General features: G+C 43.0%; 6 protein-coding genes and 4 pseudogenes across 10 annotated transcripts; 4 read left to right on the plus strand and 6 right to left on the minus strand.

Annotated features, from left to right (window-relative positions):
* Positions 1-5,137: 5,137 nt before the first annotated feature.
* LOC147963406 (uncharacterized) lies at positions 5,138-6,190 on the minus strand (annotated as a pseudogene).
* On the minus strand, positions 6,078-9,026 carry LOC147963407 (uncharacterized). The gene is made up of 2 exons (XM_087528292.1): positions 6,382-9,026; positions 6,078-6,196 (listed from the first exon to the last, which is right to left on the minus strand). The coding sequence occupies exon 1, from the start codon at positions 7,599-7,601 to the stop codon at positions 7,086-7,088; it is 516 nt and encodes a 171-aa protein (XP_087384418.1). The 5' UTR covers positions 7,602-9,026; the 3' UTR covers positions 6,078-6,196; positions 6,382-7,085.
* Positions 9,027-9,229: 203 nt separating this feature from the next.
* PRP40A (pre-mRNA-processing protein 40A) lies at positions 9,230-24,984 on the minus strand. Of its 5 annotated transcripts, none has more exons than XM_087528290.1 (29): positions 24,578-24,983; positions 23,382-23,458; positions 23,191-23,256; positions 22,783-23,088; positions 22,543-22,665; positions 22,340-22,401; positions 22,148-22,217; positions 21,435-21,487; positions 21,278-21,335; positions 20,872-21,194; positions 20,709-20,781; positions 19,716-19,814; positions 19,569-19,637; positions 19,420-19,497; positions 19,224-19,310; positions 19,116-19,150; positions 18,864-18,969; positions 17,995-18,075; positions 17,693-17,911; positions 17,496-17,612; positions 16,529-16,627; positions 15,070-15,117; positions 14,888-14,980; positions 14,642-14,749; positions 13,383-13,447; positions 12,543-12,645; positions 11,661-11,981; positions 10,654-10,812; positions 9,230-9,666 (listed from the first exon to the last, which is right to left on the minus strand). In XM_087528290.1, exons 2-28 carry the CDS (start codon positions 23,415-23,417, stop codon positions 10,678-10,680), a joined length of 3,033 nt encoding a protein of 1,010 aa, XP_087384416.1. In that variant the 5' UTR covers positions 23,418-23,458; positions 24,578-24,983; the 3' UTR covers positions 9,230-9,666; positions 10,654-10,677. The 5 variants fall into 5 exon arrangements, with proteins under 5 accessions (XP_087384416.1, XP_087384417.1, XP_048534646.2 ...); XM_087528291.1 differs by lacking the exon at positions 9,230-9,666 and adding an exon at positions 9,802-10,037; XM_048678689.2 differs by lacking the exon at positions 9,230-9,666 and having other exon boundaries at positions 10,539-10,812; positions 11,627-11,981; positions 17,693-17,746; positions 17,819-17,911; positions 24,578-24,984.
* Positions 24,985-32,136: 7,152 nt separating this feature from the next.
* LOC125515947 (Alg9-like mannosyltransferase family) lies at positions 32,137-36,238 on the plus strand. The gene is made up of 9 exons (XM_048681426.2): positions 32,137-32,451; positions 32,654-32,771; positions 33,221-33,325; positions 33,421-33,743; positions 34,052-34,333; positions 34,424-34,604; positions 34,797-34,948; positions 35,058-35,220; positions 35,880-36,238. The coding sequence occupies exons 1-9, from the start codon at positions 32,216-32,218 to the stop codon at positions 35,964-35,966; spliced, it is 1,647 nt and encodes a 548-aa protein (XP_048537383.1). The 5' UTR covers positions 32,137-32,215; the 3' UTR covers positions 35,967-36,238.
* Positions 36,239-36,720: 482 nt separating this feature from the next.
* LOC125515945 (wall-associated receptor kinase 5) lies at positions 36,721-40,738 on the minus strand. Its single transcript, XM_048681425.2, has 3 exons — positions 39,877-40,738; positions 39,612-39,785; positions 36,721-38,359 (listed from the first exon to the last, which is right to left on the minus strand). Exons 1-3 carry the CDS (start codon positions 40,736-40,738, stop codon positions 37,200-37,202), a joined length of 2,196 nt encoding a protein of 731 aa, XP_048537382.2. The 3' UTR covers positions 36,721-37,199.
* A 2,606-nt stretch (positions 40,739-43,344) lies between these two features.
* On the minus strand, positions 43,345-46,391 carry LOC125515944 (wall-associated receptor kinase 5). The gene is made up of 3 exons (XM_048681424.2): positions 45,418-46,391; positions 45,156-45,329; positions 43,345-44,504 (listed from the first exon to the last, which is right to left on the minus strand). Exons 1-3 carry the CDS (start codon positions 46,295-46,297, stop codon positions 43,345-43,347), a joined length of 2,214 nt encoding a protein of 737 aa, XP_048537381.1. The 5' UTR covers positions 46,298-46,391.
* Positions 46,143-50,831, plus strand: LOC125515948 (uncharacterized). The gene is made up of 5 exons (XM_087528296.1): positions 46,143-46,281; positions 46,436-46,661; positions 47,376-47,552; positions 47,655-49,844; positions 50,443-50,831. Exons 4-5 carry the CDS (start codon positions 48,584-48,586, stop codon positions 50,559-50,561), a joined length of 1,380 nt encoding a protein of 459 aa, XP_087384422.1. The 5' UTR covers positions 46,143-46,281; positions 46,436-46,661; positions 47,376-47,552; positions 47,655-48,583; the 3' UTR covers positions 50,562-50,831.
* Positions 50,832-74,975: 24,144 nt separating this feature from the next.
* Positions 74,976-76,142, minus strand: LOC147963408 (uncharacterized; annotated as a pseudogene).
* A 772-nt stretch (positions 76,143-76,914) lies between these two features.
* LOC125516270 (subtilisin-like protease pseudogene) lies at positions 76,915-79,248 on the plus strand (annotated as a pseudogene).
* LOC147963409 (subtilisin-like protease 1 pseudogene) lies at positions 78,463-79,248 on the plus strand (annotated as a pseudogene).
* Positions 79,249-144,179: the final 64,931 nt, after the last annotated feature.

Consider the following 144,179-nt stretch of genomic DNA (forward strand, 5'->3'; position numbering starts at 1 on the left):
TCTTCTTTTTTTTCTTTGGGCCTTTTCTCTTCTTTTTTATGGCCTCTTTTCTTTCTCTTTTTTTATTTTTCATCTGGAGTCTCATCCCGACTTGTGGGGGAATCATAGTCTCCATCATCCTTTCCTCACTGGGACAATGCTCTAATAATGATGATCATCACACTTTTATTTTTCTTACAACTCAACAATTACAACTCGATACTTAGAACAAAATATGACTCTATATGAATGCCTCCGGCGGTGTACCGGGATATGCGATGATTCATGAGTGACAAGTATGAAAGAATTATGAACGGTGGCTTTGCCACAAATACTATGTCAACTACATGATCATGCTAAGCAATATGACAATGATGAAGTGTGTCATGAACGGAACGGTGGAAAGTTGCATGGCAATATATCTCGGAATGGCTATGGAAATGCCATAATAGGTAGGTATGGTGGCTGTTTTGAGGAAGGTATATGGTGGGTGTATGATACCGGCGAAAGGTGCGCGGTACTAGAGAGGCTAGCAAAGGTGGAAGGGTGAGAGTGCGTATAATCCAGGGACTCAACATTAGTCATAAAGAACTCATATACTTATTGCAAAAATCTACAAGTTATCAAAGCAAAGTATTACGCACATGCTCCTAGGGGGGTAGATTGCTAGGAAAAGACCATCGCTCGTCCCCGACCGCCACTCATAAGGAAGACAATCAATAAATAAATCATGCTCCGACTTCATCACATAACGGTTCACCATACGTGCATGCTACGGGAATCACAAGCTTCAACACAAGTATTTCTCAAATTCACAACTACTCAACTAGCATGACTTTAATATCACCATCTCCATATCTCAAAACAATTATCAAGTATCAAACTTATCATAGTATTCAACACACTCATAAGAAAGTTTTATTATTAATCTTGCATACCAAGCATATTAGGATTTTAAGCAAATTACCATGCTATTAAGACTCTCAAAATAATATAAGTGAAGCATGAGAGATCAATAGTTTCTATAAAACAAATCCACCACCGTGCTCTAAAAGATATAAGTGAAGCACTAGAACAAAATTATATAACTCAAAAGATATAAGAGAAGCACATAGAGTATTCTAACAAGTTCCAAATCATGTATGGCTCTCTCAAAAGGTGCGTACAGCAAGGATGATTGTGGTAAACTAACAAGCAAAGACTCAAATAATGAAAGACGCTCCAAGCAAAACACATATCATGTGGTAAATAAAAATATAGCTCCAAGTAAAGTTACCGATAGAAGTAGACAAAAGAGGGGATGCCTTCCGGGGCATCCCCAAGCTTTGGCTTTTAGGTGTCCTTAGATTATCTTGGGGTTCCATGGGCATCCCCAAGCTTAGGCTCTTGCCACTCCTTGTTCCATAATCCATCAAATCTTTACCCAAAACTTGAAAACTTCACAACACAAAACTTAAAGTAGAAAATCTCGTGAGCTCCGTTAGCGAAAGAGAATAAAAGATCACTTCAAGGTACTGTAATGAACTCATTATTTATTTATATGGGTGTTATACCTACTGTATTCCAACTTCTCTATGGTTTATAAACTAATTTACTAGCCATAGATTCATCAAAATAAGCAAACAACACACGCAAAACAGAATCTGTCAAAAACAGAACAGTCTGTAGTAATCTGTAGCTAGCGCAAGACCTGGAACCCCAAAAATTCTAAAATAAATTTCTGGACGTGAGGAATTTATCTATTAATCATCTTCAAAAATAATTAACTAAATATAACTTTCCAAATAAAAATGGCAGCAGTTCCCGTGAGCGCTAAAGTTTCTGTTTTTTACAGCAAGTTCAACAAGACTTTCCCCAAGTCGTCCCAACGGTTCTACTTGGCACAAACACTAATTAAACACAAAAAAACACAACCAAAATAGAGGCTAAATAATTTATTTATTACTAAGCAGGAGCAAAAAGCAAGGAATAAAAATAAAATTGGGTTGCCTCCCAACAAGCGCTATCGTTTAACGCCCCTAGCTAGGCAAAACAAGCAAGACTAGATTTAGGTATTGCCATCTTTGGTAGGCAATCCATAAGTGGCTCTCATAATAGATTCATAAGGTAATTTAATTTTCTTTCTAGGAAAGTGTTCCATGCCTTTCCTTAATGTAAATTGGAATCTCATATTTCCTTCCTTCATATCAATAATTGCACCAATCGTTCTAAGGAAAGGTCTACCAAGAATAATAGGACATGAAGGATTGCAATCTATGTCAAGAACAATAAAATCTACGGGCACATAATTCCTATTTGCAACAATAAGAACATCATTAATTCTTCCCATAGGTTTCTTAATAGTGGAATATGCAAGGTGCAAGTTTAGAGAGCAATCATCAAAATCACGGAAACCTAACAAATCACAGAAAGTCTTTGGAGTCGTGGAAACACTAGCACCCAAATCACATAAAGCATAGCATTCATGATCTTTAATTTTAATTTTAATAGTTGGTTCCCACTCATCATAAAGTTTTCTAGGGATAGAAACTTCCAATTCAAGTTTTTCTTCATAAGATTGCATCAAGGCATCAACGATATGTTTAGTAAACGCTTTATTTTGACTATAAGCGTGAGGAGAATTTAGCACGGATTGCAACAAGGAAATACAATCAATCAAAGAGCAATTTTCATAGTTAAATTCCTTGAAATCCATAATAGTGGGTTTAGCAACATCTAGGGTTTTAATTTCTTCAATCCCACTTTTATCAAATTTAGAATCAAGATCAAAAGATTCAGAATTCTTGGAACGCCTTCTAGGTAAAGGTGGATCATACTCAGTCCCATCATTATCAAGATTCATATTGCAAAACAAAGATTTAATAGGGGACACATCAATAACTTTTAGATCTTCATCATTATTTTCATAGCAACTCGGTTTAGCGGCCATCTTATTAACTAAGGTAGCCTACTTATCCGAAATTTCAGTAGTTAATTTCTCAAGATGAGCAAGTAGGGATCTTAAACCATCGAATTCTTTAGACATATCATCAAGCTCTTTATTCATAAAACTCATAAAAAATTTCTGTTCTTTAAGCTCGTTTCTGAAGAAACTATTATGTTCAAATTGCAAAACCATGAAACTCCTAACATTCCTTTCGATCTCTTCTAATCTTTTAAGGTGAAGGTCACCAAATTTAGTATTATCTTGAGCCATAGCGACAAACAAGCAAACTAACACACAAGCAAACAAAAAGCAAGCGAACAAAAAGAGGCAAATAGAGGGAGGATAGAGAGAGAGGGCGAATAAAACGGCAAGGGTGAATTGGGGGGGAGAGGAAAACGAGAGGCAAATGGCAAATAAGGTAATGCGGGAGATAAGGGTATGTGATGGGTACTTGGTATGTTGACTTTTGCGTAGACCTCCCCGGCAACGGTGCCAAAAATCCTTCTTGCTACCTCTTTTAGCACTGCGTTGGTTTTCCCCGAAGAGGAAGGGATGATGCAGCAAAGTAGCGTAAGTATTTCCCTCAGTTTTTGAGAACCAAGGTATCAATCCAGTAGGAGGCTACGCGTGAGTCCCTCGTACCTGCACAAAACAAATAAATCCTCGCAACCAACGCAAATAGGGGTTGTCAATCCCTATAGGGCCACTTACGAGAGTGAGATCTGATAGATATGATAAGATAATATTTTTGGTATTTTTATGATAAAGATGCAAAGTAAAATAAAGGCAAAGTAAATAGCAAAGTAAATAACTAAGTAATAGGAGATTGATATGATAAAGATAGACCCGGGGGCCATAGGTTTCACTAGTGGCTTCTCTCGAGAGCATAAGTATTCTACGGTGGGTGAACAAATTACTGTTGAGCAATTGACAGAATTGAGCATAGTTATGAGAATATCTAGGTATGATCATGTATATAGGCATCACGTCCGAGACAAGTAGACCGACTCCTGCCTGCATCTACTACTATTACTCCACTCATCGACCACTATCCAGCATGCATCTAGAGTATTAAGTTAAAAACAGAGTAACGCCTTAAGCAAGATGACATGATGTAGAGGGATAGACTCATGCAATATGAAGAAAACCCCATCTTGTTATCCTCGATGGCAACAATACAATATGTGCCTTGCTGCCCTTACTGTCACCGGGAAAGGACACCAGAAGATTGAACCCAAAGCTAAGCACTTCTCCCATTGCAAGAAAGATCAATCTAGTAGGCCAAACCAAACTGATATTCAAAGAGACTTGCAAAGATAACCAATCATACATAAAAGAATTTAGAGAAGATTCAAATATTATTCATAGATAGACTTGATCATAAACCCACAATTCATCGGTCTCAACAAACACACCGCAAAAAGAAGATTACATCGAATAGATCTTCACAAGAGAGGGGGAGAACATTGTATTGAGATCCAAAAAGAGAGAATAAGCCATCTAGCTACTAACTATGGACCCGTAGGTCTGAAGTAAACTACTCACACTTCATCGGAGAGGCTATGGTGTTGATGTAGAAGCCCTCCGTGATCGATGCCCCCTCCGGCGGAGCTCCGGAACAGGCCCCAAGATGGGATCTCATGGATACAGAAAGTTACGGCGGTGGAATTAGGGTTTTGGCTCCGTATCTGATCGTTTGGGGGTACGTGTGTATATATATAGGAGGAAGAAGTACGTCGGTAGAGCAACAGGGGGCCCACGAGGGTGGAGGGCGCGCCTAGGGGGGGGGCAGGCGCGCCCCCCTACCTCGTGGCCTCTTGTTAGTTGGCTTGATGTAGGGTCCAAGTCTCCTGAGTTGTATTCGGTGAGAAAATCACGTTCCCGAAGGTTTCATTCCGTTTGGACTCCGTTTGATATTCCTTTTCTTCGAAACCCTAAAACAGGCAAAAAAAACAGCAATTCTAGGCTGGGCCTCTGGTTAATAGGTTAGTCCCAAAAATAATATAAAAGTGGATAATAAAGCCCAATAATGTCCAAAACAGTAGATAATATAGCATGGAGCAATCAAAAATTATAGATACGTTGGAGACGTATCAGTAATATATAGAATACAATCTTTATTATATCAAATGTGCTGATACAATACAATATAAAGACAACAATAAACTTATGTTCTTATTACAATCACCACAAATGGACATAATTAAGTAGATCACTAAGGAGATTGAGGGACTAGTCGAAGTCGCCAAACACGTTGTTTGCGGTGTACTCAATCAACGTGTTCTCCATTTCAGCAGTATCCTCAGGCAGATAAGGAACCATGGCATTGCTCGGTCCAGGAGGGACATCGTGTAAATCACAAGCTCCTTTTGCGCTATCCGGATGAAGGTTGAAGTTGGCTTCAAACCTTTTTCCTTGAGGTGCTTTGCGTCCCTGAGATTGCTGGTACAGCATAACCAGATGCTTGGGCACTGTGCACTTTTCAGTAGAATGTGTGTAGCATCCACACTTGCTGCAAAGCTTAGATTTATCAAACCTGGGCTTTGAAGTGCCTTTTCCCTTGCCTGGGTGTCTAGATCTCATGTTTCCATTGTGCTTTTGCTTATGCTCGGAATTGGATTGTTTACCTCAAGAGGTACCATTAAACTTTTGTTTATTTGCAACATTCAGATGAACTTCAGGTAAAGGTTGTGCCCCAACTGGGCGTTGAGAGCCATTCTTAGCGAGTAGCTCATCATGCTTTTCAGCCTGAAGTAACATGTGAATAAGCTCGGAATAGACACTGTAGTTACGAGCACGGTATTGCTGTTGGAGGATCCTATCTGAAGGGAGCATAGTAGAAAAAGTTTTCTCTATCTTCTCCCCCTCAGTAGGTTCCTTCTCACAAAAGCGCAGCTTGGAACATATCTTATGAACAACATGATTGTACTCACCAATAGACTTGTAATCCTGAAGACGGAGATGAGTCCAATCATGGAGTGCTTCGGGCAGGACTACTGCCTTCTGCTGTTCATACCTTGTTTTGAGTGCCAGGAACAGAGTACTAGGAGATTCCTCCTGTAAATACTCAGACTTGAGATCTGGATGAATATGGTGCCTTATGATGAATAAGGCAGCATAGTTCTGCTGTTCTGTCAGCGGCGTGGCCCCAGCCGGGAGAGGAGTCTCCGGGGGTTGTATTGCACGTGCTATCCCACGGGATGCAAGACTGATCTTGATGTACATAGCCCATGTAGGGTAATTGTGGCCATTGAGGGCAAGCTCCTCAAACTCTTTGGCAGTCATCTTCGCCTACATGGGAAACCAGAGATAATTAATTTACGGGTAGTAAATTAAAAACCATCATGGTTGTGTAATAAGAATGCAAAAATTTGATACTCAAGTGTAAACTTGAAAAATTCTCAACCTCAATTGTGTGAACATAACACTTTGAAGATCACTTTAGATCTCACAGTAATAGGCTACATTGCCATTACCTTGTGTATGCTACAATTCAGATATAAGGAATACACGTTGGAGGTAATTGTTTGTCGAGAATGACAAAGCGTAGACCTCACAGTAAGAGAGGATAGTCTGCAAATGAGAAGTAGATCACAACTCATTACCTTGTGATTCCAAATAAGATGAGGGAGAAATATTCAAAAATTTGCAAGTTTGATATGCGAGAGAAGATCTCAATCGCAAAAACATGTTCAATAAAAATGAGATGTGGTAAACACATGGAACATGTCATTCTTCCCGAATGAAATTCGGTACTTTATTTATATTATCAAGCCTTTGCATAATATAAACACACCAATAATTACACAAATCCTAAACTAGAGTAAATCTAGAACTAGACTAAATGTAAGTAGTAGTCAAACTAAGTACTAAACAATACTAAACATAGTCTAAAACTGCACTAATGCAATAATTAGTACTAGACTAATAAAAAAACAGAGAGAGAAAAAGAAAAAAAATAAACGTAGCCACCACAAGGACCCATATGCGCCTGGGCCTAGGCTTGCACGGCCTTTGGCCGGCCCATCCACCGTCGCACCGCATAAAGTAGAGGGGGGATAGCGGTTACGGATACGGGTCGGATCCTCCGACCCCCCGCACCACTGCTCGATCCCCACCTCTGGTCACAGCGCCGCCGCGGGGAGGAGTGGCCGCCACCACATCCCTTCTTCTCCAATGGTTACCGGCGCAACCCCGCCGAGCTCTCCTCGTCCGAAGAAGAGGCAACGACGACGGGGTCCAGGCGGGCTCCTGGAGGCGCGGCGCTGGCGAGGCCGAGGCTCGCCGGAGCCCACGAACCGGAGCGGCGGTCGATGGCGGCGACGGCGCGCCCAAAGAGACGCCCGAAGCGCCGTGCAGCGCGACTGCTCGAGCCCGCTGCCGTCTCCTGCTGAGGCGTGGCGGTGGCGTCAGCGCCCTCCATGCCGGCTCCAAGGCGGACGACTCCGGAGGCGCCGGTTGGCGCGGAGACGAAGGCGAGCGCCTCCTCCTCATTCACGACGGCGCGCATCGGCACGGGGATGAATCCGGGCGGGCCGGCGGCCTCGGCGGCGGGCGTTGGCGTCGACGGCGCGAGCCACGCGGCCGACGGAGGAGGTGGTGGAGGCGGAGACCCAGGGGGCGTTGCAAGCGCGGTTGCAGCCCTGTGCACCATGGAGGCGCTCGGGCCGGCCACTAGCCAGGGGTCGAACCCCATGGGCGCCTAGCCTCGGGCGTACGGAGCACCATCGTGGGCGTGTCCAGGGGCGAGAGGAGCACCGCGGGGGGCGCGTCCAGCGGCGCGGTGGCGGCCAGGTGCGCCACGTCCACCGGCGCAGTGGCAGCCAGGAGCACCACGTCCAGCAGCGCGGTGGCGGCCAAATCGACGGATGGCTTCCATCCGGCAACGGAAACGCCGGAGTCCACCCACTCCATGGTAGCGACGACGGTATCGACGACCATCCTCGCGGATCAGGCGGAGGAAGAAGGAAACAAGGTTAGGCATCTCACCGGCAGCGAGTGCTCCCTCTCTTCTCCTTTCTCTCTGTTGTTTCTATTTGCTCTCGTTGGCTCTTCTACGTGCGTGATAACGTGTTTTGAATCAGAATGATCGAATCCCTTGACAATGTTTTACAGGACGCTTATATATCTCCTGGAGAGACACGACAATCCAAAGGAGGCGTCGGTTGCCGGGACACAGGCGTCCGCGCGATGCAACCGTTTGGCCGTTTGGGCAAGGGGAGATTTCCCTTTTTACAGAGTTAATCTCAACATGTTTGAGGACGGCAGCCATTTTTTACTTCGGTGCAGATGTGTCAAAGCTATGTGGCGTGATGCGTGACTAGAAGTGGTTAGAGAGCCTGCTGGTGACGTCTTCGCCATCGGAAGTCTTAGGGTCCTTAATGGTGTTAAATATCAGTGGAAAATATCTTTTTGCCTCTTATGTGGCATGTCAATTTAATAGATCCTACTATTAAAAAAAAGCAGTTTTGCTAAGTCTCAGACTTCGTTATGTCTCACTCGATGCTATATCCCCTAGATCTTGCATAGAAATTTGTACAAAATATTTGTTTCAGTTTTTTTTTCTTGTATACTACTCCTTCCGTTCCTAAATAAGTATCTCAACCTTGTACTACCTTTAATATAAAATTGAACTAAATTTAAGACACATATTTTTGGACCGGGGAGTATATCATTAAGACTTGGTTAAGTCTCAGTCAATGCTGTATCCGCTACATCTTGCATGAAGATTCGTACAAAATATTCGTTTCAGTTTTTTTCTTTTCTTTTTTGTATACTACATCACTTGACTCTTGGTTAAGTCTTAATCAACTGAGACCTAGGCAGACCATAAAAAAGAGACACCTCCAGCTCGCCCGACCATGCTCGACACGCCCTACACTTACACGTATATTAAGAGAACACATATTGTAGCTGCAGATGCACGAGCAGCCATCAATCGATCAGGCTAGCTAGTGCAAAACTAGCTTCGCGTGCTAGCTAGTTCGGCTAGAATCGATCAGGCTGCTTGGCAATAGGAATCCAGCTTCCATTTGTACGTCTAGCCCGGCGTACTAATTGAAAATTACCAAGCGAATTTTTGTCTATCTACGAGTGTTACTGTGCCGAATAGCACCGGCCAGGCACCTCGTCGAGAAACTACTTCCACTGGTAGCATCGGCGTACACACCTTAGCCAACATACACGAAGGTAGAAGTGTCTTTTTACATGCAATTTAATAGAGTTAGATGGAAAAATGGACAAAAGTGTCATATAAAGGGCATAAAATCTAGAATCTTTGTTAGTTAGCAAAGAGAATAGTTTTCAGTGTCAAAAACAAAATAATTTAATAGTCTTAAATAAGGAACTCTTTCCTCACATTCACTTTAGCTCACACCATCATAACTGCCATGGCACCGACACAGATCAATCTTGATACAACTATTGCCTAACAAATTGTGGACACCTACAACAGCTATTACTCATGTTCGGCAGTGAATTTTACATAACCCCTTCTAAAGTATAAACATGTGACAACCAGCAAAGTCCAAATCTATGCTAGATGTAACCGCAAGGCAGTCAATAAGCTGTGTTCAGCAGTACAAACTGACAGAAGAATGTATAGCTCAAGCAGTATGTGATTAAAACAATAACACACAACTGAACTTACGCAAAGTTCCATAAACAGATCATATAAACCTTACAGGCCGAAAATAGATATACTGCAGAACATGATTCACCAACAGAGAGCAACAATAACCGGAAACCAAACAGCCGCTTCCCTGCATAAACAGAATGTATAAACCTTACCGTTCAATAATATATAAGCTGCACACCATGGCTAACAGCTAACCCTCTTCGGCTGGGTTACAAGCATTAACACACAACATTCTGAACGGCTGGGTTACAAGGATTAATAACACACAAACAAAACGTGTATATACTTCACTGTAGAAATCAAGTTGATGATAGCTACACTCAAAACTAGGATGCAAGAGGTGCGCCAGCAACAGCTAGTTAAGCAGCTATCACAGTACAAATTATACTAATGACACGAGAAAACTACTACAGCTGAAAGCCGGCGGAACAGGGCAGTTGCTGCGGCGCCGCTTGCATCTCTACTCGGAACATCTTGCCAGTAAAACCAGGCATCCTGTGACAAGATCAGCTGACTATGAGTATGCATTCATGCATACGCATGTACACATCTTACAATCTCATCAAACTTAAATCCCCTCATGACAGAACTGTCAAATTACTCATTGCTGTGAAAGATGATGAACTGCTGCAGCGGCTGCCCCTCTTGCAAACAAGTGTTGTTAGTGCGGCTACAGGCATCCATGTCCATGCTGAATCAATGGTAGCAGGCGCATGGAACTGTCCATCACTGGCTTTGTCAAAAACCATATTGCCTACAATCAGGACACCACTACCCAAACTCTGATGTCTCACCCAAAATTGTCAGTAAGAAACTTGTTTAGTGATATAAGCATAAAACTAGTAACTTGCAAACATACACTAAATCGTCCGAGCTAAATGCACCGCTACACCACAAAAGTTAGACGACAAAGCTCCCCTGAGCAAGGTCAAAAGTATAGGCCAACCAGTTTTATGCTACTGCAGAAAGGCAGAATAATGAGTAGATTCCAGAAGATGACAAAAATGTAGGCATTAATTTTCCGTAATTATAACACTAGTCAGTTATTAAGCAGAATAAGACAAAATAGCAGCAATTGAGAACATGACAAGGGACAGTTGTAAGTACTGACAAATCTTGGAGGTAAAAGCAAAGCCTAATGGATCTCCCCATCTTCTCCAAGTTCACCGTCTTCAAGCTCCTCATGCCCACCATTTTTGCGGGAACTATCTCGATCCTTTTTGTGTCTTCTATGCCGGTTTTCACTATCTGAGTCTGAAGCATGGGTGTGCTGCATAAAATGATAAACAAATCTCAACATCAGCTAGACATTCACCCCTCTCAAGACACACAGTGTACATGCAAATATTTGATAGATCAAAAAATCATCATAAGCATCGGTATGCTGCATGAATGACAAACATTCTCATCGGCTTTAGCCATCACCCCTTCTCAAGACACAAGTGATGCAAATAGTTGATACATCAAAAAATCATCTTGCAATCCTCCCCAGAACTGCCCCCTTATTAAACCCCCCTTTAGAAAGCAAGCAAATTGCATTGGTGAGAATTGCCCCAAGTCCAAAGTTAGAGTTGATCTTAGATGACCCTTGGGCAGGAGGGATGCATGAAGGAGGCAAGTCCTACACTTGCTTGTCCCTGACCAAGAATTAGAATTGGACCCTCCCCTTGGCCCTTGTGACAGATGTCAATTGTCATGTAAGATTACATGCCTTGGTTAAGTAGTTACCAGATAATTATCACCATCACCAATATTCATGTGGTATTGATGCCTGAAGCGCATGAATTACAACCATGCTAATTCTCGATATGATTTATGCAATGGATATTTTAAATAAAACAAACATCATATACTGGCAATATCTCAAGTTCACCATTAATTTGAAACTAATGTATATCAATGTGCAACAATACATACGCACATGCCTCACCAAACCGTCCACATATTTAAACATCACGACACAAAGGCAACAATGTTCTTAGTTCACTAACACATATTGCGAATTTGGGAGCACTAAATTTGGCGCGAAGAAGACTTGAATTGACTAGGTGTTGGAGGCAATCTGCCAACCATATTCTAAGTACCTTGATTTGGACAAAAGGATACCAAATGTTATACCTTCCTAGATTTCTTGCGATCACTGCTATGCCTTCGAGATTTCCTCGAGTCATCCTTCTCATCCCTTTCAGAATCTGTGGTGTCATGGTGGCGCCTTTTATGCTTCTTTTCTTTATCCTTCTCTCGTTTCTTATCTTTCGAGGCATGAATTTCCACATCATCATCAATATCCATTTCATCTCTCCTTGACCGGTCTTTTCCTTTTTCCTTTTCTCTTTCCTTCTCTCGGTCTCTTTCTTTTTCTTTGCGATCTTTCTCCTTCTTTTCCTTTTCCTTCTCTTTCTTCTTGTCTCTCTCTTCACGGTCTTTCTCTTTCTTCGCCTGCATAGAAGAAAACATGCATAAAGCATATGTAGGTAAACAATACATGCAGTTAAGTTGCACTCATGTTTACATTTGGGCAGCTAATAAGTTCATATAGTGGCTATTTGGATGGTCACCAGGACTTGCCCTTCCAATATATTGGCATTGACAGGTACCATAGGCCCATGTTTGGATTGAGATCCAATTTGCAGAACCACACTAATTTTTTGGCTGGAAAAACGAGGGCAGCAGATTTGTTCGCCAAATTGTTGGCGCGCACAGAATTTGTAACGTAGCACAGGCATAGAGCCATACATTCAGGTGCCACTTCTAGTTGGTAGCAAGCATGGCTACGGTACATGTGCACTTCATGCACTTTTTCCACCACCCACAAAACAAGAGGGAGTGAGGAGAGTGCGGAAAAATACAAGAGAAAGTTCAGAAAACATGCAAGTAGTAGATAAATATCATTTCTAATAGATGCCCGCAAAACAAAACAAATAAGCATAATAACATGAACCAAACAGCAAATTATAATAGGACTAAATGGTAAATGATTCTACAAAACAGTAACATTACCTTCTCTTCTTCCCTCATGCGCTCTTTCTCTTTAAGCCTTTCTTTGAGGCGGGCAATATACTCTTCAAAAAGCTCTTTAGCATATGTCTCGCCACCCAGATCCCTATGCGACATATACAACAGACAAAATCAATCCATATCCCAAGGGGCAAAAATAACAAATATAAATACATATTGCCCTCAATTGAATTTCAGAGAGGAGCATTTGTCAAGATCCAATGCCAAAACCAGCATTTTGCTTGTCCTGGTATATGATCCAATTTTGCGTAGGTAATCAGGGCCCAAACAATCCCAAATGGACAGATCTCCAAGCTAATACTAACTCCGTCCGGATTTAAAATGCCCGTTGGCTAGAACCAAGGCAGGTTATTAATGACAATTACGTGAGGCTTTTTAGGATGGCAACTACCAATCAGCTTGCCCTAATCAGCGCCATCTTTCAAGTCGGTTTTGCATGCAGCCAATTGCTGCGCGGGTCAACCTCTGCATGCAGCCTATCAGGCTAACACTTGGTTTGGAAGGTGAACAAAGTGCTATGATTATCTCTCCATTTAAAATTGACTATATCGTAACTTATAATTGTGCAGACTTATTACAAATCAAAATGTCAGTAGCTTCACAAACAATTATTTTCAGATCAACCAACTCAGCTTATTTTTTGCAGACCACACTCTAAAATTTTACGTGCAACCAGAATTAGCCCAGTAACCACTTGCCACAACTACAAAATTATATGTATTGCACCATGACACAGGGAGGACTCATGACAGTGTTTCTGTAACAAGGTGGCATGGCTCAATGTTAGCTACTTCACATAATACTTAAGAGGATAGCCGGTACCTGTATTCCTGGGTATCATCAAATAGTGATTTAGAATCATCCCATGTTGAAGCAGCAGTAATTTCCTACAATTTTTCACAGAAAAAGATAAATTAGACCAAAAGGACAACATTCCTCAACGTATCTCACTGAAAACATGATTTAACCAAGGATACGGTTGCTCTCAGTGAAGCAAGAGCAAAACATAGATTGATGTATATGATCCCAAAAGGTTATGGTTACCTTGAACAATTCTGGACAGTTTTCCCATATATGGCCTAAACAGATAAGGAACTACTATCGATAATGATTTGATATTTGCAGAGAAACTGAAGTGAGGGGAAATTTAAATTATACTAAAAGTTTTTGGAACGACATGGTCTAGCACTAGGACTATAGTAGGATCCTGAGCCGTTATCTAACATTTACAAGTTAGAACCCAAATTCAAGTCCTGGATAACTAGAGTCCAGTCAATTATCAAAACAGCTTACTACAGCTCGTGACTAACTAGGGTGATATAAGGCCCCAAGAAGATGTGTACTGGAACGAGACACTTTGTTATATTTGCATTCTACAGATGTCAATACCAGCATCATTTGTGGCCACAATTCATACACTATTTGTGCATCAAAGGAAGTCTATGTACGACCATATCAAGCAATTCAGAAAGTAGATAACTAACCATAGACGGTTTTCTAACATAAATACCAATAACCAGTGTTAGTAAGTGTTTGCTTAGTTTTTTCCTTTACCGTACCGATAACTAGTGCTTCCAGTACAAAAGCAAAGATGCACTAAAGGTTCTGCTGGTACTAGTGAACAAAAGCTTTATGTCGAACACTACTATGTTACTCACTCCCTTCCGGGTCAAACTTTGACCATGAATTTGACTAGCAAAATATAAGTTATATGCCACAGAAAGTATACTATTGGATTTGCATCGGAAAGAAGTTTCCAATTGTGTTTTTGGCTATGTTTTTAAGGCGTCCGTTTTAGGCCCCCCCCCCCACGCGCGCGCTTTGCAAATATGCCCGCTTTAGGCGCCCCCCAGCGCCTTAAAGCGAAGCGTCGCCTTAAAAACATAGGTTTTTGGTACATGTAACTCATTTTATTAGTTCAATTCATGCTCAAAGTCTGACCAAAGATACTAGGGGGGCTTACAAACCAGAACAGAGGGAGTACAACATTAATGTAATAATCCTGTGCTTTTTGCTACATATAACCGGACTATTTTAATGTGGCCAAACAACTGTGTGGCAAATATTGATGCTATCAATACCTTGATTGAATACAGTAGATCCAGAAAATTATCACCCAGTCGCTGACGCTTCTTGGCCTCCTTTAGATCCTTTTCCTTGAGCCTTTCAATTTGGTCCTCATAAATAAGCTGGATCACATCCACAAAAAAGAAGCAACATTGTCAGTCATAGCTAAAACTCATTGGTACAATCACTTGTATAGCAAAAATACCACTGGGAACATCTCAAGAATATCTTCTAACAATGATAAAAGTGTAAAACCGCACCTTGATATTTATGTTCGACACTCCTTTATATTTTTCGTCCTCGGTAACAGCAGCTTGGAAGTCCTCTAATGTCCATGAGGCCAACATAGGAATCTAGAAATTAGAAGGTTGTCAACCACACATCTGATGTTACATACAAAACTGTACCATATAATGCACCACGCTTTTAAATGAAAAGGTACCTTTCCAGATTTCACTTCATCTTTAATTAAAGCCCTATCATCTTGATACTGAAAAGAAAATATTAGAAACCATCAGTTCGCATGGTCAAAAATGGAACACAGCTATATATGGGATTGTAACATGAATTAAATATAAACGAAACACACACCAGATTTATTCAAAACAAGAACATCAAATAAATCAACAAGTGAAATTTTACAGAATTTTCAACCAAATTTGAATAATATGACCCAACCTAATTGGGCATATTAATGATATAAGCTTGCAGCTGCAGAGCGCGAACGATCATGAAAGAGCAGAATATACAAGAATCCATTATTATTATAATTCAACTGAGATTTAACTATTCAAATTTGAAAAACGAAAAGCGATTATCAGATGGAACAGCAAGTAAAGCTGTACCGTTCCTGATTGAATCATCACCATCAGAAAACAAATAGACACAATTGGCATGATCTGATAGATAATCTCCCACGTTGCCACCATAAAAGAGAAGACTCTGTCCCAAAACCGCCCAACTTAGAGCAAGTTTCCTTTTGAAGAAAACTGACGCCATGAAAAATAAAAACACTGTTCCAAATTATTCCAACTTATTTAAGAGGTAAAAGAGCAAGTTCAATTACCGAAAAGAGGACCGTCAATTTTACTCCCTCTGTCCCATAATGTAGGACGTTTTTTTACAATATAGTGTAGTGTCAAAAAACGTCTTACATTATGAGACGGAGGGAGTACCATTTTTATTGGTATAAGCGTTAGGGCATCCCCAAGATGATGGCAGCAGGGTTATCAAAAAAATTTCATCGGTGTATAGATGATGGCAGCAGGAATATCAATTTCTTGTTCATCAGTGTATCAGTTCCCCAAACAATGATGCAAGCTCCAAGCTATTTTCCAATGATAGGTATTCTTTACTAACATATAAAAGGGTTTCTCTATCCCAGCATGCTAAAAAAGACCTAAAAATAGCAATTTAACTAACAGAAAGACAATAAACTTCACCCATAACTTAACCACAGCCCAAAAAGTCTTTAATAAACATGGAGCATGAATGCAGAATTTTTTATCAGTAAGAAAAACTTGGTTGAGCGTAGCAGCAAGCTAAAGAACAGAGCTGGCTGAGAGGTTAACAGTTGCTTAACATGATTAGGTCTACATGTTTTTTATCAGTGGCAAAGCAAGTGTATTTAGCTAGCTTACTAAGTGATTAACACCGTGCCTTTTAAATGATTGTTTAACATTTCAGTGCTTCCTCAAAACAAACATTTCAGTGCAGCATTTATCAAAGTTTGTCGATCTTCGATACAAAACAGGGATCGGTGCAGCATTTATCAAAGTTTGTCGACCTTTGATACAAAATAGGAACCACCAATCCAAGAACTAAAACAGATAAACTGTAGTAGGACGTTCACAAATTGATAAATTATCACAATAATGTCATCAGAGTTTTGCGAAATTAACCTGCTTATCAAGCTCCTCCATGACATCATCAAAGAGTTCTTTTGGCATCGAGCCAGACAAGTTTGAAGCAACTGCCAGGTAAGCACGTGAATCTTTTATCTGTAAAATGATAAATTTAAGGAATCAGGATAAACCCGTTTAACATTTGATTTAGGAAAAAGTGTACTCTTCATCCCTCGACTATTGGCAACATCCACTACCCTCAACTATAAGACCAGACAAAGTTTGTCTTTCAACTATTTTCATCCCTGGGCCAATGTCACCCTTGTTTTGAACAACACAGCACCTACCTATACAAGGCTTTTCACACGCAAGAAGCGATTCAGCATCCGGTCAGCAAGTCATTAAAAAGCCAAAATTCATCAACATAATCACTGTGTTTTACTTAAGATGCTGTGTCATATACATGGATGTCAGAGCTTCTAATGGATGGCATAGCTGTGACCATCAGGAGCATGAGGGCAGAAGAACACACACAGGTAGACACCATAGCCAGCAACACAGGCAGCAGCTTCTTAAGGAGAAGAGAGTTCAGGGACGAGAGTAATCTAAATTGATAACTTAAGATTCGCATACAGCCAATAGCTGCTTATATGTCAGATATTTCAACTCAACACAAAAGAAGGGAAATCCTAACATGACTCTAATCCTAAGCTGTTACGAACCTATCAACCTGCAGACTTGGTTGAACAGAGCATCTTCTATTGCGATCCCAACTACTGCTACAGTTTAGCCTGTCCTACTGCTTAATGCGCCCTACACCTGCTATAGGGTATTCCCCATATCACAGAGGCAGAGATCTGGAATGTAGGTGGACCAAAGCAACTTTGAAATAGTCAGTGATGAACAGACAGTGTTATGGTATGACAGTTGAGCGACAATTCTATCTGGTTTTAGAGTTGAGAGGCGCCAGTGAAAGAAAAATTATTTCCTTTTAACCCATTACGGAAGTAAATATTTCAATAACCTGTGAACAGTAGTCACGCCAGTAAGTTTTTGCGTTAAGTGTGCCATCAGCAACATGTTCTTCCATCATCTTCCGAAACTCATCGCGGTTTTTCCGTTCTTGTCTCCTTAATTGCTCCTGTATTTGCAGAGTACCGACAATTACGTCCATATCAGTAAAGCATTAGAAATATATTAGTGATGAAGATAACAACAAACCTTCCGAATTCTCTTCTGTTCTTCCTCTTCTTTTTCAAGATGCCTTATATAGTCCTGTAACAAACAGAGATGTTTTGTTAAGCCACAAAATGAGAAAAAATGATATAGAGTGCAGAAGATACAAACTTGAAAAACATCCAAGCGGTCAATCTTCTCAAGTCGAGCATAGCGTTCATCATCCTCTAGCCGATCTTGAACCTTTCGCCACTGGGTGTTTGCCTGAGCATACAATCTCACAATGATGACACTCTGAGCAAGTGAACATATACTAATTCACTAGATGATAAGGTCAAAGAAATAACCTTGATGAAATCACATGACTCAAGAAATTCTCTATATTCTGCTATTCGTCTTTTGTGCTCTTCAGCAGCCTTTGCTTTTTCCTACAATGCAACACAACACATATTAGATAAAGATCACCATGTGATATATTTTAGGCTACAACATATAAAAACCACATAGAATAGTTTTCCATCAAAAAAACTCACAACGTTGTACTTGTTGGAAAAAGTCAGAAATCTGTCATTCTGAGAAAGTGATTTATATTGTTTCAGTACTGATTCATCATAGGATCATTAATCCATTCCTTTGTTTGGTTCAAGGGAATCAGAAAGACAATCACCAAGTGAATCACAATTAGTAGAATAACCCGTGGAAAATTAAACTGAGAAAACAGCAGAAAACCTGCTCGCAAACAAAAAATGAGCATCCCCCACCCTCGAGCTATGTGTATTATTACTAGGCCAAGATTCCAAATATCAATACTTAATATCCCCCACCCTTGAGCTGAAGCCTGGCACATGGGTATGTGAGGGGCAGATGTTTTTTGGCCAAGGCGTCTAATTTCCAGGAAACAGGCCGAACTAACAATGTTTTGCTTTTATTAGGGCCACTTCCAGTTTCCTTGAACCTGGGACGAGGCCATTTCTTCATCATGTTCATATCAAGAATACAAAGCAAATTACCAAAACCACAAACCAATACTCCAGGTTACTTATTTGAAACAAACAAAACATCAAGCTGGTTAAAGATGATAAGTTAAAAACATTGATACTGGATTATCTGTGAGATAAAGCAATTAAAGAAGAATTGAACTACAAAAGCAATCAGTTCTTCAAGTTATATAGTATAACAACCACAACTATAAGTTAGTGTTTTCATATCATATAACCTTCTTTTGTAGCTCCACGAGATAGTTCTCAAATAAATCTTCACGCTCCTTGGGGCGTTCAACAGCATTGAACCTTTCATCATGCCCAAACATAGTAATTGCTTTGCTGCAGTGAAAAACAGCATCGTAAGTGTATGCAACAATAACAGAAAGAACCATATTAACAAACAGAAACTTTAATTATTAGAATTAATGAAAAGCATGGAACTTTCCGTTTGGTTGTCATATACAAAAAAGAGCTTGAGAATATACCTCCATCTCAGTGATGATGTAAGGTCCTTACATTCCTGAAATACGCAACAAAGTGTTTAATATGGTAAAAATAATAAGGAAAGGGAAAGCTTACTAGAGCAATCTTACTTCCAGCATTGTGAGAAAATCATCACGTGCTTTCCTTTGCTTGACACGCCTCTCCTCAACTTCAATCTTTTTCCGCTGGTTTAAGTACTGCAAAAACAGCAGATATAACCATAAGCGGACGGTTTACCACAAATCAGGAAGACAATGTCAAATGATTCCGTAAAGATGTTATCTCTTGTAAGAAAGAAATGATAACCTCATTGAAAGCTTGCTTTCTCTCTCCAAGAGTTTTCAGGGCACCATATCTTTTGTCACTTATAATAACTCTCATAGCCTGGGGCAGATTATATCACTGTCAGGCATTTGATTTATTTAATTAATCATAGTTCAATTCAATTTCTGTACCTGATCCCATGACCAATCTGACTGAACATTTGCCGATTCAAGCAGGGACTTGAATGCATTCTTTGCTTCCTGTGGTTTGAAAAAAAATTAGGGTCACAAAAGTAAATCAATTGCTGATTTTCAATTTACTTCCGTAGTCTTCCTCACCAACTTAGTAGCATAAACAACAGGTTCTTCTTCACTTGTTTTATCCTCCAGCGGAGTAACATTGATCTTCCCTGCAGTTGGCATCGTCTTTTTGGCCTCCTGGTGGCAGTAAGAAAATGTAGCACTCGCATCAATGGACTGAGACAGACAGACGCTCTCACAGTTACTCACTCCGTCCAATAATATAAGAGCATTTTTGACATTATTGTAGTATGAAAAACACTCTTATATCATGGGACGGAGGGACTACATGGCAGCACAAATGTAAAAAGAAAAAAAATGCAGTTACACTCACTACGAAAGTACAGTCCAATTTAAAATATTCAAATTTATTAAAAAAACAGAACATGCAAATATGTCTGAGATGTGTGAAAATAGCAGTAAGGTGACTACTCATGATGTTGCCATACTAGTAATAGGAACCATGGATTATTCAAGGAACTTTTCGTAATGTAAAGTTGAGACTACTAAATGTTGCATTGAGCCCATGGTTTCAACAGACCTAAATAAAAACAAGGAATAAAATAGAACTTCTTAGTCCTATGAACTGAATCACAAAATGAGACTTGGTACAATGGCAGTCCATGTACTATTAGAATGTTCTAAACTAATAAGCATACAAAGCAATACCAGTAACACAAAATATTATTCATGTGTCGCATGTAAACCATCTCTCTGCTATTACAGTAACTTTGCTTTCTCAAACCCTCCAAATCAACTGATCAATAAGGTAAGTACTTTGCAGTAATCATGGTCATGGTTTTTCACAAGGAAAGGAGACTACGTACAGGGATATTAAAATAGCTCGGCAACTCAATAAAATAAGAAGAGGGGGGGGGGGGGGGGGGGGGCAAATCTAATAGTGCAGGCCTTGCATAAAACAGAGGAAAGAAACTATTCTAAGATAATGACGAGTAGATGAACTCTTGCTAACAACCAATGCTATGTTTGATATAAATTACAAAAAAAATACAAAAAGGTGCCATAATATACCTCCAAATCTTCAGCAGATGCTCCAACTTTTGTGTCAGTAGTACTAGGTACAGATGAACTTCCATAAGTGCTTCTGCAAAGTTCGACACATTAACAAAACCTAAGCTGCACTCAAAGGATGTGAGGAAGAATAGAGGGAAATTGAGAAAACATCCGCAAATACCTGTTTGTCCCTGCATCACTTGCAACCGATGGATCTCCAGTGCTCGTTGTAACAGGGACAACCACAGCAGCACTTGTTCCACCGTTTTGCATGGAACTAGAAGAAGATATATCCCCATTGTACGACGGGCCAGCACCAGGAGGAGGCAAGTTTGCTATCGCATCATGGGAGCTTGGAGCAATTGTTCCTACTAAAGATGAAGACTGTTTGGCAGGTAAGGAAGGCTCCACAGAAACAGTGGATCCAACAGGGGCAACAGTAGTGGATTCAGTCTCCCGGGCAGGCTGCTGATTTGATGTCTTTTCTGCTAATTCACGTGCAACCTGAACAGAAAGCCAAAAGTAATTGTAAAAATATTCTATGTCTTATTACAAAATAATTACAGATGTCACGTCAAAAGAAATACCCTTAGCTCGTCAGGAATAGACCATTTGGATTGCTTTGTCACTTTGTTGTAATAGTACCTGGAACAGCAGAATAGTGAGACTACATAATAAAGAAAATCCATTGAGGCTGACTAAATAACAGAACATCTGTGGCAATTAATTTCAATATGAACTTACTTCCGCCCTTCTGCTGTAGTAAATTCTTTCCATTCAGTTGAAGCGTCAGCCCGCTGTAACATTACAAAAATTTAATATTAGTGCAAAGAAGTAGAGGACACCAAAATGTAGTCGTCCTACCAGACACAGCCATGTTTCTTTGGTTACTATATATGCACCTGCCCTTTGCAGGAGTAAGATGAAGAATGCATTTTGGGCTACTTGTAAATGCTACTCGGCAATAATTGCAAGATATATATGATAAGGCAAAAATGGAAGAGAACATGTTGCACTTATCGTACGAAAAAAGTTAGGGTGTACTACTGCCGATGAAAGAAAGGAGGATCATGCAAGTATTGTTCCATTGTATTCATCAATTTTGTAAATTTAGATATCAGTCATGTGAAAACAAAATAATACATAAAATGCAGGCATGCAACACAGAAATTGTGCATGTTACAGACGCAGATAAATTATCAATTTATACAAGCAAAGCCCAAAACTCAACTGTTTAAGCCTAGCATCATTGGAACTGCGATATCAACAGATGAGTTATACCAGCTAAATACCAAATGATGATCATGACAATCAATATGTTGACAAAATGAACAACAATATGTTGAAATAGCACACTGAAATTAAAGTCAAGACTTCATGAGAACGAAGACTATATTAGGAAGCAAGGGAAATATATAAAACGTACATGACGCATAAAACATATAAGCACAACTAACCTCCAAAGGGGTCATCAACTCAGCAGGTTTCTCCCAACTTGATTGCTTTGTCCTCTTATTGTAATAGTACCTAGGTAAAGAACGATACCAAGCAAAGCAAATAAGCAGACAGACCAAAAGGTGCAGCAGAATAAAGAGGAGTACATCACAAAGTCATTATTTAAAACAGAAAGTAATAGAAAGATGACTTACTTCTTTCCATCCCCTGAACTGTGCTCTTGCCAATCCGCAGAGCTAGGTTCAGTTGAGCTCACCTGCACATTTGCTAACTGAGTAGTTGCACAGGCAAGGATATCCAATTTTAAGTAGCATACAAAATGAATGATGCTAGAGTGGTCTTTTAGTAGACAAAAATCAAGTGATGGAAATGTAGCAGAGGCCCTGCAGCAACTTACTGGGGGCACTGAAGCTGAGAGAGACTGATGCCCAGGCTGCACCATTGGCGACACAAGAGGGGCGCCCTGACCCGGGACTGTGCCCCAGGGTTGAGATCCAGGAGGAACCGATGTTGGTTGATACTGAAATGTAGTATTAATAATTAACTTGTATAAGCAAGGAAAATATTCTAATTATTGACATGGAGAAGCATTCCATGTATATTCGTCAATGGGGAACGGTGAGAAACAAAGGCATACGGTATAAGAAGGAGGCGGCATAGGGGTGCCCATGGTGGGCATAAGTCCACCAGGGAATACAGCTTGCTGCTGTGGCTGCATAGGAGCTGATGACATAGGTCTGGCTGCCTGGTACGGCATAGGAACAGCTTGCGATGCAGGCGGAACATGACCAGAGTGAGGCATATGTGGCCCAGGTTGCTGAAAATGTTGCATCTGCCCTGGCATGCCCATGTTAACTCCTGGCATGGCCTGACCAACAGGCCGATACTGTTGTGGCGCTGGTTGCATGAACTGAGGAGGCTGTTGTGGCGGACCAGGTGGCCACTGAAAATGGAGCACATAGTAGCTATTAATAACCTAACATATGATTATTAAGGTGCAGACTGCAGAAGGAAGCAAAAAACAAAATAAGATGTCCTTATTTACCTGCATGGGCATTGGTTGTCCCATATTTTGTGGTGCGGTAGAACCCATCATAGGAGGCCGGGGGGGCTGCTTGGAAGACAATTAATGGGGTTACCAAACTAATGGGGTTACCAAACTTGGAGACCACGCAACAAAGAGAAACATTCATGTGGTGAATAACCACATTACGATCGAGGGGGGTGATAACTTACCTGAGGCGGACCAGGAGTCTGCATATTACTCGCCATTAAACCGCATCAAACGACACGGATAACAGGAGGAATGTTACCTGCCAAGTGACAAATTGAGATGTTAGAATATAACCTGCAGATGACACGACTGACTGTCTGTCAATCTACGATTGTATAGTGGTTGCATAGAGGACGGCAACTCGGGACTTTGGCACCCCTTCCATCTCAGATCTACGGCAGAAATAAAACAGGGCATGCCTTCTTTTCTGGTTAGACAGGCATGTTTCTGGTGAGCAAAACCTGACCGTTGGATCAGGATCGACTCACCCAAACCAGTGATACTAACCGACATAGCTCACACGCCTCCTCACCACACCACCCTAGCTCATAAATGCCTGCCTGCCTGCCTACATCCCGAAGAAAGCATATGGTATTTTAACCATCAAGCTCCTCTCCTGCATATACTGGAATCAAAATATGGCGCGCACAGGACTAGGAGTCGAAATGCACTTGAATCGACACTAGAAGCCTTACCAGCTACCACTATAGATAAGCCATCTAACCTAAAAAGGACTGCTAGGCTAGCACACAAGGCGAAAAAAAATCTAGGGTTCACATAACCTTTGACTATCAAATCTAGGGCAATTCAGGATTTCCGCAGCCCTCCCATCTCAAATCTCCCGCAGAAAAAAGAAATACGGGGCATGCTTTCCTTTCTGGTTATAAACAGATGTGAGTTTGGTGCACAAAACCTGACCGGATCTGGCTCGATTCACCAAAACCAGTGATACCGCTAGCCGACACACCCACGTACCTCCTCGCCACACCGCCTTGCTCATAAATACTACCTGCCAATCTACTGCCCGAACAAACTACACGGTTTTATTAACGATCCCTCCCCTGCGTCTACCAGAATCAAAATATGGCGCGCGCCGGACTAGGGGAGTCGAAATGCACTTGAATCGACACTGGAAGCCTTACCAGCCACCGCTACAGATGAGGCATCTACACTAGAAAGCACTGCTGCACTAACACACAGAAAAATCTAGGGTTTACATATAAACCTCCGACTAGCATGGAAAACAGGCTGTCAGCGTACAGTGGCGGCCCGGATCTAGGCCGTCCTCCGGCGCTCACCGGCGCCCAGCCAAAATTCACGGAGGCTAACCATCGGTACGGTCCTGGATAATCAGCGGAGGGGCGAACAAAGGTCATACCTCGGGGAAACAGCGCCCAGGGACTGCGGGCGGGGTCGAGGCGGGAGGGGCGCGACGCCGGAGTGGGGTGGGACGAGAGCGGGCGACGTGAGGCGGCGGTCGGCGGCGAACCACCGGCCGCAACCGAAGGTCGTGCGTTGGGTCGGATGTATGCGTATGTATGTGTGTAATTATGGGTGGCGTCGGGGTGGGCGGGAGGGGCGACGGGGCTGGGCGGTGGGCGGGGTCGGCGGCGGCGGCGGCGGCGGCGGCGTGAGGAACCCTAGCGGAGCGGCGCGGGCGGGGCGGGGCGGCGGGGCGGGGAACCCTAGCGGAGGGGAGGGGAGTGGGGCGGCGAGAGGAGAGGGACGACTCGCTGGCTGCGGTTGGGAGCCGCGAGTCAGGCGTGAGGGCGTCGGGTCTCGGTCGGTCGGGACTCGGGGCTCTGATGGAACTGGGACTGGCCCCGACCTGGGCCACCTTCCAGCGATTTATAAATACGAAAAGAATACGGCATTTAAAGCGTATACCCTAGTATTAATGTGCTTCCCTGAATACGCGATCTTTTCCTACCTCATCGATCAATATCGCCTACACGATAAGTCCTGGAGTCCACATTACCCTCGCTCGGACTAAAGTTGGGTGTCAAAACCCTTGTTTATGGTTGCGAACCAACCGTTTAGCTGGACAACGGTGTCTCCAGACCATCAGGGTTCAAGTCTTGTGCTCATATTTATTCTGAATTTATTTTAGAATTTCTGGCGATGCACATTCAATGGGAGGAGACGCACCCGTCGAGTACGAGGCGTCTACGGTGACTTTGTAAAATATTAACATAATATGCCGGCTCAGTCTTTTGAAAGTGCTCATGGATGAGTGTATGCTCGTATATATGAGCACTTGCGGCTATACTGTGTTAAGAAAAAACCTTGCTTGCTGTTGGTATTTTCAACTTATATATATAGCCCGAAAAATAGCAACTTTAGCGAGGGAACACGCTCCATGTGTATGGTTTTCCATCGTTGGTATTTCGAATGTGTTGGCTTGTATTTGTGAGCTAAGGTCGGCTTCAATCATTTGTAATGCGACATAAAATAGGCCTCTTTCATAGTGTCGTGTTTCATCGATTTCTCCTTTTCTTTTTTATGTCAACCTCGCATCCAGCTAACTCCTGTTTAAAGCAGTGTCACGGTCCAGCTAACTTCTTTGAGCCTCCGACTGATCCTCCCGTAAGAGGACAATGTTGTCCCAAATACAATCATGGTTTGGAGGGGTGGATCGTATCCAACAGCATAAATAATCCTTTAGAGACACTTTTTCGATGTTTTTGAAGTTGTTAATTTAGTTTGTTTTCCCCTTTGCACTCGCATTGTTGCATATTTGTCCTTTTTGCAAGTGTGCGAGGTGGAAAATGTGTTTTAAACGGGAGGGTGTGTATCTTAACTTTCTTCACCATCAATGGATCGCTTCTTCATCTTCTCCATTCATGTGCAAGTACATAGTTTCAATGAATATCTTGCCCTCCGTAACTACCTGACCCTCCTAATGGTTAATGCATGAGTAAACGAGGAGATGAATCAAACGCTACGACCATGTGCATGTCATGTTTTACCCCATGTTGCCCTAGTATTAGCATATATATCATTAGTCTTTGTACTTTGTTGCCGTACTCATTACGTGGGCCGATAATATGTGTTGCATGCACTCGAGTCAGTGGCTAAACCAGTGAGCAATGCTATGTTTGCTCGAATAGTCCATTTGGTTAACTGGAATGCTTTCATGACTTGGCACGTGTGGGTAGCCATTATTGTTGTCCTTAAGTGCAGGTGGTCGTCGATTCATTGATGTGTTTATAATCAAGACAATGGTACTTTCATTAACCGATAACAAACCTACTTTGATTATGCTAACGAAACTGAGCTTAGCATCATTAATGCTAGTCGCCCATCGATTTGTTTCCCCTTGTTAGTAATGGCAAATGACGTTTGACGAACCAAAGATGAATTAATAGCTAACAGACATGGTTGCTCAGAAAGGCGACAAAACAATTGAGCTCAGTTACTACACCACGTCAATGCTCGTACCTAACGCGTTTTTTATCCTAGCCTACGGTTGCCCGAGGTCGTTCATTATCACCCTCATAATTCATGTCGTACACTTAAGATATATCGGCCAAAATCACTTCCCACGCATCACAAACTTATCCACAAGTGCACAGATGCTCGGAGCACTTATAGCCTAAAGCCAAACTTTGCGTCTCCTCGTCTTCTCTCAAATTTTCTATGTTTGGTTTGAGCCAACCTTACAAACAATTTGGCTAGCCGGTATTTTATCCAAATTTTTGGTTGCGCATTTTTGGTCGATGTTTGTAGGAAAGAAAACAAGGTTGCTAGGGAGCATGGGTAGCCATCCAAGGAGGAGCAATTTATTAATCTTTTATTTTAGTGGACATGAGTATCAGGTTGCAAGATAATGTTGACATGTATACAAAATTAAAAGCTATGTTTAAACTGTACATAAACTAAGCATGCATGCATCCTTCGCCTAGAGTCACGGTTGCTTTTGGTGTGGTCTTGAGCCTCACAAATCATCTCCTCCCTTCATGGATGGTGCAGACAATGTGTTTTGGTTTATGGTAAGGTTTTCCTACCAAAACATTGGCTAGCTGGAATTTCGGCCAGGCGTTTGTTTACCCTAGGTTGACCAACATTGGCATGAAAAAATTAGAAAGGGGGCATTACCATGCCAAAAGGTAGGCAACCATCATCCAACACATGTAAGTATTTCGGCCATGAATAACAACTTGTTAAGGTGCACTTTAAACACAATCCGAACACACCTTAAATTGCGCAGCTACTTCTTCATGTACTAGATGGTCATTGACGGTGTAACATACCAGGGGTGGCTCATCTCCGGGGAGCCCGGTAGTAGGCTTGCCCAAGGGCCCATAAGGCCCACCACGTGACTGGCGACATGAAGGAGCTCGAAGGGGAGGAAAGGCGCATAAGTCGGCGGTGGCCTAGATCGCATCCCCTCTTTGTAAAACCCTAGGCCCTCAACGTGCATGTAAGGTGGAGGCTACGGGGCTCTCATGCCCACCTATTCTCATGGGCTAGACTCTCAATAGCACTTCATACACTCCATCGTAGTCCCTCTCACAAGGTATACCCACCATGAATAACAATAGAAAAGCAGTGGAAGGAATGATATAGTCGATTAGAGGGGGGGGGGGCGAATAGGCGACTAACAATTGTTAGCTTCTTTTAACAAATTAGGCTTAACCGCAAAACAGGTTGTCTAAATACAACTAGGTAGACAACCTATATGACAAGCACAACAAAAACAACAACACAACCAAGCACAAGATAGAACATGATATAAGCTTGCACAGAGTAAAGGTTAGAAGTAACCAAAAGTGGAATCGGTGGAGATAAGGATGTGTTCCCGAAGTTCCTTCTCTTTAAGGGGAGGCACAATGCTCTCCAAGAAGCCACTAGGCTAATGTATTCTCCTCACGCCATCGCACAATAAAAGATGTCGTGATTCCACAAGTGGTGCACTTGAAGATGGCAACAGAACCTTTACAAACAAGGTTGGGACTCTCTCCACAACTTAATTAAAGGCTCCCAACACCACCATACAACTTAATGGCAATAAAACATGGTTCTGAGGTGGCCACTTCTGTCTAGGGTGCCCAAACACCCAAGAGTAACAAGATCCGCAAGAGATTAGCGGGGGAATCAAAATTCTCTTGATGGAAGTGTAGATCGAGGCCTTCTTGTCCAAATCCTAGAGCATCAACAAGTTTTGATGGCTAGGGAGGGAGATCAAGCGAATTTGAACTTTAGGGCAACAGTTGAGCAATGGAGAAGAGGTAGGTCTTCCCAGGGAAGAGGACCCCTTTTATATAGCATGGATCCAAATCAGCCCCTACGGAATAGCACATAAACTAGGTTTTAAGCTTCTATCACTCTCGCAACTCATCATCTACTTATGAAATCCCGCAATGCCTTCCTCTAGGCCCAAGCATGGTAATGTGTCATGTAGTCCACAGCCACACGGCCCCACTAGACGAAGAACAACATAAGACATCATCATAACATTGAGTGAAAACCAACTTCATATGATTACTTATAACAAGACTTCTCCCGTGTCCTCAAGAACAAACGAAACTACTCACAAGTCATATTCATGTTCATGATCATAGGAGATAAATATATCATTAACAATCTGAACATATGATCTTCCATCAAATAAACCAACTAGCATCAACTACAAAATGTAATCAACACTACTAGCAACCCACGCGTACCAATATGATATTTTGGGACAAAGATTGAATACAATAGATGAATTAGGGTTTGGAGATGATATGGTGCTGGTAAAGATGTTGATGGAGATGAGTCCTCCCATGATGTGAGGAACATTGGTGATGACAGTGGCTTCGATTTCCCCTTTCCGATGGGAACTATCCCTGGTGAAATCGCTCTGCCGAAGAGCAAAAGTGCTCCTGCCCAGCTTCTGCCTCGAGACAGTAGCACTTCATTCCGAAAGTCTTCTTTTGTTTTTTTTTTCTATGGCAAATGGCTTCATATAGGAGAAGGTGGGCCTTGGAGGCCTGCTAGTAGTCGATCTTTTCTACATTTTTCCATTTTCTTTGTTTTATTTTGTTCTTTCCTTTTTTCATTCTTTTTTGCATTTTGTTTCTTCGTTTTTATTTTGTTTCGTTTATGGTTTTCCTTGTTTATTTTATTCCAGCATACATTTTCCTGATATGTGATAAATATTTTCTCTATACACATTTAACATTTTTATTTTTTAGGTAGATTGATTTTTTACTATATTTATATTGAATATTTGGATTTTGTTTCTTCATTTTTAATATTTTTTTTGCATTTCTTTCGTTGTTTTTATAATCTTTTTTTATTTTGTTGTATTTTCGGGTTTTCTTTGTTCTTTTGGTTATTATTCTTTATTTTTTTTGTATATGTCAACAACATTTTTCTAATACTTGTCTAACATTTTCCCAATACAAATTATATGTTTTTGTAATCCATGGTCAACATTTTTTCTATACATAGTTTTACCATTTTTCAAATACAAGATTAACATTTTTTAATATATGGTCATAATTTTTTCTATACATTTTCAACATTTTTTAATGCTTGATTATCAGTTTCTAATGATATTAATTTTTTTAATACATAGTCAACATTTTCTCATAGAAATTAAAATTTTCCAAATGCTTGATTAAAATTTTCAAACACTTGTTCATTTTTTTTAAATTCTTGATTAACATTTTTATATGCATGATCAAATTTTTTCATCATTTTTAATACACGGTCAACATTTTTCTATACACATTTAGCATTTTTCAAATGCTTGATTAACAATTTTTCAAATACTTGTTCAACATTTTTTCAATGCTTGAATAATTTTTTTATATAAAATAACCAACATATTTCTTTATTATTCTAATACATGTTCAATTTTTTCTATACACATTTAACATAACACAAATGCTTGATTAACATTTTTCAAATACTTGTTTAACTTTTTTTTCAAAATGCTTGATTAATAGTTTTTATATACATGATGAAAACAATTTGTCATTTTTAATATATGATTGAATTTTTCTCTATACACATTTAACATTTTTTTCAAATGTTTGATTAACATTTTTCAAATACTTGTTCAACATTATTTCAAATGCTTGATAACATTTTTTACATACGAGATCAAATTGTTTCATGCAAATTTTAGTTTTTTGCATATATTTTTTGCATACGTGATAAACATTTTCTCTAGATACATTTAACATTTTTCAAATGCCCTGATTTTGTAATTTATTTATTTTGAATATTTGGAAGCGCAAACAAAAGAAAAAATAAAGCAAAAAAGAGACGTATTAGCGCACCTGGGCCAGCCCAACTCACGCGAACCTTCAACGAGACTTCTGCTTGAAGGGTAACTGGTCCACAGGAGGCGGCGCACCAGGGAGTGTGAGGTGCTAGGGTTGCGAGACTGCGAGGGGTGAGTGGTTCCATATCGTCCGTCTAGTTTTGCGGTCTCACCTCATTCCGCATCTGGTCCAAATATTCAGATGACCGTTCCATATGTCACGCGAGAACGAGGCCTGGGAACAGGTCGGACCCATGCCATTTCAGTGTTTGACTGCAAATGTCTTAGTGCATTTAAAACAAATAAAGTAGGGAGAAAAATAGCGCATGCGACATTCGAACATCAGTTTTCGTACTTCCTTCCAAGCGCTGGTAGGCACTAAGACAGAATGGAGTTCACGTTAGTTTAGAAGGGCAGAAACTATTTGAAGGAAATACGTCGGGTTTCGACTTACTTTCCTTTTTTTAAAAAAGTTTTTTTCTCTTGTTTTCCACTAGTTTTTCTTTGTTTCTTTCTCTGTTTTTACTGGTTTTTTCCTTTTTCTTTGATCTTATTCGGTTTTATTTGTTTTTCCTTCATTTTTCTTGAGTTTTCTTTCTTTCTTTCTTGTTTTCATTTTTTTCCTTTTGATTTTCTCCATTATTTCACCCTTTTCCAATACACATTATTGTTATATATCTAATACATTGTTCTAATACATGTTTCATATTTTTTAAATACAAGTTTATTTTTTAATACATGGTCAACATTTCTTGTATACACATTTCTAAACATTTTTAAATACCATATTAACATTTTCTGAATACATGGTCAACATTTTTTTATACATATTTAACATTTTGTTTTTCAAATGCTTAATTAAGATTTTTCAAATACAAGTTTAAATTTTTTAATACATGTTCAGTATTTTTTCCGTACACATTTAACATTTTTGAAAAACAAGTTTAACATTTTTTGAATAGAAGGTCAACATTTTTCTATGCACATTTTGCATTTTTAAATTACAAGTTTAATTTTTTTGAATACATGGTCAATATTTTTTCTATACACATTTAACATTTTCGAATACAAATTCAATACTTTTTAAATACACGGTCAACAGTTTTTTATACACATTTAGCATTTTCAAATACTAATTCAACATCTTTTGAATACATAGTCAGCATTTTTTGTGTACATATTTAACATTTCCGGGTGCTTGATTAACATTTTTAAATACTTTTTCAACATTAGTTTTTTAAATTCTTGATTAACATTTTTATATACACGATAAAAAATTCATCATTGTTAGTACTTGATCAAAAATTTTCTGTATAGGTTCAACATTTTTCGAATGCTTGATTAACATTTTTCAAATACTCAATATTTTTCCTAATGCCTGATTAACATTTTTAAGAATACTTGTTCAACATTTTCCGAATGCGGATTAATATTTTTCAAATACTTGTTCAACATTTCCAAATTTTTGTTCAACATTTTTTCAAATGTTTTTAGTAGATTGTGTTTTGTAATATATATCTAGAATATTTTAAAGTATAAAAAAGTACAAAACATAGCAAAAAACAGAAAAGGACTCTGTGGGATCCGCGCTGGTGGATTGCCCATCTCGCTAGCCCTTTCAGCGAGTCAGAACGGGCCAATCGAACAGCCCATGCGGCACCATCTTTCGTTTCCGTACCGGCCCATGCATCAGCCTCACCAATCCCCCCGTCCTCTGCTCTCAGCCGCGCCGGAGAAGAGACCGAGATTGCCGCCGCGATGAGTCACCGCAGGCGACCTCACGCCCTCGGCCCGCCGCCTCCCCCGGAAGAGGGAGGAGGAGATGCCTCTCCGCAGTCGCCGGGGAAGGCGCCGCAGATCCGGCCGTGGCCGGAGCGGCGGGTGCTGGCGCTCGCGCTGGCGTTCCGCGCGGTGAACGCGCTGCTGGTGCGCACCTACTTCAACCCCGACGAGCACTGGCAGTGCCTCGAGGTCGCCCACCGCGTCGCCTTCGGGTAAGCTCGCCGCCGGCTCATGCCCCCCATCCCGCGGGTGCTAGCCACGCTAGCCGGATCGGGATCGGACGACCCTGTCCCCATTCAACAGCGCGAGGCAGTCCCGTTCCGCTATGGGATGCTCTGTCCTCTCGCTCATCCTGAAGTTTCGATGCTGGATTGCTGCTGCTGCGTTGGATGATTTTGGCTGCTGCTTTTGCAGGTACGGCCACCTCACCTGGGAGTGGAAGCGGGGCCTTCGAGGTTACCTCCACCCGCTCATCTTCGCCGCCCTTTACAAGTTTCTGGCGTTTCTCCACCTCGATACCCCGTGGTTCATGGTAATTACCCCGGCATTTTTGAAATGAAACCGATAGAGTGTCTGTGCTAGATATATTTTTGAGCAAATATCACTTGGAGGGGAGAAATGTGATTTTTAGTCACAAGTCATGGGGAGCTTGAACTGTCAGTGAACATAGGTTCTGCTATTCTAGCGGTAGAATGAGAGCCATGTCCAGGAATACGAGACCTCAGTTTGAATAGGCTATGTTCGGTAAGAGGGTAATTACATTCCTTATTCATTTTGTTTTCTGTTGCCAATGTCGCCCAGAACATCCAGAATGTGTATTCTGTTTCTGTTGATTATAGCCAATTGGGTAGCGGATTTAATATGGCTAGTAAACCTCTGCCCAGATACCCCTTCCCCACCCTCTCCATCGTAACTTAGCAGGTTTACCATTTTCCACATATAGGGAGCATGTTCTTATCCATTTAATCGCTTCTTTTGTAGGTGATGGCTCCACGGCTTCTACAGTCAGTATTTGCAGCGTTTGGAGATCTATACTTGTATAAACTCTCCAAACTTATTTTCAACGAGGATGTTGCCCAGTGGACAGTATCCTTAAACTCATCTGTGTCGATATAATTTTACTTTCACGAGTAACTATTGCAGTTACCTGCTGGATGGCGACCTTAACAAATCATTTACAGTTATTTTCACAGTTGGTGAACTGGTTCATGTTTTTCTGCATTACACGGACTCTATCAAACAGCTTGGAGACAGTTTTGACTGTGGCTGGACTCTATTATTGGTGTATTGCAATCGAGTCTTCCAAGGGAATTTCAGTTATTTCAAAGCACAAGGCCGCCAGCTACCAAAGTGCTCATTCAAGAAAAGTGGCACTACTCATAGCAGCCTTGGCCTGCGCCATTCGGCCAACAAGTGCCATAACATGGTTGTATGTTGGTCTTTTGGACTTCATTTATATAAAATCGAAATGCCGATTTTTGTTTCTTGAGGTCATTCCTATAGGGTAAGAAGTCATCATTAAACTCATGTCATACTTGGTAGACTCTTTTATTATGCCTTTCCTGTATCGTTTCTTGGTCTGTTTCACTGGATTTGGGTGGGTGGGGAGGTGCAATTTTCGTAGGGTAGCAGCAAGACAGATTGCTTATAGTCAGAGTTGTAAGATGAAGTTGTAAAAATTTAGAATGTTATATTGTCATTAATTATCTTTATTGGCAACAGTCGCATCTTTCTTCTTTTGGTTCCTTTTTTTTCCTGTCACAACTGACAAAACTTCCATGCGAAATTTCTTGTTGTTTCATATTTATGCAGGGCCATTGTCCTTGCAGCAACAACATTCCTTGATTGGTGGATGTATGGTTCCCGGGTCATAGTGCCACTTAATTTTTTGAAATTCAACCTATTTTCTTCAGGAGGAGATTACTATGGAACACACATCTTCCACTGGTATTTCACCCAAGGTTTTCCATCTATGATTTGGACGTTCTTACCACTTTCAGTTTTTGGAGTCATAAAGTCTCGAGAATGGAGGCTTTCAGGTCTAATTGCCTGGGTATTAGGGGTTTATAGCATACTTGGACACAAAGAGTTCAGGTATTCGCCTCTTCTCATTAGTGTATACCGTTCTTGGAATCAACTAATATCTTCTTTATTCGCACTCATATAATAGATTGAATACCACAGGTTTGTTCTTCCGGTGCTACCTTTAGCGTTGATGTTCTCGGGTTACTTCTTAGCTGCAATGTCGCAATTCAAGGGTAAAAATCTGCATGGGAAAAGACACTTTTCAAGGTTGCAACTTTCTGTTATTCTTCTCATCATAACCAATGTTCCAATGGCCTTATATATGTCCCTGTTCCATCAAGTAAGCCCTTCTCTTTGTGTGTATGTGTCAACATTGCCTTGTTTTTGATGTTTATCGTATTACTTTGTACGGAAAACTTGTTCTATGGAATACTTTGTTTTGCTGTTACCTCTGATTAGTTTTCCTTTCCAAGATCTTTTTTCACCTGTTGATATGTTCTTATATAGCTATCTGCAATTTTTGTTGTGGCAGAGAGGAACTGAAGATGTCATGTTTTATCTATCAAAAGAAGCCCATAATGGAAGAGTTAAGGGTGTCCTCTTTCTCATGCCTTGCCATTCGACGCCTTATTACTCTACCTTACATAGCAGCCTACCTATGCGCTTTTTGGACTGTACTCCCAGGTGGTTGTCTTTTTACTCTTTCTAGTCAAGTAGATTAGATATTTGATGTTACTACGTTGTGCCAAAGGACATAGTCAATGACCCCTGACTTAATTTTTCATGTTCTCAGTGATAATAAAGGGACCCTGGATGAATCAGACCGTTTCCTCATGAACCCACTTGATTTTGTGGGTGAGGTTTTTGGAAATCTATCTTCCTTCAGTCACATTGTGTTATTTGAATCTGAAGAAAGACATGTTATTCAGTTGCTTCTGCACGATTCCTTTCAAGAGGTAGTATGCCATTTCACCTTAGTAACAATGTCCTTTTCTTTTTGAGAAGCAAATGCTCATTTTTGTTTACGCATTAGCAGTCAAATTACACTCATAGCAAGCACACCTTGAAAGCAAGGCAGGCAAAGAACCGTACCATATACTTGCTTCAACAAATATGATATTGACTACCCTTTTCTTCTACAAGGGCTACAATCTAGCTGGCACAGTTAAAAAAGGAAAACTATTGTCAAAGAGAGGTCATACTTGAATGTTTGTCCTTTTCTTGTGAGGTTCAGGTGGATTTGAATAGCACACACCTATAGTCCTATTCCTAAGAACATCATTTTCTGCTTCCTAGAAAGTATTTCTTATGAAATGGTGAGAATAAGCATAAAAGTATGTAACCTGAGTTTCCAATTGCTTCTACGTTGTGAGCATTGTCTTCGCCAAAGAGAACAGTCTTAGTTTCCAAAATTCTTAACAGTAAATACCATTAGGATATCATTTGTTGTAATTCTCATAGTTAATTGTTTATCACAACTACTGTTACATCTCTTTCAGTGAAATGGATGAGCCGTACTACATTGCACGATCAGTTTCAGTTTTATACTAAATGCCATTTTTTTCCTTTCTTATCTCCTTGATAAGGACTCATTAACATGTGTCATGGTTGACAGGTTCGGAGGTTTTTCCATTCCCACTTCAAGATTGACAGAGACCTTCAGTCGTCTGTTGTTGTATATTCACGGAGGGATGTGCTATGATTGCTTTTGCCGAGAAAAGCTTGTTACCCCATCTAACAACCTCTGATTGTGTTTCACAGTGTTTTAGTTTGTTATTTCTGAAATTATCTGTAACACTATTGGATACTAGAACTTGGAAATTTGTTATGGTCTTTTACCCCTCCGACATGTTGTGCCGAACCTTTTTGTATGGGTCAGATTTTGTATAACAACATGGAACATGCATAAGAAAGTCTCCATATCCATGATGCACTTCTAAGATGAAAAGCTAGAAATGGCAGTATTTCCTTGAAGCAATGACTGATAACAAGAGTGAGGTGCGTGGCTTGTTCATCACTTATTTTTTATTAGCACAAAGTGATCATTACCCAATTAACAAAATATATCCAAAAAATACATGCCATGTATGAATCCCCCCCGCCCAATTTTTTTGTTGTTTCTAGCCTTTTGTTGCCAGCATAAGTGCACAAGGCACACAATCTTAACCATTTATGCTCTGATTTATTGGTTTCTCCAGACACATTTTTGTTATTTATCTGAAAGGTTCAATACATCATCTTAATGCAACAAACGGCATGCTGCTTATGCTTAGTGAAAAGGGAAAATAAAGAATATTTTTTTTGTATAGCCTTTCACCTTTTCTATTGTACTATCCACTGTTGGTGCAATAATTCTCATATGAAATATTGTTACTTGTAGATACTCTTTTTTCGGTTCAATCCTAATTTTAAGTGCCTACAAGTTCTTGCACCCTCCGTGCTGCTCTGAGGTTTGATTCACATTCACTTTTGTGATTGTAAAATACTAGAATTTCTTTGATCTATTATCACCAGTTTGCATGATGTAAAGTAAAATTGGTGTTGAAGAGTAGAAGGTGTTGAAGATATATACAGGAGGTGCATATCTGAGCCTTTACAGAACTGTTCACTAGATTCCTAGAGGAAGATGATAGCTCAAAAAACATTACATAATATATCAACTCTGCTTTTTTAAACATACTGGAATACTTCAAATCATGGTACATAGAAATTTGCTGTTCATGTAAGGAGGTGTGTTACAATTAAAAACAAAATATATCAACTCTGCTTTTTTGGACATACTGGAATACTTCAAATCATGGTACATAGAAGTTTGCTGTTCATGCCAGGAGGTTTGTTACAATTAAAAACAAAATGACACGTTTTTGCATGACATTTAAGGCACGAAATATTAAATTCAATCTCTGCTACAATCTATGATTTCATAAGCAATTTATCATCTACCACTTTCTAAATCTAGCGCCATCAGACTTCCGTGCTGTCCAGTGCTAGAAGGGTCATAGTGTGATGAGTTCTCAAGCAAACATTCAGTTTCCCGGCTAGGATTCTGAATCAATTGTTCTCTCCAGGTGCTTCGTATTGATCTCAACCTCTCGGCGACCTCTCTCATTAATGGCCGTTCTTCCCCCCTCATACTCAAGCAACACTTTGCCAGTTGAGCAATTTCTTGGAGCAGCTCCGTTTCGAAGTCTAATATATTCTTGTCCAAGATGAATTGAAGTCCATTTTCTTTCATTGCCAGAAGGAAGGATGATGCAAGGTTTTTCTTTTCTCCAGCACTGTCGGAATAAATTGCGAACTTCATTGTGATGAGCTCTAGGAGCACAACTCCAAAACTATAAACATCACTCTTCTCTGTTAGTTGACGCTCTTGCAAGTATTCAGGGTCAAGATAACCTATAGTTCCCTGTACCATTGTCATAAACTGTATTTCATCCGTAGGAAGCATTCTTGATGCTCCAAAATCAGTCACTTTTGCTGCGTAGTTGTCGCCTAGGAGAATGTTTGGAGATTTTACATCTCCATGAACTATGGGAGGGGATGCTGATGAGTGCAGATATGCTAATGCTTCTGCAGATTCCTGAGCTATCCTGAGACGTGTATCCAGTGAGATGGAAAGTCTTCTGTTTTTACCATGCATCAGCTCGAATAGGGTGCCGTTTGGGATGCATTCATAGACCAACATTGGAACTTCCACTTCCAAGCAACATCCTAGAAGCTTTACCACATTCCTGTGGTTTATCTGTGAAAGGATGACCATCTCTTGCGCAAACTCATCTTTCTGTACCATGTTCATAACCTTTGAGCACTTTATGGCTACCACTCTGCCGTCTTTGAAAATTCCCTTGTAAACAGTTCCATGGCCACCTCTTCCTAATTCTCTGCTTGAGTCAAAATTGTTCGTTGCGTTCTTTAGTTCTTCCCTTGTGAATATTCTCACTGTATCAACTTGCTTTGACCTGATTTGGTCATATAATAGCAGGCCACCATTTTGTTGGAAGAAAAGCTGCTTTTCTTTCACCAGCTTTCTCTTCTGACATTCAATCAGGAGTGCAAAAATGCAGATAAGGAGAAGTACTGCACATGCTGAAATACCTGTCAAGATAACATCCTTTCAGTTTTGGTTCTTGAACACGCAGGTGAGTTGTGTATCTTTGTATTAAAGAAGAAAGGAAGGGGGTAGAAGGCCCCGAGCACACTGGAAGCATACTGGTTTAATTAGCCTGGAAGACAATTTTCTTTCAGTTACTAGAACAAGATTTAGTTTGAGGCACATGCTCAGACGTAAAATGGGAAATTCTACTGCTTTCTTTAGAACATAAGGACGGGTTACTACTTAATAGTTTTATCATTTAGTACATTTGAGCGCATAAATAGGTATGCGTTTGTTCCTTATGCAATGATAAAAGTGGGCATACGATCTGCATGTAAGTCAATGTAGCATATGCAGCTATTATTTACTACCTCCATCCGAAAATAAGTGTCTCAACTCTAGTACAACTTTGTACTAAAGTTAGTACAAAGTTGAGACACTTATTTTGGGACGGAGGGAGTATATGACAACCTTCAGCCTTTTTGTGTTTTTAGTGGTTTTCTGCTGTCGTTATCAGGAAAATGGCGTTCAGAAAAAAATCATGGAAAAAATATGATTATGTACGAGCTGTGCAAAAGTAAGAAAAATTTGAGATATGGAACAAATTGCTGTACAGTACAAGTTATGAAACTTGTTGTGCATAAATGCATCACGATTTTTGCAAAGTTAGAAACATTGGGTTCATATGTACCATGTTCTAAAAATTGGCTCTAGTCATTACTACAACTAATACAATGCATGCATGTGTAAGTGTCCAATTTTTTTGGAGGATGAGATTAGCTGCAAATATGTGTGTTACTCTGGCTTCTGACATGATTATCTGTGGCTTGTTGATCCACTGCAAATTTGTATACAGCTTCCATATTTACAAATAATTATTTTTGAATGAGAGGTACTATTATTGGCTAAATGATAAATTTGTGCTCGATATATTTCATTTTTTTGCTTTAATATAAATAGTTATTTTTAGTGCAAAGTTGAGTTTTTTTTTGCGGGAAAAATTTGAGTTCTTGTTGTGAAGTACAAGCAACCAATGACATCCAATTGTAAGAAACTCTGCATTGTTTTATGTTATGAACTTTGTGTGTGATCTATTGTCACACACGGGCACTTGGCTACTATTTAAGTATGTAATTTACCATCAGTATCTTTAAATTATGCAGAAGATTATACTTTCTAGAATAAATGTTACTTTCACTAATGCGCTATATCAGTTTGACTTATCCATGCTATTGAGATATTTGGAACATGTACCTGCAAACATTTTTGTTAATCTAGCTCTTTCTGAAACTGCAATTGGGTCACAGGTTTTTCTCTTTGGATCTGCACTCTGAGTCGCAGATTTGCATGAACAATCGTAGTCCCCAATTATATTGCTGCAAATTCCATGGCAAGGATACTCATCTGGGAAATTGCACTCATTGATATCTGCACACATAATTCAAGAACAGAGAAATAGCTTGAGATCGATGCAGAGATAACTTGAGGTGAACCCAAAAGAAGGAAGTGAGTTACCAACCTTGGCATCCTTCTTCCAGGTATGGATTGCCTGCAAAACCATTGTTGCAGGTGCAGAGATATCCTGTAGCATTTGGTGATGTGATGCACCGGCTATTCTTGCTAATACAGGCATACGTTGACATGTTCTTCACGGCTTCATCACAGTATTCATTTCCAGCAACCCAGTCAAGCAGAGTGGGTACTCCATCCTTGAACTTCTCTTTGAATTTATTATCCTCAAGATAAGAAGCCTCAAACCTGAACCAATCCTGCTCGGCGACAAAAGCATAGCTGCATGGGTTGAAGCCACTCACCTCAGAATTGTCGAATCTGTCATCGAATGTTATATTGGAGAAATTGAGGTTTGGCGCAATAGATGTCTGGCAACAGCCCATTCCAGAGCACTGATCACTTTCATCCACACTTCGCTTGTCTGCGCACATCGAGAAACACCCAGCTCCCACTCTGTGCTCGTTAAAGCCTCCCAGGAATGCAAGGGTGTTGCATCCAACCGCTGTTAATTTATTTGCCTTGGTTGATATTGTAAAAAACTTACCCGTATTTAACCAGGCCCATCCCCCTGTCTCGTTGAAGCACTTGGATGCAATCAAGGTGGTGACTCGGGCCTGCCCTCCTAGCAGACTGATGTTGTAGATCTTTATTCTGCTGCTTGAGTTATGCCTGTAAACACTGTTGTTCTCGCATGAAACATCGAACCCTTCGCGGAAGCAACCTTCACCGATGCCGAAGGGGTATGGGATGGTGTGGTTGCCACATGTTTCTCGGCACCCAGGCTTCGCCATCCTGGACGCTGTGCTGCTCTTGATGCTTGCTAGCATCAGGGTGGCTGCAAAGATTAGGCATGGTAGGGCTGCTGCCATCTCTTTGTGTATTTCTGCCTCCTTTCTGTCTGTCCTATGATTCAGCTCCCTTTCTCTAACTTGGCTATGCTTATATAACGAAATGGATGTGGACTAATTGATTTTTCATGTTTTTTCCCCAATCAGAGTGTAGACTAGGTCAGAAGTGGTTTGGGGTTTGAACCAGCCTTCTTTCAGTCATAAGAATAGCTTGCTTGTCTGCTCTGCAACCCAAACATGAGACGATGAATTAATTGGCAGTTTTATTTTATCTTTTGAGAGACAGAGAGAGAGAGAGAGACTGCTAGAGATGCCACTTTTATGAACCTACCTTTTGTATTTCTTTATCAAATAATTCAAAGTTTTTTTTGGCAGATGGCTCCTATTCTTACACATGGAAACTTTTTTCTACAACTTGAGTATTAACTTATACACTACTTTTTAGCAAGATAAAGTTTCCAACTGGTCATGATCACAGCTTACAAGAGTGCTGAAATTAGTTTAATATTAAGGCAGAAAAGCAAGTCTGTTCTTATATGAGGCACGCGTTTAGATGCTAGACATAAAGCACCTTGCGCAGATTTAATAGAAAGCCGAAAGAAGGTTCAGATGAAACTGGGGCATGCATTTACATACTGACCGATATGGTGGTTATAGCAGTGCAATTTCCCCCTTCTATATCCCTTGCTTGACGGATTGGCCTTTTCTGAAAGCAACTCCCCACCTACCATAGAAGACTGGGCCATCAGATTTTTGCTGCGTCAACGTACTCCATTTGGCTTATTCTCACTGTGCTTCTTTGATGAAAGATGTCACATCTGTACAACTAGCCTTCTATGAAATGGAAGCAGTCGCTGTGTAGACTGTAGTGGGGCAATTGGTAGGTTCCAGGTGATGTTGTATACGCATATAAAACTGGGGAGACTCTTCATGTGAAATGTTTCATTAATGTATTTACCTTTGAATAGTGTAAATTATTGTCACCAGTAACTAGTAGTAACTGCTTAGAAACTTAACCTTATGTTGCCTTGCCTCAGGTGATTTGAGCCAGGAAGTGACCCAGGGTCACTCAAGGCCGCAGCACATCAAGTGAAAGGAAGGTTCCTTGATGAGGTCAGGGTGGCCTTTAAATCCGTGCCTGGGTCAAGTCATTAAAGAGAATCTTTCAAAAGGGACAAGGAGATAAGCACTTCCTGCTCGATGAAAGCGAAGGTGAACTCGTTCGCATCACTGGTAAAGGGGGTAAGCTTGCTCTGTGAATTACCTTGGACTAGTTCTGCTGTCCTGATCGACTCCACCGCGAGAACAGATTTGCGCCACAGGTTCGTCCTTGAATTACGCTCGACCAAATTTGTGTTCTTCTTTGCTATGTACTGTGGTGTGGACTAGCTTGTAACAGGGGAACTTACCAGCTCAGCTAGGAATGGCTCTGACAAGTCACTGTTGAGTTAGTTTATACTCCCTCTGTGAACTAATATAGTGATCTAAACGCTCTTATATTATTTTACGGAGGGAGTACAAGTAAAAAGAAGGGAAAAGGAAAGACCCTGCATTTTTAGAGGGCGTACCCACTGCTGAAAGACCTGCTTTTTTCGTAAGGAATTAGCAAAAGCACACCACAAATTGTGTGCTGTATCTCATCAGGTCCATAAACTCGTACTAATCTGTGATAAATCCTGTGCTGTAATATCAACAAGTTCTGGCTTTCATGTGTAGCATACATATACCTCAGGTTGATTTCCCGTGCAAATTTTGTAAGTTAGACGTGTTCTTGAGGTCATCAGTATATTGTAGTATCTACTTTGTTCATGGAGAATAGTGCAATAGTGGAAGCGGGTAAGTTCGTGCTAATTACTTGAGACCTAGGGTAAATACAAAATGAAAATATCTTTTCCCTTCTCGGTGCAAACTAAAAAAAGAATTAATGCCTCTATGTTTGCAACTGATATGTGAGATAGTGGAAGTGGGTAAGTTTCTTCTTAATAAATGCACAGGCTCGAGTTTGAATTTATCAACATAGTTTCCCCTACTTTTTCTTGCCTATTGTTAAGTAATATCCAGTGTTGGTGCAATGAATCTCATTTGAAAATTTGTTACTGATAGATACTCTACTTTCAGTTCAATCCTAGTTTTAAGCGTTGGCAAGTTTTTGCACCCTTCACTGATTTGGGGTTTGATTTGCATTCACTTTTGTGATTTTAAAATACTAGAATTCCTGTAATGTATTATCACCAACTTCCATGATGTAAAATAAGCGACACTGTAGCAACAATTCGTTTTTTTACTGGAGAACTGTAGGGGAGGCTCTAACAGTAATATATTATCAAATAGAGTAAAAGGCGTACAAAATATATACAGGAGTTGCATATCAGAGCCTATACAGAAGGAACTATGTTCAGTGGATAGAAGCACATACTAGGAAGGTGATGGTAAAAAAACCTGTTACACAATTTAGCAATTCTTTGTTGTTAACATACTGGAATACTTCAAATCATGGTACATAGAAGTTTACATTCATGTAAGGAGGTTTGTTACAATTAAAAAAAGGACACATTTTTACATGATATTTATGGCAGGAAATATTAAATTCAATCTCTGTTACAATCTATGATTTCATAAGCAATTTATCATCTACCACTTTCTAAATCTAGCGCCATCAGACTTCCATGCTGTCCAGTGCTAGAAGGGTCATAGTGTGACGAGTTCTCAAGCAAACATTCAGTTTCCTTGCTAGGATTCTGAATCAATTGTTCTCTCCAGGTGCTTCGTATTGATCTCAACCTCTCAGCGACATCTCTCATTAATGGCCGTTCTTCCCCCCTCATACTCAAGCAACACTTTGCCAGTTGAGCAATTTCTTGGAGCAGCTCCGCTTCGAAGTCTAATATATTCTTGTCCAAGATGAATTGAAGTCCATTTTCTTTCATTGCCAGAAGGAAGGATGATGCAAGGTTTTTCTTTTCTCCAGCATTGTCAGAATAAATTGCGAACTTCATTGTAATGAGCTCTAGGAGCACAACTCCAAAACTATAAACATCACTCTTCTCTGTTAGTTGACGCTCTTGCAAGTATTCAGGGTCAAGATAACCTATAGTTCCCTGTACCATTGTCATAAATTGCATTTCATCCGTAGGAAGCATTCTTGATGCTCCAAAATCAGTCACTTTTGCTGTGTAGTTGTCGCCTAGGAGAATGTTTGGAGATTTTACATCTCCATGAACTATGGGAGGGGATGCTGATGAGTGTAGATATGCTAATGCTTCTGCAGATTCCTGAGCTATCCTGAGACGTGTATCCAGTGAGATGGAAAGTCTTCTGTTTTTACCATGCATCAGCTCGAATAGGGTGCCGTTTGGGATGCATTCATAGACCAACATTGGAACTTCCACTTCCAAGCAACATCCTAGAAGCTTTACCACATTCCTGTGGTTTATCTGTGAAAGGATGACCATCTCTTGCGCAAACTCATCTTTCTGTACCATGTTCATAACCTTTGAGCACTTTATGGCTACCACTCTGCCGTCTTTGAAAATTCCCTTGTAAACAGTTCCATGGCCACCTCTTCCTAATTCTCTGCTTGAGTCAAAATTGTTCGTTGCGTTCTTTAGTTCTTCCCTTGTGAATATTCTCACTGTATCAACTTGCTTTGACCTGATTTGCTCATATAGTAGCAGGCCACCATTTTGTTGGAAGAATATCTGCTTTTCTTTCACCAGCCTTCTCTTCTGACATTCAACCAGGAGTGCAAAAATGCAGATAAGGAGAAGTACAGCACATGCTGAAATACCTGCCAAGAATAACATTCTTTCAGTTACTTGAAGTCTTGTAGGTAATGCCTAATGGTGCTCAAAGCACTTGCCCCCTTTTCGTCACAACTAAAAAAACTTTTTACTACTCCCTCTATCCCATAATATAAGACACTAGTGTAAAAAATGCTCTTATATTATGGGACGGAGGGAGTAGTAATCAGTTTTAGGCAGATTACAAATCAGCGTTTTTTTTTCCAATAAACTAGATGAGCACCAACAGCATAGGAATATAAGAAGTCACATTCTATTCTAAGAATTTTTGGTACCATTTATCTATGATGTGCTGTGATGCCTGCGACACACAGCACCTGGATACTGTTTTATAACTAATTTATTTACCACCAGCATCTATTAAATTATGCACAAGGCTACACGGCACTTGGTTCTGCACCTTATTTTTATTGCGAGTACAGTGCATACTTTTAGGACAAGGTAGGATGAATGTCCTAATATGTATATTTTGCAAATAAGAGTGAAAAAGTGTTATTTCTTATTTGTTCATATATGCAGCTAAGTTTAGATTTCTAGGAATGAATGTCACTGATGCCTCCCTATATGTGCTATATCAGTTTGACCTATCCACACTATTCAGAGACACTTACAAAATATCCTGAGTATATGAAGGTTACCTATAAATATTTTTGTTAATCTAGCTCTTTCTGAAACTGCAATTGGTTTGCAGGTTTCTCTCTTTGGATCTATGCTGGTAGTCCCAGAGTTGCATGAGCAACTGTAGTCCCCAATTGCGTTGCTGCAGATTCCAAGGCAAGGATACTGATCTGGAAAACTGCACTCATTGATGTCTGCAAAGGGATAGATAAATAACTGAAGATCAGTGTACAGATAACTTAAGGCGAAGTTAAAAGAAGTGAGTTACAGTGAGTTATCGACCTTGGCATCCTCCTTCCAGGTAGGGGTTGCCTGCAAAACCATCGCTGCAGGTACAGAGATATCCTGTAGCATTTGGCGACATGATGCAATGGCTATTCTTGCTGATGCAGGCGTAAGATGACATGTTGTTCCCTGCTTCATCACAGTTTTCATGTCCAGCAACCCAGTCAAGCACAGTAGGTACCCCGTTGTTGAACTTCTCTGTGAATTTATTATCTTCGAGATAGGAAGCCTCGAACCTGAACCAATCCTGCTCTGCGACAAAAGCATAGCTGCATGGGTTGAAGCCACGCACCTCCGAATTGTCGAATCTGTCATCGAATGATATATTGGAGGAACTGAGGTTTGGTGCAATAGATGTCTGGCAACAGCCCATGCCAGAGCACTGCCCACTGTGATCCACACTTTGCTTGTCCGCGCACATCGAGAAACACCCAGCTCCCACACTGTGCTCGTTATAGCCTCCCAGGAATGCAAGGGTGTTGCATCCAACTGCTGTTAATTTGTTCGCCTTGGTGGATATCTTAAAGAAATCAGCAGTATTTGATGAGACCCATCCATCTGTGTTGTTGCTGTTGCTGTAGAAGCACTTGGAGGCAATAAAGGTGCTGACTCGGGTCTGCCCTCCTGCCAGACTGATGTTGTAGATCTCCATTTGGCTGCTCGAGTTATGCATGAACACACGATTGTTCTCGCAGGAAACATCGAACCCTTCACTGTAGAAGCAACCTTGACCGATGCCGAAGGGGTATGGGATGGTGAGGTTGCCGCATGTTTCTTGGCATCTAGGCTTCGCCATCCTGGACGCTGTGCTGCTCTTGATGCTTGCTAGCAGCAGCAGGGTCGCTGCAAAGATTAGCCATGGTAAGGCTCTTGCCATATCTTTGTGTAGTACACTACTGACTCCTTTTCTGTCTGTCCTATGATTCAACTCTCCTTCTCTAACTTGGCTATGCTTATATAGCGAAACTGATGTGGACTAATTGGCCCCACTGGCATTTCTTTTTTGTCCAATCAGGGTGTAGAGGCGGCCAGAAGTGGTTTTGGGGTATGCGATAGCGTGTCCACTCAGCAACCAAATGGGAGACCGCGACTCAGTTGGCAGTTTTGTTTTAGCCAGTTTTGCGAGCCTAACCTATAATATTGTTTTATCAAATAAATTCTAAGGTTTTTCTAACAGACATGGGTCCTGTTCTTAGGGGTGGCAATTCTGGTCTACCAATTGGAGCATTCAGTTTTACACTGTACGTTTTATCCTCAAAATGCCTGATATGATCACACTGAACAACTGTAGCAGAAATTATATATTTAATGCAGTATGCCACTCTCCAGTAAATTGTTTCCCTTTATGTAGCATATTAACAAAATAAAGTTTCCAATTGGTCATGATCACACCTCACTAGTGCGCTAAAATTAGTGCCATGTTTAGGTGGAAAGGTAAATCTGCTCTTATATTAGGCACGTGTTTAAATGCTAGACAGAGATCACCTTTGCCCGGCTTTAGCATAAAGCTAAAAGGAGGTTCAGGTCCTTGAGAAACCGGGCCACGCGTTTAGATGTCGATATGATGGCTGTAACAGTGAAATTCCCCCCCTTTTCATTAATTTATATTTGCTTGGGCCAACTTGGCTCCCCTGAAAGCATCTTGCCACCTACCAGATGACCTGATCATCAGATTCTTATCCCGTACTCCATTTGGCTTAACCTCCCTGTCCCCTTTGATGGAATGCCACATCTGTTATCTATACAACTAGAGTTTCTTTTATGAAATGGAAGCAGTGTAGTGGTAAACTGGTAATTGGTAGGCACCCGCCTCCAGGTGAATCTGAATTCACATATAAGACCGGAGACCGACTCTTTTATCCTGGATGCATGGATGACCTGTTCAAATGCTGTACTTAGTATTATCACCAGTAACTAAAACTAGCTGATTAAACTTAATCTTGTGGGTGCCGTAGGTGATTGAGCCAGGAGGGTTCTTGTTGACCCAGGGTCAAGACAGCGAACGTACGGTGCATGAAAGGAAGTTTCCCTGATGTGACATGTTGTATCTGCAATCGGGTCAAGTCGTTAAAGGGAGTCTTCCAAAGGACAAGAAGGCAATCTAATGCACATCCGGATTGACGACAGCGAAGGTGAGCTGATTTTGCATCCCAGCATTTCATTAGACTGGTAAAGGGTTAGGATTATTCCCTTGGACTAATTCTGCCGTCTGGGTTGATTTCATCTGAGAGCAGATTTGCACCTCAGGTTTGTCCTTGGATGTATGCTCGACCAATTTTCTGTTCAATGCTATGCACTGTTGGAGTGTGATTTGTTATTACAGGGAAAAATTACTAGCTTCACATCTATTTAGAAAAGGGTAAAGGCAAGGACTACCAGTGTTTTCAAAGGAAAAAAACACACCATGAAAGCCACTGTAAGTTAATCTTTCCTTATGTCCGTCGCATGTGCAAGGAAGGGATGTGATTGGGCTTGGTGTGATTTTTTTACACATGACACCCATCCTCACTGCCACTGCCATATGCGGTAGAGTCGAGGAACGAGAAGCTGAACTGATTGTGTCACGGCCATTGATTAGACCGGTGAAGGAATAGGTTATTGTGAATCCCTTGGACCAATTCATCCCTGTCATTCGAGTACTCGACTTGGCTATGAGCATATTTGCACCTTAGGTTTGTTGTCCTTGGGTTTATGCTCGAGCAATTTACCTTTTTCTGCACTATGCACGTTGGAGTGTGAATTGTTGTTTAAGATTTGTTATTTTACTATTTTAACATGTGTGTAGGAAAAAAGGGCGAAGTAAAGGATTATTCATGTTAACTTTTGAGAAGAAAAGAACAAAACATGAAAGCACCATAAGTTAATCCCGCTTGATAGATCTTGGCTGTCGCATGCGCAAGGAAGGGATATGATTGGACTTGGTGTGGATTTAGAACGCATACGCTTGGCAATTTTTTTAAGAAGGCCCTGCCAAATATTTTTAAGAAGACCCTGCAAAATGTCCAGAATGCAGCAAGAAGTGTCGTCACATTGCTCTCAGCCCAAACCACCAAAATAGGGTTTCCAAACCTAGCTCTCAGCCCAAACCACCAAAATAGGGTTTCCAAACCTAGCTCTCAGCCCAAACCACCAAAATAGGGTTTCCAAACCTAGCGGCGACAGAATGGGCGGCGGCGGCGGCGGCACGCCGCACCCATGCGAGACCCGAGTGGATGAGCACGTACGCCAGAAAATGGCCTCGTTGCCAATCCCCGGTGATCTCCTAGCGGACATCTTCCTTCGCCTGCCCACGCCAGCCGACCTCATCCGTGCCGCCGTCGGCTGCATCTCCTTCCACAACATCATCACCGATCGCTCCTTCCTCTGCCGTTTCCGCAAGCTCCACAACCCGCCCCTCCTCGGATTGCTCGACAATCATCGAGTCTTCCACCCTGCCAACCCGCCTCACCCCTCCGCGTCGGCAGCCAGTGCCGTCGCTGTTGCCGCTGACTTTTCCTTCTCTTTCCTTCCTGGCGCCAGCCACAACTGGGCCATCCAGGACATTCGCGATGGCCGTGTCCTCCTCAACAAAATCCATGGGAGGGATGGTATCGGTCAGAAGTGGAGAATATTCAAGGATATGGTGGTGTGCGACCCCCTGCACCGACGGTATTTCCTGCTCCCGCCAATCCCCGAGGATCTAGTAAATCCAGTGGAGGAGCCACACTTTATGGAAGAGGTATATTATTTGTACCAGATCTTCCTTTTGCCTCCCTGTGACAATGATGAGGAGGCAACAGCTGTGGAAGAGACGTCATTTAGAGTGGTTTTGATGGCATGGTGTGAAACTACGATGGTTGCCTTTGTCTTCTCTTCTAGTACTAGACAATGGCGAGCCATTCCATCCCTGGGCTGGGATACTTTAGTTGCTAACTTGCCACTGAGAGGGTATTGTCTCTTCGCCGCACGCCAATACGCGTATGGCTGTTTCTACTGGATGTTACATTTTTGCAAGAAAATATTGGTGCTTGACACTCAGAAGATGGAGTTCTACATTGCTAACCCCCCACCTGCAATATCTTTTTCTTTTCTGGATATAGTCATTGTGGAGGCAGGGGAAGGTAGAGTTGGGATGTTTGTGCCAGGAATAGGCAGAAATGGACTTGAATTCTATACAATGTGGAGAAACAATGGTGGGACTTACATGCAGTGGAAGTTGGAGAAGACGATCTCAGTTCATTTTTTGCACTACTCTGCGGGTTCAAATGGGAAACACTTGTTCATATATGATGTGGAAAGCCCGTCGGTTAGCTATGGTTGTTTCTCACTAGACATCAAGACATTCCAGCTTAAAAGGGTGTGTTCTTCAAAGACATGGATCCCTAATCCGCTTGCATATAGCAACTTTCCACCATCAATTTTGGCATCACCAACAATAGCAAGTGGTAAGCTTTCTTAGTTAACTCCTTCCTTGTATAGTTATGCAACAACTTGTCTGATACTCGGTACTCCTTATTGTGATTGGTAATTTTCATATACATGGTTTGGTAGCTGTTACCTTTTCCATGATTGTGGCAGCGCTCATCAAGCACATGAATAAAATTGTGATTGGGGTGCGTCTAACATTGTGGTGGTTATGTTCTGTTTGGTCTCCTAAGGGAGTTCTTAAGTTGTCTAGTTTGTTTTGTATGTATGTTGGCTGGAGCAAGGGCTTTAGGTTTTGAACTTTTGATTCAAGTCGTTGTTCTTCAGAAAAGAGTGCTGTCCCTTTGTGACAAACTTTCTGTGACGACTTTGTCTTTATCTTTGTCATGCAATATGAAATGGGACCGGAGCTATTTAATTCGAAAAAAAGGATGAGTTATGAAGATTGATTCTCCAACTTGTATGTGGTCCTTTGATACCTCGTCTATTATGCTTCTTACTGTGTTTTTCTCAAAAGAAATTTACCAAGTGTTGTCGAATAGTAAGACCTATTGTTTATTTTGCTCGCAAGCTCCAGAATATATATATCTGCAACCTGAGTATGTTTATGTTGGGCAGGTACTCAGGAAGGTGAGAAGGAGATGCTGGAACAAGGCGCGGAAACGCAGCAAGCTGAAGAACATGTGGACAGCCAGCATGGTGGGAGCACCGGTGATGGTGTTGATGGCGCTGATTGAGTTTGTGCTGCAACTCAGACAGCTGACCACATGTTGGGGTCTGTAATAGGCGGCTCTGTTTGGTCCGTAATAATTGACCTGGAGTTTATCTTTATCCCGTGTGCTTTCGATTTGACTTGAAGTTTATCCTGTGTGCTTTCAATATGACGATGGTTGGTGTGTTTGCCGCATAAAGACTATGTGAGTAGTCAAAGGCGAACAATTTGAATTTGTGAGGTATTTGCAACTAAGCAGACGTGTTGGCCTATAATCTATTTGTGTTGCTCTTTCTTTGGACAGTGAAGTTACTTTTAGCAGTACTATTTGTGTTTCATGGGATCTCTTTCGTGCTGCTCTTTTTCTTGCACAGTGAAGCTACTTGAAGTTCTGTGAGATGCCAAATGTGTTGTAGAATAAATAAATAGAACTAATCAGGCATTTTGGAAAACAAGGACAAGTACTGATCTACTCCATGAGCAATGATAAGGTGAAGGGAACATGCTTGTGATGCCTGTTAACGTTGTACCCTAAGGATCTCTTTGTGATGCTCTTTTTCTTGCAGAGTGAAGTTACATGTGCTTCTGTTTGATCTCATCTGCACCCTCAATCAGTTGTTCTCTCTCAGGGGAAAGTGGTGGTTCTTGCTCAATTCTGCCCATATAATTCTTCTGCCAAAATCTGATGCCGCCACCAAGATCAAGGATTTTCGGCCAATCAGCCTTATACACTCCATTGCTAAGATCATATGCAAGTTATTGTCCAATAGACTCACACCCCTCCTGCTCAAGATCACCCTCACCCGCAAAGTGCCTTCATCAAGAGCCGCTCGATCCAAGACAACTTTCTTTAATTATGTCAGAAATGCCCTGCAAAAAGCTGCACAAGAACAAAGAGCCGGCCTCGCTGCTGAAATTGGATATTGCCGGCGCTCGATCCAATAGTACTAGTGTGTGATGGAATTAATATATTGTCTAATACTCCCTCTTTTCCAAAATAAGTAACTCAACTCTATACTAACTTTAGTACAAAGTTCACTTATTTTGGGATGGAGGGAGTATATCCTTTTTTTACGCGAAATAAGGAGCTTTATTGCACAATTGAAATCCGGTTACAATCAGCTAGGAAGCTGCTGACTAAAAAGGATGGATAAGAGTCCAACCAGACGTCTGAAACTGAAAGCGTGGTCGCATGTTTTGCGCAAAGATCGGCCGTGCAATTGGCTTCTCTTGCGACATGCTGGATCGAAAAAGAGACGAAGTTTGCAGCTCTTTCCTTGATTTCATCGAAGATAGGCTTCACAATCAACCTGTGTAGCGACCAGACCTTAAACAGTCCAATCTCTGTGCTCCAGTGTCATCCCTGGATCAGTAATGCTGACGCCGCACAATACTTGAAGGATTTATAACAGAGTAGTAATCACACACTTATTACAACGAGTGTCTCAAAAGAGAACTTATTACAATAAATATGGCTTAAGGCCATCTAATAACGATAACAACGGAAGGCTTGGAAGATAAGTGAGTCCATCAACTCCAACGGCATCACTGAGTATAGAACCACGACCTAAAGGCACCTTACTCGTCGTCTGAAAAGTCTGCAACATAAACGTTGTAGCCCGAAACGGGTCAGCACATGGAATATGCTGGCAAGGTAACACATAGAGAGTAATGAAAGAATAGGCTAAACTATATGCATATTTGGCTGGTGGAAAGCTCTATGGTTACAGTTTTGCGTAAAGCCAATTTTTCCCTACTGCAAAGGAATACATTTTATTTAACTATCATGGTAGTTGTTAAACATTGAGAGTGTAGACACGCTCTCAATCCCAATTAAGCATCAACATTAAAACTCAACAATATTAATTAAAGTAACATGATGAGATTCACATGATAATCCAAGTACTAGATACTCAGGTTGTCCATAACCGGGGACACGGCTAACCATGATTAGATTATACACTCTGCAGAGGTTTGCGCACTTTTCCCCACAAGACTTGATCTCCTTCGTTGGGATTCTCGCAGTACATGGTGTTTGAGAAACGGATGACCGAGACATAGTCTTTCAGAAGTGCTAGCACCTTACGATCGGGTAGACTGTTACACCTACTTTCCCCTACATCTGCTAATCTACCACTGTAAGAGTTCGACGACTTAATCAACTATGCTAGAGCCCATAGTAGCTTGTGGCTGCACACGGAAGTTTCTAGTATGAATAATCTCATGATCCCTTTGAGCCTGGGTGGCGGTCCAAAAGAAAAACAGGCAATCGCTGGAATACCCAGGTGCCTCAATCCACCCAGATGTGTGTTTATGTTGCCACCTTAGATAAACCATTAATTATCAATCTCACATCTGTCATGGATACACTCAGCCAATCCACGTCTACTAGCATAGCATAGCAATATAAGCAAACGTAGAAGTATCTCCCAGGGTTTAATAATAAAACAGGTAATAGGTTCTACCTCATCTACTTCCCAAAACCCACAATTTAATTAGATCCTAATCATGCATTGTTTGAGGATTGATCTAATGCAATAAAAACTGGGTAGTAGGAGGTATGATCAAAGTGTTACTTGCCTTGCTGATGATCCGCAAAACCTAGCGATTCGAAGTAGCAAGCGGCGCACTCCGGGTACTCTATCGCAAACAAACAAGCATACAATAAGTACTCATCTAATGCACATGTAAAACTCAAATAAGAGATATAACCAGAAAGTTCAACTTAAAAACTCCGGTTGGCAAAAAGAATCAAATCGAACGAAGCAACGAAAGTCAAACGGCAAAAGAAAACAAGCTTCGTTTACTATTATGGACATAGGTCAAATTTTACAGAAGCAAAAACTTGTTTGAGTTGGTTAAACGGAAAGAGGGTTTCGAGACGAAACTCCAGGCGCTTGAATCGTCTGATTCCGATAAACGAGCGAAAAGTTATACTAGAACAAAAATCGGATCAGAAATCGCGATCAGAAATAATCGCGGATAATCCGAGAAAAAGAAAAACGACGAACAGATTAACGAACGAACGTTTGTTATCTGGATCTAAACGATGAACGCGTTCGTTAAAATGAACGAACGAGAGAACGCTTGCTAATTAACCTAAACCGGAAAAAAACCGATTTAATAAAAAAAACGGAAACTAAAAAACGAACGAAAATCGGCGAAAACTAACAGTTTTCTAAAAAAAAACCGGCGGCGGGGTCAACCTCGGCGGCGGGTCCGGCGGCGGCGGCGTCGGCGACGGCGGCTGGGGCTGGGCACGGCTAGGGTTTGGGGGCGTGGCGCTCGGGTGGGTTGAGGCGGCCCGGGGTGGCGCTATATAAAGCTCCCCCCCCCCCCCGGCCAGAGGAGTCCTGGCCGATCCCGGCCCGGAATCGGTTCTTTTTTTAAATAATTTCGCGTAGAAAAACAAACAAAGAAAATACTAAACGGACTCCAAAAATCCCGAAATAAATTTTCCCCAGCTTCTAAAATCAAGCCGCACAGGATGAACATTTATTTGGGGCCTAAATGCAATTTTGAAAAACGCGCATTTTCCTAAATTCAAATAAAATAGCAAATAAAACCAAAATAAAATCTTATTTGATTTTATTATTAAATTCTCAATATTTCTTTATTTTGGAAAATTCATTTTATTCCCTCTCTCATATGTTAGTGATAGAAATAATTGAAGATAAAATAAATAAAATCAAATGGTCCTATTTTCAAAATTTGAGAAAACTCAAATATGAAAATAACGAAATCCCCAACTCTCTCCGAGGGTCCTTGAGTTGCGTGAAATTTCTAGGATCAACCAAAATATAATAAAATATGATATTCAATGATGATCTAATGTATAACATTCCAAATTGAAAATTTGGGATGTTACAAACCCACCCCCCTTAAGATGAATCTCGCCCTCGAGATTTGGGTTGGTTAGAAAATAGGTGAGGGTGGTCCTTCAACAGATCTTCCTCTCGCTCCCAGGTGGCTTCATCCTCCGTGTGGTGGCTCCACTGAACTTTGCAAAACTTGATAACCTTGTTGCGGGTGACTCGGCTGGCATACTCAAGAATCTTGACTGGTTTCTCCTCATAGGTCAAATCATGGTCCAACTGAATCGCTTCCAGTGGCACTGTATCTCTCAGCGGTATATCAGCCATCTCTACATGGCACTTCTTCAACTGGGAAACGTGGAACACGTCGTGAACTCCTGACAATCCTTTGGGCAATTCCAACTTGTAGACTACTTCTCCCATACGCTCCAAAACCTTGTATGGTCCTACAAAACGTGGCGCTAAATTTCCCTTAACCCCAAAGCGCTTAACTCCTCGAAGTGGAGATACTCGAAGATAAACTCGGTCTCCGACTTCGTAAACTGTCTCCTTGCGTTTCGAATCTGCGTAGCTCTTCTGTCTGGACTGGGCTACCTTGAGCCTATCGCGAATCAATTTCACCTTCTGTTTAGACTCCCTAATCAGATCTGGTCCAAACAAGTGTCGGTCTCCAACTTCATCCCACGACAATGGGGGCCTGCACCTCCTTCCGTACAAGGTTTTGAAAGGGGCCATCTTCAAACTGGATTGATAACTGTTGTTGTAAGAGAACTCTGCGTATGGAAAATTGTCGTCCCAATTAGATCCATAATCTAGCGCACAAGCTCTCAGCATATCCTCCAAAATCTGATTGACTCTCTCGGTCTGGCCATCTGTCTGTGAATGGAAAGCTGTACTGAACTCTAGCCTGGTACCCAAAGTTTCGTGCAACTGATTCCAGAACTTTGAGGTAAGCTGGGTTCCTCTATCTGATACAATGCTTCTTGGAACTCCATGCAGACATACGATCTTGGTCATGTATATCTTTGCTAACTTAGCACTGGTGTAGGTAGTCTTCACTGGAATGGAATGAGCTACCTTTGTCAAACGATCGACTACAACCCATATCGAGTCATAGCCTGAACGTGTTCTGGGCAATCCTGTGATAAAATCCATGCCTAACTTATCCCACTTCCATTCGGGTATTGGCAATGGCTGTAGCAATCCCGCTGGCTTCTGATGCTCTGCCTTTACTCTCTGACACACATCGCAAACTGCTACATACTCCGCAATATCCTTCTTCATTCCGGTCCACCAGAAAGTATCCTTCAAATCCAAATACATCTTGGTATTTCCTGGGTGTATCGAATATGGTGAATCATGGGCTTCTTGCAGAATTAACTTCCTGATCTCCGGGTCATTGGGCACATAAACACGGTCTTCAAACCATAAGGTATCATGTTCGTCCTCACGAAATCCTTTAACTTTTTCTTTGCTCATTTTCTCCTTTATAGAGGCAGCCTCCTTGTCAGTCTTCTGAGCTTCTCTGATCTTATCCATCAAAGTAGACTGAATCTCTAATGCTGCTACATAGCCTCTCGGGACTATCTCCAAACATAGCTCACGAAGATCCCCGGCTAACTCCTTCGGTAAATCTCCCATCATTCGAGTGTTGACATGGCTTTTACGGCTCAACGCATATGCTACTACGTTAGCCTTTCCGGGATGATAATGCAATCTCATATCATAATCCTTGATGAGCTCCAACCATCTCCTTTGCCTGAGATTCAACTCTTTTTGCGTGAAAATATACTTCAAACTCTTGTGATCCGTGTATACTTCATAGTGGTTTTCAATGAGAAAATGTCCCCAAGTCTTCAATGCATGCACTACGGCTGCTAACCCCAAATCATGCATGGCATAATTCAACTCATGCGGCTTAAGCTGTCGTGAGGCATATGAAACAACTCTTCCTTCCTGCATAAGCACTGCTCCAAGTCCTCGACGTGAAGCGTCGCAATACACCTCATAATCCTTGTTCTGATCCGGCAGAATCAACACTGGTGATGTAACCAAACATTTCTTCAACTCCTGGAAACTGGCCTCACATTCCTCAATCCATTTGAACTTGGTATCCTTCTTCAACAACTCCGTCATAGGTTTCGCAATCTTCGAGAAATTTTCAATGAATCTCTGGTAGTATCCTGCGAGTCTAAGAAAACTCCGGATCTCTCCAACTGTTGTTGGTGCTTCCCAACTTGTCACAGTGTCAACCTTGGTGGGATCTACTGCTATACCTTCTCCAGATATAACGTGTCCTAGGAATCCAACTTCCTTCAACCAAAATTCACATTTGCTAAACTTGGCATATAACTGATGTTCTCTGAGCTTCTCAAGTACCAAACACAAATGTTCCTTATGCTCCTCTTCAGTCTTCGAGTAAACTAGAATATCATTAATGAACACTACGGCGAACTTATCCAAAAACTCCATAAACACTTTGTTCATCATGTTCATAAAATATGCAGGTGTGTTAGTCAGTCCAAATGACATAATGGTGTACTCGTACAACCCATACCTGGTGGTAAAAGCCGTCTTAGGTATATCCTGTTCTCGAATCTTCAACTGATGGTATCCTGATCGCAGATCGATCTTGGAAAATACCTTAGCTCCTTGCAATCTGTCAAACAGATCATTGATCATTGGTAGTGGGTACTTGTTCTTGATTGTTACTTCATTCAATCCCCGATAATCAACAACCATCCTTAACGATCCATCCTTTTTCTCCACTAGAAGTACTGGCGATCCCCAAGGCGAAGAACTTGGGCCAATATATCCTTTATCCAGTAACTCCTTAATCTGCTTCTTAATCTCCTCCAAATCTTTTGCGGGCATCCTGTATGGTCTCTTAGATATTGGCCCTGTGCCTGGCAAAAGCTCAATTAAAAACTCAATGTCTCTATCCGGTGGCATGCCTGGCAATTCCTCTGGAAACACCTCAAGGAAATTCTTTACCACTGGTACTTCCTCTTGCACAACTCCTGTTAACGAATTTACTTGAGTCCTCTTCGGCACATGCCGGGATACATACTTGATCCTTCTTCCTTCTGGGGTGGTGAGCAAAATCGACTTACTGGCGCAATCAATGTTTCCTCCATACATCGATAGCCAATCCATACCCAGAATTATATCCAAACCTTGTGATTCCAAAATGATTAAATCTGAGGGAAACACATGCCTACCTATACTCAATGGCACTTGAAAACATCCTTTACTGGCCATGTACTCCGCTCCTGGTGAGCTTACTAACATAGGTGTTCTAAGAACTTTGGTGGGCAGGTTATACTTATCCGCAAATTCCCTTGATATATATGAATGCGATGCACCAGTATCAAAAAGAACGATTGCAGTAAAAGACTTAACCAAAAACTTACCTATTACTGCATCGGGCTGGGCTTCAACCTCCTCCACATTTACGTGGTTCACCTGTCCCCTATTGAAAGGGTTCGGCTTCTTCCCAGAGCTTCCATTGCCATTTCCATTATGGGATTCAGGACATTCATTTGCATAATGTCCGGTGTTCTGGCACTTAAAGCAAGTGACTTGGCTCAGGTCTCTCTTGGCTGGGGTTGATGGGTTGGTACGGTTCTGGTCGTTGCTTACTCCATTCCCATTACCATTCTTGGGGCCATTATGATTGTGCGAGCTACCTCCTCCCTGGGTATGCTGAAAATGTCCTCCCGATCTAGGGGTAAAACGTGGTTTCTGCTGAGCTCCGGAATTGTACTTCCCTTGTCCATACTTCCTCTTACGGTTCTCAATTTGCTACTGCTTCCCTTCAATCATAAGAGCACGATCTACCAACTCCTGGTAGTTGTTGAAGGTTGCTACCATCAACTGCATGCTCAACTCATCATTCAGTCCTTCCAGAAACTTCTCCTGCTTAGCTGCATCCGTAGCAACGTCATCTGGGGCATAACTGAAGGAAATACGCCCTAGAGGCAATAATAAAGTTATTATTTATTTCCTTATATCATGATAAAAGTTTATTATTCATGCTAGAATTGTATTAACCGGAAACATAATACATGTGTGAATACATAGACAAACAGAGTGTCACTAGTATGCCTCTACTTGACTAGCTCGTTAATCAAAGATGGTTATGTTTCCTGACCATGGACAAAGGGTTGTTATTTGATTAACGGGATCACATCATTAGTTGAATGATCTGATTGACATGACCCATTCCATTAGCTTAGCAACCAATCGTTTAGTATGTTGCTATTGCTTTCTTCATGACTTATACATGTTCCTATGACTATGAGATTATGTAACTCCCGTGTGCCGGAGGAACACTTTGTGTGCTACCAAACGTCACAACGTAACTGGGTGATTATAAAGGAGCTCTACAGGTGTCTCCAAAGGTACATGTTGGGTTAACGTATTTCGAGATTAGGATTTGTCACTCCGAATGTCGGAGAGGTATCTCTGGGCCCTCTCGGTAATCACATCACATAAGCCTTGCAAGCATTGCAACTAATGAGTTAGTTGCGAGATGATGTATTACGGAACGAGTAAAGAGACTTGCCGGTAACGAGATTGAACTAGGTATTGAGATACCGACGATCGAATCTCGGGCAAGTAACATACCGATGACAAAGGGAACAACGTATGTTGTTATGCGGTCTGACCGATAAAGATCTTCGTAGAATATGTAGGAGCCAATATGGGCATCCAGGTCCCGCTATTGGTTATTGATCGGAGATATGTCTCGGTCATGTCTACATTGTTCTCGAACCCGTAGGGTCCGCACGCTTAAGGTTTCGATGACAGTTACATTATGAGTTTATACGTTTTGATGTACCGAAGGTTGTTCGGAGTCCCGGATGTGATCACGGACATGACGAGGAGTCTCGAAATGGTCGAGACATAAAGATTGATATATTGGAAGCCTATGTTTGGATTTCGGAAGTGTTCCGGGTGAAATCGGGATTTTACCGGAGTACCGGGAGGTTACCGGAACCCCCCGGGAGCTATATGGGCCTTAGTGGGCCTTAGTGGAAGAAGAGGAGAGGCGGCCAGGGCTGGGCCGCACGCCCCTCCCCCCTAGTCCGAATAGGACAAGGAGAGAGGGGGCCGGCGCCCCCCTCCTTCTCTCTCTCTCTCTTTTCCACCTCGCGAATCCTATTCCAACTAGGATTGGGGGGGGGAGTCCTACTCCCGGAGGGAGTAGGACTCCTCCTGGCGCGCCTCTCCTAGGCCGGCCGCACCCCCCTTGAGCCTTTATATACGGAGGCAGGGGCACCCCAGAGAAACACAAGTTGATCCACGTGATCATATTCTTAGCCGTGTGCGGCGCCCCCTGCCACCATAGTCCTCGATAATATTGTAGCGGTGCTTAGGCGAAGCCCTGCGACAGTAGTACATCAAGATCGTCACCACGTCGTCGTGCTGACGGAACTCTTCCCCGACACTTTGCTGGATCGGAGTCCGGGGATCGTCATCGAGCTGAACGTGTGCTAGAACTCGGAGGTGCCGTAGTTTCGGTGCTTGATCGGTCGGGCCGTGGAGACGTACGACTACATCAACCAAACGGTTCCGTTGTCGATCTACAAGGGTACGTAGATCACACTCTCCCCTCTCGTTGCTATGCATCACCATGATCTTGCGTGTGCGTAGGAATTTTTTTTAAATTACTGCGTTCCCCAACAGTGGCATCCGAGCCTAGGTTTTATGTGTTGATGTTATATGCACGAGTAGAACACAAGTGAGTTGTGGGCGATATAAGTCATACTGCTTACTAGCATGTCGTACTTTGGTTCGGCGGTATTGTTGGACGAAGCGGCCCGGACCGACATTACGCATACGCTTACGCGAGACCGGTTCTCCCGACGTGCTTTGCACATAGGTGGCTTGCGGGTGACAGTTTCTCCAACTTTAGTTGAACCAAGTGTGGCTACGCCCGGTCCTTGCGAAGGTTAAAACAGCACCAACTTGACAAACTATCGTTGTGGTTTTGATGCGTAGGTAAGATTGGTTCTTGCTTAAGCCCGTAGCAGCCACGTAAAACTTGCAACAACAAAGTAGAGGACGTCTAACTTGTTTTTGCAGGGCATGTTGTGATGTGATATGGTCAAGACATGATGCTGAATTTTATTGTATGAGATGATCATGTTTTGTAACCGAGTTATCGGCAACTGGCAGGAGCCATATGGTTGTCGCTTTGTTGTATGCAATGCAATCGCGCTGTAATGCTTTACTTTATCACTAAGCGGTAGCGATAGTCGTGGAAGCATAAGATTGGCGAGACGACAACGATGCTACGATGAAGATCAAGGTGTCGCGCCGGTGACGATGGAGATCATGACGGTGCTTCGGAGATGGAGATCACAGGCACAAGATGATGATGGCCATATCATATCACTTATATTGATTGCATGTGATGTTTATCTTTTATGCATCTTATCTTGCTTTGATTGACTGTAGCATTATAAGATGATCTCTCACTAAAATTATCAAGAAATGTTCTCCCTAAGTATGCACCATTGCGAAAGTTCTTCGTGCTGAGACACTACGTGATGATCGGGTGTGATAGGCTCTACGTTCAAATACAACGGGTGCAAAACAGTTGCACACGCGGAATACTCAGGTTATACTTGACGAGCCAAGCATATGCAGATATGGCCTCGGAACACGAAGACCGAAAGGTCGAGCGTGAATCATATAGTAGATATGATCAACATAGTGATGTTCACCAATGAAACTACTCCATCACACGTGATGATCGGACATGGTTTAGTTGATTTGGATCATGTGATCACTTAGAGGATTAGAGGGATGTCTATCTAAGTGGGAGTTCTTTAAGTAATTTGATTAATTGAACTTAAATTTATCATGAACTTAGTACCTGATAGTATCTTGCTTATGTATGTTTGATTGTAGATAGATGGCCCGTGCTGTTGTTCCGTTGAATTTTAATGCGTTCCTTGAGAAAGCAAAGTTGAAAGATGATGGTAGCAATTACACGGACTGGGTCCGTAACTTGAGGATTATCCTCATTGCTGCACAGAAGAATTACGTCCTGGAAGCACCGCTGGGTGCCAGGCCTGTTGCTGGAGCAACACCAGATGTTATGAACGTCTGGCAGAGCAAAGCTGATGACTACTCGATAGTTCAGTGTGCCATGCTTTACGGCTTAGAATCGGGACTTCAACGACGTTTTGAACGTCATGGAGCATATGAGATGTTCCAGGAGTTGAAGTTAATATTTCAAGCAAATGCCCGGATTGAGAGATATGAAGTCTCCAATAAGTTCTATAGCTGCAAGATGGAGGAGAACAGTTCTGTCAGTGAGCATATACTCAAAATGTCTGGGTATAATAATCACTTGATTCAGATGGGAGTTAATCTTCCAGATGATTGCATCATTGACAGAATTCTCCAATTACTGCCACCAAGCTACAAGAGCTTCGTGATGAACTATAATATGCAAGGGATGAATAAAACTATTCCCGAGCTCTTCGCAATGCTGAAAGCTGCGGAGGTAGAAATCAAAAAGGAGCATCAAGTGTTGATGGTCAACAAGACCACTAGTTTCAAGAAAAAGGGCAAAGGGAAGAAGAAGGGGAACTTCAAGAAGAACAGCAAGCAAGTTGCTGCTCAAGAGAAGAAACCCAAGTCTGGACCTAAGCCTGAAACTGAGTGCTTCTACTGCAAGCAGACTGGTCACTGGAAGCGGAACTGCCCCAAGTATTTGGAGGATAAGAAGGATGGCAAGGTGAACAAAGGTATATGTGATATACATGTTATTGATGTGTACCTTACTAATGCTTGCAGTAGCACCTGGTTATTTGATACTGGTTCTGTTGCTAATATTTGCAACTCGAAACAGGGACTACGGATTAAGCGAAGATTGGCTAAGGACGAGGTGACGATGCGTGTGGGAAACGGTTCCAAAGTCGATGTGATCGCGGTCGGCACGCTACCTCTACATCTACCTTCGGGATTAGTATTATACCTAAATAGTTGTTATTTGGTGCCAGCGTTGAGCATGAACATTATATCTGGATCTTGTTTAATGCGAGACGGTTATTCATTTAAATCAGAGAATAATGGTTGTTCTATTTATATGAGTAATATCTTTTATGGTCATGCACCCTTGAAGAGTGGTCTATTCTTATTGAATCTCGATAGTAGTGACACACATATTCATAATGTTGAAGCCAAAAGATGCAGAGTTGATAATGATGGTGCAACTTATTTGTGGCACTGCCGTTTAGGTCATATCGGTGTAAAGCGCATGAAGAAACTCCATACTGATGAACTTTTGGAGCCACTTGATTATGAATCACTTGGTACTTGCGAACCGTGCCTCATGGGCAAGATGACTAAAACACCGTTCTCCGGTACTATGGAGAGAGCAACAGATTTGTTGGAAATCATACATACAGATGTATGTGGTCCAATGAATATTGAGGCTCGTGGCGGATATCGTTATTTTCTCACCTTCACAGATGACTTAAGCAGATATGGGTATATCTACTTAATGAAACATAAGTCTGAAACATTTGAAAAGTTCAAAGAATTTCAGAGTGAAGTTGAAAATCATCGTAACAAGAAAATAAAGTTTCTACGATCTGATCGTGGAGGAGAATATTTGAGTTACGAGTTTGGTGTACATTTGAAACAATGCGGAATAGTTTCGCAACTCACGCCACCCGGAACACCACAGCGTAATGGTGTGTCCGAACGTCGTAATCGTACTTTACTAGATATGGTGCGATCTATGATGTGTCTTACTGATTTACCGCTATCGTTTTGGGGTTATGCTTTAGAGACGGCCGCATTCACGTTAAATAGGGCACCATCAAAATCCGTTGAGACGACGCCTTATGAACTATGGTTTGGCAAGAAACCAAAGTTGTCGTTTCTAAAAGTTTGGGGCTGCGATGCTTATGTGAAAAAGCTTCAACCTGATAAGCTCGAACCCAAATCGGAGAAATGTGTCTTCATAGGATATCCAAAGGAAACTATTGGATACACCTTCTATCACAGATCCGAAGGCAAGACTTTTGTTGCTAAATTCGGAAACTTTCTGGAGAAGGAGTTTCTCTCGAAAGATGTGAGTGAGAGGAAAGTAGAACTTGATGAGGTAACTGTACCTGCTCCCTTATTGTAAAGTAGTACATCACAGAAAACTGTTTCTGCGACACCTACACTAATTAGTGAGGAAGCTAATGATAATGATCATGAAACTTCAGGACAAGATACTACTGAACCTCGTAGATCAACCAGAGTGAGGTCCGCGCCAGAGTGGTACGGTAATCCTGTTCTGGAAATCATGCTGCTAGATCATGATGAACCTATGAACTATGAAGAAGCGATGGTGAGCCCAGATTCCGCAAAATGGCTTGAAGCCATGAAATCTGAGATGGGATCCATGTATGAGAACAAAGTATGGACTTTGGTTGACTTGCCCGATGATCGGCAAGCAATTGAGAATAAATGGATCTTCAAGAAGAAGACTGACGCTGACGGTAATATTACTGTCTACAAAGCTCGACTTGTCGCAAAAGGTTTTCGACAAGTTCAAGGGGTTGACTACGATGAGACCTTCTCACCCGTAGCGATGCTTAAGTCTGTCCGAATCATGTTAGCAATTGCCGCATTTTATGATTATGAAATTTGGCAGATGGATGTCAAAACTGCATTCCTGAATGGATTTTTAGAAGAAGAGTTGTATATGATGCAACCGGAAGGTTTTGTCGATCCAAAGGGAGCTAACAAAGTGTGCAAGCTCCAGCGATCCGTTTATGGACTGGTGCAAGCCTCTCGGAGTTGGAATAAACGCTTTGATAGTGTGATCAAAGCATTTGGTTTTATACAGACTTTCGGAGAAGCCTGCATTTCTGATATTATATGTGGATGACATATTACTGATTGGAAATGATATAGAATTTCTGGATAGCATAAAGGGATACTTGAATAAGAGTTTTTCAATGAAAGACCTCGGTGAAGCTGCTTACATATTAGGCATAAAGATCTATAGAGATAGATCAAGACGCTTAATTGGACTTTCACAAAGCACATACCTTGACAAGATTTTGAAGAAGTTCAAAATGGATCAAGCAAAGAAAGGGTTCTTGCCTGTGTTACAAGGTGTGAAGTTGAGTCAGACTCAATGCCCGACCACTGCAGAAGATAGAGAGAAAATGAAAGATGTTCCCTATGCTTCAGCCATAGGCTCTATCATGTATGCAATGCTGTGTACCAGACCTGATGTGTGCGTTGCTATAAGTCTAGCAGGGAGGTACCAAAGTAATCCAGGAGTGGATCACTGAACAGCGGTCAAGAACATCCTGAAATACCTGAAAAGGACTAAGGATATGTTTCTCGTATATGGAGGTGACAAAGAGCTCATTGTAAACGGTTACGTTGATGCAAGCTTTGACACTGATCCGGACGATTCTAAATTGCAAACCGGATACGTGTTTACATTAAACGGTGGAGCTGTCAGTTGGTGCAGTTCTAAACAAAGCGTCATGGCGGGATCTACATGTGAAGCGGAGTACATAGATGCTTCGGAAGCAGCAAACGAAGGAGTCTGGATGAAGGAGTTCATATCCGATCTAGGTGTCATACCTAGTGCATCGGGTCCAATGAAAATCTTTTGTGACAATACTGGTGCAATTGCCTTGGCAAAGGAATCCAGATTTCACAAGAGAACCAAACACATCAAGAGACGCTTCAATTCCATCCGGGATCTAGTCCAAGTGGGAGACATAGAGATTTGCAAGATACATACGGAGCTGAATGTAGCAGACCCGTTGACTAAGCCTCTTCCACGAGCAAAACATGATCAGCACCAAAGCTCCATGGGTGTTAGAATCATTATTGTGTAATCTAGATTATTGACTCTAGTGCAAGTGGGAGACTGAAGGAAATATGCCCTAGAGGCAATAATAAAGTTATTATTTATTTCCTTATATCATGATAAAAGTTTATTATTCATGCTAGAATTGTATTAACCGGAAACATAATACATGTGTGAATACATAGACAAACAGAGTGTCACTAGTATGCCTCTACTTGACTAGCTCGTTAATCAAAGATGGTTATGTTTCCTGACCATGGACAAAGAGTTGTTATTTGATTAACGGGATCACATCATTAGTTGAATGATCTGATTGACATGACCCATTCCATTAGCTTAGCACCCGATCGTTTAGTATGTTGCTATTGCTTTCTTCATGACTTATACATGTTCCTATTACTATGAGATTATGTAACTCCCGTGTGCCGGAGGAACACTTTGTGTGCTACCAAACGTCACAACGTAACTGGGTGATTATAAAGGAGCTCTACAGGTGTCTCCAAAGGTACATGTTGGGTTAATGTATTTCGAGATTAGGATTTGTCACTCCGAATGTCGGAGAGGTATCTCTGGGCCCTCTCGGTAATGCACATCACATAAGCCTTGCAAGCATTGCAACTAATGAGTTAGTTGCGAGATGATGTATTACGGAATGAGTAAAGAGACTTGCCGGTAACGAGATTGAACTAGGTATTGAGATACCGACGATCGAATCTCGGGCAAGTAACATACCGATGACAAAGGGAACAACGTATGTTGTTATGCGGTCTGACCGATAAAGATCTTTGTAGAATATGTAGGAGCCAATATGGGCATCCAGGTCCCGCTATTGGTTATTGACCGGAGACATGTCTCGGTCATGTCTACATTGTTCTTGAACCCGTAGGGTCCGCACGCTTAAGGTTTCGATGACAGTTACATTATGAGTTTATACGTTTTGATGTACCGAAGGTTGTTCGGAGTCCCGGATGTGATCACGGACATGACGAGGAGTCTCGAAATGGTCGAGACATAAAGATTGATATATTGGAAGCCTATGTTTGGATTTCGGAAGTGTTCCGGGTGAAATCGGGATTTTACCGGAGTACCGGGAGGTTACCGGAACCCCCCGGGAGCTATATGGGCCTTAGTGGGCCTTAGTGGAAGAAGAGGAGAGGCGGCCAGGGCTGGGCCGCGTGCCCCTCCCCCCTAGTCCGAATAGGACAAGGAGAGAGGGGGCCGGCGCCCCCCTCCTTCTCTCTCTCTCTCTCTCTCTCTTTTCCACCTCGCGAATCCTATTCCAACTAGGATTGGGGGGGGGGGGAAGTCCTACTCCCAAAGGGAGTAGGACTCCTCCTGGTGCGCCTCTCCTAGGCCGGCCGCACCCCCCCTTGAGCCTTTATATACGGAGGCAGGGGCACCCCAGAGAAACACAAGTTGATCCACGTGATCATATTCTTAGCCGTGTGCGGCGCCCCCTGCCACCATAGTCCTCGATAATATTGTAGCAGTGCTTAGGCGAAGCCCTGCGATAGTAGTACATCAAGATCGTCACCACGCCGTCGTGCTGACGGAACTCTTCCCCGACACTTTGCTGGATCGGAGTTCGGGGATCGTCATCGAGCTGAACGTGTGCTAGAACTCGGAGGTGTCGTAGTTTCGGTGCTTGATCGGTCGGGCCGTGGAGACGTACGACTACATCAACCAAACGCTTCCGTTGTCGATCTACAAGGGTACGTAGATCACACTCTCCCCTCTCGTTGCTATGCATCACCATGATCTTGCGTGTGCGTAGGAATTTTTTTGAAATTACTACGTTCCCCAACAATAACGTGCTAGCTTACTAAAGTCCTCCACATACTGGCCAACTGTCCGTCCTCCTTGGCGCAAGTTGCAAAACTCGCGCTTCTTCATGGCCATAGCTCCTGCTGAAACATGGACAGTACGGAAAGCCTGCTGAAACTGGTCCCATGTGACAATGTCGATAGGGAAAGTGGCTGTGAAATTCTCCCACCATGATGATGCGGGTCCGTCAAGTTGATGTGCGGCAAACTTCACCTTTTCCGCATCTGTGCATCCTGTCGTGGTCAACTCCCTTGCTATCTTGCGGAGCCAATCATCTGCTACTATAGGCTCGGTGCTACTGGAGAACACTGGCAGGTTCAGCCTAAGAAAACGGGCTAAGTGATCAACAGGTGGTGGTGGTGGTGGATTGTTGTTGTTGTTCCCCTGATTCTGATTCTGGACTAGCAACTGCATCAACGTATTCTGCTGCTGGATCAACTGAGTGAGCTCCGTTGGGAAGGTAAATCCAGGGTCACGTCTCGGAGGCATCTGATGGGTTTAGAAAAAAATGAGATTTTAGAATAGAGAGGGGGTCTAAAGAGAAAACACTACCCATATGCACATGAGACAATTGCAAACAATATCACTTCATTCAATCAAACAAAGGCATACAATCGGTCTAACTATTGCAAAAGTGCTCGGACTACTATATTTACATGGTGGAATACTAGTACTGATGGGGTGGTCTACTAGAAATATTCTTTGGTTGCAGACTCCATGATATCTGCTCCAGCTTCATCAACATAGTCATCATTGCTATCGTCTGGGTCCGAGTCGGTGTCGTCGATGATGATGTAGTCTTCCGGGTGAATCTCCTTGGGTTCTTCGTCTTCTTCTACTGGTGTAGGGCCTCCCATAAATATTCCGATCTTCATTGTTAGGTCGACATTCTTATCCATTAGTACTTCGGTTTCCTCTTCATAATCTTCACGTGTAGCCTTGAGTTATTCCTCCAGTTTCGTGATTCTTGTCCTCACCTTCTTCTGATCTATCATATCTGCGCACATCTGGTTCTCCTATCGTCGAATGTGCTGGTTTAACTCCTGGATGAAAGCTGCGATTGATCTATCCTTCTTGGTGCTGATCATCTCCCATTGCTCATCTCGGCGCCCACAAATCTGGTAGATAGTATCCTTGAGATCATTGCGGTAAACTTCTCCAATACGTCCCATGGCGATGTGAGCTGCCATGCTCTTTTCTAGACTCCAGGTTGGTGCATCAAAGGAGAACTCTATGGGCTTGGTGACTGGCATGAATGTCCTTCCTGGAACGTGAACTTGAATCATCCAGCGCTCTTCTTTAGGTAAAGCGGTGTTGTAGGTTCCGGTGAAGCTTGGTACTCCGATGTTCAAGTATCTAGTGACTTCTTTCAAGTGGCGTCCAAAGGGTGTATCTTCATCCGGTTACATGAACTTGTTCCTTGCATCCGCCATCCTAAAGAGTAGAAAAGATGAGGAGTCAGAATGAGAGGAGTGAGTAGTGATCTAGGGCTTTAGCTTAGTGGTCGTGTCCTACAGTCAGCGTGTGCTCTGATACCATCTTGTAGCGACCAGACCTCAAACGGTCCAATCTCTATGCTCCAGTGTCATCCCTGGATCAGTAATGCTGACACCTCACAATAATTGAAGGATTTATAACAGAGTAGCAATCACACACTTATTACAACGAGTGTCTCAAAAAAGAACTTATTACAATAAATATGGCTTAAGGCCATCTAATAACGATAACAGCGGAAGGCTTGGAAGATAAGTGAGTCCATCAACTCCAACAGCATCACTGAGTATAGAACCACGACCTAAAGGCACCTTACTCGTCGTCTGAAAAGTCTGCAACATAAACATTGCAGCCCGAAACGGATCAACACATGGAATATGCTGGCAAGGTAACATATAGAGAGTAATGAAAGAATAGGCTAAACTACATGCATATTTGGCTGGTGGAAAGCTCTATGGTTACAGTTTTGCGTAAAACCAATTTTTCCCTACTGCAAAGGAATACATTTTATTTAACTATCATGGTAGTTGTTAAACATTGAGAGTGTAGATACGCTCTCAATCCCAATTAAGCATCAACATTAAAACCCAATAATATTAATTAAAGTAACATGGTGAGATTCACATAATAATCCAAGTACTAGATACTCAGGTTGTCCATAACCGGGGACACGGCTAACCATGATTAGATTATACACTCTGCAGAGGTTTGCACACTTTTACCCACAAGACTCGATCTCCTCTGTTGGGATTCTCGCAGTACATGGTGTTTGAGAAACGGATGACCGAGACATAGTCTTTCAGAAGTGCTAGCACCTTACGATCGGGTAGACCGTTACACCTACTTTCCCCTACATCTGCTAGTCTATCACTATAAGAGTTCGCACGACTTAATCAACTATGCTAGAGCCCATAGTAGCTTGTGGCTGCACACGGAAGTTTCTAGTATGAATAATCTCATGATCCTTTTGAGCCTGGGTGGCGGTCCAAAAGAAAAACAGGCAATCGCTGGAATACCCAGGTGCCTCAATCCATCCAGATGTGTGTTTAAATTGCCACCTTAGATAAACCATTAATTATCAAACTCACATCTGTCATGGATACACTCAGCCAATCCACGTCTACTAGCATAGCATAGCAATATAAGAAAACGTAGAAGTATCTCCCAGGGTTTGATAATAAAACAGGTAATAGGTTCTACCTCATCTACTTCCCAAAACCCACAATTTAGTTAGATCTTAATCATGCATTGTTTGAGGATTGATCTAATGCAATAAAAACTGGGTAGTAGGAGGTATGATCAAAGTGTTACTTGCCTTGCCGATGATCCGCAAAACCTAGCGATTCGAAGTAGCAAGCGGCGCACTCCGGGTACTCTATCGCAAACAAACAAGCATACAATAAGTACTCATCTAATGCACAGGTAAAAGTCAAATACGAGATCTAACCAGAAAGTTCAACTTAAGAACTCCGGTTGGCAAAAAGAATCAAATCGAATGAAGCAACGAAAGTCAAACGGCAAAAGAAACAAGCTTTGTTTACTATTCTGGATCTAGGTCAAATTTTATAGAGGCAAAAATTTGTTTGAGTTGGTTAAACGGAAAGAGGGTTTTGAGACGAAACTCTAGGCGCTTGAATCGCCTGATTCCGATAAACGAGCGAAAAGTTATACTAGAACGAAAATCGGATCAGAAATCGCGATCAGAAATAATCGCGGATAATCCGAGAAAAAGAAAAACGAAAAACAGATTAACGAACGAATGTTCGTTATCTGGATCTAAACGATGAACGCGTTCATTAAAACGAATGAACGAGCGAACGCTCGCTAATTAACCTAAACCAGAAAAAACCGATCTAATAAAAAAGCGGAAACTAAAAAAAACGAATGAAAACCGGCGAAAACCAACGGTTTTCTAAAAAAACCCGGCGGCGGGGTCAACCTTGGCGCCGGGTCCGGCAGCTGCGGCTGGGCGCGGCGCTCAGGTGGGCTGAGGCGGCCCGGGGTGGCGCTATATAAAGGCCCCCCGGCCAGAGGAGTCCTGGCCGATCCCGGCCCGGAGTCGGTTCGTTTTTTTAAATAATTTCGCGCAGAAAAACAAACAAAAGAAATACTAAGCAACTCCAATAATCCCAAAATAAAATTTCCCCGGCTTCTAAAATCAAGCCGCACATGATGAACATTTATTTGGGGCCTAAATGGAATTTTGAAAAACGCGCATTTTTCAAAAATTCAAATAAAATAGCAAATAAAACCAAAATAAAATCTTATTTGATATTATTATTAAATCCTCAATATTTATTTATTTTGGGAAAGTCATTTTATTCCCTCTCTCATATGTTAGTGATAGAAATAATTGAAGATAAAATAAATAAAATCAAATGATTCTATTTTGAAAATTTGAGAAAACTCAAATATGAAAGTAACGAAATCCCCAACTCTCTCCGAGGGTCCTTGAGTTGCGTGATATTTCTAGGATCAACCAAAATGCAATAAAATATGATATGCAATGATGATCTAATGTATAACATTCCAAATTGAAAATTTGGGATGTTACAACCTGGGATTGTGATGCGAGTTCCAGAGGTTCGCTACCTCCAAGCAATCCACCTCCATTGCCATGTGCGAGAAGCCCCTCAGCTGGGCGAATATCACTCCCTCTCGCAACGCAAGGGTTTCTGCAATGAATGGATCGGTAACACCTGGGATTGGCTTGCTCCATGCACCTATGAAGGAGAGATGAGAGCGGGCAACTCCTCCCGCACCTCCCTTCTGGAGTTGGGTGTCCAGTGCGCCATCTGTGTTAATTTTGATCCACCCGGGATGTGGTGGATTCCATTTCTGAATCTCCATGTTTTTTCGCTGGGGTGGTGGCATGTCGAGTATAGCTAGGTCGTCTCGGGCCCCCTTGATGGCCTGGACGGGGTCATAACCATCCTCATCGTGTGTCCAGCGATTCCTAGAAGTCCAGATTGAATGCATGATTGTGGTGATCTTGCATCTGTCCGAGTCGGAGAATCTAGTGTCAACCACTAAATCTCGTGCCCAAGTGTCGTGGTGCAACCGGGGGAGTTTCAGGCCAAGAACCTCCTTAGCTGCGGACCAGAAGGCTTGCGCGTGCGTGCAATGAACCAGTGCGTGGAAGAGATCTTCTTCCATAGCCTTGCACAAATCGCATAGCGAGTCAGTGCGGATGTGACGGTATTTCATGTTGGCGTAGTCAGGAAGAATCTCTCTGAGTACTCTCCACATGAAAACACGAACTCTTGGGGTCACTTTGAGTTTCCATAGAGCAGTCCACAACTGTTTTTGAGAAGTTGAAGTTCCCACTGCCGTCCCTTCCTCTAGAGCGCGACGCTCGTTCTGAGTCACAAGAGCACGGTAGGCTGATTTTACAGTGTACTCTCCAGATCGTTCAAAGGACCACGCCAGGAAATCTTCTCCACCATTGTGCCGAATAGGAATGTTCAATATGTCCTCCGCATCTGGTGCGAGAAAGTTCCGGCGAACTGTTTCAATATCCCAAGTCCCTGTGTTACTGTCAATGAGCTCGGCGACCCGATCGATCGGATCGTTCCCTGGCCGCCCCATGGGCTTAATGGTATTGGAAGTGGGGATCCAAGGATCATTCGAAACTGAGATTGATTCACCATTTCCAACACGTTTGATCAATCCCACTTGCAGTGCCGATCGTCCCGCGATAATAGTTTCCATGTCGCTGAAGAAGAGGGCGGGGCGTTGGCCTGCATGAAGTCACTGTCGGGGAAATATTCCCCCTTGAGGACACGAGAGCAAAGGGAGTTGGGGTGAGTAATTAGGCGCCAACCATGTTTGCCGAGAAGCGCAAGATTGAATTTCTCGAGCTCTCTAAACCCCATACCCCCTTGGATCTTTGGTACTGACAGTTTCTCCCATGATAGCCAGTGCATAGATCGCCTATAAATGGAGCTGCTCCACCAATATTTTGCCATTGAAGATGTGAGTTGCTTGCAAACTTTTTTCGTCAGTAGAAAACAGGTCATACTGAAGGTGGGAATGGCTTGGATTACTGATTTTAGTAGTACCTCTCTTCCCACACATGCAAGGAGACGTTCTGACCAGCCTTGCATATTTGCACGACTTCGTTCGCCAATATGGTCAAAGGAGCCACTGTGAATCCATCCTACCGCCGTTGGTAGGCCCAGGTATCGTTCAGTGAATGCTTCAGAAGGATTCCCAATTCTTGTTTGACTATATCACGAACAGGTTGACTTGCATTCTGGCTGAAGTAAATAGAGCTCTTGGCCTTGTTTACTGCTTGTTCGGAGCACTCTACATATATCCGAAGTATCTCATTTAATCTTCGTGTGCTTTGGAGGTTTGCTCCGAGGAATATGAGGCTGTCATCTGCGAACAATAGGTGGTTAACCCATGGAGAGCGAACACTCACACGAATACCACGATCAATATGAGGGCCACCGTGATTGTTCATTAGCGAAGTAAAACCTTCTGCACAAATTAGGAATAGGAAGGGGGACATGGGACACCCTTGCCGTAATCCTTTGGTTGGCTGAAAAAATGGCAGGAGTGTTCCATTGACCTTCACAGCGAAGCGGACTGATGAGACACATTTCATGACTAGTCTGACAAACTTATCACAAAAGCCCAGCCGTGTCATCATCGCTTCTAGGTAATGCCACTCCACTCTATCAAATGCTTTGAGCATATCCAATTTTACTGCACATGAAGAATTCTTGCCTTTCCTCTTCTTCTTCATTGCATGAATACTTTCATATGCCACCAATACGTTATCAGTGATGAGTCGTCCTGGGACAAAGGCACTTTCTTCATCTCCTATTACCTCATCCATCAAGTTCCTCATACGATTGGTATTTGCTTTTGTAGCTATCTTGTACAGAACATGACATAGAGCTATAGGGCAAAATTGGGATATTTTCTGGGGGTTACGTACCTTGGGGATTAGAGTTATGGCAGTGTCGTTTAGTCCCCTGGGTAGCTCACCTCCATTCAAGAATTCTAGGATGGCCATTGTTATGTCATCGCCGAGGATGTCCCAGTGTCTTTGGAAAAACCCAACGGTGAAACCATCAACACCCGGCGCCTTGGATGGTGCCATCTGAAACAATGCCGTACGCACCTCGTCAGCAGTATAGTCCTTCTCTAACATTTCATTCATTGTTGCTGTAACTCGGGGTGTGACAAATTGGAGCAAATCTGCCATATCTCTGTACCCTTGAGAGGAGTACAGATTTGTGTAAAAACTTTGGATCTCGTCTGCCACTTCTTCGGGGTCTGAACATATATGACCGTCGTCCCTTTCTAGAGTCGTGATCCGATTTAACCTTCTCCTCTGTGATGCCCGGGCGTGGAAGAATTTTGTATTCCTGTCGCCAGCCCGGACCGTTTGTACTCTGGATCTTTGCTTGATCCAGATTTCTTCTTGCCGCAACGCTTCACGGAGTTGCGAAGCCACAGACAATTCCTCTTCTGTCAGCCCCCTTCCAACAGAAGCAGTTCTGAGCCTTTCCAAGGTTCTCTGCAATTTCCGAACCTTCTTAGCCATGTTACCAAACTCGCGCTCGCCCCAGGAGCCGAGTTGGGACTGTACGGAGTTTAGCGCTTCCACTACTCCTTTAAGTCCTTCTTGGCCAGCCCCGAATTTCCAACTATCCAAACAAGTTTGTCGTAGTCGGAATGGGTTTGCCAAACATTTTCATAACGAAAGGGGCTTTGCGAAACTGGCCACCTATTCAGATGATCTCGCCTTAGTTCTGCCAGCACAAAACAATGATCAGAGTCGACTGAACTAATGCGTTTGACAGTGGTATACTCAAAGAGATGCATGAATTCATTATTTGCTAATGCTCGATCAAGCCGAGCTTTTACATTCGAGTCACCCTGCTGTTTATTATCCCATGTGAAGGGAACTCCTCTCCACCCTAGATCTAGGAAGGAGCAAGCATCAATAGCTTCGCGGAAGGCCTGCATCTGCCCTGCCGGTCGAGCATGCACACTGAAGTGTTCGTCAACATACATGGTTTCATTAAAATCGCCCATGCAGATCCATCCTTCGTGTTGAATTCCATGAAGTGTACGCAAGAACTCCCAACTGTGATGTCTATTCTCTGTCCGGGGTTCTCCGAAAAACCTGTAAAACGCCAAGGGTTTGGATCATCTCTCCTCTTGACTTTTACATCAATGTGCGCTCGGCTGTAGTTTTTTAGTTCAACATGTACTTCATCATTCCAAAACAAGCCGATGCCACCACTTAAACCGGTGCTATCCACCGCAAAACAACCTTGAAAACCTAGAACAGATTTCAGGTTCTCCACTTGTTTACCCTTAATCTTCGTTTCCATAACAAAGAGAAGGGCGGGACCTTCTTGCTTCACTATATTGCGAAGCTCGCGAACTGTCTCAGGGTTCCCAAGCCCTCGACAGTTCCAGCTAATACAATTCATTGGGACGGGCAGGGCTGCGTGGCAGCCGCTGCCGAGGTCCCAGAATTTTCAGGTGTAGGCCTTTTCTTTTTGCGTTCCCTTACAGCTGCTTCATCATCCTCTTCAGCCTCGGTAGTCTCAGCCACCGGAACTCCACAAATCAGTAGCCGCTGCTTGTTGCTTTCCTCGACAGGAGATTTTGAGGAATTGGGCTCAATCCTCCTGTACACTTTATTTGCGCCATCTCCCCCCTTACGTTTGTTCCTATTGTTCTTAACTGGAGAGTTCACCTTATTTGTCTGCTCCTTAGCTTTACTGGACTGCTTGGCGTCTTGCCTTGAACCCCGGGTAGTGTCTTGCTCTCTGTTTGAGTCCTGGCTAGAGCTTGCCTTCTTCTAATCCTCCTGTGGCCGGAGACCCTTGCCAAACGGAAGATCACCATTGGCGTCGCGGGTTCCCGGAGTGGGACAGAAGAGATCGCTGTGGCCCAGACGACCGCACGAAAAACAAAAGTGTGGGATGTTCTCGTATTGAATGTTGTACAGATCGGTGCTCTTGCGTCTGGCCGATTCGATCAGGATCCAGCGCCTCAAGGGTTTGCTGATCTCTAACATAACACGGGCTCTGAGGAAGCCTCCAACATGATCAAACCGAACTTGTGATGCTTGCTTATCTATCTGCTTTGCAATCGCCGTTCCCCATGAGTCACTTCGCAGATTAAAAGGCAGGTTAACTACCCTAGCCCAAACTTGTAGACGGTCGAACTTTAGTTCAGACGGCTTCATGCAGTCGTCGAACTCGGTTAGGATCACTACATGCTTGCTAATGTGCCACGGGGAACCTTCCCAGACGCGATCGTGATCTCTCTGGGCAGCGAACTCCGCCACAAACATGTTGACTCCGATAGATCGGAATTCTAACCCCTTAGGGTTTCCCCAGGCGGGACGGAGGGCGTTGGAGATGGTTTGGATATGAAGATTGTTGCGGTTCAGCACCTTCCCGACGATCATCCACTTCTGCTGATCACCCTCCTCCCGATCGTCTATTACCAATGGCGTGGCCTCCTCTTCAGTTATGTCGAGTTTCCCTAGCGCCTCCGCCGACCGAGCCCTTGCCGAGTTGGGTGACAAGGAACCGGCACCACCAGATCCATTGTTCGCCGATGAGGAAGCTGGGGAAGCCATCTTCCTCTCCGGCGGTGAGATCTCGCCCCGCCGATCCGATCAGCGGGCGCCGCAGGTCCACGCGTGAAACCCTAATCGCCGCCTGTGAGGCGTCCGGGTTTTCCGCTGGAAACTATGCCGGGTCCTCTCTCTCGGAGGGAGTATATCCTCAAAATATGTTTCCTAATAATAAATTGCATTGCACATACACGATTACTAGTATAGTATATAGTACAAATATAAAAATACACAAAGGGGTAGATCCAACTAATCTCGGCCATCAATACATGCATGTCAATTCAAGGACCTAGATTGATCCGATGACGAGCGCTCAACATGTTTAGCGTATAATAAATATGATACTGAATATTAATAATAACTCTAATCACATAATTAAGCATGTAATTAATATATTACCTAATATCAACATACAATTAATATCCTACATAATATCAACATGCAATTAGTTTCTACCAATATACGCGCGAAATGCACGTAACATATTTACTAATATTAATAGGATATGCAATTAATAGCTTGGAGATTTCATCCCAGTACACACTATGCCACGTTAATAGGTTGGTAATTTCTTCTCACTATGGCCATTAGCAGTAAGCCACTAACATATGCATATCGCCTACATGCAATTAATCTTAAAACAAGATATGGCAAGATCATATATCTCATTTATTAGAAAACTATTACAACATTACCATGGATGGGATATAAATTAAGAACACCGGGTGCTGGAAAAGAATCACCATCATCTTCTTTCCCGACTAGGTGTTGTATAATGGCATCATTGGCCAACCTCTTAGTATCGCTTCTACTGATTGCCACCTTCTCTCCTGCACCCATACATGGTGCCAACAATAAGTCTATCCAGCACACCTACATTGTGCTCGTCGAGCCACCTCCCACACCCTTGAATGCCGATGAAGACATGTACCGTCATTGGTATGAGTCTTTCTTGCCCAAATCACGCGACGGCGACTCAGGCAAGTCACCTATTGTGCACTCCTACACTGAGGTGTTTAGCGGCTTCGCCGCAAGGTTCACTGCCCGGGAGCTCAACGCAGTTGCGAAGAATCCGGGGTTCGTGCGTGCGTTTAGGGACCAAACACGGCACCTCATGACCACACACACTCCAAAGTTCCTTGGGCTCAGGAACGGCACCGGGATCTGGAGTGACGCTAGCTACGGGAAGGGAGTCATCATTGGGTTGCTCGATAGCGGCATCTACGCGGACCACCCTTCATTTGATGGTGACAACATCACGCCGCCCCCGGCAAGGTGGAAGGGATCATGCATGGCGACCCGGTGCAACAACAAGCTCATCGGTGCACAGTCATTCCTCGAAGAAGATGATGACCCTAGCGACCAACAGGGGCATGGGACGCACACCTCATCCACGGCAGCCGGTAACTTCGTCATCGACGCGTCGTATCATGGTATGGGAGCGGGCACCGCATCAGGAGTTGCTCCTGGTGCCCACATCGCCATGTACAAGGTGTGCGCTGATGGAGAATGTAATGATTCCGCCATAGTGGCCGGCCTCGACGCAGCCATCAAGGATGGGGTGGACGTGCTCTCACTCTCCATTGGCCATCTTGGCAGCCTCAGGTTCGATAAAGACCCCATCGCCATCAGCACATTCAGTGCCATATCAAAGGGCATCGTCGTGGTTTCCACGGGTGGTAACGAAGGACCCGATCCATACTCAGTAAACAATGATGCACCATGGATCCTCACAGTCGGTGCTAGCTCGGTGGATCGGAGCTTCGACGTCGGCGTGAATCTCAGCAATGGCAAGTGCATCCATGTAGAAGGGCTTAGCCAGGTGGCAAAGCCGAGGTCAAAGATGTACCCGCTCCTCTACTCCGAAGAACGAGGCAAGTTTGACTACATGGATAACCATGTCGTCAGTGAGAAGATCGTGGTCTGTGAAACGGATACTACCCGGGAGAACATCGACAACATAATGAGTGCCGGCGCGGCCGGCGTAGTGCTATTGAACGGTGAATCCAACGGATACACGATTGAGCTTGAGGATTACAACTCCAGTGTGGTGCAGGTGAGCACGAACGATGGCGCCATCCTCAGAGCTTACGCGACATCGACGACAAACAGCTCGGCGGGTGCCATTTTCTCGTACCACAACACACTGCTTGGCGTCCATCCGGCCCCTGTGGTGGCATCGTTCTCTTCCTGAGGTCCAAGCATCGACATCCCCGGCGTGCTCAAACCGGACATATTGGCGCCGGGGCTCAACATCCTTGCCGCATGGCCGCCGGGAACGGACTCTATAATAGGCCCTTTCAACATCTTGTCCGGCACATCGATGGCAACACCACACATCAGTGGCGTCGCCGCGCTTATCAAGAGCTTGCATCCAGATTGGTCCCCGGCGGCCGTCAAGTCGGCCATCTTGACGACGGCGGACGCTGTTAACAGCACTGGCGGCTCGATCTTGGACGAGAATCACAGGAAAGCCGACGCATACGCGAAAGGCGCGGGGCATGTGAATCCGGCGAGAGCCGCCGACCCTGGCCTGGTGTATGACATGGATGTCACCGACTATGCTGGTTACATCTGCTGGCTCCTCGGCGACGAAGGCCTGGCAACCTTCGTGCGCGACAAGAGATCGACTTGCGCGAAGCTCCCCAAGGTCAAAGACGTGCAACTCAACTACCCGACCATAACTGTGCCATTGAAGTCAACAACCTTCAGCGTGAACCGGACAGTGACGAATGTAGGGCCGCCAGCATCGACGTACACCGTGAGGTTGGACATGCCCAAATCGGTCATGGTACATGTTGCCCCGAACAAACTGGTGTTCTCCAAGGCTGGGGAGAAGAAGACGTTCACCGTGTCGGTGAGTGGCAAGGACGTTCACGGACAAGGACACGTGGAGGGAAGCTTGAGCTGGGTGTCGGCGAAGCATGTTGTGCGGAGCCCGATCATCGCCGTTCCTAATCTCCCCGAATCTCCGCCGCCTCTAGAGAATGTTTAGGTGCGTTGTGGAAAAGGGCTAGCTAGAAGTGAATGTTTGAAATGTTGCATTTTGTTTATCATCAATTTGTACGGTTGCTTAAAATGTCAAATCGATCAACTTTCTGAGCATTTACATCAATACCATAGTATACGTATAGTATGAGCTATTCCTATCGCCGTGAACTTGCTGAACAAGGCAATGCTGGTGAACAAAAGCCCAAGTGTGTGTGCAGTGCGAGCTAAGAAAGCCGGTTAATCATTCGGCATTATGCATGGTATTGAGTCATGATTGTCAAGTGTCAAGTTATTTTAGAAGCTGAACCCTCAAGTGTGAAGTTCAGTTAACAGGGGCAGTGGAGTAACTGTAGCTGGATCGTTAAGTCCTGAATGCCAAGTTCAGAATATGACACTCAATTATCATGGCAAAATTTCGTACTTTCTAATGTGCGGGTGCGCTGGTTTCTGACTAGTTGATCTAATCATCTTGAAATGGCATTTTTTCTAAATATACTCGCAAGTCGCAACCATCATGGCCTTACGGTGATACACGCTGCTGAAGCCCCAACCGGCCCAAGCCTCGGCCAGCCCTTCTCTAAAAGCGATGCAGATTGCAGGTTTGCCTCGCACCAATATGCTCCTTGCATGAGTTTTTTTTTTTGAAAAGCTAGTAACCTCTGGCCATTTTTCGTTTTTCATCCTACTTGCATCATGCCTGATGACTTTTTTTGTGCCAGCAATTTTAGTGGTTCTATTTCCATTGCCAACCAAACAAAGCCGAAGGGTCATGAGGAAGAGGGAGTGGAGTTGTCTCTGCGTTTCGGCGGTCCCTCACTGTCAACTGGGGCCGACGGTTGCTGCGGCCTTCTGCACTCTCTCGGCCTTCTGCTTCGTCCTAGGGTGAGTTTGCTTCTATATAGGAGAAAACAAATCAAATTATAGTTACAACAATTTTTTGTAAGGTCAGTAATCACAAATATTCCTATTTATTTTGCCACATGCTTCCTACTAGATTCTTCTATGCTGTCGTAAACATTGACATCCGGCCATGTCGTTTCCGTTTTCTAAGCGACATATGCTTCGTACTTGCTTCTTGAAGCTTAATGATGCAGTTGTGTTGCATGCTATTTCGAAGTATTAGGAAGCAAGAATGCCAATCATCTTGAGCTAGGTTGTATGGTGCCAAAGGTCTCCATCGCCAATGGGATTTTTGCCACCAGTTCCCATTGTTGATTCGTGTGCTTGCCATCAATCGTGACTCGTCTGCATGCCACTAGTGCCCCCCCATTGTTGAACTCGACGATCCCGCTGGCCAGCACGTCACCCGGGCAGTGCCAGCAACCTTTGAGCACCTTTGAAGCATAAAAAGTTTAGGCACCATGCATCCGAATAGAAGGTAGGAAGCAACAACTAGTACTAGAAAGAAGCTTCAAAATACATATATAGAAACATTGGATGCTTAAGAATGGATATTTTGAAGCATGGTTCTATTGCAGTAAACTATCTGAACTAAACAAACATAAATCTGAGGAAGCGTGGATACTTCAAAGCATCAGTTACAGCGACACTATTTTCACTTCTGTCTTGCCAAAGTCGCAACGCGCTGAACAGATGATCATGGATAAGCTCTACACATGTCGCAACCTCCTTGTGACCAACAGAACAGTCGGTGCCAAACAGCGGTGCCTTGTCATGTTTGTGATGTTTGCATCACACTCAACATCAATAGCCTCATTTAGCATTGTGTGCAAACAAGAAGCATGCCTGAAGTTGGGCAGCAAAAGGTCTATAAATAGAAAATTCAGTTAGAAACAAGGAACCACAAAAGTTGCAGTGGAAATTTTTATTACAATAAGAATAATGTTAGTGCACTGGAAGTTTACTAGAACAAGCTATACTCACAGTGCTTGAAGCACATGTAATTCCGGGAAAATGTTTGTAAAATAAGAAGCACATACAGGCAATGGTTGATGCAAAACTTCACCAGCATGGTAGAATCAGAATGGCATATAAAAGCAAATTATGTTGTAGGAAAGAGGATACATGAGAAATAAAGGAAGAAAAAAGAAGAAAAAAAAATAAGAACACCAAGCAAAATCATGCTGGAAAGACCGAAAGAAATAACGCCCAGAAAAACCAGCAGGAAGGTTCCCATATACCGGTGAAAAATACCCCTACATGGGCGCCCGATTTTGCTACATAGTGCCATGGGGGTGTGCGGTTGTGCGTCAATGTAACAAAATGATTATAAGTGGCTCTTAAGACCCCAAATAGAATTTAGTGGCAATCTGCCGCATATTCCGCCTGATGCGTCACTGTAGTGGGCCGACCCAATTTGCTTCACGTTCGTTTCACACATTTTCTTTTTTTTCTGACGGTCGTTCTTTCTTTTCTGGCGGTTGTTCTTTCTTTTCCTATTTGAAGATATGCTAAATACAAATATTTTAGAAATTAACTTACTTGCCTTTTAAGGAAATGTTGAGCGCGCATGTGTAAAGATTCATGCCGTGTGAAAATTGTGTTCACACCATTTTGAAAATGTCCATAACATGCAAAAACATGTTCATGATATTTAGAAAATGATTAGGCGTTCCAAATATATGTTCGTAACATTTTTTTCAAATGTTTCTACAATGTAAAAACATTTTGTACCATTAAAAAATGTTCATGACATTTTTAGAAAATTCTAAGAAACAAATTTTTGCGCGTTAAAAGTACCTATGGCATTTATGTTTAACGTGTATTCAAAAAATGTTCAATGTGTACTCCAAAAATGTTCAAGGTGTATCTGAAAATCTTTTGCATATATTTAGAAAATATTCATCATGTATTTGAGAAATATTCAGCATGTATATAAAAAGTGGTCCCAGTGTATAGAAAAATGTACAACGTGTATTAAAAAAGTCAACATTATTTGAAAAAGGATTGAAATAAAATAAACAAAGAACAAAAAAAATGAAAAGCAGTACATCAAACAAACGAAAATGAAAGAAATAAAAATTCGTGGAAGCTTCTAAAACCAGTCCGAACCTGTCACTTTCGTAAACCGATCAAGAAAAGGTACATTGGGCCATCCCGTTAGGGGTAACGCTAGAGATGAGAAAGTAGTTCGTCTCGCAATAGAGGAGACATAGCCCTTGCGTGGGTACACCCACCAAGCTTCTTCAATAGGAGTACTCAACACAACTGGGAACGACCATAATAGAATTGATGGTGCAGGGGTAAAAATTAGAAAATTTATTCCTGGGTTGTCAGATCGAACATGAATGGCCCATATTCTAGCGGATGGATGTGTGCGCTCTTCTTTGCAGAAAGGTACCTCATTTCTTGTCATATTTCTTATGATCTACTCCGAATGTGAGCGGCGGCCTAGGCCCAAAAAATCCCCAGCGCGAGCGGCGTAACAGGCCTCCGCTCGTATCCTTGCCGACGGCGGCGACGGTCTAAATCTCGTGCCTAGCTGGGCGACCACGACTACTGGAGGTCGTGTTACATCTACGTCCCCATGGTTCCTGGTCGTCTACTCTCCGGCAATCGAGCTGCCATGACAGATCTCGCCAATAGCTGCGCTCTAACACTGTCAGAACAAGTTCTCCAGGGTACTGTTCTCTGACGTCTTACCCTGCTTCGCCATTCTCCACACGTGGCTCCACCACCCCGCGACTAGTTCTACCATCCGCCGACACAAGAGAAGCTTCGGGTATATTCGTTTGTAAGCCACCTCCCAATTTCTAAGTTTCTCTAGCATATTATCTAGAAATTATTTTGCTGCAACTAGACATATAATTGATCCGTGGAGAACTGATTTTTACATGAGCTATGCCTCCTCCACTAAAGTACTCATGGCTTTAGATTCTATTACGAGCATATGGGGTGTAGCAGTTGGGCGTTCCATATGGTAGATGTGTACTATGCTTGCAATAAAGTCATCTCTACGTTCTTGGGTGTTCCATATTTCTTGCTTCTACTGGGTGTCGGGTTGGTGACAGAAAATGTCGGTGCTTGACATGAAGAGGACGGAGTTTTACATTGCTAACCTTCCATGTAAAGTGGGAGCCTTCTACAAAGTTGATACAACCATTGCGTAGGCTAGGGAAGTCAAACTCAGGGTGTTTGTGTATGGAAAAGGTGAACTGACCTTGAATTTCATACCATAATGGTGAGAGTTATGTTCAATGGCACTTGGAGAAGTCCATCTGATTGGGATTTCAGTATATTTTTGTGGGTTCAACTGAGGGGCACTTGTTCCTATATCATCGTGGAAGCACATCGCTTGATGTTGGTTGTTTCTCATTGGATGTCAATACATTCAAGTTGGATAGGGTGTGCACTTCAAAGACGAGCATATATAGGTCGCACACATACATAGCAACATTTCACCATCGTTGTTGTCCTCACCAACAGTGGCAAGTGCTAAACTCTCTGTTTTGTCCTTGTTATCTCCTTCCTTCCATACTTATTTCACAAACTTGCCTTATTGGTTCATTATTGTGATCAGTAATTTTGACCTACATGGCTTGGTAATTCTTAGCTTTCTCGTTCTTATGGCAAAAAATCAAGCACCATAATATCATTGGGGTGAATGATAACATTTCACCAAAACTCAATGTGTTGCAAGCGTATAAAGGGTTGGTAGTTATGAGACATTCCTCTCACAAAAATTTCAAACGTTCACAAAATTTGAAAAAGTTTGTATATTTGACAAAAGTTCACAAATGTTGGAAAAGTTTCATGGATTTTAAAAAAAGTTCGCAATGGAAAAAGTTTATGAGTTTTAAAAAACTTCACAAAACTTAAAAAGAAAAAGGGAATAGAAAGAAAAGGCAAAGAACAAGAAAAATAAAAATAAAAATAAAATCCTGAGAAAACCAAGCAAAATCATGCATGAAAAAGTGTAAGTAAACCTGTCCAGAAAAACAGGCGGAACCTTCATGGGAAGGTTCCCAAATACCAGTGAAACTAGCCCTACACAGGTGAGCCATTTTGCTACATAGTGCCATGGGGGGTGTGCCACATGTAACAAAATGCCTATAAGTGGCCCTTAAGGGGCCGAATATAATTTGTTGTTTATCAGCCGCATATTCCCCGCAGATAGTATTTGCGAGACAGAAGGATTGTTCGCCTGATGCGTCACTGATGTGGGTGGGCCCAATTTGCTTCTTCCTTTGTTTTTCTCACTTTTGCTTCTTATTTTTTTTTGACTGTGAACTGTAGGGCAAAACCCCCACAGCAGATCAAAACTTTATTGAAAAAATAACAGATACAACAAGTTGATTACAAGGAGTAACCAGGTTACAAGGAACAAAAAAGAAAAGAGAAAGCCCTACCAAACTAGCTTAGGGTGGGAGGTAAGAGATCCATTCTTCTGTTTTTTTGACGGTTGTTCTTTCTTTTCATATTTGAAAAATTTCCGAGTACAAACATTTTTGGAAATAATTTACTTACATTTTAAGAAAATGGTTAGCGCGCATTAAAAGAATATCGATGTAGTGTAAAGAAATGTGTTCACACAATTTTATAAGTGTCCTTAACATTCATAAACATGTTCATGACATTTAGAAATGATCTACTGTGCAAAAATATGTACAGAACATTTTTTAAAATATATATACAATGTAAAAAATGGTTCACATAATTTAAATAAGATTTCATAACATTAAACCAAATCTTCATCACATTTTTAGAAAATTCAAAAAACAAATATTTTGTGCTATTAAAAAAATACCTATGGCATTTTATGAAAACTGTTTAACATGTACTCAAAAAATGTTCAACGTGTCCTCCAAAACTGATCAAGGTTTTTCTGAAAAATCTTTCACATGTATTTGAAAAATATTCATCATGTATTTCAGAAATATTCAGCATGTGTCAAAAAAATGTTTCATGTGTATATGAAAAATGTACAACATGTATTAAAAAGTCAACATTATTCAAAAAAGGAAAGGGAAATATAAAAAGAAGAAAAAAAATAAAAAGCGATACTGGAAACAAACAAAAATGTAAGAAAAAACGTGGAAACTTCTAAAACCAGTCCAAACCTGTTGCTTTCGAAAATCGATACACAAAAGCTACATTGGGATGCTAGAGATGAGACGATAGCTTGTCTCATAATAATGGAGACATAGCCCTTGCGCATGTACATCCACCAAGCTTCTTTAATAGGAGTACTTAACACAACTATGTTCTCATCTCGCAAAAAAAAAAACACAACTATGCTCTCTCCAAAAAGATAAACAATTAACACAACTATGCATTGACAACTACATTACTAATTACAAAGCTTACGTGAGTACTAATATATGATGAGAGTGGACCTCTCAAAATTGCACAATGCTACATCTGAATTTTCCTGACATAATTTCTTTTGTTTTTGAAAGAAAAAAAGCTAGACTTTCGGGGGTGTCCATCCTTATCCTTGTCTGGCAACTATGGTGGTCAGTGTAACCTGTCGAACGTGAGGTGGAACGCGTGGTACCAGCGGATCCCTCGTGAGCGGTCCGCGTTGCGCACCACATCCCTGGCTCAGGCTGATCACCTATACCGGCGGGAGTAGAACATTTTTTTCAAGCACATGCAAGAGGATTGCACACTTTTTATATTAAGGAGAAGGATAATTTTACAAAGAGTTACAGCAGCGCCGATAGACAACGCAGTCCACAGAATGAGAGCTACTAAGTCACTCCTCTTGATAGCCCATCTAGTTCGGCTCTAGTCCACGTTTGAAATTCCTCTTTGATGCGCCGAGTCACCAGATGAGGCATGTCAGCTACTTTGTCAAACACGCGTTTATTCCGCTCAAGCCAGATGAAGCGAAGCACAAGGCATACCATGGTGTTGATTGATAACCCACAAGTATAGGGGATCAATTGTAGCCTCTTTCGATAAGTAAGAGTGTCGAACCCAACGAGGAGCTAAAGGTAGAACAAATATTCCCTCAAGTTCTATCGACCATCGATACAACTCTACGCACGCTTGACGTTCGCTTTACCTAGAACAAGTATGAAACTAGAAGTACTTTGTAGGTGTTGTTGGATAGGTTTGCAAGATAATAAAGAGCACGTAAATAAAAAGTAAGGGTTGTTTAGATGAAGACACAACTAAGTTAGTTTTAGTAGAGAGCTTTTTGTCACACAAGAAAGTTATTTGTCCCTAGGCAATCGATAACTAGACCGGTAATCATTATTGCAATTTTATTTGAGGGAGAGGCATAAGCTAACATACTTTTTCTTCTTGGATCATATGCACTTGTGATTGGAACTCTAACAAGCATCCGCAACTACTAAAGATCATTAAGGTAAAACCCAACCGTAGCATTATAAGGCATCAAGTCCTCTTTATTCCCATACGCAAACAACCTACTTACTCGGGTCTGTGTTTCTATCACTCACGCCACCCACCATAAGCAAATCATGAACATATTGCAAACCCTACAGCGGGGATCCCTCATGCTTGCGCGACACGGAGAGCACCATAGGACAACACCAATAATAAAACATGCAACTCAAACCAATCACGATCATCAATTAACCCATAGGACAAAACAGATCTACTCAAACATCATAGGATAGCCATACATCATTAGGAAATAATATATAGCGTTGAGAACCATGTTTAAGTAGAGATTCCAGAGGGTAAAAGAGGGGTTACACCGCTGCATAGAGGGGGGAAGAGTTGGTGATGATGGCGGTGAAGTTGTTGGTGTAGATTGCGGTGATGATGATGGCCCCGGCGGCGTTCCGGCGCCACCAGGAGAGAGGGGGAGAGAGCCCACCTTCTTCTTCTTCTTCCTTACCTTCTCCCTAGATGGGAGAAGGGTTTCCCCCTGGCCCATGGCCTCCATGGCATGGGAGGGGCAAGAGTCCCTCCGAGATTGGATCTGTCTCTCTCTGTTTCTGCGTTCCCTGATTCCGCCCTTTCACCGTTTCTTAAATTCCCGGAGATCCGTAACTCCGATTGGGCTGAATTTTGGACACGATTTTTATCCGGATATTTGCTTTCTTGTGGCGAAAGAAGGGCACCAACCGCCTTACGGGGTGGCCACAAGGGCCCAGGGCGCGCCTGACCCCCCTGGGGCGCGCCCCTGCCTCGTGGGCCCCTCGAGCATTGTCTCGCGTTGATTTCACTTCCCAAAATTCACATATATTCCAAAAAACATCTCCGTCAGTTTTTATCCCATTTGGACTCCGTTTGATATGGATTTTCTGCGAAACAAAAAAACATGCAACAAACATGAACTGGCACTGGGCACTGGATCTATATGTTAGTCCCAAAAATAGTATAAAAAGTTGCCAAAAGTATATGGAAGTTGTAGAATATTGGCATGGAACAATCAAAAATTATAGATACGACGGAGACGTATCAGCATCCCCAAGTTTAATTCCTGCTCATCCTCGAGTAGCTAAATGATAAAAAAGATATTTTTTGATGTGGAATGCTACCTAGCATAATCTTGATCATGTAATCTAATCATGGCATTGATATTAAGACACGAGTGATTCAAAGAAATAGTTTATCATTTGACATTAAGACAATAGTACTTCAAGCATACTAATAAAGCAATCATTTCTTTTCAAAATAACATGGCCAAAGAAAGTTATCCCTACAAAATCATATGGTCTGGCTATGCTCCATCTTCACCACACAACATATTTAAATCATGCACAACCCCGATGACAAGCCAAGCAATTGTTTCATACTCTAACTTTTTCAAAACTTTTTCAATCTTCACGCAATACATGAGCATGAGCCATGGATATAGCACTATAGGTGGAATAGAATGGTGGTTGTGGAGAAGACAAAAAGGAGGGGAAGACAGTCTCACATCAACTAGGCGTATCAACGGGCTATGTAAATGCCCATCAATAGATATCAATGTGAGTGAGTAGGGATTGCCATGCAACGGATGCACTAGAGCTATAAGTATATGAAAGCTCAACAAAAGAAACTAGTGGGTGTGCATCCAACTTGCTTGCTCACGAAGACCTAGGGCAATTTGAGAAAGCCCATCATTGGAATATACAAGCCAAGTTCTATAATGTAAAATTCCCACTAGTATATGAAAGTGACAACATATGAGACTCTCTATATGAAGAACATGGTGCTACTTTGAAGCACAATATATGAGACTCGCTATATCATGGTGCTACTTTGAAGAACAAGTGTGGAAAAAAGGATAGTAGCATTGTCCCTTCTTTTTTTATTTGGCCTTTCTCTTTTTTTGGCCTTTTTTTATTTGGCCTTTATTTTTTATGGCCTTTCTCTTTTTTTTGGGACAATGCTCTACCGAATGATGATCATCACACTTCTATTTATTTACAACTCAATGATTACAACTCGATTCTAAAACAAAGTATGACTCTATATGGATGCCTCCGGCGGTGTACCGGGATATGCAATGAATCAAGAGTGACAAGTATGAAGAAATTATGAACGGTGAGACAACCCCGATGACAAGCCAAGCAATTGTTTCATACTTTTGATGTTCTCAAACCTTTTCTACTTTCACGCAATACATGAGCATGAGCCATGGATATATCACTATAGGTGGAATAGAATATGATGATGGAGGTGTTGGGTTTCGTAGTAATTTCAAAATTTTCCTACGCACACGCAAGATCATGGTGATGCGTAGCAACGAGAGGGGAGAGTGTTGTCTACATACCCTCGTAGACCGCAACGGAAGTGTTGACGCAACGTAGAGGAAGTAGTCGTACGTCTTCCCGATCCGACCGATCCAAGCACCGTTACTCCGGCACCTCCGAGTTCTTAGCACACGTACAGCTCGATGACGCTCCCCGGGCTCCGATCCAGCAAAGCTTCGGGGATGAGTTCCGTCAGCACAACGGCGTGGTGACGATGATGATGTTCTACCGACGCAGGGCTTCGCCTAAGCACTACAACGATATGATCGAGGTGGAATATGGTGGCAGGGGGCACCGCACACGGCTAAGGAACGATCACGTGGATCAACTTGTGTGTCTAGGGGTGCCCCCTGCCCCCATATATAAAGGATCCAAGGGGGGTGCGGCCAGCCCTATGGAGGCGCGCAGGAGGAGTCCTACTCCTACCGGGAGTAGGACTCCCATTCCTTGTCCAACTAGGAGAGGTGGAGGGAGAATAGGAAAGGGGGGGAGGGGGGCGCCGCCCCTCCCTCCTTGTCCAATTCGGACTAAGGGGAGAGGGGGCGCGCGGCCTGCCCTGGCAGCCCCTTCCTATTCTCCACATTAGGTGAAGGAGTTCATCACCGACCTAGAGTCATACCCAATGCATCGGGGCCAATCAAACTCTTCTGTGACAACACTGGAGCTATTGCTCTTGCAAAGGAGCCCAGGTTTCACAAGAAGACAAGGCACATCAAGCGTCGCTTCAACTCCATTCGTGAAAATGTTCAAGATGGAGACATAGAGATTTGTAAAGTACATACGGACCTGAATGTAGCAGATCCATTGACTAAACCTCTCCCTAGAGCAAAACATGATCAACACCAGAATTCCATGGGTGTTCGATTCATCACAATGTAACTAGATTATTGACTCTAGTGCAAGTGGGAGACTGCTGGAAATATGCCCTAGAGGCAATAATAAAAGTATTATTATTATATTTCTTTGTTCATGATAATTGTCTTTATTCATGCTATAACTGTATTATCCGGAAATCGTAATACACGTGTGAATAATAGACACCAACATGTCCCTAGTAAGCCTCTAGTTGACTAGCTCGTTGATCAACAGATAGTCATGGTTTCCTGACTATGGACATTGGATGTCATTGATAACGGGATCACATCATTAGGAGAATGATGTGATGGACAAGACCCAATCCTAAACATAGCACAAGATCGTATAGTTCGTTTGCTAGAGTTTTCCAATGTCAAGTATCTTTTCCTTAGACCATGAGATCGTGTAACTCCCGGATACCGTAGGAGTGCTTTGGGTGTGCCAAACGTCACAACGTAACTGGGTGACTATAAAGGTATACTACGGGTATCTCCGAAAGTGTCTGTTGGGTTGACATGGATCAAGACGGGGATTTGTCACTCCGTATGACGGAGAGGTATCACTGGGCCCACTCAGTAATGCATCATCATAATGAGCTCAAAGTGACCAAGTGTTTGATCACGGGATCATGCATTATGGTACGAGTAAAGTGACTTGCTGGTAACGAGATTAAACGAGGTATTGGGATACCGGCGATCGGATCTCGAGCAAGTAACATACCGATTGACAAAGGGAATTGTATACGGGGTTGTTTGAATCCTCGACATCGTGGTTCATCCGATGAGATCATCGAGGAGCATGTGGGAGGCAACATGGGTATCCAGATCCCGCTGTTGGTTATTGACCGGAGAGCGATCTCGGTCATGTCTACATGTCTCCCGAACCCGTAGGGTCTACACACTTAAGGTTCGGTGACGCTAGGGTTGTAGGGATATGTATATGCAGTAAGCCGAATGTTGTTCGGAGTCCCGGATGAGATCCCGGACGTCACGACGAGTTCCGGAATGGTCCGGAGGTAAAGAATTATATATAGGAAGTACTATTTCGGCCATCGGGACAAGTTTCGGGGTTATCGGTATTGTACCGGGACCACCGGAAGGGTCCCGGGGGCCCACCGGGTGGGGCCACCTGTCCCGGGGGGCCACATGGGCTGTAGGGGGTGCGCCTTGGCCTACATGGGCCAAGGGCACCAGCCCCAAGAGGCCCATGCGCCTAGGGTTTCAAGGAGGAAGAGTCCTAGGAGGGGAAGGCACCTCCTAGGTGCCTTGGGGAGGAGGGATTCCTCCCCCTTGGCCGCACCCCCTAGGAGATTGGATCTCCTAGGGCCGGCGCCCCCCCTTGGCCCTCCTATATATAGTGGGGGAAGGAGGGCTTTCATAACACGCCTTTGGTTGCCTTCTTCTCCCTCTCCAAAACCTCCTCCTCCTCCATAGCGCTTGGCGAAGCCCTGACGGAGTACTGCAGCTCCATCATCACCACGCCGTCGTGCTGCTGCTGGTGCCATCTCCCTCAACCTCTCCTTCCCCCTTGCTGGATCAAGAAGAAGGAGACGTGGCTGTTCCGCACGTGTGTTGAACGCGGAGGTGCCGTCCATTCGGTGCTAGGATCTTCGGTGATTCGAATCACGTCGAGTACGACTCCCTCATCCACGTTCTTTGAACGCTTCCGCTCGCGATCTACAAGGTACGTATATGCATCTAATCACTCGTTGCTAGATGAAATCCTAGATGGATCTTGGTGAAACCGTAGAATTTTTTTTGTTTTCTGCAACGTTCCCCAACAGTGGCATCATGAGCTAGGTCTATGCGTAGTTCTCTTGCAGGAGTAGAACACAATTTGTTGTGGGCGTAGATGTTGTCAACTTTCTTGCCGCTACTAGTCTTATCTTGCTTCAACGGTATTGTGGGATGAAGCGGCCCGGACCAACCTTACACGTACACTTACGTGAGACCGGTTCCACCGACTAACATGCACAAGTTGCATAAGGTGGCTGGCGGGTGTCTGTCTCTCCCACTTTAGTTGGAGCGGATTCGATGAAAAGGGTCCTTATGAAGGGTAAATAGAAGTTGACAAATCACGTTGTGGCTTTCACGTAGGTAAGAAAACGTTCTTGCTAGAACCCTACTTCAGCCACGTAAAACTTGCAACAACAATTAGAGGACGTCTAACTTGTTTTTGCAGCAAGTGCTTTGTGATATGATATGGCCAAAGTTGTGATGAATGATGAATGATCTATATGTGATGTATGAGATGTTCATGCTATTGTAATAGGAATCACAACTTACATGTCGATGAGTATGACAGTGACAAGATGATCATGGAGCCCCAAGATGGAGATCAAAGGAGCTATGTGATATTGGCCATATCATGTCACTATTATTATTTGATTGCATGTGATGTTTATCATGTTTTGCATCTTGTTTGCTTAGAACGACAGTAGTAAATAAGATGATCCCTCATAATAATTTCAAGAAAGTGTTCTCCCTAACTGTGCACCGTTGCTAAAGTTCGTCATTTCGAAGCACCACGTGATGATCGGGTGTGATAGATCCTTACGTTCACATACAACGGGTGTAAGACAGATTTACACATGCAATACACTTAGGTTGACTTGACGAGCCTAGCATGTGCATAGACATGGCCTCGGAACACAGAAGACCGAAAGGTCAAGCATGAGTCGTATAGAAGATACGATCAACATGAAGATGTTCACCGACGTTGACTAGTCCGTCTCACGTGATGATCGGACACGGCCTAGCCAACTCGGATCATGTTATACTTAGATGACTAGAAGAGGGATGTCTATCTAAGTGGGAGTTCATTATAATTTGATTAGATGAACTTAATTATCATGAACTTAGTCTAAGATATTTACAATATGTCTTGTAGATCAAATGGCCAACGTAGTCCTCAACTTCAACGCGTTCCTAGAGAAAACCAAGCTGAAAGACGATGGCAGCAACTACACGGATTGGGTCCGGAACCTGAGGATCATCCTCATAGCTGCCAAGAAAGATTATGTCCTACAAGCACCGCTAGGTGATGCACCTGTTCTCCCTGCAGAACAAGACGTTATGAACGCTTGGCAGGAACGTACCGATGACTACTCCCTCGTTCAGTGCGGCATGCTTTACAGCTTAGATCCGGGGCTCCAAAAGCGTTTTGAGAGACATGGAGCATATGAGATGTTTGAAGAGCTGAAAATGGTTTTTCAAGCTCATGCCCGGGTCGAGAGATATGAAGTCTCCGACAAATTCTTCAGCTGTAAGATGGAGGAAAATAGTTCTGTCAGTGAGCACATACTCACTATGTCTGGGTTACATAACCGCTTGACTCAGCTGGGAGTTAATCTCCCAGATGACGCGGTCATTGACAGGATCCTTCAGTCGCTTCCACCGAGCTACAAGAGCTTTGTGATGAACTTCAATATGCAGGGGATGGAAAAGACCATTCCTGAAGTATTTGCTATGCTGAAATCAGCAGAGGTAGAAGTCAAGAAGGAACATCAAGTGTTGATGGTCAATAAAACCACTAAGTTCAAGAAGGGCAAGGGTAAAAAGAACTTCAAGAAGGACGGCAAGGGAGTTGCCGCGCCCGACAAGCAAGCTGCCGGGAAGAAGCCAAAGAATGGACCCAAACCCGAGACTGAGTGCTTTTATTGCAAGGAAAGTGGTCACTGGAAGCGGAACTGCCCCAAATACTTAGCGGACAAGAAGGCCGGCAAAACGAAAGGTATATGTGATATACATGTAATTGATGTGTACCTTACCAGTACTCGTAGTAGCTCCTGGGTATTTGATACCGGTGCGGTGAAGGAAATATGCCCTAGAGGCAATAATAAAGTTATTATTTATTTCCTTATGATCATGATAAATGTTTATTATTCATGCTAGAATTGTATTAACCGGAAACATAATACATGTGTGAATACATAGACAAACAAAGTGTCACTAGTATGCCTCTACTTGACTAGCTCGTTAATCAAAGATGGTTATGTTTCCTGACCATGAACAATGAGTTGTTATTTGATTAACGAGGTCACATCATTAGTTGAATGATCTGATTGACATGACCCTTTCCATTAGCTTAGCATCCGATCGTTTAGTATGTTGCTATTGCTTTCTTCATGACTTATACATGTTCCTATGACTATGAGATTATGCAACTCCCGTTTGCCGGAGGAACACTTTGGGTGCTACCAAACGTCACAACGTAACTGGGTGATTATAAAGGAGCATTACAGGTGTCTCCAAAGGTAGATGTTGGGTTGGCGTATTTCGAGATTAGGATTTGTCACTCCGATTGTCGGAGAGGTATCTCTGGGCCCTCTCGGTAATGCACATCACATAAGCCTTGCAAGCATTACAACTAATGAGTTAGTTGCAAGATGATGTATTACGAAACGAGTAAAGAGACTTGCCGGTAACGAGATTGAACTAGGTATTGAGATACCGACGATCGAATCTCGGGCAAGTAACATACCGATGACAAAGGGAACAACGTATGTTGTTATGCGGTCTGACCGATAAAGATCTTCGTAGAATATGTAGGACCCAATATGGGCATCCAGGTCCCGCTATTGGTTATTGACCGGAGACGTGTCTCGGTCATGTCTACATTGTTCTCGAACCCGTAGGGTCCGCACGCTTAAGGTTACGATGACAGTTATATTATGAGTTTATGCATTTTGATGTACCGAAGGTTGTTTGGAGTCCTAGATGTGATCACGGACATGACGAGGAGTCTCGAAATGGTCGAGACGTAAAGATTGATATATTGGAAGCTTATGTTTGGACATCGGAAGTGTTCCGGGTGAAATCGGGATTTTACTGGGTTACCGGGAGGTTACCGGAACCCCCGGGAGCCATATGGGCCTTCATGGGCCTTAGTGGAAAGGAGATAGGGGCAGCCCAAGGTGGCTGCGCACCTCCCCCCTCCCCTAGTCCTATTAGGACTAGGAGAAGGTGGCCGGCCCCCCTCTCTCTCTTTCCCCCCTTGGGAATCCTAGTTGGAATAGGATTGGGGGGGTGGAGTCCTACTCCCGGAAGGAGTAGGACTCCTCCTGCGCCCTCCTCCTGGCCGGCGCCCCCCTCCCCCCTTGTCTCCTTTATATACTGAGGCAGAGGCACCCCAGAAAGACACAAGTTGATCCACGTGATCTATTCCTTAGCCGTGTGCGGTGCCCCCTGCCACCATATTCCTCGATAATACTGTAGCGGAGTTTAGGCGAAGCCCTGCTGCTGTAGTTCATCAAGATCGTCACCACGCCGTCGTGCTGACGGAACTCTTCCCTGACACTTTGCTGGATCGGAGTCCGGGGATCGTCATCGAGCTGAACGTGTGCTCGAACTCGGAGGTGCCGTAGTTTCGGTGCTTGATCGATTGGATCGTGAAGACGTACGACTACTTCCTCTACGTCGTGTCAGCGCTTCCGCAGTCGGTTTGCGTTGGGTACGTAGACAACACTCTCCCCTCTCGTTGCTATGCATCACATGATCTTGCGTGTGCGTAGGAAATTTTTTGAAATTACTACGAAACCCAACATGCGGTTGCTCACATTTGTAACTCACAGCAGGAGCTGCGGAATAAACGGAGAATGGCGAAGGACGAGGTGACGATGCGCATCGGGAATGGTTCCAAGGTCGATGTGATCGCCGTCGGCACGCTGCCTCTACATTTACCTACGGGATTAGTTTTGAACCTCAATAATTGTTATTTAGTGCCAAGTTTGAGCATGAACATTGTGTCAGGATCTCGTTTAATTCGAGATGGCTACTCATTTAAATCCGAGAATAATGGTTGTTCTATTTATATGAGAGATATGTTTTATGGTCATGCTCCGATGGTGAATGGTTTATTCTTTATGAATCTTGAGCGTAATGCTACACATATTCATAGTGTAAGTACCAAAAGATGTAAAGTTGATAATGATAGTCCCACATACTTGTGGCACTGCCGCCTTGGTCACATAGGTGTCAAACGCATGAAGAAGCTCCATGCAGATGGACTTTTAGAGTCTCTTGATTATGAATCATTTGACACGTGCGAACCATGCCTCATGGGTAAAATGACCAAGACTCCGTTCTCAGGAACAATGGAGCGAGCAACCAACTTATTGGAAATCATGCATACTGATGTGTGCGGTCCAATGAGTGTTGAGGCTCGCGGTGGCTATCGTTATGTTCTCACCCTCACTGATGACTTGAGTAGATATGGGTATGTCTACTTAATGAAACACAAGTCTGAAACCTTTGAAAAGTTCAAGGAATTTCAGAGTGAAGTTGAGAATCAACGTGACAGGAAAATCAAGTTTCTACGATCAGATCGTGGAGGAGAATACTTGAGTCACGAGTTTGGTACACACTTAAGAAAATGTGGAATAGTTTCACAACTCACGCCGCCTGGAACACCTCAGCGTAATGGTGTGTCCGAACGTCGTGATCGCACTCTATTAGATATGGTGCGATCTATGATGTCTCTTGCCGATTTACCACTATCTTTTTGGGGCTATGCTTTAGAGACTGCCGCATTCACTTTAAATAGGGCTCCATCGAAATCCGTTGAGACGACACCGTTTGAATTATGGTTTGGGAAGAAACCTAAGCTGTTGTTTCTAAAAGTTTGGGGATGCGATGCTTATGTCAGGAAACTTCAACCTGAAAAGCTCGAACCCAAATCGGAAAAATGCGTCTTCATAGGATACCCTAAAGAAACTATTGGGTACATCTTCTACCTCAGATCCAAAGGCAAGATCTTTGTTGCCAAGAATGGATCCTTTCTAGAGAAAGAGTTTCTCTCGAAAGAAGTAAGTGGGAGGAAAGTAGAACTTGATGAAGTATTACCTCTTGAACCGGAAAATGGCGCAACTCAAGAAAATGTTCCTGAGGCGCCTGCACCGACTAGAGAGGAAGTTATTGATGATGATCAAGATACTTCTAATCAAGCTCCTACTGAAATTCGAAGGTCCACAAGGACACATTCCGCACCAGAGTGGTACGGCAACCCTGTCTTGGAAATCATGTTGTTAGACAACGGTGAACCTTCGAACTATGAAGAAGCGATGGCGGGCCCGGATTCCGACAAATGGCTAGAAGCCATGAAATCCGAGATAGGATCCATGTATGAAAACGAAGTATGGACTTTGACTGACTTGCCCGTTGAGCGGCGAGCCATAGAAAATAAATGGATCTTTAAGAAGAAGACAGACGCGGATGGTAATGTGACCGTCTATAAAGCTCGGCTTGTCGCTAAGGGTTATCGACAAGTTCAAGGGGTTGACTACGATGAGACTTTCTCACCGGTAGCGAAGCTGAAGTCCGTCCGAATCATGTTAGCAATTGCCGCATTTTATGATTATGAGATATGGCAGATGGACGTCAAAACGGCATTCCTTAATGGTTTCCTTAAGGAAGAATTGTATATGATGCAACCGGAAGGTTTTGTCGATCCTAAGAATGCTGACAAGGTGTGCAAGCTCCAACGCTCGATTTATGGGCTGGTGCAAGCATCTTGGAGTTGGAACATTCGCTTTGATGAGATGATCAAAGCGTTTGGGTTTACGCAGACTTATGAAGAAGCCTGCGTTTACAAGAAAGTGAGTGGGAGCTCTGTAGCATTTCTCATATTATATGTAGATGACATACTTTTGATGGGAAATGATATAGAACTCTTGGACAGCATCAAGGCCTACTTGAATAAGAGTTTTTCAATGAAGGACCTTGGTGAAGCTGCTTATATATTAGGCATCAAGATCTATAGAGATAGATCAAGACGCCTCATAGGTCTTTCACAAAGCACATACCTTGATAAGATATTGAAAAAATTCAATATGGATCATTCTAAGAAGGGGTTCTTGCCTGTGTTACAAGGTGTGAAATTGAGCTCGGCTCAATGTCCGACCACGGCAGAAGATATAGAAGAAATGAGTGTCATCCCCTATGCCTCAGCCATAGGTTCTATTATGTATGCCATGCTGTGTACCAGACCTGATGTAAACCTTGCCGTAAGTTTGGTAGGAAGGTACCAAAGTAATCCCGGCAAGGAACACTGGACAGCGATCAAGAATATCCTGAAGTACCTGAAAAGGACTAAGGAAATGTTTCTCGTTTATGGAGGTGACGAAGAGCTCGTCGTAAAGGGTTACGTCGACGCTAGTTTCGACACAGATCTGGATGACTCAAAGTCACAAACCGGATACGTGTATATTTTGAATGGTGGGGCAGTAAGTTGGTGCAGTTGCAAGCAGAGCGTCGTGGTGGGATCTACATGTGAAGCGGAGTACATGGCAGCCTCGGAGGCAGCACATGAAGCAATATGGGTGAAGGAGTTCATCACCGACCTAGAGTCATACCCAATGCGTCGGGGCCAATCAAACTCTTCTGTGACAACACTGGAGCTATTGCTCTTGCAAAGGAGCCCAGGTTTCACAAGAAGACAAGGCACATCAAGCGTCGCTTCAACTCCATTCGTGAAAATGTTCAAGATGGAGACATAGAGATTTGTAAAGTACATACGGACCTGAATGTAGCAGATCCGTTGACTAAACCTCTCCCTAGAGCAAAACATGATCAACACCAGAATTCCATGGGTGTTCGATTCATCACAATGTAACTAGATTATTGACTCTAGTGCAAGTGGGAGACTGTTGGAAATATGCCCTAGAGGCAATAATAAAAGTATTATTATTATATTTCTTTGTTCATGATAATTGTCTTTATTCATGCTATAACTGTATTATCCGGAAATCGTAATACACGTGTGAATAATAGACACCAACATGTCCCTAGTAAGCCTCTAGTTGACTAGCTCGTTGATCAACAGATAGTCATGGTTTCCTGACTATGGACATTGGATGTCATTGATAACGGGATCACATCATTAGGAGAATGATGTGATGGACAAGACCCAATCCTAAACATAGCACAAGATCGTATAGTTCGTTTGCTAGAGTTTTCCAATGTCAAGTATCTTTTCCTTAGACCATGAGATCGTGTAACTCCCGGATACCGTAGGAGTGCTTTGGGTGTGCCAAACGTCACAACGTAACTGGGTGACTATAAAGGTATACTACGGGTATCTCCGAAAGTGTCTGTTGGGTTGACATGGATCAAGACGGGGATTTGTCACTCCGTATGACGGAGAGGTATCACTGGGCCCACTCAGTAATGCATCATCATAATGAGCTCAAAGCGACCAAGTGTTTGATCACGGGATCATGCATTACGGTACGAGTAAAGTGACTTGCTGGTAACGAGATTAAACGAGGTATTGGGATACCGACGATCGGATCTCGAGCAAGTAACATACCGATTGACAAAGCGAATTGTATACGGGGTTGTTTGAATCCTCGACATCGTGGTTCATCCGATGAGATCATCGAGGAGCATGTGGGAGGCAACATGGGTATCCAGATCCCGCTGTTGGTTATTGACCGGAGAGCGATCTCGGTCATGTCTACATGTCTCCCGAACCCGTAGGGTCTACACACTTAAGGTTCGGTGACGCTAGGGTTGTAGGGATATGTATATGCAGTAAGCCGAATGTTGTTCGGAGTCCCGGATGAGATCCCGGACGTCACGACGAGTTCCGGAATGGTCCGGAGGTAAAGAATTATATATAGGAAGTACTATTTCGGCCATCGGGACAAGTTTCGGGGTTATCGGTATTGTACCGGGACCACCGGAAGGGTCCCGGGGGCCCACCGGGTGGGGCCACCTGTCCCGGGGGGCCACATGGGCTGTAGGGGGTGCGCCTTGGCCTACATGGGCCAAGGGCACCAGCCCCAAGAGGCCCATGCGCCTAGGGTTTCAAGGAGGAAGAGTCCTAGGAGGGGAAGGCACCTCCTAGGTGCCTTGGGGAGGAGGGATTCCTCCCCCTTGGCCGCACCCCCTAGGAGATTGGATCTCCTAGGGCCGGCGCCCCCCCTTGGCCCTCCTATATATAGTGGGGGAAGGAGGGCTTTCATAACACGCCTTTGGTTGCCTTCTTCTCCCTCTCCAAAACCTCCTCCTCCTCCATAGCGCTTGGCGAAGCCCTGACGGAGTACTGCAGCTCCATCATCACCACGCCGTCGTGCTGCTGCTGGTGCCATCTCCCTCAACCTCTCCTTCCCCCTTGCTGGATCAAGAATAAGGAGACGTGGCTGTTCCGTACGTGTGTTGAACGCGGAGGTGCCGTCCGTTCGGTGCTAGGATCTTCGGTGATTCAAATCACGTCGAGTACGACTCCCTCATCCACGTTCTTTGAACGCTTCCGCTCGCGATCTACAAGGTACGTAGATGCATCTAATCACTCGTTGCTAGATGAACTCCTAGATGGATCTTGGTGAAACCGTAGAAATTTTTTTGTTTTCTGCAACGTTCCCCAACAAAGACATGGTGCTACTCTGAAGCACAAGTGTGGTAAAGGATAGTAACATTGTCCCTTATCTTTTTTTTTCTTTTTTTGTAGGCTTCTTTGGCCTCTATCTTTTTTGGGGGGCTTCTTTGGCCACTTTTATTTTGATCATGGGACAATGTTCTAATAATGATGATCTTCACACTTTTATTTACTTACAACTCAATATTACAACTCGATACTAGAACAAAGATATGACTCTATATGAATGCCTCCGGCGGTGTACCGGGATGTGCAATGATCTAGCGTAACAATGACATCAAAAATGGACAAGCCTTGAAAACATCATGGTAGCTATCTTACGATCATGCAAAGCAATATGACAATAAATACTCAAGTCATGTATATGATGATGATGGAAGTTGCATGGCAATATATCTCGGAATTGCTATGAAAATGCCATAATAGGTAGGTATGGTGGCTGTTTTGAGGAAGATATAAGGAGGCTTATGTGTGATAGAGCGTATCATATCCCGGGGTTTGGATGCACCGGCGAAGTTTGCACCAACTCTCGAGGTGAGAAAGGGCAATGCACGGTACCGAAGAGGCTAGCAATGATGGAAGGGTGAGAGTGCGTATAATCCATGGACTCAACATTAGTCATAAAGAACTCACATACTTATTGCAAAAATCTATTAGTCATCGAAACAAAGTACTACGTGCATGCTCCTAGGGGGATAGATTGGTAGGAAAAGACCATCTCTCATCCCCGACCGCCACTCATAAGGAAGACAATCAATAAATACCTCATGCTCCAACTTCGTTACATAACGGTTCACCATACGTGAATGCTACGGGAATCACAAACTTCAACACAAGTATTTCTACAATCCACAACTACCCACTAGCATGACTCTAATATCACCATCTTTATATCGCAAAACTACTGCAAGGAATCAAACATATCATATTCAGTGATCTATGAGTTTTATGTAGGATTTTATGACTAACCATGTGAATGACCAGTTCCTGTCATCTCTTTAAATAGATATAAGTGAAGCAAGAGAGTTTAATTCTTTCTACAAAAGATATGCCCATGCTCTAACAAATATAAGTGAAGAAAAAGAGTATTCTACAAATGGTGGTTTTCTATGTGAAGAGAAACAGGCAATCGAAACTTCAAAAGATATAAGTGAAGCACATGAAGCATTCTATAAAGCCATACTCAAAAGATATAAGTGAAGTGCAATGAGCATTCTATAAATCAACCAAGGACTATCTCATACCAGCATGGTGCATAAAATAAAAGTGAAAACTAAATGCAAAAGACGCTCCAAGATTTACACATATCATGTGACGAATAAAAATATAGCTCCAAGTAAAATTACCGATGATTGTTAGAAGCAAGAGGGGATGCCTTCCGGGGCATCCCCAAGCTTGGTTTCTTGGGAGTCCTTGAATATTTCCTTGGGGTGCCTCGGGCATCCCCAAGCTTAGGCTCTTGCCACTCCTTATTCCTTTATCCATTGTGATCTCCCCCAAAACTTGAAAACTTCAATCACACAAAACTTAACAGAAAGTTCGGTAAGATCCGTTAGTATAATAAAGCAAATCACTACTCTAAGTATGGTTGCAAACCAATTCATATTTTGTTTTTGCATTGTATCTACTGTAATATAACTTTTGCATGGCTTAATCCACGGATAGAAATCGATAGTTTCATCAAAACAAGCAAACTATGCATCAAAAACAGAATCTGTCTTAAACATGACAGTCTGTAGTAATCTGAACATTCACCATACTTCTGTTACTCCAACAATTCTGAAACAATTAGGAAAGATAAACAATTTGTATAGAAAGACAGTGCAAAAAGTTTCAGAATCGTTTGACGTTCCAGTAAAAAAATGTAACATCACGCACTACAGCCAAAGTTTCTGTTCTACACTGCATAAACCAACAAGCAATGTAAACATCCTAAAGGCAAATCTTGGCACATTATTTTTATAATACAATGGAATTGTACAAGGGGATAATTATTTTTTTTGAAAAGTTTCTGTAATCAAGATTCACAAAGTTTCCGTGAGCATGAACAAAGTTCAAGGAGCTCCCCCACTTCAACAATGCTTTTCTCTCTCACTTTCACTTTCCTTTTTGAAAAGTTTTGGGTTCCCCTCTTTATTTTTTTGTTTTTAAACTATATAAAAGCACTCAACAGAAATAAATGACTCTCTAAAACTTCCGGCTTGTCTCCCTGGCAACACTTTCGTTAAAGCCATTAAGCTAGGCATATAGTGCTCAAGTAATGGATCCACCCGGATCCCAAGGTATATCAAAGCCAATTTTAATTAACAATAATTTGTGATTTAGTACTGAGCATAAAGTAACATATATCATGCAACAACGAAGTCTAACTCTCTTCCTATGCATCGGCATGTCATAAAAGAACAATTCATGCACACATAGTAAAGGCCAATGCATAGTATAAACAGTTTCTTGCAATTTTATCATATTGGAAACATGGAGAGGCGGAGATGTAGTTCCTCTCTTATAATAATTGCAAGTAGGATCAGCAAGCACATGCATATTATATTCATCAAAATTATCACGTGCAACGGTAAAATGCAACCCATCAATATAATCCTTAATAAGGGCAAACTTCTCCGATATAATGTAGTCGGGAGAATTCAAATAGATAATAGGACTATCATGCGTGGGTGCAATAGCAACAATTTCATGTTTAACATAAGGAACTATAGCAAGTTCATCTCCATAAGCATAATTCATATTGGCACCTTGGCCACAAGCATAGCAAGCATCATCAAAAAGGGATATTTCAAAAGAATCAATGGGATCATAACAATCATCATAGCAATCATCCTTTGGTAAGCATGAAGGGAAATTAAACAATGTATGAGTTGAAGAGTTACTCTCATTAGAAGGTGGGCACGGGTAGCTAATCTGCTCTTCCTCCTTTTGTTCTTCGCTCTCCTCATCATCTTTTTCATCCAATGAGCTCACAGTTTCATCAATTTCTTCTTCCATAGACTCTTGCAAAATATTAATCTCTTCTTGGACAGCGGAGACTTTCTCAATAAATTCATCAATATCGGAATTGAATTCATAATTTTCATAGAAATATTTAAGTATAGCAAAATTTTCAGGTTTGTAAACAGCATCATCAAGATTTTCACACTCTTTAAACAAAGATTCAATTTCATAAGCACCCATAAAAGCAACGAATTATTCTATTTGTTCCACATCATAATAATCATATATACCATTAGCATAAGAAGCCAAGGTTTCATCATCATTAAATTCACATGAAAAGGGAAGGTGTGGAGCCTTCATCCTAGAGCAACAAGTATAATCATATCTTAAGCATAGTTGCCGAGCATACCAATGCAACATATAAATTTGATCCCATAATATTTCCCCTTTTTGAGTCAAGAGATAATCCCTAAGTATTCACGTTGATCCAACGTTACTCCCATTATAAAGTTGAATGGGGTTTTCTCAGGATTATCAAAGTAGTACATAATACCTTTCACATAATGAGCATCGAGGGTTTTAGGAGGTTCCCCATCTCCATGAGTAGCAAGTAAACCTAATTTTTTGGTATTTTGTGTTCCATATCCATAACTAAAGATAGAGAACAACTTAGAACAACAAATAAAAATTACTTAGTGATAAAGCAAACAAGCACACACGAGAATATTCACCCCACACTATTGCTCCCCGGCAACGGCGCAAGAAAAAGGTCTTGATAACCCACAAGTATAGGGGATCAATTGTAGCCTCTTTCGATAAGTAAGAGTGTCGAACCCAACGAGGAGCTAAAGGTAGAACAAATATCCCCTCAAGTTCTATCGACCACCGATACAACTCTACGCACGCTTAACATTCGCTTTACCTAGAACAAGTATGAAACTAGAAGTACTTTGTAGGTGTTGTTGGATAAGTTTGCAAGATAATAAAGAGCGTGTAAATAAAAAGTAGGGGCTGTTTAGATGAAGACACAACTAAGTTAGTTTTAGTAGAGAGCTTTTTGTCACACAAGAAAGTTATTTGTCCCTAGGAAATCGATAACTAGACCGGTAATCATTATTGCAATTTTATTTGAGGGAGAGGCATAAGCTAACATACTTTCTCTTCTTGGATCATATGCACTTACTAGATCGTCGAAGGCGCGCGTTGCCGCGCCCGTCTATTTTTGCAATATAATATCCTTTCCATATTTTTCTACATAGATAAAGTGTCAAAAAATGGATGCAATTTTCTGTGTGAAAATTATAGATGGTGAAAATAGTTGAAAAGTATTGCACTACTCGACCATACTACCCTAAACTCTAAACTCCAAATCCAATGGATGAATCCGTGAAGCCATATCTATTATACATCAATAGGATAGTATACGGTGCATAGGCAGCATAACAACACTAAGTAACTAAGGAATAATAAGTTGTGGGAATCACCTAATTATTTGGCGTTGTGTACTGCTCTGAAAGAGCCACAAGAAAGACCTTGCTTTCTACACGTCCATTTGTTCAATAAAATGAGAGGAATTTGTATAAATTCTTTTAAGGATGAGACATCGTAGATAAGATGTTATACCCAATAACAAGCTAATGATTCTATTTGCGAAACAACATTAAATAAGCTCAAAAGAGAAACCTTAATACACTTTAGGAGGTGTAAAGTGTAGCACTGCTCAAAACATTAGACTGGAGACTTCTATCATAAAATCCCGAGTTTACAACAAAGATCAAATGTGCGAATTTAAATAAAAACATGTTGTGGAAAATAAAAACTACTTTGTTTATTGGTACCTAATTACAGATGTGGTCTTTATTATGATGGGCAAGACCTCCAAGGGAAGACAAACAAACACATCCAAGTAGCAACAACATATTTGATAATACTGAGCCTTGTATTGACTACTGGAGAACATGACTCATTCCATGGTTCAGTGCATATATCAATAATTGTCTTCTTCTCATTTCCAAAAGTAACATTCAGAAGCCCCCCCAACTACATTTGCAAAAGGTCCATCTTTCCTAATATGATGAAGTCAATATTTATCAAAGCTAAAGGTGTCACGAAATGAAGGCTTGAAATTTTGAACGGTATGGGCATCTAGACACTAAAGATTGAAGCATGTACACAGAAATGGTATCTAATCCAACCTTAACACATTAATAAGAAGGCACATGTGATATACACCGTAGCAGAAGGGCTGGTCATTTCAAGATATTACACACGAGGAGGATATTGTTTTAGCATGTAACATTCCAAGTAACTTAAGAATAGACATATCCATGTGTTCAGATCAAATTGTATGGAGAACTGCTCCCAACAAATTAAGAAGATGGGCATATGTGCGTATATATGAAAAAGGTCTGTGATAAGAGAGCATACATGAGCAAGTAAAAACAACATTAGCAGGTCGCTCCATGTTAGATGTTTTGATGAGGGCTCGATGACCTTGAGTCTTCAAAACCTATAGGAGAAGAACATCTATAACAATCACTGACAAAATCACCCAACTGTCAATGTAAAAAATTGGTAAACTCGTGCAATAATGGAGAAATTTCTCACCATAAATACACCAGTCTATTTTCTACAGGACACAATGGGATTGATCCTCCACGTGGCGACCGATGCATGTTATGATCTCACATCTCCCCCCTTCCCATCCTATGCTTCAAAAATTACAACATCATCTCATCACATCACCTTATTCCAAGAAATTGAAACAACCACAAATAGTATCAAAAACATTGGGAGAAACCTCATCACCTAACTGGCTGTGTGCAGGATGGAGATTAGAGGCAATAGGAATTTCTGCTCATGGAGTATAAAGGTGTCCATATAGGTGATGTGCAGGGGAAGGAGAGTGGAGGAAAAAAGGCTTGAGAGTGGAGAAACTCACATTGCCATTATCTCTTAGAACTCGGAACTCGGAGGCTTTTGGAAAGGGACTCCAGTTAAATGCCTGGCACTGGAATGAGCTAAAAACAGGGAATTAGCCAATTACAAACACACGGTAACACACATTAGAACACATGGGATTAAGATAATAGCTGCATAGCATGATGACTTAACTTTCTCCTTAAAAATTCAAAAATGTTACTACTTCTAAATTAATAGGAAGAATTTGCATATCTTATAGTGCAACTTGGTAAGCCAAAATGGATCATATACTGCAGAGCTATAATGTTGACAGATTCAGTTTTGAGACATAATATATTCCAGTGAAAATAAATGAAACAATTCAATGAAAATCAATATCTAAAGTTCTAACAAAGACATGTCTACAACAAAAGAAGACATGATGAATGTTGTAATTCTCATGTAGCAATAAATCAAACTGAAATTCCAATATTCATAAGCTTTGCATAACAATCAAATCTACCGTTTACATTGAATTGTATTTTACGTTGAATTGTTTCCTATTGCAATGACACAAACAGAGATAAAAATCAACATCTAGCACACAATCCAGGAAATTTTGCTCAAAGTTTCTGAAATATTGTATCAAATTGGATTTCAATCAAGAAAAAATGCTCATAGATGGAACATGGAACCATGCAATATTTGCTAGGCATGGAATAAACACAACAACACCCTTGCCGCTGACCTCGAGATAGTGGTGGAAGAAGTGCCCCTGTCCATCCCGGCGACAGAGACCTAGCCTCGAGTCAGAGGGCGGCATGCTGGAAGCAGTGGTTGCCGCTGTTGCAGCCGGCGGCGAGACATTGGTCACATGGGAGAGGTGGTCGTCGTAGCCCTCGACAGGTCAGGTCACCGTCTCCCATCGCAGATCAGGCCCGTGCCTCTCGGCCCCAAGCAGGTCATGTCGCTGCCTCCCATGGCAGATCAGGTCACCGCTGCATGGCCCCTAGAAGATCGATGGAGAGGAGGAGCCAGCAAAGCAAATCGATGGAGAGAAGGAGCCGACAGTGCGAATCAGTGGAAAGGAGCGTGCGGGCAATGGTGCAGTTGAGGCCAGCGACGTAGTGACCGTGGAGGGTGGAGGTCCATGCCCCAACCGACCGCGCCGCTAGGGTCCGTGCCCCATCCGGTCACGCCGCTCGCGTCGGCGCGCAGCCGCCAATGCAATCCGAGGCCATCTCAGGCGGCGCAGTCGGAACAGAGCAGGTCGCGAACATGGTTTAGGGTTCGTATGTGGCGTTTCACCATGTGCGCTCTGTTGGATAGGATGGTAGAAAAGGCCAAGTAGGCCCAATTGAACAGGTCGCTCCATGTTAGATGTTTTGATGAGGGCTCGATGACCTTGAGTCTTCCAAACCTACAGGAGAAGAACATCTATAACAATCAGTGACAACATCACCCAACTGTCAATGTAAAAAATTGGTAAACTCGTGCAACAATGGAGAAACTTCTCACCATAAATACGCCAGTCTATTTTCTACAGGACACAATGGGATTGATCCTCCACGTGGTGACCGATGCATGTTATGATCTCACATCTCCCCCCTTCCCATCCTATGCTTCAAAAATTACAACATCATCTCATCACATCACCTTATTCCAAGCAATTGAAACAACCACAAATAGTATCAAAAACATTGGGAGAAACCTCATCACCTAACTAGCTGTGTGCGGGATGGGGATTAGAGGCAATAGGAATTTCTGCTCATGGAGTATAAAGGTGTCCATATAGGTGATGTGCAGGGGAAGGAGAGGGGAGGAAAAAAGGCTTGAGAGTGGAGAAACTCACATTGCCATTATCTCTTAGAACTCGGAACTCGGAGGCTTTTGGAAAGGGACTCTAGTTAAATGCCTGGCACTGGAATGAGCTAAAAACAGGGAATTAGCCAATTACAAACACACGGTAACACACATCAGAACACATGGGATTAAGATAATAGCTGCATAGCATGATGACTTAAATTCTCCTTAAAAATTCAAAAATGTTACTACTTCTAAATTAATAGGAAGAATTTGCATATCTGATAGTGCAACTTGGTAAGCCAAAATGGATCATATACTGCAGAGCTATAATGTTGACAGATTCAGTTTTGAGACATAATATATTCCAGTGAAAATAACTAAAACAATTCAATGAAAATCAGTATCTAAAGTTCTAACAAAGACATGTCTACAACAAAAGAAGACATGATGAATGTTGTAATTCTCATGTAGCAATAAATCAAACTGAAATTCCAATGTTCAGAAGCTTTGCATAACAATCAAATCTACCATTTACATTGAATTGTATTTTACGTTGAATTGTTTCCTATTGCAATGACACAAACAGAGATGAAAATCAACATCCAGCACACAATCCAGGAAATTTTGCTCAAAGTTTCTGAAATATTATATCAAATTGGATTTCAATCAAGAAAAAATGCTCATAGATGGAACATGGAACCATGCAATATTTGCTAGGCATGGAATAAACACAACAACGCCCTTGCCGCTGACCTCGAGATAGTGGTGGAAGAAGTGCCCCTGTCCATCCCGGCGACAGAGACCTAGCCTCGAGTCAGAGGGCGGCATGCTGGAAGCAGTGGTTGCCGCTGTTGCAGCCGGCGGCGAGACATTGGTCACATGGGAGAGGTGGTCGTCGTAGCCCTCGACAGGTCAGGTCACTGTCTCCCATCGCAGATCAGGCCCGTGCCTCTCGGCCCCAAGCAGGTCATGTCGCTGCCTCCCATGGCAGATCAGGTCACCGCTGCCTGGCCCCTAGCAGATCGATGGAGAGGAGGAGCCGGCGAAGCAAATCGATGGAGAGAAGGATCCGTCAGTGCGAATTAGTGGAAAGGAGCGTGCGGGCAATGGTGTAGTTGAGGCCAGCGACGCGGTGACCGTGGAGGGTGGAGGTCCGTGCCCCATCCGACCGCGCCGCTAGGGTCCGTGCCCCATACGGCCGCGCCGCTCGCGTCAGCGCGCAACCGCCAATGCAATCCGAGGCCATTCAGGTGGCGCAGTCAGAACAGAGCAGGTCGCGAACATGGTTTAGGGTTCGTATGTGGCGTTTCACCATGTGCGCTCTGTTGGATAGGATGGTAGAAAAGGCCCAGTAGGCCAAATTGAACATGAGACACCCAAAAAAGGCACCGGAGTCGCGGCCCGAAATGCCCAGCGCAGCCTGACGCGCGAGTTAGCGCCTGCGTACGAGATTTAGGCGGGACTAACAACGAATCCGACAGTAAAAAAACTAAAAATAACGATCTAACGGCTAGAAATGCTAATGGTCTGAGAGGGTTGGGAGGGTGCTCGGTTTTAATATATCTAAATGATTGGAACTCTAATAAGCATCCGCAACTACTAAAGATCATTAAGGTAAAACCCAACCATAGCATTATAAGGCATCAAGTCCTCTTTATTCCCATACGCAAACAACCTACTTACTCGGGTCTGTGTTTCTATCACTCACGCCACCCACCATAAGCAAATCATGAACATATTGCAAACCCTACAACGGGGATCCCTCACGCTTGCGCAACACGGAGAACACCATAGGGCAGCACCAATAATAAAACAAGCAACTCAAACCAATCACGATCATCAGTTAACCCATAGGACAAAACGGATCTACTCAAACATCATAGGATAGCCATACATCATTGGGAAATAATATATAGCGTTGAGCACCATGCTTAAGTAGAGATTACAGCGGGTAAAAGAGGGGTTACACCGCTGCATAGAGTGGGGAAGAGTTGGTGATGATGGCGGTGAAGTTGTTGGTATAGATTGCGGTGATGATGATGGCCCCAGCGGCATTCCAGCGCCACCAGGAGAGAGGGGGAGAGAGCCCCCCTTCTTCTTCTTCTTCCTTGACCTTCTCCTTAGATGGGAGAAGGGTTTCCCCCCTGGTCCGTGGCCTCCATGGCATGGGAGGGGCAAGAGCCCCTCCGAGATTGAATCTGTCTCTCTGTCTCTCTCTGTTTCTGCGTTCCGTGATTCTGCCCTTTCACCGTTTCTTAAATTCCCGAAGATCCGTAACTCCGATTGGGCTGAATTTTGGACACGATTTTATCCGGATATTGGCTTTCTTGCGGCGAAAGAAGGGCACCAACCGCCTTACGGGGTGGCCACGAGGGCCCAGGGCGCGCCCCCTGCCTCGTGGGCCCCTCGAGCATCGTCTCGCGTTGGTTTCACTTCCCAAAATTCACATATATTCCAAAAAAATCTTTGTCAGTTTTTATCCCGGTTGGACTCCGTTTGATATGGATTTTCTACGAAACAAAAAACATGCAACAAACATGAAATAGCACTGGGCACAAGATCAATATGTTAGTCCCAAAAATAGTATAAAAAGTTTCCAAAAGTATATGAAAGTTGTAGAATATTGGCATGGAACAATAAAAAATTATAGATACGATGGAGACATATCATTGATCCTCCTGCAGCTTCCACTTGGAGCTGCATTGCTTAGCGCAGGCCACCAATTCTTAATCTAGACGTCTGGTGTCGGCATGCGCCTATGCAATCGCCATGGCAATAGGTTGTTGTACCAGATTTCCCTTGCAACAGAGCAACTAAGCAGCATATGATTCAAATTTTCGTCCTCCTGAGCACATAGAACACAACTGTCCGGATGCTCCAGCTGCCGCCTAGCTAGGCGATCTGCAGTCCACAATTGATCATGTAGCAGAAGCCAGATACATATTTTTATGTCCAACGGTGCCCAGGATGTCCATAGTTTAGCCGCAGGAGGTAGGAATTCCCGGTCAAAGAATAAGAGCTTACATGCACTGCTAGCCGAGAAGATCCCGTCCGGTGTCTGCCTCTGGCAGGAGCAGAACATACAGAATCCAAAAGTTTTTCTTGACCTTCAACCCCTCCATCCTCTCAAGGGAAGACATGGCTGAAGTGAGTGTTAGCTAGAGTGGCATGAACACTAATTTGTCTTGTCTTATATATATATATACTCACAAGATTTGTCTACTCATTTGTACTATGCCTTACACTTTTCTCACCACTCCACGGATGAGCCTTACCAACAACCATATGCTCTGCATCCGTTATAGGAGGAACATATTTTGGCAGGAGATGAAACTAGACCCATAAGCTTTGCATCCGTCGCTACCTCCGCGACGTCCACCTCCATAAGAGCACCTGCTCCTCGTGCAACTTGGCATGCTAGTGCAAGATCCCGATGTATTCTTTCCTAGAACCAGACACCCTCGAGCACCCATGCAAGAAAACTGTGGTGTCCCCACTCACCAATGAGCTCCTAGAGGATATCTTCCTCCACCTACCTACCTCGTTCGACCTCATCCATGTGGCTGTTTGTTGTGTCTCCTTCCGCAACATCATCGTTGAATCCTTCTTCCTCCAACGCTTCCGCAAGATCCACACCCTGCCCCTCCTCGGCTTCCTTGACATTACTTGAGCCTTCTATCCCACCATCCCGCCTCACCCCTCCATACTAGCAGATGACATCATCATAGGTGTGGCCGACTGCCCGACTTCTCCTTCCTCCCAGGCCCCACCCGCGACAGGCTCGTCGAGGATATCCATGATGGGCACGTCCACCTGAATAGGTTCCCCAAGGATGACATTAGTAATCAACGCAAAATATTTATGGAGAGTGTGGTGTGCGACCCCTTGTACCGGTAGTATCTTCTTCATCCCCTATTCCTGGTGACCTTGTCGCTTCAGTGGAGGATCCACCCTGGAAAGAATAGATGAGCTGGTATGAGACATTCCTCTTACCACCCAGTGACATATGAGAAGGCAATGATTGCAAAAGGTGCTTCATTTAGAGTGATTTTGATGGTGCATTTTAAAACTATGACGGTTTCCTTTGTGTTCAGTTCAAGAGTAGACAATGGAGAGCCATTCCTACCATGAGATGGAGCAATCTAGTTGGTAACTAGTTACACATGTGGATTTATATGTCCACCTAGGGCTAATACATGGCTGACTGCTTCTATTGGGTGTTGGGTTGGTGTGAGAAAATGTTGGTGCTTGACATGAAGAGGATGTAGTTTTACATTCCCAACCTCCCTCCTAAAGTTGGAGCCTTTTACAAAGTGGATAAGACCATTTGTTTTTTTTTTGAGACAAGATAAGACCATTTGTGGAGGTAGGGGAAGACAAACTCAAGGTGTTTTTGTATGGGAAAGGTGCAATGGACCTTACCATTAGCAGAAATAATGGTGAGAGTTATGGTCAATGGCACTTGGAGAAGACCATCTCATTGGGATTTCAATATCCTTTTATGGGTTCAACAGAGAGGCAATCGTTCCTATGTCATGGTGGAAGCGCATCGCTTGATGCTGGTTGTTTCTCAATGGATATCAATACATTCTAGTTTGATGGGGTGTGCACTTCAAAGACAAGCATCTAGAGGCCGCGTGCATATTGCAACGCTCCACCATTGCTGTTGTCCTCACTAAGAGTGGCAAATGGTAAACTCTCTATTTGGTCCTAGTTATCTCCTTCCTTTTCATACTTATCTCACAACTTGCCTTATTTGTTCATTATTGTGATCAGTAATTTTGACCTACATGGTTTGACAATTCCTACATTTCTCGTTCTTATTGCAAAAAATGAAGCACCATAACATCATTGTGATTGGGGTGCATGATAACATTTCGCAAAAACTCAGTACGTTGGAAGCGTATGGTAGTTATGAGACGTTTGGTCGCATGAGGGAGTTCTCAGATTTCATGTTTGTGTTGTTCACAAACATTTAAAAAGTTTACAAAATTTGGAAAAGTTCACAAAATTCGGAAAAAAAGTTCATGGATTTTAAAAAAAGTTTGCAAACCGAAGAAGTTTATGAATTAAAAAACATCCAAAAATTCAGAAAGAAGTTCATGTATTTCAAAATTTTCATGAAATTTTGGAAAAGTTCATGAATTTGTAAAAAGTTTTTGAAGTTGAAGGAAGTTTTTAAATTTAGTTTTTTTCATGCATTTGATACAAATAAAAAAAGGAAAAGGAAAAAAAAGGCAAAGAACAAGAATAAAAAATCAAAAGGACAAAGGAAAAATAAGAAAAAGAATAAGAACACCAAGCAAAATCATGTTGGAAAGACCGAAAGAAATTACGTCCGGAAAAACCAGCGGGAAGGTTCCCATATACCAGTGAAAAATACCCCTACATGGGCGCCCGATTTTGCTACCTATAGCCGTGGTGGTGTGCGGTTGTTCGTCAATTTAACAAAATGCTTATAAGTGGCTCTTAAGACGCCAAATAGAATTTAGTGGCAATCTGCCGCATATTTGGCGGCAGATAGGATTTGTGAGACAAATGGATCTCTCGCCTGATGCGTCACTGTAGTGGGCCGACCCAATTTGCTTCTCGTTCGTTTCACACGTTTTCTTCTTCTTCGTTCGTCTATCTTTTCCGACGGTCGTTCTTTCTTTTCCTATTTGAAAATATGCTAAATAAAAATATTTTATCAATTAATTTACTTGCCTTTTAAGGAAATGTTTAGCGCGCATATGGAAGAGATTCATGCGGTGTGAAAAATGTGTTCACACCATTTTAAAAATGTTCTAAACATGCAAAAACATGTTCCTGATATTTAGAAAATGATTAGGCGTTCCAAACATATGTTTGTAACATTTTTTTCAAATGTTTATACAATGTAAAAAAAGATTTTCGTAACATAAAAGACATTTTGTACCTTTAAAAAAATTTGATGACGCTTTTAGAAAATTCTAAGAAACAATTTTTTTGCGCTTTAAAAAATGCCTATGGCATTTATGTTTAACATGTATTCAAAAAATGTTCAATGTGCACTCCAAAAAAGTTCAAGGTGTATCTGAAAATCTTAAATTTAGAAAATATCGATCATGAATTTGAGAAATATTCAACATGTATATAAAAAGAGGTCCCATTGTATAGAAAAATGTACAATGTGTATTAGAAAACTCAACATTATTTGAAAAAGGGATTGAAAAGAATAAAAAGAACAAATAAATGAAAAGCAATACATGAAACAAACGTAAATGAAAGAAGAACAAGAAATGCGTGGAAGCTTCTAAAACCGGTCTAAAGTTGTCACTTTTGAAACCGATCGAGAAAAGGTACATTGGACCGTCCCATTAGGGTAATGCTAGAGATGAGACGGTAGCTCGTCTCACAATAGATGAGACATAGCCCTTGTGTGTGGACCCCTACCAAGCTTCTTCAATAGGAGTACTTAACACAACTGAAAACGACCATAATAGAATCGATGGTTCATGTGTAAAAATTAGAAAATTTCTTCCTGGCCTGACAAATCGAACATGAATGCCCCAGATTCTAGTGGATGTATGTTTGCACTCTTCTTTGCAGAAAGGTACCTCAGGACCTATCAGTTTTCTTACGATCTACTCTGAACGCAAGCGGTAGCTCCGGCCCAAAATATTCCCAACGCAAGGGATGTAACAGTCCTCCGCCCATATCCCTGCCGACGGCAGAGGCGGTCTAAATCTCGTGCCTAGCTAGGCGACCATGACTACTGGAGGTCGCATTCCATCTACGTCCCCACGGTTCCTAGTCGTCTCCTCACCGGCAATCAGACTGCCATGACGGATCTCCCCAATAGCTGCGCCACAATGCTGCCTGAACAAGCTCTCCGGGTATTGTTCTCCGATGTCTTACCCTACTCCACCATTCTCCACACGTGGCTCCACCACTCTGTGACTAGTTCTACCATCGGCCGAGGCAAGAGAAGCTTCGGGTATGCTTGTTTGTGAGGCACCTCCCAATTACCGAGTTTCTCTAGCATATTATCTAGAAATTATTTTTCTGCAACTAGACATATCATTGATCCTTGGAAAACTGTTTTTTTACATGAGCTATGCCTCCTCCACTAACCAAGTAATCTTGGTTTAATATTCTGTTAGGAGCATATGAGATGTAGCCGTCGGGCGTTCCATCTTGTAAATGTGTACTATGCTTGCAATAAATTCATCTCTATGTTGTTTGGCGTTCCATATCGCTTGCTTCTACTGGGTGTCTGGTTGGTGAGGGTGCTTGACACAAAGAGGATGGAGTTTCACATTGCTACCCCCCCATCTAAAGTTGGAGCCTTTTCCAAAGTGGATACAACCATCGCGGAGGCAGGGGAAGACAAACTCAGGGTGTTTGTGTATGGAAAAGGTGCAACAAACCTTGAGTTTCGCACCATTGACACAATTAATGGTGAAGTTATGGTCAATGGCACTCGGAGAAGATCGAGTGATTGGGTTTTCAGTATCTTTTTATGAGTTCAACGAAGAGGCACTTTTTCCTATATCATGGTGGAAGCGCATCACTTGATGCTGGTTGTTTATCACCGGATGTCAATACATTTCAACTTGACAGGGTGTGCACCTGAAAGGCGGGCATTTATAAGCCGAACGTGTATAGCAACTTTCCACCATCATTGTTGTCCTCACCAAAGTGGCAAGTTGTAAACTCTCTATTTTGTCCTAGTTATCTCCTTTTTCCATACTTATCTCACAACTGTAATTTTGACCTACATAGTTTGGTTATTCTTACCTTTCTCGTTCTTATGGAAAAAAGTCAAGCACCATAACATCATTGTGATTGGGGTGCGTATAAAGGATTGGTAGTTATGAGACGTTTGGTCTCATGAGGGACTTCTCATGTTTCTGGTTTCTGTTGTGCACACATTTTTCAAAAGTTAACAAAATTTGAAATGTTCAATTTTTTGAAAAGTTTGTAAAATTTGACAAAAGTTCACAAATTTGGAAAAAGGTCATCGATTTAAAAAATACTCAAATAGAAAAAGTTCAGAATTTGAAAAAACTTCACAAAATCTGAAAAGTTTGGGGATGCCCAAGGCATCCCAAGTTAATATTCCAAGAAATCTCAAGCGTCTAAGCTTGGGGATGCCCCGGTAGACATCCCACCTTTCTTCATCAACAATTATCGATTAGTCTCAGTTGAGCCTAAGTTTTTGCTTCTTCACACGATGTGTGCTATCCTTGGTGTGTCCTATTATTTTCATTTTTGCTTGCTGTTTGAATAAAATCCTTGGATCTGAAATCTTGAATGAGAGAGAGAGTCCTCACATAGCTACTTAATTGTTTGACTACTCACTGGTTTTCACTTTTATCTTTTAGAGTAGTTTGTCATTTACTCTCTCGTTCTTCACTTATATCCTAAGAGTAAATTATTGAATGAATTGAATATCATAAGTTGAAATTATATGTGCATCATATGCTTTTCTCATGCTTAGTAATATTTCACATTTGGTTTACGAAGTAAAACCTATTGAAGTTTGACAATCACAATATTAGTCATACAAGCACATGAATGATTAGTATATGGAAGAGAAATTTCACATAAAAATATATTATCTTAGACATCTCTTATGATTGTGAATACCCATTAATTATTTTCAAACTTGAGAAAGTTAGTTGAAGTTGGACAAGGAAGACAACGTAATGAGTTATGGTTGGGTTTATTTGCATCGAAGTTATATTGTTATGGATCCTCCAACATGTGGTGCTTGTTTAGAATCTTTTGCTAGACAAAATTTTTGAACTAAGCGGAAATATTGCTTGTTCATCCAAAATCCTTGAGCCAAGTTTCTTCTAGGAGTGTCCACCATATCTACCTATATACAGTATTACCCTTCCGTTCCAAGTAAATTTGCATCTGCCATCTCTAAAACCTTCAAATAATCATCTGTTTTGTGTGCCTGTTCCGCTCATGGAGCAACGGGGCGGTCAGTATCTTCCATGCCATGTGGGTTATTCTCATGATGGATGTTTATTCACTTGTCCTTGCACGAGAGAGGCTGGTAATTGGGATGCCCAGTCCCGTCAATCAAAAAGAAAAATATAATAAAACAAAAGTTCCCCCTAGAAAGTTGAAAGTTTGGAGGGCACCTGTGAATTCGGCTAGCCATGGCTTGTGTTTGAATGGTTGAGGTGGACTTAAACTTTTCATTTCTTCATGGGAACCACCAATAATGTGTTTAGCATGGAAGATATTGAATACCTTAGTCGTGACGTCGACAGGAAAGGCACGCCACTCAAAATGTATTCATCTCTGTTTTACTCAATGAGCTCTGGCACCTATGAAAATCCATACTCCCTCTGTGTCGTGCTTATCTTTTACTTTTTCTGTTAATTTAATTTTGTTGAGTCGGTTCCTTATTGCAACCTATTCTCTATTTGGAAAGCATCATGTGGCGGGGAAATATCCAAGCACATATAGCCATCCAAATATATTTGATTATGAATTACTATTGTTGACAATTATCTCTATGATAAATGAGTTGGGAGGCGAAACATTAAGCCCCTATCTTTCTCTGTGTTTGATGAATACTATTTGTTCTAAAAATATGCTTTGAGTATTAGCAATCATAGAAGACTATATGCTAATTGAGTATGTGGAGCTCTTACTTAGACTTTGCTGAAATAAGATGCATTGAAATTGTGTTGTGATAAAGAACTTAGGTTGTTAAGTTTCAAGAGAATGCATTCTTCGAACCATCACATGTGAATTGATTGCTACTTTATCATGATGAATTTTGTAAGAAAGAGTCGCTATTATGATGCTAGGAAAAGTGATTGAAATTATCATTGATCAAACTTATGCACTATGCTAGCATTAATTCACATTTCGTAAATTATTTATGTTATAATTTGCCTACTCGAGGACGAGCATGAATTAAGCTTGGGGATGCTAATACGCCTCTATCATATCTATAATTTATGAAGTACTAGCACAAATGCCCGTGCGTTGCAACGGGAGAAAATACCAGTTCTGTCACTATTGTCTGGAAGCATGTCACAGGACAATGGTGGATGATGATAAAAAATGCACCATTTGAGGATCACGATGTGGAGGTTAGGACATGGAGGATTGAAGTAAATTGATCTGATTGTGTGGAGGAGATTCGAAGTAAATTGATGTGATTGACGGTGTTTTTGTATGAAAAACTTTTTGATCTATTTATAAAAAATCATGACAATATAACAAGCATTATAAGCAATAAAAATTACATCAATGTGGTGTGTTTGAACAGTAAATAAAACAAACGGAAATTTAGTAACGATCATACGTGTATCATACATGCAAACGTAACATAAATTTAGTGAAAACCATATGTGCACCCGTGGCGTTGTCGATGGGTGCTAATGTTATTAGCTAATTTCTTCCTTTAATAATGTACAAAGCCCTCTTCTTTAATTATGCCTCCTTTAAATTGCCCAGTTGATGGCGTGCAACATTCCCATTTTTTATCCCCTTTTATTTTTTTAAATAGAAACCCATGCAGGGTCAATAACTCACCCTCCCCGTTTGCTTTCTTTCCTCTTCTTTTTTGAAGTGCAGCCACAACACCGGGATCAATACCTAATGTTCTGGCAGTTTATTCTTAAGGCTGCTTCTTTGATTCTCATACAATTCTGGGCATATATATGTCGGTGAATTTCAATGCAAAGAAACGACGTGGGACTATTTTATTATGTAGCTAACCCTCAATCTTCACACATAGAGCAGAGCAGTTGGCTGCAGGCTGCAGCCTTTGCGACGGAAAAAATGTTGTGGGTTCAATCCCCCATGCCGCCGGCAGTTAATTTTGGTCTTCGAATTGAAGGAAAATAAAGGTGGACCAGGCCCAGCTCAGCGTGCGGCCCAACAGCTGACGGACTTAACATGGCAAATTAAAGCGCCGTATGTCCTCGCGTATTTATCTTTAAAGACAAAATCACCATGGGACGAAACCAAGAACAAAATCATCTGGGGACGAAACCACAAATATCACCTTGCTTTATTAGTAAGTATAGGTATAGGTATAGGTATAGATATAGATTGATTGATCTCCATCTTTTCATAAGAAGTACTCCCTCCGTAAACTAATATAAAAACGTTTAGAATACTAAAATAGTGATCTAAACGCTCTTATATTAGTTTATAGAGGGAGTATTTGGCATATTCTTCTTTGGATTTAGGGCACCTCTGGTGTTATTTTTTGCGCCTGAGGCCGTGCTCCAGTTTTTCAGTTTATGACCGGACTGTATTGGCATCGGCCCACATTTGTAGCTGCTGGCCTGCTCCGTATCAGATTATGCCCGATCACACAGGCACTACTCGACTAAATCGAGATTCCTTCAAAAAAGACTAAACCGAGATTCCATTTCCCCTAAAAAACCCGAGAATCGATAGATTGATTGAGACCATACGATGACCATTGATCTGTTTGTGCGTGTGTACGTTTGCTATCTATTTTCTCTTTTATTTTTGCAATGCGTGTACAAGCTTGCATGCATGTTTTTTTTGAATCGTTGACCCGTATGTCCTAGTTACCAATTTTCGCTTGGTTCCAAAAAAAAAAGATTTTTTTAGCTAATTATCCCGGAGAGAGAACGTTGTGTTTGCTTTTTTTTTTCTGCGAAAAAGGACTAAGCCAAATTTGTATGCCTTTAAAGCTAGTGAGAATTATATGTGTAAGCATAACCCCGCGCGCACGTGAAAAAGGAACATTTAGCTTTTTGGTTTCACCGGGTGTGAAGTAAACAATCCGCTATTTTCTCATTCATTTATCGAGGGCATTCAAGAGTTTTGTTACGTCATTGTACGCCAGAGAAGGCTCATGAATTATTCAACCTACTTTTTCTTTCAATCGAGGAGATTTTAGGTATCAAGTTTATGAAAATAGTATAAAAATCCTGAACAGTTTTCTTGAAAATTACGTACATTTTTTGAAAACACCAACTTTTTTTATAAAAACATGAACATTTTTTAGAACGGGAAAATGTGTTGAAAATTCTCAAAAAAAATCAGAAATATGTATCTTTTAACATTATTTTGAATTGTGAAAATTTCACTAAAACAAAAAAATTTATCGAATTTGGAGCATTTTTTAAATTCCCATTTTCTTTTTAGAAATCTCTAACAATTTTGAAAAACAATACAACTTTTCAAAAAAATAGGAAACTTTTTTCAAGCTCCGTATATTTTATAAAACAGCAACAATTTTGGAATTCTGAACATTTTATATAATTTGTTCTTTAATTCTGAATGTTTTTTGAGAATTTTGAATTTATGGAAATAATTGAACGTTGCATATTTCAAAGCTAAATTTCATCAGCTTGAAAGTGGGCAAGGTTTCTAGATCGAAGCAAAACCTGGAAGTTTCGGTCGATGGATCCCTTTTGTTCTACACTGAGTTGTAGACGGACCGCTCGCTTGCTCTGAGTCGATATCGGTCTTTCACATGAAAATATTAAGATGAGAGGTGTTTTTGTACGAACTAAAAGGATATTCGAACTAAAACCTTACATGTAAAATAATAGAAAGAGCTTAGTTGAAGGAGAATGTATCCAACCATATATAGTTGTACATGCTCATGTTTAGATTAATTTAATGATGGAACGACCAGCAGTCAACGCTGCTATTGTGCATTTGTTGTGCAAGGAAAGCGTATGCGAGACTGAGGCCGGCATGCATGCATGCACATCCCAGTGTCTCGTGTTTGCTGTGTCCCAGTCTGGCATGCTGCGTGCAGGCTGGCATGTAAGCCGCCAATGACAAAGTTGGTTTCAGCAGTAGGACTCAATTCTGTTTTGTTTCCTTATTTATCATCCGAAATCTCTCTTTCCGTCTTTGGACACAGTTATATTTTCTTCCTTATTTATCTATGTGATCACACCTGAAATCCCTCTTTCATCTTTATTTGTCTTTCTTTCCTTCTTTTTTTTTTGAGAGAAAGCCATCACGGCGGTTTATATTTCATGTGAAAATAAGGATACATCGTTTGATATACGTCCACTAGAAAACCCGGAGGCTCCGACTTCCAAACAATAGTTCGAGAGGACTCCGAATTCCTAGCCAACACATCGGCCGCCATATTGGTTTCTCTAAGACAGTGATTAAAAACAATAAAACTAAAATTACGAGCTAAGAAAGTACATTCTTCATAGATTGCCGCCGCATGTCCGAGGAAGTTCCCGCCGTTCTGCATAACATCAATCACCTCCATGCAGTCCGCTTCGACATAAAGTTTGTTGCAACCCATATCATTAGCAAGTAACAACCCATTTCTCAGAGCCCTTGCTTCTGCCGTCGCCGCATCCTCCACAAAGGGAATGTCCCCGCACGAAGCAGCTATAAAATTTCCCATGTCATCTCGCAGGATAGCTCCTGTACTCCCAGAGCCGCTGTCCATCTCAAATCCCGCGTCGACGTTCAATTTTATAATTCCCTCAGGTGGCCTCTCCCAGCCGTGCCTCCTGATCTTTGTGTTCTTATTTCTAGCTCTCGTGAAATTTTTAGCTAGAGCCGCAATAGCCTGCGCCGATCTGGACGGGTCCTGTAGAAACTCCTCGTGGGTGTAGCGGCGACGCTCCCACCACACATACCATACAGTGGTTGCCACCAGTGCATTGCGTTGGACTCCCGCCACCGTTGCCTGTAGGCTGCTCTTGGACAGAAACATGTCAGCTAGTACTGATCCTCCCTCACGTTGTGCAGTACATACCTCAGCCACCAATTGTCCTAGACCTAGGATGCGCCACACATCTTGTACTCGTGGGCATAAGAATAGGGCATGTTTAATACTTCCTTCCTTACTTATCAATTCCCGAAATTGCTCCTTGATACACAGAAAACTTGAAGATGTATATAAATTACGAAGTTTCGGTTTAAGGGAGCGAGGTGGGATAATTTAGTACTTGAATTGACCTAGCATAGCTGGTTGCAACAATACTTATAAAAAATGAGGTCCTAAGTTTGATTCATTGTGCACTATATTTTTTGCACCATAGGGCTAGGTGGGCCGGAATAATTCGGCCTGGCTCGTTGGTCTATTGACCTCCCAGTGGGCTTTGACCTTCTAGGGAGTTGACGGAGTGAGCAGGCCCATCACAGCTCAGCCCACACGTTTGGAACAAGAAACGAACAATTTTTCTTAAAGATTAGTACCACCTTGGATAGTACAAAATCTAAAAAATCAAAACAAATAATACGGGTGAACGGATGAAAAAATTGGAGAAACGCACCTTGCTTTATTAGTAGGTATAGATATAGATATAGATATAGATATAGATATAGACTAGCAAAAGGCCCATGCGTTGCAACGAAAAATAAATATCTCACGTGAGATTTTAGGCAATCTACGATTTTAGTTAGGCATGTTCAGTAGCATTTACTTTGAAGTTAAACATCTGGCCTGTGTATACAAACTGTAGAGGAAATATCCATATATTAGCACACATGCAACATCTTTTTATATTCACATTTGCCAGTATTAAGCACACGGGCCAAACCTCACCGGCTCCCAGATTATAGCCACACCCCACTTTCTGTTTTGTTTATTCCCATCATTGCTAGATTATAGCCACATCTTACCCGCTGTTTTGATTGTTTCTGCCATTGACAAATAATAGCCACACCTAACCCTCTATTTTGTTTATTTCTGAAAATCTTGTTGATTGTCTATCTAGGGACATATATGAATTGGTGGGATCATGTGTAAATTAGCGAGGATGTACTATTAATTAATAAGAATTGATTTTGGTAGAACCAAAAGCTGCCCCCAATGGCCCAATAGGGAGAATAGTATGATGTGCCACTTGACCTCCCATGTAGCTACGCAGTCCTCCCCGAGCTGCACGCGCACGGTGGACATAAAAACCAAGAACCAAAGACCGGAGCCAAAATAATCGGGACCGAAGTCAAAAAAGAGAGGACCAAAGGTTCGGTTATTAACTCAATTAACGAAAGAAAAAAAAACTAAAATTACTTCGGTGAGCTTGGTCGTTGGAATCGGCTGACCTAAGTGCCAAAATAATGGAAATGCATTATACTTATTAAAGCCTAGCTAATTAAGCCCCAAGGTGCATCCACGCTAATCTATCCAACAGGGCAAGCTAAGTAGCAATTATACATGAAATAATAGATCACTCTTTGGCTTTTGATTTTTGTAGAATCAATTATGAATTTAGGAGCTTAAATTTTGAAGCTCACAATTTAGCAAAGCATGCACTTTCTCTTTGGAGTGGCCGTCATGTATGGTTAGATCACCCTGGAGATCTTCCTTCCGCCACGTAAATATTTTGGTGAGATTTGTCTAAAAAAACTACATGAAGCTTCCTCTCATCCACATACGCAGTCAACCCCTAAAATTGTAACCCCACCATTGTACAGCGCGCCGCCTCCATTTTTCCACATCAAGCAATTCCAGCGGTGGCCGGCTGCGTCCCTGCACCATGGGTCCTCTGAATCAAATTTTCTTTTTTTCCTTTTCTCTATTTACGCACATGCCCATAAAAGTGATTCCATGAATCTAGACTGGTTCTCTAGAATCTTTGTGTAATATAATTATTATATTTTCCCTATGTCATTTTTTCATTCTATCATATCATCACACCATTAAATATGTCATACATTTCTAAAAACAATAAATATTTTAATTTAAGTGCTTTGCTTTTCTGTTCCAAATCTTCTCCAAATCCCATGCTTTTTCGACTTCAAGTTTGGTCTCCAAAGGTTGCCACTAATTCTTGTTGCATTTATCCGAGCTCCACCAAAATTTCCATAAATTTTGGACAATTCTAAAACCAATACTTATTTCAAACATATTTGAATTAAATTCAAATGAGTTAGAATGTAATTTCCAAATCATGCCGGCAACCAATTTTCTTGGGTCACACGTATTTCAGGGATCCCAAGGAAATTTATTGTTTGAGCAGATTCACCACCTAACCCTTTGTATCTTATATCATTTTTTGTGTTAATTACTAATAAGGAAAAAATAGAAGAGGAACAGCAGCGCAGCATAGCAGCTCGGTTTGCTCGGTAATTAGCCCAGCGGCCCACCTAAACCTTCGTTTAGAAAAAACAAAACAACACAAAATAGCCTGATCCCCTCGTCCTCTTCCTCGATCCCCTTCCTCTCCTCCTCCCGATCCCGTTCTCCCTCGTGCCCCTCGAGCGCCACCTCCAGGAGAGGAGCGCAGCGCCCATGAGCCTCCACTCCCGCCAGTGCTGCCATCTTCCCCCACTCCAGTCATTGAGCCAGAACGCGCCACCGTCCTTTCTCTTTCGCGCGCCGCGGCCCTGCCTCTCCTCGCGCCGTCCTGCAGCTCAGCCGGACCGTGCTGCACGCGGTCATGGACGACCGCCTCCGGTCATTCTCTTCTCTGGCCTGCCTCCTCTTAGCTCTTCGCCGCGCCCGTGGCTTTATTCCAGCCGCCTGTAACCTGCCATGGCCGGTCACTGAGTGTTGTCTCCCCGATTCGCCCGCGCGCCTCGGGCGACCTCGTCGGCTAGCAGCCGCCGGCCATCGACCTCCCGGTCGCCTCCTTCCTGCCATCTCTGGCCCCTGCCTCGCTCCACCTCCTCCCGTGTTGGCCACCTCTGCCTCTGGCCATGGCTCTGCTCGCCTGCGCCTCCACCACCACCCCTGCTGCCGTCAAATACCTTGGTCGGTGACGCCAACCGCAACACCTCCGGACGCCGGTCACCAGAACAATCAAACCAGCCTTCCGTGCCATCTCTCCTTCTCCTCCATCCATCTGCCTTCTCTTTTCCCGCCTCACCGCCCGCCCCTGCCATCTCTCCTTTTCGTCCATCCCCTGCCTTCTCTCTCCCTGTCTCACCTTTCTCTCGATCTCTCGAGGACGCCACCACCCGCCGACCCGCCCGGGGATCGACCGCCTCCGGCCACGTCTTGATCGGATCCGGTGACCCCGAATGTCGCTGCCACAGATCCGCGTGCCTCCGGCCTCCTGACCTCACCTGCAGCCGCCGTGGGGAGCCCCCTGCCGTGCGGCATCACCCGTTTGTTTCTTTTTTTGAGTAAAATCGCCCGCTTGTTTTCCTGCGACAGGAGACGACAACCTCTAGCACAAGCCCAGGTTGAGGCCCAGACACAGAAGACGCGCTCAATTGAATTGCCCACTTCCTGCGCAACATAAAAAATTTAGTACCACCTTGGATAGCTAAAAAAATTAGAAATAATTATATGGGTGAACGGATGAAAAAAATCGGAGAAACGCACCTTGCTTTATTAGTAGGTATAGATTCATGCCATTTTACAACAATTTTATATGGTTTTGGTATGATTTGAATGGAACTAACCCGGACAGACGCTGTTTTCAGCAGAAATACCGTGGTGGTGTTTTTTGTGCAGAAATAAAAGTTTTCGGAATGGGCTGAAAATTTACGATGCTTTTTATGGACCCGAAGCTTTGAGAAGGGACATAAGAGCCACAAGGGTATGACAAGCTTGGGGGACGCGCCCCCTTAGGGCTGGGCCCTGAACTTGTCGCTTCCTCGTGGACCCCCCCCCCCCCCCCTAATGTGAAACCGATGCCAAAAATTTCTATAAATATCAAAAAACCCAGAAAGAAACATAAAACTTCCACTCCGCCGCCGCAAGCCTCTTTACCGAAGTGATCTCATCTGGAGCCCTGTTCCGGCCAAGGTTGTCAGAATCGCGATTCTGTTATACGATTCTACGACTTTACGATCCAAACTAATCCCTCTAATTCTACAATTTTAGTTAATAGAATCTATGTTTTTACGATCCTGATAGTGAAGATTTCACGATTTGCGATCCTACCATCGGAGCTCCGATCCGATTCAAAATCGCGATTCTGACAACCTTGGTTCCGGCACCCTGCCGGAGGGGGAAATCATAACCGGAGGAAATCTTCATCATCCCGACGGTCTCCATGACGAGGAGGGAGTAGTTCACCCTCGGGGCTGAGGGTACATACCAATAACTATGTGTTTGATCTCTCTCTCTCTCTCGTTTTCTTGATTTGGCACGATCTTGCCATGAACTTTGTTAATATAGTTGGATCATATGGTGTTTTCCCTCTCCAGCTTGTAGTGATGAATTGAGTCTTGCTCTTTGAGGTTTCGTCATGTTGGATTGAATATTGGATTTGAGAACACTTGATGTATGTCTTGCATATGGATACCCGTGGTGACAATGGGGTATTATATCGAGCCACTTGATATATGTTTTGGTAATCAACTTGCAAATTCCTGTGGTGACATTAGGTGATCTAGGCATAGGGGTTGATACGCATTTTCATCCTACATTCCGATAGAAACTTTGGAGTGATTATTTACCGCACGTTGAGGATTGTTATATGATTCAATTATGTTAGCACTGTTGAGAGATTGCACTAGTGAAAAATATGGACCCTAGGCCTTGTTTCAAGCATTGCAATACCGTTTGTGCTCACTTTTATCACTTGCTATCTTGCTATTTTTGTTTATTCATATTATAAAAATATTTTTCTACTTTCCATACTACACTTGTATCACCATCTCTTCACCGAACCAGTGCACCTATACAATTTAACATTGTATTGGGTGTGTTGGGGACACAAGAGATTTCTTGCATTTGATTGCAGGGTTGTTTGAGAGAGACCATCTTCATCCTATGCCTCCCACGGATTGATAAACCTTAGCTCATCCACTTGAGGGTAATATGCTACTGTCCTACAAAACTCTATGCTTGGAGACCCAACAGAGTCTACAAGAAGAAAGGTTGTGTAGTCGACATCAATGGTTTATTTTGTCTTCATTTCTAGCAGTAGACAATGGCGAGCTATCCTACCCTGAGATGGAGCAATCTAGTTCATAACTTGTTATCACATATGTGAATTTATATATCCACCCAGTGCCAATACATGGCTGGCTGCTTCTACTAGGTGTCAGGTTGGTGGGAGAAAATGTTGGTGCTTGACACAAGGATGATGGAGTTTCACACTGCTAACACCCCATCTAAAGTTGGGCCATTTCCAAAGTGGATACAACCATTGTGGAGCCAGGTCAAGACAAACTCAGGGTGTTTGTGTATGGATAAGGTGTAACAAACTACCGTTAGCTGAAATAATGGTGAGAGTTATGGTCAATGGCACTTGGAGAAGTCCTTGAATTTTCTGCAACATTTCTGCTGCATCACAGTTCGTTAACAATATAGAATTTGGAGACATATCTGCAACCAAATGTTATGCGGGTATCAGCTTGCCTATTTTTCATTGAGAAAAGGGACGTTTGAAAATCATAACATAAGATGTATGCCTGTTTCAAATGATGTAAAACTAATGATCTCATTATACAGAACTTCTCAAGTAAAGAGTCTACTGAACTTCCATAAACTACCGAACTTTAACTACTATTAAGGTTACCATGACAAAAAATAAGCTTCTAGAAAATAGAGGATAATTCAATGGAAGGAACTGACCAAGCTAAAGCTTTAGTTCTGCATCATACATTGCAGGCATTGCATTTGATGCAGAGCCCTTCCCACCCTTCCTAGCACTAAATGCCTTCCCTCCTTTGCTACCTTCTCCTATGAGAACATAATACATGAAAGAAAGATATGCAAGACACAGAAAGGCAACCGATTGTATAACTAGATTTTTTAGTTTTATCATCAATGTATAGCAAAAGTACAAAATGATGCATACATACCATTAGAAAAGGATGAAGCCTTTCCACCGTTTTTTACTCTATCATATGAAGCTTTCCCATTTGACTTGGAGTGTGTGTGTGGGGGGGGGGACGGCTCTTCTTCGAAAAAAATCTAAATACAGCCAGTGATATATGAAGTTCTATATTTTCAACTATATATTAGTAGATTATTCACATTGACTTATTCAGTTTCATTCAACAATTCAGTAAAATTTAGTGCTTATTTATGTACTCTGATCAGATATCTTGCCCTATCAAATATTGCAACAGTTACAATGTAAGCAGCTCAATGATTACCATTTGTTACGCAGAACCATAAATTGGTGAAACAAAACAACAGTGTCTTGCCTTCAACTACAAATGATACGAAGTGTCCTTTCACACTCAATGTAATGGTAAATAACATCTATGACCAAATACTCAATGAATCATTTGCAAATAAAACCAAAGGGGATGTAGCGACCCGACCCGAATGGGTCAAGTCTCTGTGCTTAAGTGTCATCCCTGGATCGGTATGCTGACACACACAGTACTCGAGGATTTATAACAGAGGTAAATCACATGTAAAAGTAACATAAATACTATTACCTCAATCCAAATAGCGGAAGTAACAAGGTTGTGGGTTCCCATCAACACCAACGGCAAAGTTGAGTGTAGAAATCGTAACCCTAACGTATTACTTACTCGTTGTAAGAAACCTGCAACATGAGACGTTGCAGCCCGAAACGGGTCAGTACATTGAATGTACTGGCAAATTTACACCATAGAGAATGATGAACAATGGCTATCACTACATGCATATTTGGCTGGTGGAAAAGCTCTATGGTTATAAGGTTTTTGCGAGAAGCCAATTTTTCCCTACTGCAAAGGAATAAATTTTATTTAACTATCATGGTGGTTGTTGAACATTGAGAATGGTTGATAGCATTCTCAATCCCAATTAAGTAACATCATTAAAACCCAACAAAATTAATTAAAGTAACGTGATGAGATCAACAGGATAATCCAAGAACTAGATACTCAAGATGTCCATAACTGGGGACACGGCTAACCATGATTAGTTTATTACATTCTGCAGAGGTTTGCGCACTTTTCCCCACAAGACTCAATCGCCTCTGTTGGATTTCTCGCACTACATGGTGTTTGAGAAACGGATGACTGAGACACAGTCTTTCAGAAGCACTAGCACCTTACGATGGGTAGACCGGTACACCTACTTTCCCCTACATCTGCTAGTCTACCCTGTAAGAGTTTGCATGACTTAATCAACTATGCCAAAGCCCATAATGGCTTGTGGCTGCACACGGAAGTTTCTAGTATGAATAATCTCATGATCCCTTTGAGCCTGGGTGGCGGTCCAAAAGAAAACAGGCAAGTCCTGGATTACCCAGGTGCCTAGACAGGCAATCCTAGAATAACCAGGTGCCTCAATCCACCCAGATGTGTGTTTAAGTTGCCACCTTAAGTAAACCATTAATTAACAATCTCACATCTGTCATGGATATCACTCACCCAATGCACGTCTACTAGCATAGCATGGCATAATAAGCAAACGTAGAAGTAACTCCCAAAGGTTTGACAATAAACAGGTAATAGGTACTACCTCATCTACTTCCCATCCCACAGTTTAATTAGATCCTAATCATGCAATGTTGGAGGTTTGATCTAATGCAATAAAAACTGGGTATGAAAGGGGGTATGATCAAAGTGTGAACTTGCATGCAATGTTGATGAAGATGATTCGCACTCAAAATCTTGATAGCTCTACTCGTCACACTCCGATCAATCTATCGTAAGCAAGCAGTAGTAACCACACATAAGCAATCACTCAGAAGATCGGAAAGATCAAAGAAAATGATTCGGAAAACATCAAAACCAAGAAAATAACTCTTGCAACATAAAACAATTTCTAACAGTACCAAAATTATATGAATTTGGCCTTATCGGAAAATTTAGGTCCAGAGCTTCGATTTGCAAAAAGAATCAACTCAAACGGAGCTACGAAACTCAAGTTATGATCAAACGAAGTTTGAATTCAAATCTGGTCTAATTCAAATTTTAAAATTTTCAAAAACATGTTTGAGTTGGATTACTAGATAGAGGAGATCATAACGAAGAAGTGGGCATTGGTTTCGTTGGATTTGGACTAACGAGTAAAAAGTTATAGTCGTTTGAAGTTCAGGGACTAAACTGTAAAAGAAAATCCTCACAGATAAGTCCCTGGCCGGAATTAAAACAGAAAAAGAGAAGGACTAAATTACGAACGTTCGTTACCGAACGCTAAGGAACGAAAGTCGTTCGCTGAGTATACCTATCCAGTGAATGTTCGCAAAATAACTTAACCTAAAAAAAATTAACCGATCTAACTAGAAAAACCAGGCGGGTTTACGGGTTATACCGGCTCGGCGTTTTTGGCGGAGAAAACCGCTGGTGAAAAACCGGCAGCGGGCGGATCCGGCCGGCGGCGAACTCCGGCGCGGGCGTCGGGGCGGCGGCGGCGTTCGGCGAGGCAGCAAGCGATGGCAGGCGGCGGGGTGCGGCAGGCAGCGGCGCGGCGACGCGACAAGAGAGAGAGGGTGGCGCGGGCGGCGATGCAGCGGCGCGGCAGCGCTGTGCGTCGGCGGCGCGGCGGTAAGCAGTGGCGGGGCAGGTGCTGGGAGAGAAAGAGAGGGCGGCGGCGGAGCGGGTCCTGGGGCCCCGGGTGCGGCGACTTTATAGGAGGGGAGGGGAGGCGTGGGCGAGGGGGCAGAGGAGGCCGGAGATGGCACGGCGGCGGCGATGCATGCTCGCTCGGGACTCTGTCCCGAGCTGGAAGACGGGCGACGAGGAGGTGGGCTGGGCTTTGGCCTGGCCCGGTTGGAGCTGGGCCGGCCCAGTCGGGGGAAGAAGGTTTTTTTTTAAACATTTTTTCCAGAGAACTAAAATAATAGAAAACAAAATAACCAAAAAATATTATATAGGCATATAATATATCAAAATTTTCAGAAAAAGATTTCCAACAACATGGACATTTCTAATATGCCAAATAAAATCCACACAAAATCAAATAAATCAAATAGTACTACTGGTCTATTAAAACCCAACAAAAATCATTTTAAAAATACCAAAATGATTTCAAATTAATTTTTCTCCAATTTTCTATTATAGGGAATCATGTTACCCTATTTTCCATGTATTTTGTTTTTGGAGAAAAATAATTTGAATAAAACTCAAATAACTCCAAATTGAAAATTAATTCCAAAAGGACTTGAAATTGATCCTTTGAAACTCCCAACTCATATTTCATAATTTGAAGAAGTCATTTTATCTTCTCTCGTGAAAATCATTGAGTTGCATAAAGTTTCTGAATTGGAAAAATATTTCCCAATGGAATTCAAATATTTTTCAACCACCCTTTTCATTTTAAATGGAAGAAGTCATGTCATCTTCTCTCTAGGGTTTCGTGATGAAAAAGTATTTGAATTCACGGAGAGCAGAAAGCAAATATGAAAGTTTGGGAAAGTCCTTCTATTCCCTCTCATTTAACTTTCAAAAGTTTCGAATTCACTCACTTTCAGACAATTAATCAAACAATCAATCAAACTTATCTATTTATTATAACATTCCAAAATTTAGAATTTTGGGATGTTACAGGGGAACCACAAACATGGTATATAATTCTCTTCCAACATTTTTTCTGTAGTATTTGATCAATTCTATGAAGGCTGCCAAGATAAGTATTTGGTGAGCATAAAAGGTTGTGGGACTCTTCTAGTCAAATAGTTCTTTACTGGAACAAAAATGTACCATTTCATGTTTTCAAACATAAAAATTTACCCCCTTCTTGCAAAAGATGCCCTAAGCCCTAGGGTAGCAGGGTACAACTGTACAAATGAAAATTTCTGACAGTGATAAGTTAAACACAATGGATGTTGATCATGTCAGATAGATAGCTCGCAACATGCTAGCAGACACAAGTGATAGTCTTATAACAAAAGCAAATACCAAAGGATTTTCTCATGGGGCAAGGCAGTGGTAAGTGCAGTGAAACTAGATTTAAATGAACTGTTGCCTGGAAAATGTTTAATAATGAGATTGGGCAATATTATTACCATCAGAATCAGAATTAGAAATGTGAACAACATCATTAGAATTGTTCTACCTTCCATTCATTGCTCTTATAAGATTAACCAGTTAAAAAATCTATCAAACTCTAAACTTGTCTTCGAAAGCTCAACTGACACAACATTCATTTTGATGAAGCTGTAAAATCAGCAATCATCGTTACTCCGGCACCTCCGAGTTCTTAGCACACATACAGCTCGATGACGCTCCCCGGGCTCCGATCCAGCAAAGCTTCGAGGATGAGTTCCGTCAGCACAACGGCGTGGTGACGATGATGATGTTCTACCGACGCAGGGCTTCACCTAAGCACTACAACGGTATGACCGAGGTGGAATATGGCGGAGGGGGGCACCGCACACGGCTAAGGAACGATCTCAAGGATCAACTTCTGTGTCTAGAGGTGCCCCCTTGCCCCCGTATATAAAGGAGCCAAGGGGGAGGGGTTCGGCCGGCCCTATGGTGGCGCAGGAGGAGTCCTACTCCTACCGGGAGTAGGACCCCCCCTTTTCCTAGTCCAAGTAGGATTGGTGGAGAAGAGAGGGAAAGAGGGGGGCGCCACGATCCAGTCCGCGATCACATCAACTTTGGAACCATTTCCCACGCGCATCGTCACCTCGTCCTTTGCCAGTGTTCGCTTAATCTGTAGTCCCTGTTTCGAGTTGCAAATATTAGCAACAGAACCAGTATCAAATACCCAGATGCTACTGCGAGCTCTAGTAAGGTACACATCAATAACATGTATATCACATATACCTTTGTTCACCTTGCCATCCTTCTTATCCGCCAAATACTTGGGGCAGTTCCGCTTCCAGTGACCAGTCTGCTTGCAGTAGAAGCACTCAGTTTCAGGCTTAGGTCCAGACTTGGGTTTCTTCTCTTGAGCAGCAACTTGCTTGCTGTTCTTCTTGAAGTTCCCCTTCTTCTTACCTTTGCCCTTTTTCTTGAAACTAGTGGTCTTGTTGACCATCAGCACTTGATGCTCCTTTTTGATTTCTACCTCCGCAGCTTTCAGCATTGCGAAGAGCTCGGGAATAGTTTTATTCATCCCTTGCATATTATAGTTCATCACGAAGCTCTTGTAGCTTGCTGGCAGTGATTGGAGAATTCTTTCAATGACGCAATCATCTGGAAGATTAACTCCCAATTGAATCAAGTGATTATTATACCCAGACATTTTGAGTATATGCTCACTGACAGAACTGTTCTCCTCCATCTTGCAGCTATAGAACTTATTGGAGACTTCATATCTCTCAATCCGGGCATTTGCTTGAAATATTAACTTCAACTCCTGGAACATCTCATATGCTCCATGACGTTCAAAACGTCGTTGAAGTCCCGATTCTAAGCCGTAAAGCATGGCACACTGAACTATCGAGTAGTCATCAGCTTTGCTCTGCCAGACGTTCATAACATCTGGTGTTGCTCCAGCAGCAGGCCTAGCACCCAGCGGTGCTTCCAGGACGTAATTCTTCTGTGCAACAATGAGGATAATCCTCAAGTTACGGACCCAGTCCGTGTAATTGCTACCATCATCTTTCAACTTTTCTTTCTCAAGGAACACATTAAAATTCAACGGAACAACAGCACGAGCCATCTATCTACAATCAAACATAAACAAGCAAGATACTATCAGGTACTAAGTTCATGATAAGTTTAAGTTCAATTAATCAAATTACTTAAGAACTCCCACTTAGATAGACATCCCTCTAATCCTCTAAGTGATCACGTGATCCAAATCAACTAAACCATAACCGATCATCACGTGAGATGGAGTAGTTTTCAATGGTGAACATCGTTATGTTGATCATATCTACTATATGATTCACGTTTGACCTTTCGGTCTCCGTGTTCCGAGGCCATATCTGCATATGCTAGGCTCGTCAAGTTTAACCTGAGTATTCTGCGTGTGCAAAAACTGGCTTGCACCCATTGTAGATGGACGTAGAGCTTATCACACCCGATCATCACGTGGTGTTTGGGCACGACGAACTTTGGCAACGGTGCATACTCAGGGAGAACACTTCTTGATAATTTAGTGAGAGATCATCTTATAATGCTACCGTCAATCAAAGCAAGATAAGATGCATAAAAAGATAAACATCACATGCAATCAATATAAGTGATATGATATGGCCATCATCATCTTGTGCTTGTGATCTCCATCTTCGAAGCACCGTCATGATCACCATCGTCACCGGCGCGACACCTTGATCTCCATCGTAGCATCGTTGTCATCTCGCCAATCTTATGCTTCCACGACTATCGCTACCGCTTAGTGATAAAGTAAAGCATTACATCGCGATTGCATTGCATACAATAAAGCGACAACCATATGGCTCCTGCCAGTTGCCGATAACTCGGTTACAAAACATGATCATCTCATACAATAAAATTTAGCATCATGTCTTGGCCATATCACATCACAACATGCCCTGCAAAAACAAGTTAGACGTCCTCTACTTTGTTGTTGCAAGTTTTACGTGGCTGCTACGGGCTTAAGCAAGAACCAATCTCACCTACGCATCAAAACCACAACGATAGTTTGTCAATTTGACTCCGTTTTAACCTTCACAAGGACCGGGCGTAGCCACACTCGGTTCAACTAAAGTTGGATAAACAGTCACCCGCAAGTCACCTATGTGCAAAGCACGTCGGGGAAACCGGTCTCGCGTAAGCGTACGCGTAATGTCGGTCCGGGCCGCTTCATCCAACAATACCGCCGAACCAAAGTATGACATGCTGGTAGGTAGTATGACTTATATCGCCCACAACTCACTTGTGTTCTACTCGTGCATATAACATCAAACCATAAAACCTAGGCTCGGATGCCACTGTTGGGGAACGCAGTAATTTCAAAAAAATTCCTACGCACACGCAAGATGATGGTGATGCATAGCAACGAGAGGGGAGAGTGTTGTCTACGTACCCACGCAGACCGACTGCGGAAGCGTTGACACAATGTAGAGGAAGTAGTCGTACGTCTTCCCGATCCGACCGATCCAAGCACCGTTACTCCGGCACCTCCGAGTTCTTAGCACACGTACAGCTCGATGACGCTCCCCGGGCTCCGATCTAGCAAAGCTTCAGGGATGAGTTCCGTCAGCACAACGGCGTGGTGACGATGATGATGTTCTACCGACGCAGGGCTTCGCCTAAGCACTACAACGGTATGACCGAGGTGGAATATGGTGGAGGGGGGCACCGCACACGGCTAAGGAACGATCTCAAGGATCAACTTCTGTGTCTAGAGGTGCCCCCTTGCCCCCGTATATAAAGGAGCCAAGGGGGAGGGGTTCGGCCGGCCCTATGGTGGCGCAGGAGGAGTCCTACTCCTACCGGGAGTAGGACTCCCCCCCTTTTCCTAGTCCAAGTAGGATTGGTGGAGAAGAGAGGGAAAGAGGGGGGCGCCGCCCCTCCCTCCTAGTCCAATTCGGACCAGGGGGAGAGGGGGCGCGCGGCCTGCCCTGGCAGCCCCTTCCACTTCTCCACTTTAGGCCCATAAGGCCCATTAACCCCCCCGGGGGGTTCCGGTAACCCCCCGGTGCTCCGATTTTATCCGATACTCTTCCGGAACCCTTCTGGTGTCCGAATATAGTCATCCAATATATCAATCTTTATGTCTCGACCATTTCGAGACTCCTCGTCATGTCCGTGATCACATCCGGGACTCCGAACTAACTTCGGTACATCAAAATGCATAAACTCATAATAACTGTCATCGTAACGTTAAGCGTGCGGACCCTACGGTTCGAGAACAATGCAGACATGACTGAGACACATCTCCGGTCAATAACCAATAGCAGAACCTGGATGCCCATATTGGGTCCTACATATTCTACGAAGATCTTTATCGGTCAGACCGCATAACAACATACGTTGTTCCCTTTGTCATCGGTATGTTACTTGCCCGAGATTCGATCGTCGGTATCCAATACCTAGTTCAATCTCGTTACCGGCAAGTCTCTTTACTCGTTCTGTAATACATCATCCCGCAACTAACTCATTAGTTGCAGTGCTTGCAAGGCTTATGTGATGTGCATTACCGAGAGGGCCCAGAGATACCTCTCCGACAATCGGAGTGACAAATCCTAATATCGAAATACGCCAACCCAACATCTACCTTTGGAGACACCTGTAGAGCTCCTTTATAATCACCCAGTTACGTTGTGACGTTTGGTAGCACACAAAGTGTTCCTCCGGTAAACGGGAGTTGCATAATCTCATAGTCATAGGAACATGTATAAGTCATGAAGAAAGCAATAGCAACATACTAAACGATCGGGTGCTAAGCTAATGGAATGGGTCATGTCAATCAGATCATTCAACTAATGATGTGACCTCGTTAATCAAATAACAACACTTTGTTCATGGTTAGGAAACATAACCATCTTTGATTAACGAGCTAGTCAAGTAGAGGCATACTAGTGACACTAAGTTTGTCTATGTATTCACACATGTATTATGTTTCCGGTTAATACAATTCTAGCATGAATAATAAACTTTTATCATGATATAAGGAAATAAATAATAACTTTATTATTGCCTCTAGGGCATATTTCCTTCAGGTATAACCTTTTACTCAATTCTTCTGTCATTTCATCTTGGTAAGGTTATTCCAATCCTGGGTCTTCTTAGCTGACGGGTCTGGCGCCAAAACTAAACAACTATCGATATCTCATGGTGGTCAGCAATTTATGGTTTCTCCTGTAGGAAATGGGTCTGGGTTGAATCTCACCGTATAACCTACGGTTGGCAACAACTGCCGTGTACAAGGGAAAATACTTATACCATTCTAAGGTTCAAACAAGGTTTATTATCGTCGTCTCTCTACTATAGGCAAGTCACTCAGATTTACCATCCCATATAGCAAGGCGAATAATAAGAGTAAGTCGGTATGGTGATCAATCCATCCCGCACCCAAATCATTACCTGATATATGGTTTAGCGAATCTCGCATTCTAACACTTAGTCATCCTCACAAGCATTGCAGAATTTCTCTTGTCAACGAACTGGGTTCGGAAAATCCATTGCTTCTGCAAGCCAAACAAACATCTATCGTTCCTTCACAACTCTCAGGTTTTGCGTAAACTCTTATAAGATCGTCTATCGATAAGGTCGTAACTCCTTCCAGGGTTTTTCCTTCAGCAAGAGTGTGCTTGCTTCTTGGCAGGTCCTGGGGCCTGTGGGTTATGGCCCATCTCATCATTGTAGTCCTTGAACTTATCATCGGGCAACTGATCATTGTTCCAACTTCCTAGTATTCTTATATCCATCCAATTGTACTGTCTTCCTTTCTTATATTGGCACCAAACCAAGACGTGAGTACTCAGACTTGTCATGGGGTTGCCATTGCTCCATATTACCAACATCATACCTCCTTTATATCCTATAGTACTTCATCTCTTCATCCTCGTGGGATATCCCACATACCGAGGTAAAAACTTATACTTATGAAGTCCATATTCCACAACGTGGAATATCATTATCCTTTCCAGGGTCAAGCGTCCTTACAGGGGAATACTGGCCATCTCTGCATGGCACTTCTTCAACTGGGAAATGTGAAACACATCATGAACTCCTGACAGTCCTTCGGGTGACTCCAACTTGTTGGCCACTTCTCCCATACGCTCCAAAACTCGGTATGGTCCTACAAATCTTGGGGCTAACTTTCCCTTAACTCCAATTCATTTAACTCCTCGCAGAGGGGACACATGAGGACATGCTCTGTCTTCAATTTCATAGACTACCTCCTTGAGTTTTTGAGTCTACATAACTCTTCTGCCTGGACTGAGCTACCTTCAGTCTATCTCGAATCAACTTAACATTCTCTTCTGACTCCTTGATCACATTTGGTCCAAACAACTAACGGTCTCCATCTTCATCCCACATACTCTTGGGGTATCACACATATCGAGACAAAACTCGTATTCATTTTGTCCAAAATCCACTCAGTGGAGTATCCTTATCTTTTCCAGGGGTCAACGGTTCTTACAGGGTACCACCACCCTTAAAATGCACAAATCTTCCATAGACCATATTTCTCATATCCTCAGAATGGCCAAAATTATTCTTCATAGAGTGACAACTCATCAAATCCATATCAGTACCAACGATGCTAACTTTATTCATTCTCAAATGATTACTATCTCTTGCTCCTCCATTACATGTCTCAACTCAACACCTCAATATAAAAGGAAATATTCTCACTTCTACTACTCCATTTCTTTTGTTGCAAACTCAACTATCTAGCACAAGTTTCCTTCTCTTTGGGACAATCTCGGGCAAAGTGCCCTGCTCCATTACAACTAAAACATATTACTTCTGACAAGTATCGAGGTTTCCTTTTTGGGCAATTGTTGAGGTAGTGCCCTGACTCCTTGCACCTGTAACAGATGATATGACTCAGGTTCCTCCTGTGCTCCAATCGGTTTCTCTTCCTAGACTTTTCCATTCCAATCAGGGCTTCTATTTCCAGTGGGTCATATTCTACTTCCTCTGTCGGGAATTCTACTAGATCCCCATTCAAACAATTTTGGGAGATGTGTCCTTCTTCTCCACATGAATATCAAGACTTAGTGCAGGGTTTACTCGGGTCCTCTTTAGGTGTGTCCTCCACCTCTTCCTTCATCATAGTTTCTTCTAAAATTTCCATGAGGGCTCCTTTCATTACTTCTTTGTTCTACTGGATGGTTCGTTGTACCATGGGGTAAATGTGACACTGAGCAGGATAGTGGGTAGTCCCTTCACACAAGAAACAAGTGATCTGCCTAGTTGGGCATTCTTCAACTGGGTGACTTCCTTCACAATTAGGGCATTCATCCTTGTGTTCTTTATGGGTGTGTCCTATTTCTCCACAAATCTTGCATGCACAAGGTTTATTCATGTCCTTTTCATAAGGCTTCAACTTCTGGGAAACAAGCCGAGACTTTGGCAGAGTCAACTTGGATTCTTTCCAAGTGGTTACTCCTTGCCATCCATTCATGGTTTGGTACATCCTCCACCAAGTAGCAGCACCTCTTTCAAAGCACTGAAGAGCATGCTGGGTCATATCATGTCCAACTATAGGGTTATTCTCCATGTGATCCTCCATGTTCTGAATCCATCGGTCTGTCTCCAACTGACTCATCGGTCCAGAAAATACAAGCTCGTCTCCATTCATCCTCTATTGGGTCCATGGGTTTTGGGGTGAGATGAGAGAGATAGAGAGGGATACACACAACGCAAACAATAGTTTTGAAAAGACAGATTTTTGTTGTGGCTGTCAAAAAACATCAAACAAATGACATCTCACAAACATTGCATCTAACGTAGGTATATAACAGGGGTTTGGTCTTCTAAGGTCAATAAATCTTCAACGTCTCCAAATTCTTCAAGCCTTGTTCATGCCTCCAATGGCTTCTTCCGATCATGCTTGTCTTTCTCAAGTTCTTTTACCAGATCAACTCTATTGACGTGAAGTCTCTCGTGACGTCCTTTAATATTCTGGAGTTGCGTTCCAAACTTCTGGGTTTCAACATCCTTGGCATGAGCCATGGTCATACTGTCCTTCAGTTCTTGACAGATCTCCGGTATCTCGAGGTTGTAGCTCCTCTAGCTTGGCTACTTCAACTTCTGGGTCCTAAGTTCTTCACGAAATGCTCCTTGTCTAATACGGCTTCATGGAGCTCCACCTTAAACTTCTTGATGTACTACTCCAGATCCTGGCGATACACCGGCTAAGGTTAAAACTTCATCTTACTATTAGGTGCTCCATCAGCCTTCTTCCATCAAATCCATTCTGAAGAAATGCATCCTTAACTCAGCACGGTGACAGTAGCATCAGCAGGCGATGACATCACGGATAACCGTGTTTCTGCTCTTGTCATTCCCATGAGCTATCATTCCATAATTGATATCTCCCGCCTTAGGGTTTTCTTGACAAAACTTTGAGTTCTCATGCTCCATGTTCCGGTCTTTCTCCGATACACCATGATCACGGTTATTGACGGCTTCCATAGTCTGAAAAATTCCAATAGGGTAGCCTTCCTAGGTCATACGAATCTAGAAATTGTACAGGGCCTTCAATTCTACTTGTCTTCGGTCTTCAACAGCTGTAGTTTCCATTATTCAGATGCACGGGAAATACTCTTCATTCCGAAGTGTTCTTAGTTTTCCGATATCTTGTACTTCTTGGAGTGGCCTCATCAGTCGAATCTTCGAGTGGTAAAAACGGGGAAAGGGTATAGTCTCGCGAAAGGGAATTTTTGAATAAGATCAGAAGAGAAGAGAGGTAAAAGGTCTTTTTGAAAGGGAAAGTTGTAGAGAAAATCTTTGCTATGCGTTTGCCAGTTTCTAGGGTCACGTCCTACAGTCAACATGTGCTCTGATACCATCTTGTAGCGACCCGACCCGAATGGGTCAAGTCTCTGTGCTTAAGTGTCATCCCTGGATCGGTATGCTGACACACACAATACTCGAGGATTTATAACAGAGGTAAATCACATGTAAAAGTAACATAAATACTATTACCTCAATCCAAATACCGGAAGTAACAAGGTTGTGGGTTCCCATCAACACCAACGGCAAAGTTGAGTGTAGAAATCGTAACCCTAACGTATTACTTACTCGTCGTAAGAAACCTGCAACATGAGATGTTGCAGCCCGAAACGGGTCAGTACATTGAATGTAATGGCAAATTCACACCATAGAGAATGATGAACAATGGCTATCACTACATGCATATTTGGCTGGTGGAAAAGCTCTATGGTTATAAGGTTTTTGCGAAAAGCCAATTTTTCCCTACTGCAAAGGAATAAATTTTATTTAACTATCATGGTGGTTGTTGAACATTGAGAATGGTTGACAGCATTCTCAATCCCAATTAAGTAACATCATTAAAACCCAACAAAATTAATTAAAGTAACGTGATGAGATCAACAGGATAATCCAAGAACTAGATACTCGAGATGTCCATAACCGAGGACACGGCTAACCATGATTAGTTTATTACACTCTGCAGAGGTTTGCGCACTTTTCCCCACAAGACTCTGTCGGATTTCGGGTTCCGGCAGACCCTTAAGGTTCGAACACTGGGGTGCGCGCGGAGATTACGCCTTCAACCCCTCCGTCTCACAAGGATCTAAACTACTGAAAGAAACACGCAAGAGACACAAGATTTATACTGGTTCGGGCCACCGTTGTGGTGTAAAACCCTACTCCAGTGTGTGGTTGGTGGATTGCCTCTTGGGGCTGATGAGGATGAACAATACAAGGAAGAACAGCCTCGCGAGAGTCTGTTCTTGGCTGAGGTGCCGAACCGTTAGGGGGTTCAGCCACTTCTCTCTCTCTCTCTCTCACTTTGCTTCCTACCAATCTCCAACTGATCGACCGACCCCTTGCTATGTGGGTGGCTAGTCCTATTTATAGAGGCTCTGGTCCTCTTCCCCAAATATTGAGCGGGAAGGGAGCCAACAATGGCGGGCTAATTTGAAGGGGGACAGCGAGTACATCTATCCTGACAAAAGCAGTCTTCGCCTGCCAAAGGCTCTGGTGATGACGCCGTGCTGGGCTCCATGGTGACCTCCGTCTCGTAGTCCGCCTGGTCCTGGTCTCGTTGCACCGAAACGACAACCTTTGCCTGATGCCCCGGTACTCCGCGGCTGCGCCTGTCCCCTTTGCACCAAAGAGTAAAGAAGGACGCTGCGCGCGCTGGCACCCACCTGGTGCCCTGAGTCGTCACAGCTTACGTCATGGGCACCTCGCGAGGTACCCCGCCTTGATGTCTCCGCCTCCTCGCGAACCAGCCTGATGAGGCTGCGCCTGAGGATGCGCCGTGTCGTCCGCCTCGCGAGGCTTGGCCCCTCGCGAGGGTCTTGAGTCTTGTGTTGATGCAGATGGGCCATGTTGGGCCCCCACTTGAGCCACGCCGCAGGCCGCAGGCAGGCAAGTCTGGGGACCCCCGTTCCCAGAACGCCGACAGTAGCCCCCGGGCCCAAGGCGCGCATGGGCTTGGCCGTGCCGAGAGGCGAAAGGGCAAGGGCGAAGCGCCGCGGGCCCTAACAGCCTGCGGCCTTGGGCACCTCGTGGCGGTTGATTGGACGTGGTCGGCACCGTTCCCCCACGATTCCTTATTGTGCGCCCTGCTAGGCGGACTAGTAGTTGTACACAGCCGCTCCCCTTCCTGTTGCTCGGGCGTCCCCTGTTCTTCCTTCCTTCGAACGCCTGCTCCCGCCTTCAATCCAATCTCGAATCCTCCCCCTCCTTCCCATCGCCATGACTCCGATGAGGAAGGAGAGAGGGGAGAAACCCACGCCTTCGTCTTGTGCCCCGCCAGCGGCGGCCCTCGTCGTCGGCCGGTCGACTGTGCTCAACCAGGAGTGCCTAGGCAGGGACAGCTTGGCCCTGGCCTCCGTCTTCAACGAGTGCGGGAGGATGACTGCCTGGCCCGCATCCCACTTCTCCATTGACAGGACAGCAACCGAGGTCCCATGTTTTACCGACGCCTTGTGGGTGGGTCTGGTTTCCCCCTTCTCCGATTTCTTCAATGCCGTGCTTTCCCATTATCAGATCCACCTGATGCACCTAAGTCCTGAGTCGATCACCCTCCTTTCGGTCTTCGCCTTCGTTTGCGAAGCCATGGTGGGCATCCCTCCTTCGCTTGCCTTGCTGCGTCACTTCTTCTCGCTGCGTCTTGTTGACCCCTCCCAGCGCTGGGCGTGCGCGAGCTTTGCTGCCGAGCCTGAGACCGAGGTCTCTGGGATTGACTTCAAACTCCCCCAGCCTGCAGCCGGGTTCCACGAGCGGTGGTTGTACGTGGACGCAGGGGTGCCCAGCCCCCTGCTATCGGAGCCGACCTCGCCAGCTGTCCCCAATTCGGGTTGGGGCCAGGTGACGCTGAAGAACCCCCGGCTTGTCTTCGTCTGGCCTCGCTTCGCGCTCCTGAGGAAGCTCGGCATGACAGCACCCAAAGTGGTGAAGGAGTTTCTGTTGTGCCACATCGCTCCCCTGCAGCGCCACTCTCGCCGAATGTGGGCCTTCCGTGGGCGCGAGGATGACATGAGGCTCCAGGAAGAAGACCTGGCTCCTGCGACGCTGAAGTCAACGCTCTTGACCTTGGCCGGGGACCTCAACCCCGGCAACATCCGGCAGGGAGGGGCCTTGTTGTACCTCTGCCAGAGCAGGGCTGACTTCGTGCAACAGATGCCTGTCTTCGATGAGTGGGGGCTGTGCCCCGCCGGCCTCCGAGGACCTCGCGAGAACCCTGTAGTGGTGACTCCCCTCCCAATCGGCCAAGGCGACTCCTCCTCAAGTGGCGGAGCAGGGAGGCAGGAGGCGCCTGAGGCCGAGGGGGCTCCTGAGGAGGTGGCAGCGCTGGGTGCCGCTCGCGAGGGGACAGCTCCTGAGGCCCGTACCGCTGCGGCTGAAGGTAGCGGGCAGCCGCTCCCAGCGCCTGGGGCTGAGGCCTTGGAGGCCCCAGCCGTGCCTTCTGGCGAGGTGATGGGCGGCACGCGCCAGGCGGGTGCTCTCGACGCGGACCGTTCTGATGCTTCGTCCTCACAGCAGGTTGATCCCTGTGCTCTTCTCCTGGGCCGCTTCCGCGTGGACTTTGAGGCCCTCCGGAGGAAGAGGGAGGCCCTGGGTGACGACTCCCCTTGTCGCGTGCTGAAGCGTAGGAAGTACTTCGCCACTGATGAGTAAGTCTTTTTCCTTTCTGGCTCCTGATCCCCTTGTTGCTCTCGCTGATCCTTGCTCCGCAGGCCCCTTCTGACTGAGATCACGGAAGTTGCCGAGGTATCGCCTCCCTTGGCTCCGCCTCCTCTGCCAACCTCAAGTGCTCCGAGCAGCTCTGCCCTCGTGGTGAGGGCGTCTGATGGGGCGAATCATCCCGAGGCGCGCCGCGGCCCTTCATTCCCCGCGCTTCTCCTTCGCGGGCCTTCTCAGGGGATAGCCAGTCTGTCGGGTGCCTCCCGTCTGGTCTTGGACTGCGACTGGTTGAGGCGCCTCCTGCGCCCCTCATCTGGAGGCGGGCTGGCCCTAGGCCGAGCTTCTAATGCGGCGCGCTCAGCCGTCGCGAGGGCGCCAGCCCCAGCCCCCTGCCCGGAGGAGGGACGGTGACTTGCAGCCCCCAGCGCTTGCTTGGGGCGGATGATGGTGTAGAAGATGTGCTCGAGCGCGCCCGGGAGCACCGCGCCCGCCGCCAAGGGTTCCTTCGGCGAGCGGCCGACGCGGTGGATTTGCTTGGGGAGGAGCTTGCTAATGAAGACGCTCGCCTGGAGGCCGAGGGCCTGCGCTTGGCCGCCGGGAGGCGCGAGCTGGAGGCCGCCGTCGCCCTCGCGCGCTGTCAGCGTGACGTCAATGATGAAGAGGCGAAGGCGTTGCTGGAGGCCTCCTGAGTGGCTCGTTCCCAGGCCATCGAGGAGGCCCTGAGAGCCGATGGGCGGCGAGAAGCGGCGGAGGAACGGGCTCGCGAGCTCCTGGCCTGGTGCCACTCGCTGGCGGAGTAAGCGGAGCTGCGCGAGGCGGCCCTTGCGTCGATGGGGTTGGCTTATGGCGACCCGGCTGAGCTTCAGAAGTGCGAGGAGGCGTTGGTGCTGGAAGCCGCCGAACGCACCCTCGAGTACGAGCGGCTAGAGACGAGGGAGCGCCTGGTGACGCGGGCGGAAGACGATGTCGCTGCGCGGGAAGCGCGTGTCCTGGAGGAGGTTTGTCGTCGGGTGGCGACAGCGCGCCAAGGCCTCGAGCGCGAGTTCGAGGGGAAGCTGGGGATGATCCGGGTCGAAGC

The sequence above is a fragment of the Triticum urartu genome, chromosome 6A (genome assembly GCF_056163025.1).
Source record: "Triticum urartu cultivar PI428250 chromosome 6A, HENAU_Tu73, whole genome shotgun sequence".
Classification (NCBI taxonomy): domain Eukaryota; kingdom Viridiplantae; phylum Streptophyta; class Magnoliopsida; order Poales; family Poaceae; genus Triticum; species Triticum urartu.

What these genes read in the sequence shown, in the direction of transcription:
- LOC147963407 (XM_087528292.1), bottom strand. Translation starts at nt 7,601, where the DNA reads ATGGGGTTCGACCCCTGGCTAGTGGCCGGCCCGAGCGCCTCCATGGTG.
- PRP40A (XM_087528290.1), bottom strand. Translation starts at nt 23,417, where the DNA reads ATGGCGAGTAATATGCAGACTCCTGGTCCGCCTCAG. An exon ending in AGTTGATGACCCCTTTGGAG is followed by an intron (nt 21,488 to 22,147) that starts GTTAGTTGTGCT and finishes GTAATGTTACAG; the next exon opens with CGGGCTGACGCTTCAACTGA. An exon ending in TGTCGAACATAAATATCAAG is followed by an intron (nt 14,750 to 14,887) that starts GTGCGGTTTTAC and finishes GATGTGATCCAG; the next exon opens with CTTATTTATGAGGACCAAAT.
- LOC125515947 (XM_048681426.2), top strand. Translation starts at nt 32,216, where the DNA reads ATGAGTCACCGCAGGCGACCTCACGCCCTCGGCCCGCCGCCTCCCCCG. An exon ending in CTTGGACACAAAGAGTTCAG is followed by an intron (nt 34,334 to 34,423) that starts GTATTCGCCTCT and finishes TGAATACCACAG; the next exon opens with GTTTGTTCTTCCGGTGCTAC. An exon ending in TTTTTGGACTGTACTCCCAG is followed by an intron (nt 34,949 to 35,057) that starts GTGGTTGTCTTT and finishes TCATGTTCTCAG; the next exon opens with TGATAATAAAGGGACCCTGG.
- LOC125515945 (XM_048681425.2), bottom strand. Translation starts at nt 40,738, where the DNA reads ATGGCAGCAGCCCTACCATGCCTAATCTTTGCAGCCACCCTGATGCTA. An exon ending in CCTGGAAGAAGGATGCCAAG is followed by an intron (nt 39,786 to 39,876) that starts GTTGGTAACTCA and finishes TTATGTGTGCAG; the next exon opens with ATATCAATGAGTGCAATTTC. An exon ending in ATTAACAAAAATGTTTGCAG is followed by an intron (nt 38,360 to 39,611) that starts GTACATGTTCCA and finishes TTATCTTGACAG; the next exon opens with GTATTTCAGCATGTGCAGTA.
- LOC125515944 (XM_048681424.2), bottom strand. Translation starts at nt 46,297, where the DNA reads ATGGCAAGAGCCTTACCATGGCTAATCTTTGCAGCGACCCTGCTGCTG. An exon ending in CCTGGAAGGAGGATGCCAAG is followed by an intron (nt 45,330 to 45,417) that starts GTCGATAACTCA and finishes ATCCCTTTGCAG; the next exon opens with ACATCAATGAGTGCAGTTTT. An exon ending in ATTAACAAAAATATTTATAG is followed by an intron (nt 44,505 to 45,155) that starts GTAACCTTCATA and finishes TATTCTTGGCAG; the next exon opens with GTATTTCAGCATGTGCTGTA.
- LOC125515948 (XM_087528296.1), top strand. Translation starts at nt 48,584, where the DNA reads ATGGGCGGCGGCGGCGGCGGCACGCCGCACCCATGCGAGACCCGAGTG. An exon ending in ATCACCAACAATAGCAAGTG is followed by an intron (nt 49,845 to 50,442) that starts GTAAGCTTTCTT and finishes TATGTTGGGCAG; the next exon opens with GTACTCAGGAAGGTGAGAAG.